This window comes from Bufo bufo, chromosome 4 (genome assembly GCF_905171765.1).
Source record: "Bufo bufo chromosome 4, aBufBuf1.1, whole genome shotgun sequence".
NCBI lineage: Eukaryota > Metazoa > Chordata > Amphibia > Anura > Bufonidae > Bufo > Bufo bufo.
Window position 1 is genome coordinate 358,177,935 of NC_053392.1, and position 144,179 is coordinate 358,322,113.

Sequence of the window (144,179 nt, forward strand, 5' to 3'; positions counted from 1 at the left end):
GCCTAGAAATTTTTTATTTTAGGCTACTGGAGTACGGGCCCCAAAAATTAGGCATTCAACTGACAGAAAAGAACAAGTGATTATGTGGCTGGAGGTTTATTAGACGGTCAGTGGATAACAATTTTAATGTAGGCCAGTGGAGTACAGGCCCCAAAAATTATGCATTTACATGACAGAAAAGATCAAGTGATTATGTGGCTGGAGGTATATTAGATGGTCAGTAGATAACAATTTTACTGTAGGCCAGTGGAGTACAGGCCCCAAAAATTAGGCATTCACCTGACAGAAAAGGCCTTTTATGCCGCTGTATATACAGTTGTGGCCAAAAGTTTTGAGAATGACACAAATATTAATTTTCACAAAGTTTGCTGCTAAACTGCTTTTAGACCTTTGTTTCAGTTGTTTCTGTGATGTAGTGAAATATAATTACACGCACTTCATACGTTTCAAAGGCTTTTATCGACAATTACATGACATTTATGCAAAGAGTCAGTATTTGCAGTGTTGGCTCTTCTTTTTCAGGACCTCTGCAATTCGACTGGGCATGCTCTCAATCAACTTCTGGGCCAATTCCGGACTGATAGCAACCCATTCTTTCATAATTACTTCTTGGAGTTTGTCAGAATTAGTGGGTTTTTGTTTGTCCACCCGCCTCTTGAGGATTGACCACAAGTTCTCAATGGGATTAAGATCTGGGGAGTTTCCAGGCCATGGACCCAAAATGTCAACGTTTTGTTCCCCGAGCCATTTAGTTATCACTTTTGCCTTATGGCACGGTGCTCCATCGTGCTGGAAAATGCATTGTTCTTCACCAAACTGTTGTTGGATTGTTGGAAGAAGTTGCTGTTGGAGGGTGTTTTGGTACCATTCTTTATTCATGGCTGTGTTTTTGGGCAAAATTGTGAGTGAGCCCACTCCCTTGGATGAGAAGCAACCCTACACATGAATGGTCTCATGATGCTTTACTGTTGGCATAACACAGGACTGATGGTAGCGCTCACCATTTCTTCTCCGGACAAGCCTTTTTCCAGATGCCCCAAACAATCGGAAAGAGGCTTCATCGGAGAATATGACTTTGCCCCAGTCCTCAGCAGTCCATTCACCATGCTTTCTGCAGAAGATCAATCTGTCCAAATTTTTTTTTTGGAGAGAAGTGGCTTCTTTGCTGGCCTTCTTGACACAAGGCCATCTTCCAAAAGTCTTCGCCTCACTGTGCGTGCAGATGCGCTCACACCTGCCTGCTGCCATTCCTGAGCAAGCTCTGCACTGGTGGCACTCCAATCCCGCAGCTGAATCCTCTTTAGGAGACAATCCTGGCGCTTGCAGGACTTTCTTGGACGCCCTGAAGCCTTCTTAACAAGAATTGAACCTCTTTCCTTGAAGTTCTTGATGATCCTATAAATTTTTGATTGAGGTCCAATCTTAGTAGCCACAATATCCTTGCCTGTGAAGCTATTTTTATGCAACGCAATGATGGCTGCACGCGTTTCTTTGCAGGTCACCATGGTTAACAATGTAAGAACAATGATTTCAAGCATCACCCTCCTTTTAACATGTCAAGTCTGCCATTTTAACCTAATCAGCCTGACATAATGATCTCCAGCCTTATGCTCGTCAACATTCTCACCTGAGTTAACAAGACGATTACTGAAATGATCTCAGCAGGTCCTTTAATGACAGCAATGAAATGCAGTGGAAAGTTTTTTTTGGGATTAAGTTAATTTTTATGGCAAAGAAGGACTATGCAATTCATCTGATCACTCTTCATAACATTCTGGAGTATATGCAAATTGCTATTATAAAAACTTAAGCAGCAACTTTTCCAATTTCCAATATTTATCTAATTCTCAAAACTTTTGGCCACGACTGTACATAAGACAAGAACTGTTCTTTTTTCTATGTGGTGGCGGATATGTGTGGGCTGACATGAGGAAATTCAATTACCTGTGGTCGTCACAGGTGTTGAATTCCTCCGAGATCCATGCCTCATTTATTTTTAGAAATGTGAGGTAGTCCACACTGTTGTGAGGTAGGCGAGTGAGCTTATCCGTCACGATCCCCCCTGCTGCGCTGAACGTCCTTTCGGACAGGACACTCGACGAGTGGCAAGCCAAGAGTTCCATGGCAAATTGTGCCAGCTCTGGCCACAGGTCAAGCCTGCACACCCAGTAGTCCAGGGGTTCCTCGCTTCTCAGAGCGTCCACATCGGCCGTTACCCTGATGTAGTCGGAAACCTGTCATTCTAGGCATTCCCTGAGGCTGGATCCGGAGGGAGGCTCTCGATGGGTTGGCTGCAAGAATGATCTCATATCCAAAGTGACCAACACATCTTCAAAACGCCCTCTTCTTGCAAGCGCGGTAGGATTGGTACCCGCACCTGTTTCGCTGTGGGTGGAAATTCCTCTGCCAGCGCCCGCAACAGCAGAATGCAGAATCTCTTGCAGCAAGGCCTGGAAATGCTGCATTCTTCCAGCCCTCTGTGATGCTGGTAACATCTCCGCCATTTTGTGTTTGTACTGGGGGTCTAAGTACATTGCCACACAGTACTGGTCCTTGCCCTTTATGCTTTTTATACGGGGGTCCCTCTTCAAACACTGGAGCTTGAAGGCCCCCATTTGCACTAAATTGGAAGCATTGGAGCGCCCTGGCTCCTGCTCATAGCCCAGGAGAATATCGGCCTCGGTCTCCTCCCCCCAGCCACGGACAACACCAGGAATCCCCGAAAAGTTTAAAGTCCCCCTTAAAGCCTGCTCTTCTTGCTTCTCATGCCAGCCTCCATCTTACTCTGACTCCTCTTCAGACTCCTGCTGACTTGTCTCAGATGGAGTAGCCCCCCCTGGGAATTCATTCAGCATTGCGACTTCCTCATCTTCCAGCTCCTGCTTCTCGACGGCTTGATTTTGGTGATCTCATTAAATGGCCGCAGAAGTCTGCAAGCGTCGCACATGAGCAGCCACTGGCGCGGTGAAAAAAAAACAAGTTCCCCAGAACCTGTCCTGCTGCAGAGTTCGTACAGGTAATCATTAATGGCACGTTGCTGCTGGAGCAGCCTATCAAACATATACAGTTGCAAGAAAAAGTAAGTGGACACTTTGGAATATATGGATTTCTGCACAAATTGGTCACAAAATGTGATCTGATCTTCATCAAGTCACAACAATAGACAATCACAGTCTGCTTAAACTAATAACACACAAAGAATTAAATGTAACTATGTTTTTATTGAACACACCATGTAAACATTCATAGTACAGGTGAAAAAACTATGTGAACCCCTAGACTAATGACATCTCCAAGAGCTAATTGGAGTGAGGTGTTAGCCAACTGGAGTCCAATCAATGAGATGAGATTGGAGGTGTTGGTTACAGCTGTCCTGCATTATAAAAAAACACACACCAGTTCTGGGTTTGATTTTCACAAGAAGCAGTGCCTGATGTGAATGATGCCTCGCACAAAAGAGTTCTCAGAAGACCTACAATTAAGAATTGTTGACTTGCATAAAGCTGGAAAGGGTTATAAAAGTATCTCCAAAAGCATTGCTGTTCATCAGTCCACGGTAAGATAAATTGTCTATAAATGGAGAAAGTTCAGCACTGCTGCTACTCTCCCTAGGAATGGCCGTCCTGTAAAGATGACTGCAAGAGCACAGTGCTGACTGCTCAATGAGGTGAAGAAGAATCCTAGAGTGTCAGCTAAAGACTTACAAAAGTCTCTGGCATATGCTAACATCCCTGTTAGCGAATCTACGATACGTAAAACACTAAACAAGAATGGATTTCATGGGGGCGGAGCTAGCGCCGGACCGAGATGGACGCATAGTGCACTGCTCCGTCAGGAAGATCGTCCCTAACACCAGCTTTATTTAGCCTACAAAAGCAAAGATGGTAAAAATCGGGAACCCCAAGCAAGGAGAACACCCTGCGATCCCCAAGGGCCAGATACCCAGCGGCGACATGGAGAAATTTCTCAAAAAGGAGGCCGCAACGATCGCATCGCGGGAACCTAAAATGGCACCGGCTCAGCAGGCCAAGACCCTGAAGCGCGCCTCTGCACTTTCTGAGGGAGAAAGCGATTCGGAAGACCGCCAAACCAGCTCCGATTTACCGCTCACCAGAAAATATCTAGACAGAGCCCTCAGCAGAGTCATGGAGCCTATCTTAGCAGAGCTATCGGCCTGCAGACAAGAGGTGAGACACATTGGGGAGCGGGTGGAAACCCTAGAAACCCACCAAATCGCAGCACTGAACCACCAATCTGCGGTAGCGATTTCCCTTAACCGCTGCACTGCTCACTTAAATGAGCTGCATAACGCCCTAGAAGATCAAGAAAATAGAGGGCGCCGCAATAATCTGAGGTTCAGAGGGGTCCCTGAATCTGTTCCACCTGGCGAAATCAACACAGCCATTCTCACCATATGTGGTTCCCTGCTGGGCCCCGATTTTCCTCAAGAAGTCGCCATAGAACGCGCCCACAGGGCGCTGCGCCCTAAACCCAAGCCGTCTGAGTCACCTCGAGACATCATATGCAGATTCCTTAACTTTCCTGTCAAAAACCGCAATCTTAGAAGCTGCACGCAATCACACTGACCTCACTTATGAAGACTCCAGATTAGAGATCTACCAGGACTTAGCTCATTCTACTCTCAAAAAGCGCAGATCCTTAAAGCCATTGACCGATTGGCTCCGGTCCAACAAGGTTCTATACCGCTGGTCCTATCCATTTGGACTTGCTTTCTCATATGCTGGCAAACGATTCAACATATCGTCATACGCTGAGCTTGCATCTGTCTTTGAGCACCTGAACGTTTCCCCTATGCCCATTGAAAATTGGGAACTTTATCAAGATTTAGGTGACTTACCAGACCTGCCCAAGATGGCCCCATTTGAAATACAGCGGACCCCGAAGTCATCAAGATCCAAGAAGAGAGGCTACCAACTCACTTCCAGGAGCCTTTCCCAGGAGTCTTAGATGGTCCCAAGCATTGGATCCTGTGTTAAAAGGACTTTCCTACTTGTCAATGTTACGCTTTATCATCCACCTGCAAACCACGGACAATTGACAACCGTAGCTAATTGTTCTCCTATTATTGTTATTTACAAAATACTAAATCCATCCTTGCCTTCTCCCTTGGCACTTGCCTGGGTGTTATACGATCCTCTAACTGGTCATCTGACCACCCACCCCCCCAAATGTCTAAGGCATGCTCTGCTTTACACGTTCCTTCTTATTTTGTAGTTCTAATGTGTTATTTACTTGTTTTTCACCCTACTTTTTTTCCAAGGTATCTGCTCCCTATCTTAGTACAATGCGAGATCCCCAAAGACTTGATCCATACCTGGAGACAGAAAGCGGAACCCTACACCGCCAATGCACTCTCCTGGAGGACGCATCAATGGCCACAAGGTAATCACACACTCACCTCCTTCCATGGCTGACCTGCACATAGCCTCTTATAATGTTAAAGGCTTTCACTCCCCTTCAAAACTGAGTCAAATCTTTACCATTTTAAGGAAGAACAGTGCCAGAGTTGTGTTCCTCCAGGAGACACATTTCCGCTTCAATCATTACCCCAACATGCAATTTTCTCACTATTCCAATTGGTACCACTGTGGGGGTAACACGTCAGCTTCAGGTGGGGTCAACATAGGATTTCAAAGGAAAATTCCTTTTTTATATGTATCCCACGTCCAAGATCCAGATGGAAGATTTATTTTAGTTAAAGGCACCATAGGCCCACAATCATATACCTTCATAAACTTATATGCCCCCAACTCCAACCAACTTCACTGGTTTTCAACTATTTTCCCAATCATTGATTCCTTCAAGGAGGGGATAGTGATTCTGGGAGGAGACCTAAACGTTGCCCTATTTCCGCAAATAGACATCTCAACACATAAATCAAACCACTCCAGCAAGTCCCTTAAAGCCATACGTAATAATTTCTGGAACCTACAACTAATAGATGTTTGGCGCTCTCACAACCCTAATACCCAGGACTACACGTTCTACTCCCCAATGCATGGTACCTATCACCGTCTAGATTACCTGTTTGTTTCTAAGGAACACCTACATCTTTGTAGTAAGGCCTCAATAGGTTCCATGCATCTTTCGGACCATTCCCCTATCTTCCTCTCGGTAGCAGCCCCCAATAGCAATCCTACTTGCTTCAATTGGTGACTAAATTAATCTCTTTTGGGGTTCCAAGATACGGTTGATTTGGTATCCAAGCATATTAAGGAATATTTCTCCCTGAACAAATGCCCTGATATCTCTGTTAACACCCTTTGGGATGTACACAAACCAGTCATCAGAGGCCAATTCATCAATATTGGATCCCATCAAAAAAGATTGAGGGAAAAAGCAATTGATGAGACCCTCAAAAATATACAGAAACTCGAATCGTGTCACAAAGAAAACCCTTCCAATTCCCAGTTGCAGGAACTTTCGAAATATAGAGCTAAACTTAAGTCTCTTTTAATAACTAAGACTGCCAAATACTACATGAATTCTCAACACAAATTCTACGCGCATGGAGACAAGGCCACAAAATTTTTAATGAGCAGGATTAAAGGGAGGAGATCTGCTAATTATGTTCACCAACTGTCCTCTCATGATGGCAAATCAATCTTTTCTGTTCACCAGATAGCTGCCCAGTTTCGCTCTATTTATGAGAATCTCTATAACCTTACCCCCTCTACAACCCCAGAAATACGTGCCTCCAGCATCTCAGCTCTCTTAGAGTCGTCCAATATTCCTTCCATATCTCTTGAACAGAAGACTAGTTTAGAAGCCCCCTTCACTCTAAATGAACTTAATAAGGCCTTGCGTCAATTGCCAACAGGGAAGGGCCCAGGACCAAATGGTCTCCCGGTCTCATATTATAAGACTTTCCACGAACTCCTGCTCCCTCACCTCCTTGAAGTCTGCAATACCACACTAAGTGGAACCCCGCTCTCTAGAGACATGACAACGGCCCACATCACACTCATACCTAAGGAAGGGAAAGATTCCAAACAATGCTCTAATTGTAGGCCCATATCCCTCCTAAACATAGACCTCAAACTTCTTGCCAAAATGTTATCTAACAGACTGGCGACCCTTCTCCCCCACCTTGTTCATGGGGACCAGGTTGGCTTTATCTGCAACAGAGAGGGCAAAGATAATACTTCCAGAGTAATTAACACTCTTTGCCACGCCAAGCGTACTTCCTCCCCCCTACTTCTTCTCAGTACTGATGCTGAGAAAGCATTCGATAGGGTCAACTGGATGTATTTAAAACAAGTGATGTTGAGATTTGGCCTTCCTGGTCCCTTTGTCCAAGCCACTTTTGCAATGTACAAACAAGCAACAGCCCTAGTGCTAGTCAATGGAAACCTTTCCTCTCCATTTGCCATAAGCAATGGGACCCGCCAGGGTTGTCCTCTTTCCCCACTCTTATTCATCTTAGCCTTGGAACCACTCCTTTCTGTCATAAGGTTGGATAGGGAGATCAAAGGTCTATGTTTGGGAGGCAGGGAACAAAAAATCGCAGGGTTTGCTGATGATGTTCTCATGATGACGGTCTCATTGCCTCGTATCCAGACTCATCTTGATCTCTTCAGTACTGTCTCAGATTTCAAAATCAACACTAACAAATCTTTAGTCCTCTGTTCGGGTATTCCCCATTCAACTAAACAACAATTAATGGTAGATTCCTCCTTCAACTGGACCTCTCCCACCAATACGTATTTAGGAGTCAAAATTAGCCCTAAAATATCAGACCTTTTTCCACTTAATTACATCCCTCTAAGATCCTCAATTTTTGAAACAATAGATAACCTTGCCCGGTCTAATCCCACGTTGTCCTGGTTTGGCCGTAAAAACCTACTTATATCCCTTATACTTCCTCGTCTCACTTATTTGCAACAAGCCCTCCCCATCCCCATCCCCAAAACCTACTATTCCTCAATACAAAAAAAATTTTGATCCTTCATCTGGAGCGGAAGGAAAGCGAGACTCTCATTCTCCCTCCTCACAAAGCCTAGACAAGCAGGGGGCATAGGCCTTCCAAACCCAGAACTTTATGGCAAAGCCATACTCATATCCCGTGCGACAACATGGTTGCGCCCTCCTCCACATTCTACAGCAGTAGAAATTGAAATTGACATATTGAACAGATCAGCCAGAGCTCTTTTGCTCGGACATCAATCTATCCATCCAGGATCGATGTCCCAGTACCCAATTATTAAAGCCACCCTTGAGGCATGGAAATGGCTCTCCTCCTCCCATTGCTCCATACCATTCCCCTCTCCACTTCTAACGATAAAAGATATACTAGATACGGCCCCCCCGCTCCTTTAGGTCGTCGACCTCCCAAGGTTTAAAATCTTCACCGACCTCGCTAATCTTAATGATGCACTCTGATGGGGAAATGGTAGCTTTAGAAGCCACAAAAACTCTACTTAATCCCCATCCTTGTGACCTCTTCTCAATCTCATACCTCAGAGCTTACATAAAACAGCATATCCATTCGAGCGATATACTACGCCCCCTGGTCTGGTTAGAGTCAATAATCTCCCAACCCGCTACCCCAAAAAGACTGATATCGCAAATCTACAGTAGGCTGCGCCTCACGCCTATCTTAACAAAAACCCCCTTTGTAAAACAATTGGAATCATATTTGAATATCACAATTCCGTTTACCTCCTTACATAGGCTCCTTCAATCTCCCCACGGGGCCTCCCGCTGTGTCTGAATCCAAGAGAATGGCTACAAGATTCTTACCAGATGGTATAATACGCCTGATAAGACATCTCTTTTCACTGAATCTGCTTCGGACATCTGCTGGAGGTGCCTTGGGGATAGGGGGACCTTTCTTCATATTTGGTGGACTTGCCCCATCATCCTCAAATGGTGGTCTGAGATTTTCTCCTTAGCTAATAAGATTTGCCGCACCTGTATTCAGCCCTCCCCACAACTTGCTCTCCTTTCTCTCCCTCAAGAGAATAGCCACATCCCACCACGCTTTATCTTTTCACAAATGCTGATGGCCGCTAGTCTCCTCCTCCCCAAATTCTGGTTGCAACCCCTAGCCCCACCGATGGAACAATGGGTCCAGAAAACGGACCAGTTGCTTAGGTTCTAAGAGTTATCCTCATGGGAAACGCAAACTCACGTGACGTTCCTCAAAAAATGGCTCCCGTGGTCAAATTATAGATCCCCAAAGACATACTGGACACTCTTCCAGTTTAAGTTGGCTTCCGACTTACAGGAGTGCAATCCGGTTCTGAGCTCTTTAATTGGTTCCTGCCCCTCCTCTGGTCATAGCCAGAGGGCAGAGTGTAGATTGACATCCACAGGTCCTTATCCACTGGCATATGACCATGCAACTTGAAGCAAGTCAGCACTCCAACATCTACCTGTGATATGAACCCCCACTGTACTTACCTAGTATGGCTATCTCCTGTCGTCTGATACTTCTATCCCCTTTTTGTTTGTCTGTCTCCCCTAGACTGGACATGTAAGGATTTTGTACCTGTCTTGTACTAACTAAATAATTGATTCACACTAACAATGTACTTATAGATATATCATCTTGGCCTGTGTGCCTATACCTTGGTATCTTGTTACCCCCTTGTTTTTCTGTTGTAAAAATTTACAATAAAAATATAAATAAAAGATAAAAAAGAATGGATTTCATGGGAGGATACCACTGAGGAAGCCACTGCTGTCCAAAAAAAACCATTGCTGCACGTTTACAGTTTGCACAAGAGCACCTGGATGTTCCACAGCAGTACTGGCAAAATATTCTGTGGACAGATAAAACCAAAGTTGAGTTGTTTAGAAGAAACACACAACACTATGTGTGGAGAAAAAGAGGCACAGCACACCAACATCAAAACCTCAACCCAACTGTGAAGTATGGTGGTGAGGGCATCATGGTTTGGGGCTGCTTTGCTGCGTCAGGGCCTGGACGGATTGCTATCATCAAAGGAAAAATGAATTCCCAAGTTTATCAAGACATTTTGCAGGAGAACTTAAGGCCATCTGTCCACCAGCTGAAGCTCAACAGAAGATGAGTGTTGCAACAGGACAACGACCCAAAGCATAGAAGTAAATCAACAACAGAATGGCTTAAACAGAAGAAAATACGCCTTCTGGAGTGGCCCAGTCAGAGTCCTGACCTCAACCCGATTGAGATGCTGTGGCATGACCTCAAGAAAGCGATTCACACCAGACATCCCAAGAATATTAAACGCAAAAACACAAATGCAATAGCACTCTGCAACCAGCACTCTGCCCTACCTCTATGCTGGATGTTGAATGAGGCATTGGTGTACATTTTGGCCAAAGCGTAATAAGCCACTCACCACGTCAAGGTCGCATCTATGAGTGGTCCCTAACACTAGTTCCTACCTGTTTATGGGCCATGATAGCCACACAAAGTCCAGGGAGCGCAGGTACAGCATGCACGCCAGGCACACTCGGCTTTTAACCCCGTCCGGTGCCGTTACAGCTTTCATCGGATCCAGGGATGCAAGTACCAACATGCATGCTGAGCCCACTATATACTTCTCCTGGAGCCAAATGGCTACTGGTAGGCGCTGTAAAAAAAAAACAGCCTCCAGGGCAGACTAACTGGTCAGGTGTGCATGACTGCATGGAGATCGCCACGCCTCCAATATATACTACAAAGAAAAAATGTGGGGGATTCAGTCAGCACAACCCTGTATGCAGGTGCACATCACTATGGCGAAATACACATACAAACGCAAAAACACAAATGCAATAGCACTCTGCAACCAGCACTCTGCCCTGCCTCTATGCTGGATGTTGAATGAGGCATTGGTGTACATTTTGGCCAAAGCGTAATAAGCCACTCACCACGTCAAGGTCGCCTCTATGAGTGGTCCCAAGAATATTGCTGAACTGTACCAGTTCTGTAAAGAGGAATGGTCAAGAATTACTCCTGACCGTTGCTGATCTGCAACTACAGGAAACGTTTGGTTGAAGTTATTGCTGCCAAAGGAGGTTCAACAAGTTATTAAATCCAAGGGTTTACATACTTTTTCCACCTGCACTGAATGTTTACATTGTGTGTTCAATAAAAACATGGTAACTTTTAATTATTTGTGTGTTATTAATTTAAGCAGACTGTGATTATCCATTTTTGTGACTTAGCTGAAGATCAGATCACATTTTATGATCAATTTGTGCAGAAATCCATATCATTCTAAAGGGTTCACATACTTTTTCTTGCGACTGTACAAGGTGGAGTTCCAGCGCGTCGGGCTGTCACAAATCAGACATCTGACGGGCAGGTGGTGTTGCTGCTGAACATCAGCAAGGCGAGCCATGGCCATGTAAGATGCTCTAAAATGGCCAGAGATTTTACTGGCCTGCCGCAAGATGTCATGGACCCCGGGGTTTTGCCTTGTTTCAGTGCGCTCAGCAGATTGGCATTTCTGGGAGAAATATTTCCTTCCGGGGACCTTCAATTGCGGTGTGCCAATGGCCACAAATTTTCTAAAGGCCTCCGAGTCCACCAGTTTATATGGCAGTAGTTGGCGGGCTAGCAGTTCCGACAAGCCAGCGGTCATCCGTTGGGCAAGAGGGTTATCCGACGTCCTCAACTTTTTACGCTCGAACATTTGGGCCATGGAAGCCTGCCTTCTGCCTGATCTACGTGACGACGGCATGGTGGAAGGTGAAGTGGAGGGCAAATGGGAGGAAGAGAAGGAGAAGAGGTAGGACGTGGAGCCCCGATAGTGTGGCTTTGTCGGTTCTGACGGCATTACTCCCACTGGGCTCAGTGACGGGAGACCAGGTGCCTTCTTAAAGTGGTCGTCCCTAGGTGAGTGTTTGGCTTACCGCGACTTATGCGTTGACAGCACAGGCTGCAGATGGCAACACTATTGTCAGCAGCTGACACGTTAAAAAAGCCCACACTATGGAGCCTTGTGCCGGCGTCCTGGGAGCGCAAGATGTGACCGTGCATGGTGGATGGCTCGTTCCAGATACAGTAGGTGAACCCGATTTTGTGTCAATCTCGCTGTATTTCTCGGCGAGATTGAGCACATACGAGCCCCATCGCGGGAGCCAGCGCCGAGCTGGCTTGCCGCGATGGAGAGCAAGCGCGTCATAGAAGCGACGGGAGATCCGACTTGGATTCCCGCCAATTCTACACGTGTGCGGCGTTTGTTATGAATCCTGAGGGGGAAGTCCCCGCCGGATTTTAAATAAAAATCCGGCCTGGGTCCCGCCCTCAGGAGCATACCGGGCCCTTAGGTCTGTTATGGGTTGTAAGGAGAGCCCCCCCTACGCCGAAAAAAACGGCGTAGGGGGTCCCCCTACAATCCATACCAGACCCGTATCCAAAGCACGCTACCCGGCCAGCCAGGAAGGGAGTGGGGACGAGCGAGCGCCCCCCCCCCCCCCCCTCCTGAGCCGTACCAGGCTGCATGCCCTCAACATGGGGGGTTGGGTGCTCTGGGGCAGGGGGCGCACTGCGGCCCCCCCACCTCAGAGCACCCTGTCCCCATGTTGATGAGGACAGGGCCCCTTCCCGACAACCCTGGCCGTTGGTTGTCGGGGTATGCGGGCGGGAGGCTTATCGGAATCTGGGAGCCCCCTTTAATAAGGGGGCCCCCAGATACCGGCCCCCCACCCTAAGTGAATGAGTATGGGGTACATCGTACCCCTACCCATTCACCTGCAAGAAAAGTGGTAAAAACACAAATAAACCACACAGTGTATTAAAATATTTTATTTTTCTGCTCCGGAGGCCGCCCCCTGTCTTCTTTATTAGCTCTTTTACCAGGGGGGGGCTCTTCTTCTTCCGATATCCCGACGGGTCTTCTCCGCTATGCGGGGGGGTCTTCTCAACTCTCCGGGGTTCTCCTTCTGTCTTCTCCTTCTGTCTTGTTGTCTCCTTCTGTCTTCTGTCTCCGGGGGGGGCTCTTCTTCTTCCGATATCCCGACGGGTCTTCTCCGCTATCCGGGGGGGTCTTCTCAACTCTCCGGGGTTCTCCTTCTGTCTTCTCCTTCTGTCTTCTCCTTCTGTCTTGTTGTCTCGGCGCACCCCGATTCTTCGTCTTCTCTTCTTGTTTTCGCCTCTCTCTGTTGTTGACTCGGCGCACCCCGGTTCTTCGTCTCGCGAGACGAAGAATCGGGGTGCGCCGAGTCTCGCGAGACGAAGAATCGGGGTGCGCCGAGTCTCGCGAGACGAAGAACCGGGGTGCGCCGAGTCAACAACAGAGAGAGGCGAAAACAAGAAGAGAAGACGAAGAATCGAGGTGCGCCGAGACAACAAGACAGAAGGAGAAGACAGAAGGAGAAGACAGAAGGAGAACCCCGGAGAGTTGAGAAGACCCCCCCGGATAGCGGAGAAGACCCGTCGGGATATCGGAAGAAGAAGAGCCCCCCCCTGGTAAAAGAGCTAATAAAGAAGACAGGGGGCGGCCTCCGGAGCAGAAAAATAAAATATTTTAATACACTGTGTGGTTTATTTGTGTTTTTACCACTTTTCTTGCAGGTGAATGGGTAGGGGTACGATGTACCCCATACTCATTCACTTAGGGTGGGGGGCCGGTATCTGGGGGCCCCCTTATTAAAGGGGGCTCCCAGATTCCGATAAGCCTCCCGCCCGCATACCCCGACAACCAACGGCCAGGGTTGTCGGGAAGGGGCCCTGTCCTCATCAACATGGGGACAGGGTGCTCTGAGGTGGGGGGGCCGCAGTGCGCCCCCTGCCCCAGAGCACCCAACCCCCCATGTTGAGGGCATGCAGCCTGGTACGGCTCAGGAGGGGGGGGGGGGGGCGCTCGCTCGTCCCCACTCCCTTCCTGGCTGGCCGGGTAGCGTGCTTTGGATACGGGTCTGGTATGGATTGTAGGGGGACCCCCTACGCCGTTTTTTTCGGCGTAGGGGGGGCTCTCCTTACAACCCATAACAGACCTAAGGGCCCGGTATGCTCCTGAGGGCGGGACCCAGGTCGGATTTTTATTTAAAATCCGGCGGGGACTTCCCCCTCAGGATTCATAACAAACGCCGCACACGTGTAGAATTGGCGGGAATCCAAGTCGGATCTCCCGTCGCTTCTATGACGCGCTTGCTGGGATGTGCTGTCGCTATCCCAGTGAGTGCGAGATCTCGGCACCACGTCGCCGAGTATCAGCGCGACGCTGTCGTGCTGAAAACACAATCTCACAAACACCTACTGTACATTTGCAGTCTGCTTTTTGCCTCCTGTGCACTGTGAGTTCTGCCTGCTTCTCCTCCTTCCTATCTGCTGCTCCGTCTCTCCTTCTGAACTCCCCTCCTCTTCCTCTCCTGTGGTCACCCACGTGACATCCATCGACTGGTCATCTGTCACGGCGGACAGGATACCAGATACACAGAAAAATAAACAAACAAGTGTCTAGACGAGAAGCTGGGGATCAAGGTCACCTCCTGACAAATCCCTACCAGCTCTCCCTATACTTCTATGCCCACGTTCAGACCCTGAAGGTGGAAATAACGTGTCCTCGTCCCTGGGCTGAAAATTCCCTAGAATCCCTAAGATGGTGAAAGGGGGATAGAGGTAGCCTGCTCCCTCATAACCTGGAGGGGGCAGGCGTCTCTCTAACAGCCTAGACAGCCAACCACAAGAAAACAAAAACCAACTTATATTTTCTGAGCAGGGACAGCAAATCCTTCCTTCCATTCACAGAGCCAGACAGAAGCTATAACCCGCACAGGTCACTGGGAGTGGGTGTAATTTAAACTTAAACCAACAACCCCACCCAGTGCACCTGAATGGAGGCGGATCTAGCTCAACTCCAAAACAAAACAAAAGGCTACACACGTGCTGCTAATCTGGCAGACCTCTGCACATAGCCTGAGCAGGGCATGACAGTACCCCCCCTTCTACGGGTGACCTCCGGACGACACCCCGGCCCAACCTTTTCCGGGCGGAATCTGTGAAAAGCCCTCACCAGTCGCTTGGCACTAACATCCAGAGCCGGAACCCACATCCTTTCCTCAGGGCCGTATCCCCTCCAGTGTACCAGGTACTGAAGGGAACCTCGAAGAACTCTTGAGTCAAGAACCCTGGAGATCTCAAACTCTAAATTTCCATCAACCAGAACAGGAGGAGGAGGCAATGGCGATGGTTCCACCGGTTTCACATATTTGTTCAGTAAAGACTTGTGGAACACATCATGGATCCTCCAAGTCTGCGGAAAATCCAGCCGAAACGCTACTGGATTGACCACCGCAGATATTTTGTACGGTCCAATAAATCTTGGACCCAGTTTCCAAGATGGTACTCTCAGTTTAATATTTTTTGTAGATAACCACACCAGATCACCCACACACAGGTCCGGACCAATCATACGTCTCTTGTCAGCCATTCGCTTATATCTCTCACCCATCTTCTCCAAATTCACTTGGATCCTCCGCCAGATAGAAGACAAGGCAGAAGAAAATCTCTCCTCCTCTGGCATCCCAGAGGAAATAGTCCCAGAAAAGGTACCAAACTGCGGATGAAAACCGTATGCGCCAAAAAATGGCGACTTACCCGTGGACTCCTGCCTACGGTTATTCAAAGCAAACTCTGCTAGGGACAAGAATTAGGACTAGTCCTCCTGATTCTCAGCCACAAAGCACCTCAAGTAGGTCTCCAGGTTTTGATTAGTACGCTCTGTCTACCCATTCGACTGCGGATGAAAAGCCGAAGAGAACGAAAGTTGAATGCCAAGCCGAGAGCAGAACGCCCTCCAAAACCTGGAGACAAACTGCGGGCCCCTATCAGAAACCACATCCGAAGGAATGCCATGCAATTTCACGATATTATCAACAAAAATCTGAGCAAGAGTCTTGGCATTGGGCAGACTGGCTAACGATACAAAGTGAGCCATTTTACTAAAACGGTCAACAACCACCAAAATTACTGTTTTCCCGGAGGAACTCGGCAGATCCGTAATAAAGTCCATAGACAAGTGCGTCCAAGGATGAGACGGAATAGACAAAGAAAGAAATGGACCAGCAGGTCGAGTATGAGCAACCTTTGACCGTGCACAGGTTTCACAAGCTGCCACGTAATCCTCAACACTCTTAAGTAACCCGGGCCACCAGAACCTCCGGGACTCAAGATCAAAGGTGGACTTACCACCAGGATGTCCAGCAAGGACAGTATTGTGATGTTCCTTGAATACCTTGTATCGCAGTCCATCAGGAACAAACAACCTCCCTGGGGGAAAAAACCCAGGAGCCCCCTCCTGGGCTCCCAACACCTCCATCTCCAATTCGGGGTACAGAGCGGAGACAACCACCCCATCAGCCAAAATCGGAGAGGATCCTCTGAATCACATCCCCCAGGAAAACTGCGAGACAACGCATCTGCCTTGACGTTTTTAACCCCCGGGCGAAAAAATAACCACAAAATTGAACCTGGTAAAGAACAGTGACCATCTGGCCTGTCTAGGATTCAGACGCTTGGCAGATTGCAGGTAAGCCAAATTCTTATGATCCGTATATACTGTAACGGGGTGAGACGCCCCCTCCAACCAGTGACGCCATTCCACAAAGGCCAATTTGATGGCCAGCAATTCTCTATCTCCTACATCATAATTCCTCTCGGTGACTGAGAGCTACTTGGAAAAAAAAGCACACGGAACCCATTTGCCTGGAGATGAACCCTGCGACAGCACTGCTCCAACCCCCACTTCTGATGTATCGACCTCCACCACGAATGGCTGAGATACATCGGGCTGCACCAGAATGCGAGCAGACGCAAAACATTCCTTAATAGCCGAAAAGGCCTGCATTGCCTCATCCGACCAAACAGAGACGTCGGCGTCCTTCTTAGTCATATCGGTCAGAGGTTTTACAATGGTAGAATAGTTCAAGATAAATTTTCTATAATAATTAGTAAACCCCCAAAACTGCATCAAAGCTTTCTGATTCTCCGGTCGGTCCCATTCCAGAACCGCCCGGACCTTTTTGGGGTCCAAAACCAGAGTCAGAAAGCAGATAACCCAGAAACGGAAGCTCCTGCACAGAAAGCACACATTTCTCCAATTTGGCATATTATTTATTCTCCCGAAGGATCGTCAAAGCCTGTCTCACGTGATCCTGATGGGTCTTCAGATCAGGAGAGTAAATTAACATGTCATCCAAGTAAACTACCACGAACCTCCCCACAAAATGATGGAAAATGTCATTGACGAATCGCTAAAATACCGCTGGCGCGTTAGTTAAACCAAAAGGCATAACCAGATTCTCAAAATGACCCTCGTGCGTGTTGAAGGCCGTTTTCCACTCATCCCCTTCCTTGATTCTGATCAGATTGTAGGCCCCTCTTTAATCCAACTTGGAGAACACCTTGGCTCCAACAATCTGATCAAAAAGATCGGAGATCAAAGAAAGGGATACAGATCACGGACCATAATATGGTTCAATTCCCGGAAATCCAAACAAGGTCTCAGCGATCCATCCTTTTTCTTTACAAAGAATAAACCCACTGCCACCGGAGACTTAGATGGCCTAATATGACCTTTTGCCAAACTCTCGGCAATATACTTCCGCATGACCTCTCTTTCAGGTTGAGAAAGATTGTAAAGCCGAGACTTTGGCAACTTAGCCCCCGGGATGAGATTAACTGGACAATCATAGTCACGATGAGGGGGCAATTCCTGAGCCCCACCCTCTGAAAAGACATCTGCAAAATCTGAGAGATACTGAGGTAGAGCCGTAGTAGACACACCAGAGATAGATGTGCCAAGACAATTATCCGAACAAAATTCACTCCAACCAATGATCTGTCTTGCTTGCCAATCTATAATTGGGTTATGTTTTGTCAACCACGGTAACCCTAAGACTATAGGAGCGGGCAAGTCCTTCATGACAAAACAAGACATAATCTCAACATGTGAATCACCCACCCTTAACAGAATACCATGAGCAATATGAGTGAGACTCCTTTGAGAAAGAGGGGAAGAATCAATTGCGAAAACCGGAATCTCTCTTTCTAAAGTACAAGTACTTAGACCCAGATTTTGAAGAAAAAGAAAATCAATAAGGTTTACCCCAGCACCACAGTCAATGAATACTTCAACAAAAAAAATTCTTGAGTCTAGCGCCACCATAGCTGGAAGGAGAAAACGAGTATTACAGGAAGCTTGCATACCTGCTTGCTCCACCACTCAATTCACACTACCAAGAGTCAGGGATGTTTTGTTTTTTTCTTTAAGTAAACCTCTTTGTGATTCTTTCTCATCAACATGCGGTTTAATAAAGGGACAAGCAAAAATAAAATTACCACTTTTTCCACAGTAATAACATAATTTATGCAACCTCCTAAAGTCTCTACTACCAGAACGGAAAGATACCTAACCCAGCTGCATGGGTTCCTCCCCTACCCCAGAGTTACATGTCATATCACCCTGGGGAGCAGGTGAGACGAAACCACTCACAGAAGGGATCCCTTGCGCGGAGGGAGCCTCACACCTCTCTCTAATACGTCTATCTAACCATACTGCCAAAGACATAGCATTCTCCAATGTATCCGGGTACTCATGAAAAGCAAGGGCATCTTTCAATCTCCCAGATAACCCCTGACAAAACTGACTACGTAACGCGGGGTCATTCCACTCTGACTCGGTAGCCCATCTCCTAAACTCAACGCAGTAAGCCTCTGCAGTATGTTCACCTTGTAATTAATTACGCAATTTAGATTCCACAATCAAGACCCGATCTGGGTCATCATAAATTAATCCCAAGGCTTTAAAAAATTCTTCCACCAACCGGAGGGCCAGAGAACCGGACGGCAGAGAAAAGGCCCAGGATTGCGCGTCCCCTTTAAGCAGAGAAATATTTATACCTACCCTCTGACTTTCATCACCAGACAAAAATGGACGCAGCCGAAAATACAACTTGCATGACTCTTTAAAGTGGATAAAGTCATCCACATCCCCTGCAAATCTATCAGGGAGAGCGACTTTAGGCTCCCCATAAATTTGACTTGCACCTGATCCCAGAGCATTCTGACACCGTGTGACCGAATTACACAGATCCGCAACCTCTAGGGCTAATCCCTGCATGCGATCAACTAGCACATCAATTGACTCCATCTCAAAACCGCTAAGCAATGGCAGTCAAAGTATTGGCGGGTTATAATGTCACGGCGGACAGGATACCAGATACACAGAAAAATAAACAAACAAGTGTCTAGGCGAGAAGCTGGGGATCAAGGTCACCTCCTGACAAATCCCTACCAGCTCTCCCTATACTTCTATGCCCACGTTCAGACCCTGAAGGTAGAAATAACGTGTCCTCGTGCCTGGGCTGAAAATTCCTTAGAATCCCTAAGATGGTGAAAGGGGGATAGATGCAGCCTGCTCCCTCAGAACCTGGAGGGGGGCAGGCGTCTCTCTAACAGCCTAGACAGCCAACCACAAGAAAACAAAAACCAACGTATCTTTTCTGAGCAGGGACAGCAAATCCTTCCTTCCATTCACAGAGCCAGACAGAAGCTATAACCCGCACAGGACACTGGGAGTGGGTGTAATTTAAACTTAAACCAACGACCCCACCCAGTGCACCTGAAGGGAGGCGGATCTAGCTCAACTCCAAAACAAAACAAAAGGCTACACACGTGCTGCTAATCTGGCAGACCTCCGCACATAGCCTGAGCAGGGCATGACATCATCATCGTCACCTTCACCACCACTGACATTAGAGATCTTGGAGTAGGCAGCAACAGTGGGGACCACCCTCCTTGGGCTGATCTGGGTACTGTCGTCAGACCGCTGGGTCGCGGCTGTTGCTATCTCTTCTTCCTCATCTGATGCCAAGAATGGCTGTGCATGGGAAAATAATTACTCTGACTTGAGTGGAGGGCCTATGGTGGTGGTAGTGGTGGTGTCTTTGGTGGATGCACACAGCAGAGAATGAGGAGGGTGCAGATACAGAGGATAAACAGGGTGCAGAAACGTAAGGCTGAGTTAGCCACTCAAACAACTCAGGTGCGTCCTCTGACGTAATTGCACGCACCTTCTCCAACTTGGGCCAAACCATTTGGCCAGATGGGCCAAATGGTTCTTATCTGCCGACACATTCTATGTTTCTATGATTAAAGGACCTTAACATGTATAGCTTGGAAGAAAGACGAGACAGAGGGGATATGATAGAAACTTTTAAATACATAAAGGGAATCAACAAGGTAAAAGAGGAAAGAATATTTAAAAGAAGAAAAACTGCTACAAGAGGACATAGTTTTAAATTAGAGGGGCAAAGGTTTAAAAGTAATATCAGGAAGTATTACTTTACTGAGAGAGAAGTGTATGCATGGAATAGCCTTCCTGCAGAAGTGGCAGCTGCAAATACAGTGGAGGAGTTTAAGCATGCATGGGATAGGCATAAGGCCATCCTTCATATAAGATAAAGCCTGGGGCTATCCATAGTATTTAGTATATTGGGCAGACTAGATGGGCCAAATGGTTCTTATCTGCCGACACATTCTATGTTTCTATGAACTTCCCACTTAGGATAGTTCTCTTCTTGGGAGATACCTCTTTGCATATTTGTTTCCCATGAAGATTTAGCCTCCTGGTTAAGAATATGCCAATAGCTAATAGGCCATAGTATCCACCACCAGACATTAGTTGGGTTGCATCACTTCTCCATAGGAAAGGATGAAGTTAGAACAGTCTACAGCCAGTCTAAACCAGGGAGTGTCGAGAAAACAGCAAAGAGAATGGTAGTGTCTAAAATTTATGAGCCGTAGAGACCTTGTGATGTCACAGGGTCAAGTGACATGCCAAAGTCACATGGGTTTGAAACAGCAGCGGGATGTAGCAGAAGGGTAAAATCTATATCCCATGCTCTGTTGTCAAGATTAGTAATCTATATATATATATAAAGAAGGATGTACAGTATGTATGTATGTATGTATGTATTTGTGTTTCGTGATCACTTTTTTTTTGGGGGGGGGTACTTATAATCCCTATACTGCGATTTATCCATACATAATGTAATTAATCATTTTGGTTCAGTAGATACTGCAAAAAACGTACTTTTATAATATGCAAATTACCTGTCTACCAGCAAGTAGGGCGGCTACTTGCTGGTAGCAGCCGCATCCTCCTTTCATAATGACGCCCCCTCCTCATGTTGATTGACAGGGCCAGCGGACGCGCTCGTTCTCTGCTGGCCCTGTCTGCATTCAAAATCTGGCGCCGGCGCCGTACCTGTCTTCAGTCGGCGCAGGCGCACTGAGGGGAGGACGCTCGCTCGGCCGCTCCATCCTCAATGCGCCTGCACTGATGATGACGTCACATCTACACCCGGCGCAGGCACACTGAGGAAGGAGCAGCCGAGTGAGCGTCCTCCTCCCAGTGCGCCTGCGCCGACTGAAGACAGGTACGGCGCAGGCGCCAGATTTTGAATGCAGACAGGGCCAGCAGAGAACGAGCGCGTCTGCTGGCCCTGTCAATCAACATGCGGAGGGGGCGTCTTTATGAGAGGAGGATGCGGCTGCTACCAGCAAGTAGCCGCCCTACTTGCTGGTAGACAGGTAATTTGCATATTATAAAAGTACGTTTTTTGCAGAACCGAAATGATTAATTACATTATGTATGGATAAATCGCAGTATAGGGATTATAAGTACCCAAAAAAAAAAAAAAAGAGTTTAGTGGGGTGACAGAAGCCCTTTAACACCGCAAATGCCATGAACATGAAATTCACATACAAATATGGAGGTGACAGGTTAGAGTTTCTGGATGTCCTCATATCAACACTAGGGGGAGAATTGGTTTCCGAGGGCTATCGCAAGCCTGTTACAGTTTTCTAGCTACCACCCGATTAACGTAAAAAAGGCTGTCCCCTATGGTCAGTTTGTCAGACTGCGGCACATCAATGGGACCGAGGAGGGTTTCAGGACTCAGGAGACAGGCTTTGGACCTAAGGGGCCGCCTGTCTGCTAGGGGCTATCCCTCGGCCCTATTGAATGAGGCCCTTTCTAGGATTACTGATGTGAGTTCAGGAAAATCCGCAGAAAGACAAGTTAAAAAAGAAGGGCGTATTACTTCAAAACATTTTGTTTTCTCATTTAAGTTCAGTCTGATGGCAGCTCTTATTAAAAAAAAGTAGTGAGGACCCACTGGGAGTTGCTGAAGCAGGACGAGAGCTTGGAGAGTATAAGGGATATTCAGCCATTAATTGCATTTAGAAAATGTCATACTCTGAAGGACAGGTTGGTTCGTAGTCGCTTCACTGTATGTGGGGCAACTACGTGGCTAGATAGCTTTCAGCCTAAGGGCAATAGATGCTGTGGTAACTGTTAGTTATGTGCCTTTAACCCCCAGGGGGATGTGTTGTCCTTTGGGGGTTTGAGGCACAGGGAGAACACATTGATTACTTGCCGAACAAAGTTTGTGGTGTATGTAATATCTTGCATATGCGGAAGATTCTATATTGGAAAAAACATCCGCAGTATGTTTGAGAGGTTCCGTGAACATCTAAATACCTTAAATACTGGCAGAGGGGTCCCCCGTCTTATACAAAATGTGAACGAGGCCCACGGTGGAGATCGTAGAGTCCTGAGGTTTGCAGGAGTGGAGGTAGTGCCACCTCCACCACAAGGGGGCGACAGAGAGCGGGAACTACTGAGGAGAAAAGGAAGGTGGATACTCCGTTCCGGAGCGACGGGACCCCTGGGACTTAATGAAAAATTGGTCATGGGAGTGTTTTTGTAGATTGTTTTTCTGTGGTGGTCTTTGATATCAGGTTGGCGTTTTTTTGTGTAAAGGGTCTGTGGATATATGTGGTGCACTCCGGTCTTTACTGTTAGTAACCTCCCAGTATAGGGAGTGACAACCTCACCTATGGGCAGATTGAGCACTAGGTGTGGTATTAAGACCTGCATTGCACTCACATACAGACTAAGGCCAGAGGAAGCGCATACAAGTTCAAAAGTTTTTTTTTTGTTTTTTTTTAACATTTGCTATGTTGTCTGTCCCGCTGACCCAGTTTTTATCATTGGAAGAATAAAGAAAGCTTTTTACATCCAAAGGTGAGTGCTGCAATTTCCTTTCTTCTGTGCACTGGATTCTAGCACGTACAGTTCCTGAGATAGTCCTCAAAAAATGCAAATATGGCACATCACATGACCTACATTAGCCAATAGAAGCCTGCAGGTATTTCTCTTCACATTCCAACTGCAATACACACGGTCACATGTCACTTATCAGCCAATAGAAGCTCACAGGTCCTTAGTCTCTACATACACACAGTTTTACACCAGGTTTCCATAACAACCCCGCCATTTTTCTTTACTGCTGCAGGTCAGCTTTAAAAGGACAGGGAGCTGTGGATGACACTGTTAAGGGAGCAGAGTACTGTGGAGGTGACCGTGGGCAGGTATGGTGGCCTGAATGGTCACCCTCAAAATATGGACTTAAAAACCCCATCCCCAGGTCCCTCTAAGTCACACCCCAATCCAGTTAGACCATGCCCCTCCCACTCCACAGCCGATAGAGATTGAAAAATGAAGGTAAAAATCAACTTCTGTCAGCTGCAGGGGTGGGAGTGATGGTGACTTTCTCTCTGCAGCTCAGTGCTGCTGTCTGAGATTGAAGGACATCCCTGCGTGAGATATTCCCAAAAAATCCATTAGCCAATAGAAGCCTGGTCACATGTCCCTTATCAGCCAATAGAAGTTCGCAGGCCCTTAGTCTCCACATATACACAGTTTTACACACAGTTTTACACAGTGCTGCTGTCTGAGAGTGAGCTGTTCAAAAGAACATCCCTGTGTCCGTCCAGGCCCTGCGCCGGACAGAGAACAGGGAGTCTGAAGGCCTAAAAACGGACCTCTGGCCACCCTAGGGGCAGGCTGTTGTGGAGGTCACAGTTAAGGGGACGTTCCGCTATGGAGGTCAGTGTTAAGGGGTAGATTGCTGTAGAGGCCACTGTTAAGGGGGCTTCTTTAAAGACGCATCTTCCGCTGTTTTACCAAACATTAATCTAAAACTTCTATAGTAAAAAACACAACACCACAGTTATATATAAGCAATATGCCTATATTAATATGTAATTAAACACAGGTAGAAAACATATAGCAATCTAATAACAAGGACAGGTGCACTCTACGATCTTACTAAGCCCTCAAACTGGTGTTAAAATTGAGAGATTAGCCAACATGTCCTATTATGAGGACATGTCTGAGCCTGAGCACCGCGCCAAGGTTTCTCAAGTAGCTTGGGTCCTAACACTCACCTACCTGAGCCGTATGGGCAATAGCCAGGCAAGGTTTCTCAAGTAGCTCGGGTCCTAACACTCACCTACCTGAGCCGTATGGGCAATACCAGGGGCCAGTGGGCGAATTACAGGAGTGTCAGGACCGACTCACAGACCACTCACCAGTTACCTCCAGCATCTACCATGCCAGCAATGGGAGGAGGGAGGAGTCTGCGAGTCCCACTCAAGACTGGCTGATATGGCCCAGGCCTCACAGGTGCACCTAAATGTAGCCTGTAGATGGAAAGCAGGCACATTTAAATTGGTGTTTATACACCTCCGTATACAAGCAAACTAACAGAAATAGCGTGGTGTTCAACAGGCAGGAAATGCTCAAACCCATATGCAGTAATGCACATATATACAGGGGAGCAAATCCTGCACTTGTGGCCGGCTGCTAATGGGGATCGCCATTAGCAATGAGCCACAAGTGCAGGATTTGCTCCCCTGTATATATGTGCATAACTGCATATGGGTATGAGCATTTCCTGCCTGTTGAACACCACGCTATTTCTGTTAGAAAACATATAGTTAAAAAGGTGGTTATTGCTCACTTCCAAAATGGTGGACATGGTGAGGTCAGGTACATGCTAATACAAGTTACAGAGGATGCAGAAGTCTATTATAAATAATCACATTTTCCCAGTGCCCCCTTTCAGAATACAAATAAAGTATGTTTGACCATAGACAACTGATAAAACCCAAACCGTAAAATAAACAAGCATAGAAAGTGTAAATAGGAATCAGCCCAAGGCCTCCATGATTCACCACTTAAAGAGGACCTTTCACCTTGAAAAACATTGTGAACTAAGTATGCTGACATGGAGAGCGGCGCCCGGGGATCTCACTGCTCTTACTATTATCCCCGGGCGCCGCTCCGTTCTCCCGTTATGCCCTCCGGTATCTTCGCTCTGTAAGTTATAGTAGGCGGTGTCTGCCCTTGTCCTGTGGGCGTCTCCTTCTCCCTGGCCAATCGCAGCGCACAGCTCACAGCCTGGGAGTTTTTTTTCTCCCAGGCTGTGAGCTGTGCGCTGCGATTGGCCAGGGAGAAGGAGACGCCCACAGGACAAGGGCAGACACCGCCTACTATAACTTACAGAGCAAAGATACCGGAGGGCATAACGGGAGAACGGAGCGGCGCCCAGGGATAATAGTAAGTGCAGTGAGATCCCCGGGCGCCGCTCTCCATGGCAGCATACTTAGTTCACAATGTTTTTCAAAGTGAAAGGTCCTCTTTAAACCCACATCGTAAAACCGAGGGACATGCATAACTGGCTGCACAGCACAAGGCAACATGTAGACCCAGCCTCAGTGCTGAAAGTACCAGACTGTGTAGGGAAACATTCATTTGGTAACACCCAGTTGTTAATTTATTCATACATTTCCAGGAGGAATAAAAGGGAAAGGCCCAATGCAAAGTTATGATGTTTCTGATTATTTCAAGGGGAATCCAAGTATTTACTAAAGCAGAGGTGGGAAGAGCGAACAGGTCCCATATTATTACATGCACAGACAACGCAGCCACAAAGAGTTAAATGCAAAGTATCTTCCAGCATCTGTATATCTTGTTATATCACAAGGATACAATTTAAATAAAATCTATAAATATTTATACATGAGAGGTAAATGTTTAAAATAAGTAAGAAACAACCCAGTGCTTGACTCCAGGGGTAGCCTGCAAGGCTAAATGCTGTAACCTTATGGTGGTCTAGAAACAGGGCATGGTGGGGGGCACAAAGGAAAAGACAGCAGGTGCTGCAATTAATAGAGATGGCTAACAAAGAATGCGAGAGGCATGTTGGGGGGAGATAAGAGCAGGGAGGATGCTGCATACTGTTGAGTCCCAGCTACTAGCTGCATAGTACTGGCTGGGCCAAGGCTGACGTCAGCCACCCTCCAGCAGCAGGACCACAAGTGATTGAATGCACAAAACAGACGGGCAACCTCTCATCTCATTGCCATCCAACCCACAGCAGCTGCAAGACAGGAGCACAAGCTATGGGAGGCAGGAGGGCCTCTCCAGTGATGTGAGCTGGATTGAGAGAAGCAGGCATCATATGATCCATGGTGGTGTGACAAATAAGGAAGAAGTGGAGCTACTGGACCATCCCTTTTCCAGAACCTTATTGCCTGGGAAGCGACCAAGATCAGCTGCAGCAGAGCCACATGTAGAGGAGCCTCCTCCTCCATGCTTCCCTGTGATGCTGAATGATTCTGCTGCTGGATAAGGCTTGTCTCAGGTACTGCAGGCTGCCGCATTCTTCCCAGGATGAGAGCTACACAGCCATCTATATTCTATAGGATGGGATTTATATAAGCATTGAAGAGAAAATCCCCTGCTGTGTGTTTATCAAGGCTGGTGGTACATGATCCCTGACAGAAGACATTGGCTTTCTGCATGTTCAGATTCAATCAAAAGGAGAGGATATTGCATTGGGATATATGCACTTATAAATGATGGTCAAAATACTGAGGATACTCAATGCTTCTGATTATTAGTGGTTCCTGTCGCCTGGGGGCGCTCTCCTCATCTGTTCAATTGTTCCTCGAGTCTGGAAGATAAAGCAACAAGGGCTTATGCTTGTTATTGCTTCCTTCTTAATGCTGGGATTCAATGATTTTACAAACCTGTAAAGGAAGGCTTTATACTGCTTTTTCTTGTGTTTGAATAATTCATCCATATCCGTGTCTTGCATTTTTGCTGGGTGCAACTTGCAGTCAGGGCCTCTCAGGAACATAAGGAGAACTGTGCCTGCCCAGTCAATATGACTCACTTACAGGCTGGCCTGTCTCCTGAGACACTGGAAAAAGCTCGTTTGGAGCTAAATGAGAACCCAGATACCTTGCACCAGGATATTCAGGAGGTAAGAGACATGGTTATTACTAGACCAGATATTGGTTTCCTCAGGACAGATGATGCCTTCATCTTGAGGTTCTTGAGGGCGAGGAAATTTAACCACTTTGAGGCTTTCCGCTTACTGGCGCAATACTTTGAGTACCGACAACAAAATCTGGATATGTTCAAGAACTTCAAGGCCACTGATCCAGGTATTAAGCAAGGGCTCAAGGATGGATTCCCAGGAGTACTCTCTAATCTTGACCACTTTGGCAGGAAGATACTGGTATTATTTGCTGCTAACTGGGACCAGAGCAGGTAAATATGCTAAAATGTTAATGTAACTGGGTACAGAACAATAATCGTTTAAAATGCCTTTGGTTTAAACACGCCTTTGATTTATTATTCCAGGGAACATAGGTTAGATGTAGCTTTCTTTGTAGTGATAATGCTACATTTATTCATTTCTGGTTTTCTAACACATAAAATATTAGTAGGTTTTGGAGTGAGTATCACACAGGTTAAGCATGATCTAAACTTTTAGTTTCTATGAAAATAACATTTTCAAGCCAATCTGTAAAATCCTAGAGAAATTGCTCAAAGACCCACATTGTACATGTAATTTATTAACATGCAGATGCTTGTTCTCATTGTTAATAACTTATTAACTACTGTTGGGTGAGCATGAAGTTCGGCTCAAGCATCGCTATGCTCGGCACATCTCGGTGTTCGGCCGAACACCGCGTGTGCTCGAGCGCCACGCTCGAGTCTACGCAGCCAATAAACGTGCAGGTAAGTACTGCCATCACTGTAATGCCGTAGCCATGATGGCTACTTGCATTGCAGTGATTGGCTGGCTGGAACGTGTCATCGGGTGCTATAAAGCACCTGATGACACGTGTTCGGCTCAGTCTTAGTCAGGGAGAGCTGTGCTGAAGAAGGGACAGATAGTGTAGAGAGTGAAATACTAATATTTTTATAGAAAAAACTTGTTAGAGACCCAAAAGTCCTTTTAAGGACTATTGTTGTATCTGGCAGCAATATAGCTGTTGTATCTGGCAGCAATAGCTTGCAATTCTTTGGCCGCTGCAGACAGCGACATCTGCGCTTACACAGGAGGTGTAACGTGTGCGCAGCCTTAAAATATCTGTGACATCCAGTAAACTTTTTCTGTAGACAGTGTCCGCTGTGGACAGTTACATTACCTGCGCTACATCTCCTGTATAACGTTTGCATATCCGAAATATCAGTGACATTTAGTATAATTTTTTTGCTGCTGGTGGCAGCGACATTACCTGCGCTGCATCTCCTGTATAATGTTTGCCCATCCTAAATCTCAGTGAAATTAATTCAGTGTAATTTATTATTATCCGGTGGTGACAGCGACATTACTTTCGCTATACCTCCTGTATAACGTTTGCGCATCCTAAATATTAGTGACATTAATTCAGTGTAATTTTTTATTAGGCGGTGGTGACAGCGACATTACTTGCACTATACCTCCTGTATAACGTTTGTGCAACCTATATATCAGTGACATTCATTCAGTGCAATTTTTTTATTAGTTTATTAGCCGGTGGTGACAGCGACATTTCTTGCGCTATACCTCCTGTACAACGTTTGTGCATCCTAAATAACAGTGACATTCAGTCAGTGTAATTTTTTATTAGGCGGTGGTGACAGCGACATTATCTGTGCTACATCTCCTGTTTAAGGTGTGCGCATCCTAAAAATATCTGTGATATTCTGTGTACTTTATTTGCACATACACTTACAAAACCTGTGCTACAGTACGTGTGACATACTTGCAAGCATATATACCATTTAATATGCGCAAGGCGAGCAGTAAGGGACGGGGAAGTGACCGTGCTGGTGATGGTGCACGCAGAGGCCGTGGCCCTGGGCGCGGTCAAACTGTGCCTGCTGCCAGAGCACAAGAAACACGATACCTAGCTTCATGTCCCAGTTTGCAGGGTGGCGCAGGACACCACTCTCAAAGTCAGTGCGACCAGGTGGTCGGTTGGATTGCAGCAGATAATGCTTCCAGTCGGTTAAGCACCACCCTGTCTTCCACCAAGTCCAGTCTGAGTAGCCAAGAGTCTGGTAAACAGAATCCTCACCCTGATCCTCCTTCCTCCCACCATGGAGAGTCTAGGCAAACAAGTGATCCCACACTCGGATATTCCGAAGAGCTCTTTTCAGCGCCATTCCTTGATTTGGCCCTCTCGCCAAGGCCGCTTGAAGAGGGACATGAGGAGATCTTTTGCCCTGATTCCCAAACTCTTGAGCATCCACAGTCACAAGAAGATGACAGTGGAGAACGACAATTAGTGTTTCACGAGGTGGATGATGATGATGATGAGACACAGTTGCCAATAAGTCAACCACAATTAGTGTCTCAAGACGTTGATGATGAGAATGAGATACAGTTGTCAATAACTGGGGTTGTTGTTAGGTCAACAAGTCAGGAGGGTAACTAGAGTGAGGAAGTGGAAGAGGAGGTGGTGGATGATGAAGTCACAGACCCAACCTGGGAAGGTGGAAAGCCGAGCGAGGACAGCAGTACAGAAGGGGTGGGATATGCAGCACCGCAACAGGCTGGAAGAGGCAGTTGAGTGGCAAAAGGAAGAAGGCGGGCCACACCAAACAGGCCCGCAACTGTTCCCCGGAGCATCCACTTGCGGCAACCTCTCTTGCCAAGGGGTAGGTGTTCCGCAGTCTGGAGCTTTTTTGTGGAAAGTGTGGACGATAAAAGAATTGTCATTTGCAACCTGTGCCGTACCAAAATGAGTAGGGGCGTGAACACTAGCAACCTCACCACCACCAGCACGATCCGCCACATGGCATCAAAGCACCCTAATAGGTGGGCCAAACGCCTGGGTCCACAATCAGTGTATGCAGGTCACATCACTGCCTCCTCTTCCCCTGTGTTACGTGCTGGCCAATCGCCTGTCCAAGTCGCAGGCCCGGATGCCTCCCGCCATGCACCTGGACCTTCGCAAGCACCATCAGCTAGCACATCCACTTCTGTGTCCCATCGCAGCATACAGATGTCTATACCCCAGGCCTTTGAACGAAAGTGCAAATACCCACCCACTCAACCACAGGCCATAGCACTAAATGTGCACCTTTCCAAATTGCTGGCCCTGGAAATGTTGCCATTTAGGCTTTTGGACACAGGCTTTCTGCAGCCATGCTTTCCGCAGCCTGATGGCGGTGGCTGTCCCGCGTTACTTTGTCCCCAGCCGCCAATATTTTTCACAGTGTGCAGTCCCAGCCTTACACCAGCATGTGTCCTGTCACATCACCTGTGCCCTGACCACTGCAGTTGTTGGAAAGGTCCACTTAATGACTGACATGGCCAGGGAGGCTACATTTACCTGACAGCACACTGGGTGAACGTTGTGGAGGCCGGGAGTAAGTCTTACCCTGGGATGGCACAGGTGCTACCGACGCCAAGGATTGCGGGCCCTACTTCCATCAGGGATTCTGCCACCACCTACGTTAGTGGTTGCAATCCCCCCTTCTCCTCCTCCGCCTCCTCCTCCACTTCCACCTCTGAATTATCATCTTGTAGCACCAGTCAGACATCAGTCAGTAGCTGGAAGCAGTGTAGCACTGCAGTGGAGAAGCTCCTAATGTTTTAGAAGGTCAGATCAGCAGCAGGCCCTCGCCCCTAATGTTTTAGAGGGTCAGCTTAGCAGCAGACCCTCGCCCCTAATGTTTTAGAAGGTCACCAGCAGGTCCTTTCTCCTAATGTTTTAGATGGTCAGACCAGCAGCAGGCACTCGCCTTTAATGTTTTAGAGGGTCAGATCAGCAGAAGACCCTCACCCCTAATGTTTTAGATGGTCACATCAACAGCAGGCCCTCGCCCCTAATGTTTTAGATGGTCAGATCAGCAGGCCCCTGCTCCAATAGTTTTTGAGGGTCACCAGCAGGCCATGAATCATAATTTTTCAAGTGTGTTTATGATGCCCTCCTTTATGTGTAATAAAGGGTGTATTGTAGTGCCGGTTCCTTGTAATTTTTGGCAGTCCTTTCATTTAGTGCATAGGCTTTATGAGAGTAGGAGTCCCACTACCTAAACAATTGTACCACATTGTGAATGAGGCCCTCCTTTATGTGATATACAGGTTGTATCGGAGTGCTTCTTCCTTGTAATTTTTGGCAGCACTTGCACTTTATATACAAGTAAATATACAGGAAAGAATGTTTCCTAACCATTTTTCCTCTACAATCGATTTTATCTTTCATTTTATGTGTATTATTGTCAGTCTGTATAAGTGGCGTTCTACTCAGACAACATCATTCCCAGCAGCGACCTGGGAGTCCAAGATGCATCCAGACATCCTCCCCATTCTTTTCCCGAACCATTTCAGTGGTGTTTCCATCAATTTCTGACCTTTTCATGTGAACCAGACACCCTCGCCTCTTCAGAGCAGGGGGTGCCTGGATTAATGCTCTGGCTCTCCCATTGACTTCCATTGTGCTCGGGTGCCTGGTGCTCGGTGCCCAAGGTGTTCTACTCGAGCACCCGAGCACTTTGGTGCTCGACCAACACTACTAATAACCAACAGATACAGATTTTTCTTGCAGGTATGTGTTGGTTACTTTCTACACTGTCTTGATATTGTTGCATCAAGATTTCCATTTTAATAGTGGTTTATTAACATTCCATTTATGGAACAGAATGTGTGACACTCATTATATTTCTCCTCATGTGCTTTGATGGGATACAGACTGTACAGTTCATACTGGGCCATGTGTGCACATTGGTTCTCTGTCAAAAGCTTTGCCCTACAGGATGTTCTGGTAAAGTAGCTGGTGCTGATGTAAATAATCTATTTAGGGCCATTTAGTAGATTTTTCCCTTGATATACAATTCTGCATTTTTTATTTTTTTTGCATTGGAGGTAATACAAAAGAGATACCTTGGTAAGTCAGAATTTACTCATAGCAGGCCACGGTACAATATATTACCATAATGGATGACAGCAAATTACAGTACGCAGCCTAAGGGTATAGGGGTTAGAAAATACTTCTACAAAGGCCTTCAAACCTTGGCCAAAATGTAGTCAAAAAATCATCAGCTCCAACTTTTAATGAACAGCTGAGAGATACACATTTTTTTTTTTTGGGGGGGGAAGTCAAAATTTGAAAAAATAGTGTTATCTTAGTAGTACCCATCTGCTTGATACTGTAGGCCTTAAGCAAGACAGATTGGCAGTGCATAGAATGGTTTAGCACACTGCTGGGGTCATTTGGAGAAAAGGTTTGCTAAATTTTCCCTGATTTCTTCTAAATTCAATTTTTTTTATAAAAAGACAATGCTGTGCACCAGCACTACATCTGCCAGAGATCCATGTAGGATTAAATGTTGGGCAGGTATTGTAAGGCACTGTGTTAGGATGAGTTTTAAGATAATATTGCTTTATTTGGTGGTGTTAAAAAAAAAAAAAAAAATCCAGCTATCCACGAGAGCATCACAAAAGACATCACACTTCAAATTAAGTCTCCACTTTAACATAATAATTGCATCGATCAGGTGTAGATGTATATTAAATGTATTATATCCAGAATTGTATCCAATTTGTGGATTTTGGGTCTATTTACTTCCCTTTGCTGCCTTCTGTAAGTTCACATGTTCTTTCCCGATGGCTGCTAAGTGGGCGACTCTTCCTGGTGTGATGTAAGAGCTGCTCTGTGTGCACTGAGCCAATAAGACACCTTCCTCTCCTGTTTCCCCTCCCCTCATGCGGTTTTTATTTAGTGATTTACTCTAAATACATTTTTAGTAAATTGAGTAACTTTCTGAATTCTCACCAAGAATTTTCAGGATACTGGAAAGTGTGGAATTTGACAATTTTACCATATAACATCTATTACTAAGTTTTTTATATTCACATGATAACCAGATTATAGTGATAGGTACAATTTACGGGTTCCTTGACACTTCGTTTTGTCACTGGCATTTTATTTGTCCAAAAAAGCCTCAAAAAAGTTGGACTTAATCAGCCTTTTTAGTTGCCTCTTTTGAGCCATTTTTGCCCATATAGTGTGACTTACCACCTGCCATTTTAATGGCTTTTTTGCATGCCAGGTATTTTTTTGAGTATGCACCACCCTATTATGTCACTTTCTCTGGAAATCTGTATGAGAATCATAGAAGCTTACAAAAACAGCATTACAAAATACCAACGCACATTATCATGTTTTTAGAAGCAGCCCAAAAAAACAATGGAGGTCTATGAGAGAAAAAAAGCAGACATGAGGGAAAAAATGCCAAATTAAAGCCTTATTCAGTTTTCAATATTGATCAGAACGCTCACCGGAATATAGTTTAGCCTGCTATCCCACCTAGCTATTGTAATATAAACTCTTATATTATAAAAATGAGTTTCTGTCTGTCTGTCTAGATGTCTGTCTGGACGTTCTTTATGCGCGACCAAACGACTGGACCGATCTTCACCAAATTTGGCACACAGGTATATCAGGTGTCCGGGAAGGTTTTAGACCGGGTCTCAGCTCTCTAGGACGTACCATTCTTGAGATATTCCCCCAAAAATTACCTGCATTAGCCAATACAAGCCAGCAAGCCTTTCACTTAAATCCAAACTGCCATTTACACGGTCACATGTCCCTTATCAGCCAATAGAAGCTCGCAGTCCTACTCCAGGTTGCCATAACAACTGATCACAGGTTTTAGCAGTTGGCAGGTCTTTAAATATTCAGTCAGCACAACTACACTGCTACATGCATGGGAAGCAGGGGCAACTATTAAACGGATGGGCGCTGTGGAGTTCACTGTTAAAGGGGCAGGTGTTGCGAAGTTACTGTAAAAGGGGCGGGCACTCTTGAAGTCACTGTTAAAGGAGTGGCCACAATGAAGATCACTGTTAAAGAGGTGGTCAATGTTAAAGGGGCGGGGACTGTGGAGGTCACTGTTAAAGGGCAGGTCACTGTTAAAGGGGCAGGCACTGTGGAAGTCACTGTTAAAGGGACGGGCACTGTGAATGTCACTGTTAAAGGGGCGGCCACTATGACGGTCACTGCTAAAGGGGTGGTTAATGTTAAAGGGACGGGTACTGTGGAGGTCACTGTTAAAGGGGCAGTTACTGTTAAAGGGGCAAGCCCTTTGGAGGTCACTGTTAAAGGGGCGGGCACTATGGAGGTCACTGTTAAAGGGGCAGGCACTGTGAAGGCCACTGTTAAAGGGGCAGCCGCTATGAAGGTCACTGTTAAAGGGGTGGTCAATGTTAAAGGGGTGGGCACTGTGGAGGTCACTGTTAAAAGAGCGGGCACTGTGGAGGTCACTGTTAAAGGGGTGGGCACTGTGGAGGTCACTGTTAAAAGGAAGAACACTGTGGAGGTCACTGTTAAAGGGGAAGACACTGTGGAGCTCACTTTTAAAGGGGTAGGCACTGTGCAGGTCACTGTTAAAGATGCGGTCATTGTTAAAGGGGCGGGCACTGTGGAAGCCACTGTTAAAGGGGCGGGCACTGTGGAGGTCAATGTTAAAGGGTTGGCCACTGTGGAGGTCAATGTTAAAGAGGCGGCCACTGTGGAGGTCACTGTTAAAGGGGTAGGCACTGTGGAGGTCATTGTAAAAGGGGCAAGCACTGTGCAGATCACTGTTAAATATACGGTCAAAGTTAAAGTGGCGGGCACTGTGCAGGTCACTGTTAAAGGGGCGGGTACTGCAGAGGTCACTGTTATGGGGAATACTGTTGATATCTTTTCACGATGCACAGAAACATGAAGTGAAATAGATGAAATATACCCGTGCGAAGCTGAGTCCCTCTGCTAGTATATAATAAATGGCTAGCTTTTTAACAACAATATATCTCCATTTATTTTTCTAATCTCTTTAAAAAATGTATTCAATATACATAAGATAATACAGGGAGTGCAGAATTATTAGGCAAGTTGTATTTTTGAGGATTAATTTTATTATTGAACAACAACCATGTTCTCAATGAACCCAAAAAACTCATTAATATCAAAGCTGAATATTTTTAGAAGTAGTTTTTAGTTTGTTTTTAGTTTTAGCTATTTTAGGGGGATATCTGTGTGTGCAGGTAACTATTACTGTGCATAATTATTAGGCAACTTAACAAAAAACAAATATATACCCATTTCAATTATTTATTTTTACCAGTGAAACCAATATAACATCTCAACATTCACAAATATACATTTCTGACATTCAAAAACAAAACAAAAACAAATCAGTGACCAATATAGCCACCTTTCTTTGCAAGGACACTCAAAAGCCTGCCATCCATGGATTCTGTCAGTGTTTTGATCTGTTCACCATCAACATTGCGTGCAGCAGCAACCACAGCCTCCCAGACACTGTTCAGAGAGGTGTACTGTTTTCCCTTCTTGTAAATCTCACATTTGATGATGGACCACAGGTTCTCAATGGGGTTCAGATCAGGTGAACAAGGAGGCCATGTCATTAGATTTTCTTCTTTTATACCCTTTCTTGCCAGCCACGCTGTGGAGTACTTGGACACGTGTGATGGAGCATTGTCCTGCATGAAAATCATGTTTTTCTTGAAGGATGCAGACTTCTTCCTGTACCACTGCTTGAAGAAGGTGTCTTCCAGAAACTGGCAGTAGGACTGGAAGTTGAGCTTGACTCCATCCTCAACCCGAAAAGGCCCCACAAGCTCATCTTTGATGATACCAGCCCAAACCAGTACTCCACCTCCACCTTGCTGGCGTCTGAGTCGGACTGGAGCTCTCTGCCCTTTACCAATCCAGCCACGGGCCCAACCATCTGGCCCATCAAGACTCACTCTCATTTCATCAGTCCATAAAACCTTAGAAAAATCAGTCTTGAGATATTTCTTGGCCCAGTCTTGACGTTTCAGCTTGTGTGTCTTGTTCAGTGGTGGTCGTCTTTCAGCCTTTCTTACCTTGGCCATGTCTCTGAGTATTGCACACCTTGAGCTTTTGGGCACTCCAGTGATGTTGCAGCTCTGAAATATGGCCAAACTGGTGGCAAGTGGCATCTTGGCAGCTGCACGGTTGACTTTTCTCAGTTCATGGGCAGTTATTTTGCGCCTTGTTTTTTCCACACGCTTCTTGCGACCCTGTTGACTATTTTAAATGAAACGCTTGATTGTTCGATGATCACGCTTCAGAAGCTTTGCAATTTTAAGAGTGCTGCATCCCTCTGCAAGATATCTCACTATTTTTGACTTTTCTGAGCCTGTCAAGTCCTTCTTTTGACCCATTTTGCCAAAGGAAAGGAAGTTGCCTAATAATTATGCACACCTAATATAGGGTGTTGATGTCATTAGACCACACCCCTTCTCATTACAGAGATGCACATCACCTAATATGCTTAATTGGTAGTAGGCTTTCGAGCCTATACAGCTTGGATTAAGACAACATGCATAAAGAGGATGATGTGGTCAAAATACTCATTTGCCTAATAATTCTGCACGCAGTGTATACCATAAATAAACCAGAACAATCCCTATGTACTTAATAAAAAAATACTTAAGACAATAAAAAATAACCTTAGAATAATAAGAAATCATCTTGTAGTTGCCACTTAGTGGCCTAATTCCATATATAGCACGCAGTTGTAATTATATAGTCTTATAATTGCTACTTAATAGCTCAGTTCCATGGATAGCACAATTTTCATGCGTTCTAATTGGGTAATTTATGGTGTTATCTGCTTATGACGATCCCGATGTATTAGTTGATATGGTTGATAGCGGTTAAAACATATGTGATTTTTGCTCGAATGTATTGATCTACTTCTCAGACCGCTTGTTTCATCTTTCTGTGCGCACGCTTGTGCCGGCACCTAATACCTGGCGCATGCGGGTTAGAGGCTTGGAGACTCTGTCTGTGCTCGGTAGTTGCATGAGTTGGCTCTTGGTATAAGTTCTTGCACTCTGTATATATTACTGCGTTTTCTATTCCTCAAACGCGTTTCTAAGCCACCTGGGTTTCTTCTTCAGTGGTCAAAAGTATAATGAAAACGCGGGACAAAATTATTCCTTATATAGAGGTAAAATAATCATTAGTGTTGATCACGAATATTCGAATTGCAAATTTTTATTGCGAATATCGGCACTTCGAGAATTCGCAAATATTTCGAATATAGTGATATATATTCGTAATTTCGAATATTCGAGATTTTTTTTAAATCAGTACACATGATCCCTCCCTGCTTCTAGCTTGTGGGCCAATGAGAAGGCTGCAATATCTTTGACTTTAGGAGTAGTGTTGATTGCGAATTTTCGTAATGAGAATTTTTGTAATGAGAATTTTGTAATGAGAATCAAAGAGATTGTAAAAACTCAGATCCGATGGTATATTCTAACCCCCAGGCGTTCCCATGGTGACGGGGACGCTTGTCGGGGAGAAGTATGCCAAAGTGGAACAACTGTACAGATAAAAAAAAAAAGACGAATATTCTAAAAAACAAATATATTTGTTTTTTAGAATATTCTTAATATTTTAAAACAAGAATATATAGCAATATAACGAATATTCGGAAAAAAACTAATGTAGAACAATTTAGCTTATATAGTGCTATAATCTTTTTTTTTTAATAGTTGTAATTTTTTTCCAATCTGAACTTCAGATGAGAAAAAAATTACAACTATTAGACAAAGAAGATTTTAGCACTATATTAGCTAAATTGCTCTATATTTGTTTTTTTTCGGATATTCGCTATATTGCTATATATTCATTTTTTTGAATATTCGTAATATTCTAAAACAAGAATATATAGCAAAATAGCGAATTATAATATTACGAAAATTCGCATTCCGAAAATTCGCAATCGACACTATTCATAAAATCAAAGACTTGGCAGCCTTCTCATTGGCCCACAAGCTAGAAGCAGGGAGGGATCATGTGTACTGATTTAAAAAAAATCTCGAATATTGGCTATATTGCTATATATTCTTGTTTGAGCACTATATCGAATATATTAGTTTTTTAGAATATTCGTCTTTTTTTCCATCTGAAGTCATGATTCCTCCCTGCTTAAGTAAACTTGGTGGGGTCAGTGGTACTTGAATGTTGATCATAAAACGCTTATGCGTTTTTACTGCGTTTTGTTTGCGGTTTTTAATATTTTTTGTTCTTTTCTATTGGATATGTGTTGTGTGTGGTTTTGGTGTGTTTATTTGTGTTTTTTTCGTGTTTTTTCGTATTTAAGAAGTAGATATATCTTCTTGTGGTGATTTTTTGGTGTATTTCTTGGTTGTTGTTGATGAGATGTGTAGTGGCTGACTGTTTTTATAAAAACGCACACGCGTTTTATTTGCGTTCTGTTTGCGTTTTTTGTTTTTCTTGTGTTTTTTTGTTTGTTTGTGTTTCTTTTGAGGTTTTTATTGTCTTTATGTGTTTGAAATGTTTTTGTTGTCTTGTAGTGGCTTCATGTGTTCCTAAATTACTTCACCTCTTGCAAAAATGGCTACAGCCTGATGTGCTGAGTCCCACTGCTATGCTTGATCGTCTGTTAGCTGATATGTTCTGGAGAGCTCTGCCATGCCCTCTCCAGCACTGGATCGGTCAGGTGTCTCCTGGCAATGCCCTTGGGATAGTGGACCTAGTTGAACGCTATAAAGCTACCAGGAATCTAAAGGAGGGTTCTGACGGGAGGGGGGTCGGCAAACCCCGGAAATCTCCACCCCAGGCCCAGAGATTTGAGCCGAGAAAACCCGCTCAGGATGTACCCACGGCAGACCTGGCTCCAATAGACTGCTGGCGATGTCAGGATCCTGGCCATGTAAGGGCTGACTGTCCCCATCAGGTTGAGCCCATGGACACTAACTATGGCTGCCATCAGTCGCTATATGCCAGGAGGCTGTGTGCAACAGGTACCCCAGAGTCTCTAGATCACTTGTTCCAGGTGGAAGGGGGAGACACATTGGCGGAGGCTTTGCTGCACTCAGGGATAGTGTTGATCAGGAATATTCGAATTGCGAATTTTTATCGTGAATATCGGCACTTCGAGAATTTGCGAATATTTAGAATATAGTGATATATATTCATAATTTTGAATATTCGAGATTTTTTTAAATCAGTACACATGATCCCTCCCTGCTTCTAGCTTGTGGGCCAATGAGAAGGCTGCAATATCTTTGACTTTAGGAGTAGTGTTGATTGTGAATTTTCGTAATGCAAATTTTTCAATTGGCGATTTCCGCAATCAAGAAAATAATGATTGGAGATAACGAATTTTCGAATTCGCGAATATATGGCGAACATTCGCCCAAATATTTGCAAAATATCACAAATTTGAATATTGCCCCTGCCGCTCATCACTACTCAGGGAGTCTGGTGACCCTAGTAAGGGCTACCCTGGTGCGGTTCACTGAGTATACTGGCCGGAAAGTTGGGGTGATGTGCATCGGTGGAGACTTAAAAGACTACCCCACCGCGCTGGTGTCTATAACCATGGTGGCCGGTAGATGGACTCACGAGGTGGCTGTCGCCACAAATCTACATTATGAACTCATAGTAGGGAGAGACTTCCTGGGCTTCCCGGCGCTGTGGCCTGCTATGAGAGTGACTGATACCCATGAGACAGGGGTAACCCTAGCAGAGTGATCCGGCTCAGGAGGAGACCAGTACCCTGGGAACCTGAGGCCGAAGGACCAGCAGTAGGAGTGACCGCCACTTCGGTAAAAGAGGGGGAGACAACCCGATAAGTGTGATGGTGGGAGACGTGGAGGACTTGCCGCCGGGTCCTGAATTGGCAGACCTCAATATTTCCGGGGATAATTTTGGTACCGCCCAACGTTGGGACCCAAACCTATCCTGCGCCTGGAAAAATGTGTTAATAGTAGATGGTGAACCACAACAACCTGGGGCAGAGTCAGTGTTTCCCCGTTTTGTGGTTCACCAGGATATGTTGTATCAGGTAAACCAGCTACGGGGTGAGCCTATTAAACAGTTAGTGGTCCCAAAGTCTTATCTCAAGCTTGTGTTAGATCTAGCCCACCAAAACATTCTTGGGGGTCACCTGGGGCTGTAAAAAACTCAGGATCATATTCTACAGCGGTTTTACTGGCCCAGCATATTCAAAGAAGTGGAAGAGTTTGCCCAACCTTCCAGATAACTAGCCCCAGCCACATTTCCGTAGTCCCCTAGTACCTATCCTGATTATCGAAGTAACATTTTACTGAATAGCTATGGACCTCATAGGCCCAGAACTGAAGTCTGCCAGAGGGCATCAACACATCTTAGCCATTCTAGACTACGCCACTCGGTACCCGGAGATGGTGCCACTGCGACATACCTCGGCCAAACTCATAGCTAAGGAGTTAATGGAGATGTTTTCCCGAGTAGGTCTACCTAAAGAGGTTCTGACCGACCAAAAGACCCCATTTATTTTCAAGGTGATGAGGGAACTCAGTAAGTTGCTGCACATAAAAAAAATATGGACGTCCGTTTACCATCCTCAAATGGACGGTCTGGTAGAACGGTTTAACAAAACATTAAAAAATTTGTTGAAAAAGGAAAAGTCTAAAGATGGGAAGGACTGGGATCTCCTTCTGCTCTACCCCTGGCCTCTACTGGGTTCTCGCCCTTCAAACTGCTATATGACAGACACCCTCGCGGTCTCTTGGACGTTGCAAAAGAGTTTTGTGAACAACAACCGACTCTACATAAAAGTGTCATTGAGTACGTTACCCAGATGCAAGATCAGATAGAGACAGTGTTGCCTCTTGTTAGGGAGCATATGGAGGCAGCTCAGCGAGCCCAGAGTCGGGTCTATAATCGGCAGGCTCGGGTACGGATCTTTAACCCGGGAGATCAGTTTTGGTTCTGGTGCGGACCGTGGTCAGTAAGTTCCTGGCTAGATGGCAGAGGCCATATGAGGTACTCGAGAAAATTTGAGATGTAAACTACAAGGTACACCAGCCATGTTTGGGTTTTCTAAGAGAAGAGGTACCAGCCCCTCTGTCTGATGCAAGAGAGGCGACTGCCACAGTAAAAATTGCTGACAGCTTCTCCTCTAAACAGACTTAGGAGGCCAGGGAGTTCGTTAGTCGGAAAACGGATGTTTTCTCGGACCTCCATGGACGCACTTCCATAATCCAGCATGACATTGTCACTGATCCTCAGGCAAAAGTCAGATTAAAACTATACCAGGTACCCGAGGCTCTACGACAAGCCATATCGGAGGAGGTGCAGCTAATGTTGCAGCTAGACGTCATTGAGGAGTCAAAAAGTGAGTGGGCCAGTCCTATAGTATTGATACCCAAGCCGGACCGGACATTGCGGTTTTGTAACGACTTTCAAAAACTTAACAAGGTTTCCAAGTTTGATGCATATCCCATGCCCCGGGTGGATGAGCTCATCGAGAGGTTAAGACAAGCCCGGTATTTTTCTGTTTTGGACCTCACGAAAGGGTACTGGCAGGTGCCCTTACCGGATGCTGCCAAAGAGAAACTGCCTTCATCACGCCTGAGGGGCTATATCAATATAAGGTCTTACCCTTTGGTCTGCATGGCGTTCCCGCCACTTTTCAGTGACTAATGGATATTGTGTTTCAGCCACATCGTCGGTACACTTTGGCTTACCTGGACGATATTGTCATCCACAGTACCGACTGGGAAAGTCACCTACCCAAAGTGCAGGCTGTAGTGGACTCTGTTCGGAAAGCTGGCCTAACTGCTAACCCAAAAAAATGTGCAATAGGCTTAGAAGAGACTAAATACCTGGGTTATGTCATTGGGCGCGGAGGCATCAAACCCAAAGTAAACAAAATAGAGGTGATACGGTATAGGCCCTGACCTGTCACCACTAGGCAAATAAAGTCATTCCTTGGAATGGTGGGCTATTACATGAGGTTTGTTCCCCATTTTACTTTAGCCATGCCCTTGACAGGACTCTTGAGGGGACACAAATCAACGATGGTTTGCTGGGATGATCGGAGGAAGAGGCTTTCTCTGCTTTGAAGTCGGCCCTGTGCAGGTCCCCAGTTTTGGTGACGCCCAACTTCAAAAGAGAGTTTATAGTACAGACCGATGCCTCTGAAGTAGGCCTCGGTGCTGTACGGTCTCAGGAAGTCAACGGAGAGGAGCATCCCATTGTCTTCCTCAGTCATAAGCTCAACCAAGCCGAGACCCGGTATAGTATAGTGGAATGAGAGAGCCTGGCTATCAACTGGGCACTAGAATCTCTCCACTATTATTTATTGGGGAGAAAATTCCTTCTGGTGACTAACCACTCCCCTCTCAAGTAGATGAGCTAGGGCAAGGACAGAAATGCTCGGGTCACCCGATGGTTTCTCTCCCTACAAAACTTTAAGTTTTCGGTGGAACACAGGGCAGACCGGTTACTGGGAAACGCGGATGCCTTGTATAGGGTATACTGTCTGGCTTGTGTTCACCCCTCAGGATTGAAAAAAGGGGGGATATGTGACACAGTTAGAGATTTTGTCTGGGAAAACAGGTATTTTCCTTCCAGCATGTGCTGCTGGGCTGATTTAAAGCCAGGTGAGGTCAAATACCTGAACAGATTTTAAGTGCTGGTCCGGGTTTTGGCAGCACCTGGCTTTCTTTAAATAGACAGCTGGGCTCAGAATCGAGGTCTCTGTTTTGGGATATGGGAGCCTTGTGTCTGGATGAAGGCTTGCTACCTATTTGGCGTGAAAACAGGTTGGTGCTGCTATGCTCAATAACTCTGAAGCAGAATTGCCGCATGGTGTGAATTACCACCAACACCACAAGGTGACTTTTTGCTTGTTTATGACTGCTTGTTTTGTCACTTGCCTAAAGTGTGAATAAAACACTGAACTGTTTGAGCCAAAGAACTTGTTGTTGCCCCTATACTGCGTCCGCTTATCCTGTCTACCAGAGCGAAACCCCTCACTATTCACATAATAAATACACCCATTTTTATTATATGCTATAAAGTTTCCATTTATATAAGATTGCGTTGTGAGAATCTGGCAGGCAGTTCCGTTGCGGATCCGTCTCACAAATGCATTGAAATTTCGGATCCGTCTCTCCAGTGTCATCCGGAAAAACGGATCCGATATTTATTTTTTTCGCATTTTTAAAGGTCTGCGCATGCGGGAAACCGGGTCCGTTTTTCCAGAACATTTGGTACCGGATCCAACATTAATACATTTCAATGGAAATTAATGCCGGATCCAGCATTCCGGCAAGTGTTCCGGAATTTTGGCATTCTGCAGTATTTTCCCTGGCCAAATACCGTAAGAGGGACTGAACTGAAGACATCCTCCTGATGCATACTGAACGGAATGCTTTCCATTCAGAATGCATTAGGATAAAACTGAAGCGTTTTTTTCCAGTATTGAGCCCCTGTGATGGAACTCAATATTGGAAAAGAATGACGCTAGTGTGAAAGTACCCTAACCTGTATATTTAAACTGCTCTATGTCTTATTCCGACCTTGATCTTCATGCAGAATCTTTAGAAGGAAAATGAAAAATGACTTTAGTCATTATGGGGCTTATTTAAGCTTTATTTACACCATCGGTGTTTTGTCAGTGATTTCCTTCAGTGATTGTGAGCCAATACTAGGAACAGAGCCTACACCTGTTCTGTGTTTACAGCCACACCTGGTTTTGGCTCAAAAGCACTCACCAAACACTGATGTGTTAATAAGGCCTAAAAATTTCAGATAGCCCTCCTTTCATCATATTGAAAAACACGAGCAAAGTGAACCAAAAAAAAACTGAAAAAAAAAACAACTTCTGGATCACTGCCTTGTGTAACCCATTTATGCATCTACTTAGAAAGCCACCAATTTTCTTCGAAAAAAAATAAAAATTCTGGTAAAATTAAAAATTCATGGGTTGGGGAAGGTAATTTATCATTCCCCCATGCCCCATTTTCTGGCTTAAAAAAGTAAAAAAAACCTCTTGTTTGCAACTTATTAAATGCCATTATGCTTAAATCTAGGAACATGAGATTTTTCTGCTTTTACACCAATCCGTTCAGTCCAGGCACCCCCCTCGACCCACTTCACTAGATCTGTAATAGAAAGTCTCTTACCTGCTTCCCTGCATTGGCTCTGCACTCCTTCTGGCCTGTGATGCTCTGCTGTTCTCCCTTGACTAATGGTCACATTATGCAAGGCGAATCTGTAATGTCAACCTGAATGTTTTCATTGAGGGAACCCAGCAGAGCAGCTCAGGCCTGGAAGAGATGGAGTGGGGAGCTAGCATCTGGAAGCAGGTAAGTAATCTTCTCTTTAAAGGTCTGGCTAAAAAGGGGGGGAGGTTGCCAAATACCCCCCCCCCCCCTTCCCTCTTGCATAACCCCTTTGAAGACCTGAATGAGTGGGAAATGCTTTACAGATGTGTAATAGCCATTGCTGTTACATGTTTTTGAATAAGCTGGAATAAAAGTCAAGTTTTATTAGACGGAGTGCTGAATTGTTTCTATGATGTGATCTTTGGAGGTGGTTGGAGCCCACCCTAATTCGAAGCAACTGAGGAAAAGTTGCTGACATGTTTTTGAATGTGTGTGACCCTAAACCCCACAATAAATACAGACCCCCCCCAAACAGGGCCGGCCTTTGGTGTGTGCGGGCTGTGTGGCCGCACAGGGCGCCATAGCAACAGGGGCGCTGGGCGGCCGACAGCTCGCAAGTCGCAATGTAATATGCGGCAGGCGAGGCTGCACTTGTGTTCTCCCTCGGGGCGCCCCCTCCCCTGTCTGACCTGATTCCTCCTCCCCTGTGTCTGACCTGCCTGCTGCCCCCGCTGCTGCCAATAAGAAGAGAGACAGGAGGAGGAGGGGAGGGGCTGTGGCCACTGCGCCACCAATGAAGATAACTGACCTGAAATACAAATACAGGAGGTGGGTGCCGGAATCAAATAGCCGACACCCGACCTCTGTGACAGGGAGCTGCGATCAGCTGCAGTTGAGTTAACCCTTCAGGTGCGGTACCTGAGGGGTTAACTGCCGCTGATCGCAGCTCCCTGTCACAGAGGTCGGGTGCCGGCTATTTGATTCCGGCACCCGCCTCCTGTCTTTGTATAAGAAACGTTGGTGGCACAGTGCCCCCAACACCCCAGTATAAGAAACGTTGGTGGCACAGTGCGCCACCCCCCCCAACACCCCAGTATAAGAAACGTTGGTGGCACAGTGCGCCCCCCCCAACACCCCAGTATAAGAAACGTTGGTGGCACAGTGCCCCCAACACCCCAGTATAAGAAACGTTGGTGGCACAGTGCGCCCCCCCCCAACACCCCAGTATAAGAAACGTTGGTGGCACAGTGCGCCCCCCCCCAACACCCCAGTATAAGAAACATTGGTGGCTCAGTGGGAAGTGCCAATGAGGGTTAAAAAATAATTAAAAAAATTAACTCACCTCCTCCAGTTGATCGCGTAGCTGCCGGTCTCCTGTTCTTTCTTCAGGACCTGTGGTGACATCACTGAGCTCATCACATGGTCCATTACCATGGTGATGGATCATGTGATGTATCATGTGATGAGCACAGTGATGTCACCACAGGTCCTTTGACAGGTCATGAAGAAAGAACAGGAGACGATCAATTGGAGGAGGTGAGTTAATTATTTTTTTATTTTTTAACCCTCATTGGCACTGCCCACTGCGCCACCAATGTTTATTATATTGAGGGGTGGCGCACTGTTTATTATACTGGGGTGTTGGGGGGGGGCGCACTGTGCCACCAATGTTTATCATACTGGGGTGTTGGGGGGGCGCACTGCGCCACCAATGTTTATTATATTGGGGGGGCGCACTGCGCCAATGTTTATTATATTGGGGGGGCGCACTGCGCACAACGACGGGTTAGGGAAATTTCACAGCAGAGTGCGCATGCGCTGGGAGCCTCGCCGGCGGTTAGGGTAGGGAAAAATTATGGGCCAGTGCACAGGTGCGGTGATCGGATGGATGTTCTCAGCTGGACACCGGCCGACACTGCGCATGCGCTGGGAGCCTCACCAGCGGTTAAGGTAGGTAAAAAGCACTGGCCCGTACGTAATTTTTCCCTTCCCTAACCGCTGGTGAGGCTCCCAGTGCATGCGCAGTGTCGGCCGGTGTCCAGCTGAGAACATCCATCCGATCACCGCACCTGTGCACTGGCCCATAGTTTTTCCCTACCCTAACCGCCGGCGAGGCTCCTGGCGCATGCGCACTCTGCTTTTTTTTTTTTGGGGGGGGGGGGGCGCCACAAGGTTAGCTCGCACAGGGCGCCTGAACACCTAAGGCCGGCCCTGCCCCCAAATAACTATTGACCCCTAAGTAATTGCAGAATAAATACATGTAGAGGATTAGACCACAATATGCATAATCCTGTATAAATATATACCCCAAAATAAATATGGACATCAAGTCAGACACAAGAATAAATACAGACCCCCAAAATAACCGCATGAAAGCGGCATCTGAGGGGTAAAATGACGGGGGCGGTGCTTTTGCAAGTAATTCGCCACAAAGCAATTTTTTTTGTGAAATTCAGCGAATCAGCCGAATCAAATTTTCAAGAAACTCGCTCATCTTCAGTCACCTCTCTAGTGGATATTTGATAAGTTTTGATTTTAGAAAATCCCTTTTAATGGTAAAGTACCAGTGATCTTTACATAGGGATGTGTTAGGATGAGACAGGTTCCCAGCATCCCTCCTTGTTCTTTTTGTGATAGGAAACTGATTATTTCAGATGTCACTGTGTTACGATCTGTTGAATGACTTCATGCTACTAAACTGCTAATAAAAATATATGTAATGAAGATAAATGACCTGCCTTTGCTATTGTGTATTTAAAGTAAGTGGTAGGAAAGGAGTTAAAAAGTTGAAGAAAAGGTGGATTTTTTTTTTAATTCCCAGCCATAAGAGGTCCCGTTTGCAGTTTGCTACAACCTATTTATGGGACACAGCAAACATGTGGCGGAAGGTTCTCTGGTCAGATAAGACCAAAGTTAAACTTTCTGGCCTAAATGCAAAACGCTATGTGTGGCAGAAAACTGCACATCACATTGAACATACCATCCCCACCGTGAAACATGGTGGTGGCAGCATCATCTGGTTGGGGGAATCTTTTATTCAGTGTAGTGTGAATTAAAACCCCCTCTCCACCTCCCCCCTTCCCCAGGCAGCTCTGCAAGTAGTGGAAACCGTTATGCCATTATGTAGTATATGCAAGTGTCAAAATGTAGTGTGTAGTAAGGCCCTGCCCTCTTTCTCCCTAATTGGAAGAATCCAGTCTTGCTCACATACTTGGACTGGTGGCGGGCGGCCATTTTAAATAATTCCCGGAGAACCCCTTTAATGACAATGCTCTTGGTCTTAAGTGTTAAAGGGCTTCTGTCACCCCCAAAACACATTTTTTTTTTTTTTGGGCTTGTAATGCTGACGGTGTAGCTGAGGGAGCATGGCATGAAACAAGGATTTGCTTTATAGTTTTCTTTGATTCCCTGGGTCATTCTCTGCCCTGTCAGGCCATGCACAAAGTATAACAGTGTATACATTTTTCCAGAGTGCCTCCTAAGCTATTCTGACACTTTGGGAAGTGTGTGTGGGGGTGGGTTCTCTTAACAATACAATTTTAGATTCAATATCAACATCAAATTCAATATCTAAGGATGAATTGACAGTAAAAGCCCTTTTACATGGGCCAAGGATCAGAGGATGAGCTTTTGTACAAATGCTTGTTCTTCACAACTGCACCATGTATATGTGCTTTCATTGAGTGATCGCATCTATACCCATAAAGAGGAGATGATTGTTGCATTTAAATGCAACTATCACCTACATTTATAGGTTTGTTCACGATAATTGCCTGGCCTTAAAGGGCTTCTGTCACCCCCAAAACACATATTTTTTTTTTTGGGCTTGTTAAAATCCTTATTCAACGACTATTCCCTATATAGGGCTCTTACCTTTTGTCTGTGGCTTTGTTTCCTTGAAAAGCGATCTTTTAAAATATGCAAATCACTTCACTACAAGCAAGTAGGGCGTCTACTTGCTGGTAGCCGCCGCAAAAAACCGCCCCCCTCCTCCTGTTGATTGACAGGGCCAGGGAGCGCTCTCCTCCTCCGGCTGGCCCTGTCAGTATTTCAAATCCCGCACCTTTCTTCATTCGGTGCAGGAGCTCTGAGAGAAGGAGGCTCGCCTCCTCAGCACTCCCTCAGTGCGCCTGCGCCGATGACGTCATCGAAAGAGAAGATGTCATTGGCGCAGGCGCACTGAGGGGGTGCTGAGGAGGCGAGCTGCCTTCTCTCAGAGCGCCTGCGCCGAATGAAGGCAGGCGCGGGATTTGAAATGCTGACAGGGCCAGCCGGAGGAGGAGAGCGCTTGCTGGCCCTGTCAATCAACAGGAGGAGGGGGCGGTTTTTTGCGGCGGCTACCAGCAAGTAGACGCCCTACTTGCTGGTAATGAAGTGATTTGCATATTTTAAAAGATCGCTTTTCAAGGAAACAAAGCCACAGACAAAAGGTAAGAGCCCTATATAGGGAATAGTTGTTGAATAAGGATTTTAACAAGCCCAAAAAAAATAATGTGTTTTGGGGGTGACAGAAGCCCTTTAAGGCCAGGCAATTATCGTGAACAAACCTATAAATGTAGGTGATGGTTGCATTTAAATGCAACAATCATCTCCTCTTTATGGGGATAGATGTGATCACTCAATGAAAGCACATATACATGGTGCAGTTGTGAAGAACAAGCATTTGTACAAAAGCTCATCCTCTGATCCTTGACCCATGTAAAAGGGCTTTTACTGTCAATTCATCCTTAGATATTGAATTTAATGTTGATATTGAATCTAAAATTGTATTGTTAAGAGAACCCACCCCCACACACACTTCCCAAAGTGTCAGAATAGCTTAGGAGGCACTCTGGAAAAATGGATACACTGTTATACTTTGTGCATGGCCTGACAGGGCAGAGAATGACCCAGGGAATCAAAGAAAACTATAAAGCAAATCCTTGTATCATGCCATGCTCCCTCAGCTACACCGTCAGCATTACAAGGTTTATCAGTTTGGTGTTCCGGTAATTATATTGATACAAAAATGATCAAGGAAATAAAACATTGGTTAGAGACATTTCAAATTTGATTAAAACAATCATCTCCTTTTTTAGATATACACTTGTAGATATTCTGCGTGCCATATTGCTATCTTTGGAAGCGATGATAGAAGATCCAGAACTCCAGGTGAACGGATTTGTATTGATTATAGACTGGAGCAACTTTACTTTCAAACAGGCCTCAAAGTTGACCCCCAGCATGCTGAGACTAGCAATAGAAGGACTTCAGGTAAGACGGTTGTTGAGTTCTACATATGTGTTACATCTTTGATTGTACTCAGCCTGCCATTCCTTATTTACTGATGGTATACCTGGGAAGATTCTATCATGTATGCAGGCGAATTATAGAAATTGGTCCCCAGGCTATATATATCATGTGTCCACAGGATAGGTGACAAATGTATGGTCTCTGGGAGCCGAACTGCTAGGACCAGCTTTTGCACTCGGCTATCTCCGTCAGTCTCATAAACAGTGAATGAAGATGTTGTGCACGTTGGGCCTCCATTCAAACTGGATCATACCTTAATCACCTCTTCTGTGATAAGTGCATACACATTGCCTGTTTTAGGCCAACCCGTTTAAAGCTCCATACAGCCTTTAAGGCACCTGTAAAATTTTATGAGACTTAGTAAGATGTTCTTTCTTAAAATGATTGCCGCTATTAAAGAATATTTCTATAAAAAATGCTGTGAGAAGTACTGTAAACAGTTAACAGTTGTCTGTTTGCACCTTTTACCCCCACCTCTGTACCCCTGCTGGAGTCTACTCGCAATATACAGTGTTCCCTATGTCCAGCATTTGTGTTTGCATGTTATGTGATATATTGATTCTGATTGAGTTATTCACTTTGGACCTAAGAGTTCATGTTACTATTGGAGACTTGTGCACAACCCTGCACAACCCTGTTTTATTATACACGTCTTGCTTACCATTCCTTGTACTTTTCTTTGTGTTTTTTGTGTTTTAAAATTTTCATTGTCATTTCTTATAAAATTTTGTGCTGTTTGGCCATCAATCATCAAAAGACAACAAAAAATGTCCAATGTGATCCTGATGGATGCACTCCCCCCATCTTATCCTGCCTCTCCCTGCCCATCAAAATGGTATTGGCAGACTGCTTTGTATCGACTGATACACAGCAGACATCCATAATGGCTGAGAGGGACAGGAAGATCCCTCTTGTTATGAGAAATTTTTTGAGTATTCATATTAGCCAAATGGCACAACGTTTATTTAGACCTAGTAGGAAAACTGACCCATCCACACCCTGTGAGAGAGATCTATCCTGTGGGGAATTTTTGTTGATGGAGTAGACATCTGCAACAAATTTATAAAGTGTTTGCAGTTTTCAAGGGCCGATCCGATGTTTTGTGGGCTGAGCTATATTTTGTTTCCAGATTCATCATTGTGACATTTTGTAAAAATTTTTACAAATTTAAAAATAGCTTCAAACAAAGCAGACACTTAAAAAATGTATGGAAAAAGTCTTACCCCCTAGTTCCCGTAATTTGCGTCAAATTTACCAAATGTCCCAATGAAGGGCATTTATTAATGTTTTCACATCACTATTGTGAAGTTAAAAAGTTGCAAATTATTGTGCGTGTTATATTTGTGCCATCATTAATTATTGAGCTTCTCACCATTTTTCTACAGTAGTGATAAAAAGGCGTGGGACTCAGGTGGAGGAGGCAGAGCCTATTGCAGCCCACCAGATTTTCTTTAACTAAGGCTAGTTTCACATATGTGCTAAGAGATCCGGCAAGCTGTACCCAGCAGGGGCAGTGTTCGTATGTCCACCGGATCCTATTATAGTTAATGGGGCCGGTGGGCATTCCGGTACTGTCTGGCAGTGCCAGATCCAAAGAGCTCTGGCAGGCTGTTCTCTGACAAAACTGTACTCAACAAACACTGCTAGGCTGAAAATTAGTTTCCAGAGCATCTCCTAGCAAAGACCCATGGAAATCAAGGGCCAAACCTGGATGGCATCCTTGTTGTGTCCGTGGTTTTCATGGATCCATAAACTATAATGTGTGTGAGAGATCTGTAATCACGGACAAAAATATGGATATGTTTACAATCTGTGGAGAACTGGGACAGTGCACATCTGCGATTCACAGACGTGTGAGAGGCCTAACACTTCTCCAGTTTCTATGCCATACTTGGAGTAAGATTGTGACAACTTTTTGACTTTCTAAAAAGTTGGAGATGATAAATCTGGAGTTAAATTAATTAACATAGCTGACCATACCCACTTCCCCACTTACTTTTCAAAACTAGAGCGAATGGTCAAAAAAGGCTAAATGTTGCAAAGTTTTTGCCCAAATAAGCCGAAGAGTTCACAAAGCCATAGCGGTTGAACTTTTTGACACTATAATTTCGGTGTCCAGATTTTGACAAATTTCCCCATATACTGTTTTATATAAAGGATGAGATAATTAGTGTGACATTTCACATTTGGTCCTTGAAAGGATTTGGACCATTCTGGACCTCTACGACAACCTTGGTTTGAGACACTGACGTCAGGAGAGATGTTTCTCAGTTGGCAATAACAGACACACACAGGTTTCACTGAGAAATACTCAAACTTTATTATGCTATTCCTTGGCCTTATATGGGCAGTAGAAAAGTTAGCATAACAACCGCGTTAAACCAAACCGGAACATCCTTATATGGTATGTGTACGTGCAGTAAGCAGAAAGAATAGGTTTTAATCAGTTACATATAAGATTGTACGCAGTTGTGCCGAATGACCCTGAATAAGGCAAGAACGTTTGTGCTAGTTCTGGGGGATTCCCAGAATCTGTCCTGGGACAGATAAGCGAACCTTAACTCACAGCGGAGGGAACGTGAAACAGTGCGTGGGTGAGATGTTATAACAATTCTTTACATATTTAAGGTAAACAAGATGGATTCACATTTCTCTTCAATCCCCTCTTAGAACCAAATTTCTTAGATAATATGGTTCTTACCCTTGCCCTTTTCGCTGTATACCGCCAGATATTTTCTATATCCTTCATGTGAATTGTCTTCAGGATTAGGCAGCAGAGTCTCATAAAATGACATATTTGAAACTCCTTTTATTATCAGTTTCCCTACACATGGTGATACATGTTGCAACTATTGCTATTACTATAATAATTATCAGGATAATAATTCCCAACATAAGCCTGTCCATTCTTATAGTGGTTTCTGCATCTCGTGGAAGGACTGCACTTCATTATGCTGCATAAACAGAAGGAGTAAGTTGCAACGTGAGTACTGGAGGAATTGTACCAGAAGGTAGTGATTCCACCTTTCTGAGTTATAGCAACTTCAGCTTTGTTATTCTCCGGCCGAGTCATTAGGAATATAGAAACTCCAGCAATTGCGTTGCAAAAAGGAATTGTTTAATTGATATTTGCGGCTGTGTACAATTTTTGACGTTTCGGCCACACTTTGGCCTTCATCAGACTTCTGCCGCTTGTTATGGCAAGTCTGCAGGACGCGGGCATCGGGATAAAAGTGCATTCGCACTGTCTAGAAAGCGCTGAGTCATTAGGATCATCAGTAATCCCACAGACCAAGTGGACCGTCTGTGCCATCTTCCAGAATTGAGGGAGTGCATCCTGGTGGAGGTCAGAGCTGTCTGCTCCCGTTAGTACCTCACTTTGTCCTTTTTTGAGGTCACGACTGTCTGTCCCCGTTATTACCTCCTTTTGGGGTGCCTCCTTTACCAGTTTTCCTCTGTTGGTGTGGATCCAAGTAGGTGCTTCTTCCGTGAGTACTGCTGTGCGGGTCGCGGCTACCACTGTAGTCGGTGCGCCGTAGGTGAAGTCTCCTGCAAATTTTCATTTCTTTAATTTCTTTATCAGCACGATATCTCCCAATTGGAATGGGTGAGTTGGTTCCTGTGGAAGACAAGGAGACTTACAAGCAACTTTTCCTCAATTTCACTTAGGGTTTTAATCAATCTGGTTACATATTCTTCTCTAATGAGGTTGAGGTCCCCTTCCTGTACTACCAGGGGGTTCTTTGCCCATGGTGTGGGAAAAGGTCTCCCCATAAGTATCTCAAATGGTGATAGCCCTAGCTTTTTATTAGGGGTCATCCTGATCTCAGCTAAGACTATTGGCAGTATATCTTTCCATTTCTTAAATGTGCCCCCTGTTGCCTTTCTCAATTTATCTTTTAGGGTTCTGTTCATGCGTTCCACAATGCTGCAGCTTTGTGGGTGGTATGGGATATGAAATTTCCATTCAACCTTAAGGACTCTTGTCAGCTCCTTGTTTACCTTTGAGGTGAAAGCTGGCCCCTGGTCAGATTCAATTACCAATGGACAGCCCCACCTTGGAATGATGTCATGTGTCAGTATCCTTGCTACTGTTTTGGCATCTTCTGATCTTGTAGGGTAGACCTCTGGCCATCTTGAGAACATGTCAACTATGACCAAGGCGTATTCTTGTTTACCTTTCTGTCTAGGTATGTGTGTGAAGTCTACCTGCAGATGTGTAAAAGGAGTGGTGGGGTAATCAAGGTGTTGATGTGGGACTTTGACATTGGTGTTTGGGTTGTTCCTCAAACATGTGATACACCTTCCCACATAATCTGACACTAACTGTTTAATGTCTGTAATATAGAAATTATGTGCTAGCAGCATGTGTGTTGTTTGAATGCTGTTGTGTCCTACTCCATGAAAATGTGCAATGAACAGAGGGGAGCTGTGCTGTGGTATGCATGGTTTCCCCTCTTTCGGACTCATTCATGAAAGTACTCCAAGTACTTATTATAAACTCCCTGAGTCTATTTTTAAGGCTTAACAATGTATCCCGGATACATAAAAAAAATCCATGGGTAGAGATGTTGCCAGTGCCCTCGGACCGGGCAGTGGACAAAAGGGATGTCTCTCTTACTGGACATGAGGATGGCCTTCTCTATCCCGGACGAGCCCCCAAACTGAAAGGATTTGGACCTTTCTGGGCCTCTACGACAACCTTGGTTTAAGACACTGACGTCAGGAGAGATGTTTCTTAGTTGGCAATAACAGACACACACAGGTATCACTGAGAAATACTCTAACTTTATTATGCTATTGCTTGGCATTATATAGGCAGTAGAAAAGTTTGCATAACAACAGCGTTAAACCAATCATAAAAGATAAACATTGGTGCTCATACACATACTATCAGAACATCCTTATATGGTATGTGTACGTGCAGTAAGCAGAAAGAATAGGTTTTAATCAGTCACATATAAGAATGTACACAGTTGTGCCGAATGACCCTGAATAAGGCAAGAACGTTTGTACTAGTTCTGGGAGATTCCCCGAATCTGTCCTGGGACAGATAAGCGAACCTTAACTCACAGCGGAGGGAACGTGAAACAGTGCGTGGGTGAGATGTTATATCAATTCTTTACATATTTAAGGTAAACAAGATGGATTCACATTTCTCTTCAGTCCTAAATGTGTTTTCTTCAATGTATCAGTGTAATTTAGCCCTTGCCATTCAATAGACCTGATTTCATGTTACCTATTGCATCTTTGAGAGGACGTAATCTTCTGCAATGATTTCTTATGACATAAACATTTTCATTATTAAAACCTAATGCTTATTGGATGCAGAACGGAAAAACACTGATAAGATTTCAAGCTCCTTTAGGTGATTTTAGTTGCACTGTACTAGAACGTTGAAGTGTGAAATGTCATTCCTGTGACACTTTAAAATTAGGTTGTCAAGTCTTACTTTTGTCAAGGAGAGTGAGCTTCGAAATAATTTCATTTAAGCAAATTGACTTTAATCTCAATTTCAGGAAAAATTTGGTTTGCCGCAAAACTGAATTTTCTTGCACTTCTTGATAAAAATTTTTATTTTTCCTGAAATGGCAGTTATAAAAACCTACTCACCTCATCCATTTGCTCGCTGGAGAGGCCGTCACGATCATCCTGATTGAAGATACCAAACAAAATCTCAGGCAAGGTGATGTGTGAGGTCACCACGTCACCATGCCCGGCCAGCTTGATGCCGTCAATCAAGATGGCTACGACAGCCTCTCCCACAAGCGAATAGATATGTATTGTTTTTTTTTAGCCTGATTAACCCCTGAAAGGCCTCAATTGTAGCATCAGATGCTGCGATCAGCAATGAACGTGGCATCTGAGGGGTTCAATAATTCAGTTATATGTTACTTTGTCTCACCTTGTTTAATCAGTTTGATTGATCATTAATTGAATACCACACATTAGAATGGGTGGAGACGTCCCTAGATGGGCGGTACTATATGTTATATATAGCTTGATTTTTCTGTTTTGGATGTATCTGTTGAGAAAGGCTTGTATGCCGAAACCGGTCCTGGTTGTAGGACATTCTACTTTGAGAAAATAAAAAGAGGCTTATTCACAAAGACACAGCAGCTGGGATTCCTTTATCTTTGATACATTGGAGGTTGCTCCTCTCCCGTGCAGCGTGCAATACCAAGGTGAAGTGCTGACCTGTTTCCTTCTTTCCAATAACAGGGTGCGGCATAATTTAACCCGCTACATACAAAGAAATGTACTTTGTGACAAAGTAATTTGTCATTAATCACATTTCTTTGTGAAATTTGGCCAAGCAGCCAAATATTTTTTTTAAATAACTTTGCTCATTACTAACAAAGTACTATAGTACATTGTCACATTATTTTCATTTAAAGGGGGGTTCTGGGATGTGATTATTGATGAACTTTCCTTAAGATAGCTCATCAGTTTCAGATCGGTGGTGTCTGATTACCCTAATCAGCTGTTGGAAGGTGTTGCACGGCTCAGGAAACAGTGTTGGCCTCTTTCTCAGCCTGTGATGTCACGTTTATCAGTCACGTGGCCTTTCTACAGCGCAATACTATTCAAGTGTATGGGATTGAGCTGCAGTATCAAGCACAGTTAATATTCAATATACAGGATTGTGGTATTGCAATATAGAGGCCACATCTCCTCTCAGCTCTGTAGCTCCTTTCAAATAGCTGATCAACAAGGTTTCTAGTAGTTGGACCCCACCAATCTGATATTGATGACCCAACAATAGAGGAACGGTCATCAATATTTAATCCCTGGAAAACCCCTTAGTAAGGCTACTTTCACAACTGTGACAGCGATTCCAGCAGGCTGTTCTGGCAGAGAACAGCCTGCCAGAATTCTTCGGATGAAAAATTTGATTTTGTTGCTTTGGCGAATTTCACAAAAAAATTTGATTTGTGACTAATCAAGAAGCCCATTCCTTTGTAAGTAGCTGGCACAATGATGGTGGCGGATTCATTGCTGATCGTGGCATCTGAGATTAAAATTAGGGCCTTTCAGGGGTTAATCTAGCAAAAAAAAAAATTGCTCACGAAGGGGCCGCCATGGGCATCTTGATTAAATCCATCTTGATTTTACGTGGTGACATAATATCATCATCACACTGGCCGGGCACGGTGACGTCATCACTGAGATGACGCGCGGTATCTTTAATCAAGATGGCTGCAATGGCCTCTCAGCAAGCAAATGGATGAGGTGAGTATGTATATATTTTTTTTTGCTGGCATTTCAGGAAAAAATAGATTAGTTACCATGAAGCACATGGAAATTCAGCTTCACAGCGAATCAAACTTTTCCTGAAATTCGGATCGAAGTCAATTTGTTTGGCTTCAGTTCGCTCAGCACTAACTACCGGCCTCATTAAGTATAAAGGGAGAATCGGCCAGACAAAAAACGCTGCATGTTGTGATTTGTGTCCGGCTGATTCTCGCTGATTCTTGCCGGATCAGGTGGCTGGATATCAGTGCGGCAGATGTGAAAGTAACCTAACGGGTATAATGAGGGAGATTTGCTAAGCTAAATGTGTCAGAATTATGGACCTGATTTATCATAGACCGCCGCTCTATGATGACCCTGTGCGCCACCAGAAGCTGCTTATGTATTGTCATGAATTAGGCACAACCTTCGGCACTCCATGTGTCTGAACTTAAATCTACGCCAGCCCCTCACTGGCATAGATTTTAGTCCTCTTGTGTGCCAGAAAACTGGCGTAAAAGAAGATAAATGTGGTGGGGCTGCTGGCTCTGCCCTTCCCCACCCCTTTTTCAGGAAAGTGGGGAAGATGGATGAAAAAAAAACATTTGTACAAAACGTTTTGCACAAGTGGTGTTGATAAAGTTGCAAAGATGCAGTTTGTGAATTTTTCTAAATTGACAGAAATGTATGATAAATCAGGCCCTAGATCTTTTTTCAAAATAATGGTGTATATTATGGTATATGCTTTGCATCATATTTATGATATATTTTAACCTCTTTAGGACACATGATGTACCGGTACGTCATGTTTATTTCTGATCACCGCCGCCCGGCGGGCGGTGATCGGAACAAGGTCCCTGCTCAAATCGTTAAGCAGGCACCTTGGCTAAATGCGCGGGGGGGTCCTGTGATCGCTACAAACCCCAGGTCAATTCAGACCTGCGGTTTGCAGCTTTTCAATGGTGCGGCGGCGGCAGGTGCAGGTGCCATCGGGTCCCCGTGGGGCTGTAGGGGGGACCCGATGGCAAGGAAGGCAGCGCAATGTCTAAGGAAGGCATCACGCTGCCTTCTGGTGAGGAGTCTGTGAGATCCAGCCCCCTGGATCTCACAGGCCGGAAGCTGTATGAGTAATACACACTGTATTACTCATACAGCCAATGCATTCCAATACAGAAGTATTGGAATGCATTGTAAAGGATTAGACCCCAAAAAGTTGAAGTCCCAAAGTGGGACAAAAAATAAAGTGGAAAAAAAAAGTTGAAAAAATTTAGTTTCCCCCCAAAAAATTAAAAGTTTAAAGTAAAAATAAACAAAAACATCATTTTCCCCAAATAAAGTTAAAAAAATTGGTAAAAAATAGGGGGGGGGGGAAGTTGACTGAAAAAAACTATGGCTCTCAGAATATGGAGACACTAAAACATCATTTTTTTTGTTTTAAAAAAGCTGTTATTGTGTAAAACGTACATAAATTTTAAAAAAAAGTATACATATTAGGAATCGCCACGTCCGTATCGACCGGCTCTATAAAGATATTACATGACCTAACCCCTCAGATGAACACCGTAAAAAATAAAAAATGTGCTAAATAAACCATTTTTTGTCACCTTACAACACAAAAAGTGTAATAGCAAGTGATCAAAAAGTCATATGCACCTCAAAATAGAGCCAATCAAACCGTCATCTCATCCCGCAAAAAATTAGACCCTAAATAAGATAATCGCCCAAAAACTAAAAAAAAACTATGGCTCTCAGAATATGGAGACACTAAAACATTATTTTTTTGTTTCAAAAATGAAATCATTGTGTAAAACTTACATAAATAAATAAAAGTATACATATTAGGTATCGCCGTGTCCATAATAACTTGCTCTATAAAAATATCACATGACCTAACCCCTCAGGTGAATACCGTAAAAAAATCTAAATAAAACGATGTAAAAAATGCAATTTTTTGTCACCTTACATACAAAAAGTGTAATAGCAAGCGATCAAAAAGTCACACGCACCCCAAAATAGTCTCAATCAAACCATCATCTCATGCCGCAAAAATCATACCCTACCCAAGAAAATCGCCCAAAAACTGAAAAAACTATGGCTCTCAGACTATGGAAACACTAAAACATGATTTTTTTGGTTTCAAAAAGAAAATCATTGTGTAAAACTGACATAAATAAAAAAAAGTATACATATTAGGTATCGCCGTGTCCGTGACAACCTGGTCTATAAAAATACCACATGATCTAACCTGTCAGATGAATGTTGTAAATAACAAAAAATAAAAATGGTGCCAAAACAGCTATTTCTTGTTACCTTGCCTCACACAAAGTGTAATATACAGGGTGGGCCATTTATATGGATACACCTTAATAAAATGGGAATGGTTGGTGATATTAACTTCCTGTTTGTGGCACATTAGTATATGTGAGGGGGGAAACTTTTCAAGATGGGTGGTGACCATGGCGGCCATTTTAAAGTCAGCCATTTTGAATCCAACTTTTGTTTTTTCAATAGGAAGAGGGTCATGTGACACATCAAAATTATTGGGAATTTCACAAGAAAAACAATGGTGTGTTTGGTTTTAACGTAACTTTATTCTTTCATGAGTTATTTACAAGTTTCTGACCAATTATAAAATGTGTTCAATGTGCTGCCCATTGTGTTGGATTGTCAATGCAACCCTCTTCTCCCACTCTTCAAACACTGATAGCAACACCGCAGGAGAAATGCTAGCACAGGCTTCCAGTATCCGTAGTTTCAGGTGCTGCACATCTCGTATCTTCACAGCATAGACAATTGTCTTCAGCTGACCCCAAAGATAAAAGTCTAAGGGGGTCAGATCGGTAGACCTTGGGGGCCATCAACTGGCCCACGACGACCAATCCACTTTCCAGGAAACTGTTCATCTAGGAATGCTCGGACCTGACACCCATAATGTGGTGGTGCACCATCTTGCTGGAAAAACTCAGGGAACATGCCAGCTTCAGTGCATAAAGAGGGAAACAAATCATCATGTAGCAATTTCGCATATCCAGTGACCCCCTTAGACTTTTATCTTTGGGGTCATCTGAAGGCAATTGTCTATGCTGTGAAGATACGAGATGTGCAGCACCTGAAACTACGGATACTGGAAGCCTGTGCTAGAATTTCTCCTGCGGTGTTGCTATCAGTGTGTGAAGAGTGGGAGAAGAGGGTTGCATTGACAATCCAACACAATGGGCAGCACATTGAACACATTTTATAAGTTGTCAGAAACTTGTAAATAACTCATGAAAGAATAAAGTTACGTTAAAACCAAGCATACCATTGGTTTTCTTGTGAAATTCCCAATAAGTTTGATGTGTCACATGACCCTCTTCCTATTGAAAAAATAAAAGTTGAATTAAAAATGGCCGACTTCCCCCCTCACATATACTAATGTGCCACAAACAGGAAGTTAATATCACCAACCATTCCCATTTTATTAAGGTGTATCCATATAAATGGCCCACCCTGTAGAGCAACCAAAAATCATATGTACTCTAAAATAGTACCAACAAAACTGCCATCCTATTCCGTAGTTTCTAGAATGGGGTCACTTTTTTGGAGTTTCTACTCTAGGGATGCATCAGGGGGGCTTCAAATGGGACACGGTGTCAAAAAAAAGTCTAGCAAAATCTGCCTTCCAAAAACCGTATGGCATTCCTTTCCTTCTGTGCCCTGCCGTGTGCCCGTACAGCGGTTTACGACCACATATGGGGTGTTTCTGTAAACTACAGAATCAGAGCCATAAATATTGAGTTTTGTTTGGCTGTTAACCCTTGCTTTGTAACTGGAAAAAAATAATTAAAATGGAAAATCTACCAAAAAAGTGAAATTTTGAAATTGTATCTCTATTTTTCATTACTTCTTGTGGAACACCAAAAGGGTTAACAAAGTTAGTAAAATCAGTTTTGAATACCTGGAGGGGTGTAGTTTCTAGAATGGGGTAATTTTTGGGTGGTTTCTATTATGTAAGCCTCACAAAGTGACTTCAGACTTGAACTGGTCCTTGAAAAGTGGTTTTTTTTAAATTTCTGAAAAATTTCAAGATTTGCTTCTAAACTTCTAAGCCTTGTAACATCCCCAAAAAATAAAATGTCATGCCCAAAATGATCCAAACATGAAGTAGACATATGGGGAATGTAAAGTAATAACTATGTATTATAGAAGTAGAGAAATTGAAACTTGGAAATTTGCAATTTTAAAAAGATTTTGGTAAATTTGGTATTTTTTTTATAAATAAAAATTAATTTTTTGACTTCATTTTACCAGTTGAAGTACAATATGTGAAGAAAAAACATTCTCAGAATGGCCAGGATAAGTCAAAGCGTTTAAAAGTTATCACCACTTAAAGTGACACTGGTCAGATTTGCAAAAAATGGCCTGGTCCTTAAGGTGAAATGCCTTATTGCACCTTAAGGACCAGGCCATTTTTTGCAAATCTTTTTTGTGTCCTAAAGGGGTTAAACATTTTTTCCTTCTTGCTTGTCAAGATGGTGTGTCTTAGAAAATTTCAAGCATACATTATCCTTTATTCATTTAAATATCTGGTCAATCTGGTCTTCAGAGTCCAGGTGGGTGGTCCTACTCAATGTCTTACATCTATCTCTCTATGACTGTGCAGACCAAGATAGCTGTCAATTACTGAATAGGACCACCCACTTGGACTCCAAAGCATAGAAAGAGCAGAGATTAAAGTGAATGAAATACATGTTATACTGAATCTTTTTCCACAAGCTATGTATCAATCTCCTCAGCTATGTCATGTGACTGACTCTATGAATCTCCGACTGACACAGTGTCTAATGCGTAGACAGGAAGTCAGTTTCTGTATTCATTCCAGCCTCGATGTGAATAAATCGAAAAACTGACTTTCAGTCCATACATATGACGCTATGTCAGTAGAAGGTCTCATGCACCGACTATGTCTATTATGCGGTCTGCAACCGTAGATCCGCAAAGTACAGATGCGGTCCGTGGTCCGCATTTTGTGGGCATATTCTATCTTTTTGCAGAATAGACATATGAATGTGTAATGTTCATGGATGACCTGTATGTTTGTTCTACAAAAAGATTGGCCACATAATGTGGACCACAGTTCCATTAATTTGGTCCACAATAAAATGCATATGCAGCACAACCAGTGTCCGTATTTTGAAGATCCTCAACTTATAGACTACAAAATACATATAGTTGTGTGCATACAGTCAAAGGGTGAGAGTGTTGACCACCTGACACAGCTGAGGACTAGTGATGAGCAGCATAGGCAATATTCGTCTTCTTTTTGCAGAATAGACATATGAATGTGTAATGTTCATGGATGACCTGTATGTTTGTTCTACAAAAAGATTGGCCACATAATGTGCACCACAGTTCCATTAATTTGGTCCACAATAAAATGCATATGCAGCACAACCAGTGTCCGTATTTTGAAGATCCTCAACTTATAGACTACAAAATACATATAGTTGTGTGCATACAGTCAAAGGGTGAGAGTGTTGACCACCTGACACAGCTGAGGACTAGTGATGAGCAGCATAGGCAATATTCGTCTTCGCGATATTTTGAAAATTGTTGGCGTAATATTTGCAATAAATTAGCAAATTCTAGAATTCGGCATTTCCAGTAATTATTTTCTTGATAGCGAAAGTAGGCAATGTAATATGCACATATTGCGTGCGCAATACAGGCTTGGGTCACTTTTGCATTTTTGAAGCTGCTAGAAGTTTCCTGAGACTGGAGAAAATGCAGAGTACAGTAATTCCTATCACACTACCTAACACCCTGCACTGGATCCTATCAGCTACACTATATCACTATCTAACCTACACTGACTATCTCCCACTAATTATCTGTATTATATATATCAGCTAACTAACTATCTAATGTAATTGACTCAGCAGTGTAAATGACTCAGCAAAGCACAGAGCACAGCAATGACACTGCTCTCTCTCTCTCTCTCTCTCAGAACTGCAAAAAACTGCAGAACATGGCTGCTGGGGAGTTTCTTATATAGTAAGGAGTAGGCAACTTTACTATTGGTTGCTATGGATGTTGCTAAGCTCTGACAAAGATATTGCAGCCATCTTATTGGCCCACAAGCAAGAAGCAGGGAGGGATCATGGGTTCAAATGAAAAAAAATCTAGAATATTTGCGAATAAGAATATATAGCACTATATTCTAAATCACGAATTCTCGAAGTGCAGATATTCGCGTTAAAAATTTGCGATTAGAATATTCGCGATCAACACTACTGAGGACCAGAAGCAAATGGATAACTCAAAGAAACCAAAGATTATGAATAGAGTTGAGCAAACCCGAACTGCAAAGTTCGGGTTCGTACCGAACTTTGCGAGTTCGGGTACCCGTACCTGAACCCGGACTTTTTCACTGAAGATCAGGTTTGATGTTCGGGTGATTTTATTATTTTCCGATATAACATGGTTATAACGGAAAATAATAGCATTCTTAAAACAGAATGCTAAATAAAATGTCTATTGAGGGGTTAAAAAATAAATAAATCACCTGATCCACTTAATCGCGTAGTCTGTATCTTCTTTTCTTCAGGACTTGCAAAAGGACCTGCGGTGACGTCACCGCACTCACCACGTGGTGAGCGCGGTGACGTCACCGCAGGTCCTGCTGAATGAAGAAAAGAAGATACTGGCTGCGAGATCAAGTGGATAAGTTTATTTATTTATTTTTTTAAATTTAACCCCTCAATAGACATTTTATTTAGCATTCTGTTTTAAGAATGCTATTATTTTCCATTATAACCATGTTATAACGGAAAATAATAAAGTGAAGTTCGGGTTCCCATTGACTTAAATGGGGTCCGGGTTCGGGGTGAAGTTCGGGTGATGTTCGGGTTCTGAACTTTGGCCAAACCTGGCGAACCGGAACTTCCACGGGTTCGCTTAACCCTAATTAGGAATAAGAAGATTACCTTCTTCACGACTATTTACACCATGGCATATACAGTACTTTCCTATCAGGCCAGAGAATAAAAAAATGGTGTGGGTTAATGTCTTCAATGGAAAGAAAAGTGTCCATATATTATTAGAATTTGAAGAAGGGAACTGGGGTACAGCCCTTCTCTAGAGAATGACTAGTAAACTGCATTCAGAACCATATACATTTGTGTGTATGATGTAGCTATTCTGCCTTATTTAGCCCTCTCTGCTTTGCATAAAAGTAATTGAGCAGCTCTTTACAATTGCTCTAATTACACAATAAGATCTGCTTGAATAGAATACATATATAGTAATGCAGTCAATTTTATGAATAAATGAATGTGGGCCATCTGTTGTCTTTACCCAATTCCATTTATATTATATTTTGTTTAATTAGAACTTTTAAGTAGGGTTGAGCGAACCCGAACTGTAAAGTTCGGGTTCGTACCGAACTTTAGGATTTTTGGACCACGGACCCGAACCCGAACATTTCAGTAAAAGTTCAGGTTCGGGTTCGGTGCTTTCTTGGCGCTTTTTGAAAGGCTGCAGAGCAGCCAAATAACAAGCGGTTAACTGTCTGACCTTAGAAGCCATCACAGCCATGCCTACTAATGGCATGGCTGTGATTGGCCAGAATAGCATGTGACCCAGGCTCTATATAAGCTTGAGTCACGTAGCGCTGCACTCTGCTTGAGTCACTCTGCTGTTACAAGTGTAGGGAGAGGATGCTGCTGGACTTGTGATTTCAGGGAGAGAATAGGAGAGAATCTAACTCGGCGATCTACATAGAAATAGTTGTGTGGGTGCAGGGCACAATCGTTTTACCCTGCCCTGAGCCCATTGACCAAAAAGAAATAACTTTTTTCCGTCTGTTAGGTGGGCGGCGGCGGCGACCATTTTATGCAAGCTCAGTGCACTAGCACTGCATCTGAGCTTTTGGGACATTGTATATCACCATTTTTTTGGGCAATATACAACATCTGGATTAGTCAGTGTGCAATTTAAGCTAGAATTACAGCCATCATTTACTGGGGTTTTAAAAACACACTTTTTAGCCAAAAAACTGTATTTTCCTGATCTGCAAGTGTTAAATTCTAGTTTAATATATAAAGCTTTCAAATTCTGTTACCAAAAAAACACTTTTTTGGCAATATACAACATCTGGATTAGTCAGTGTGCAATTTAAGCTCGAAATACACCCATCATTTTCAGGGGTTTTAAAAACACACTTTTTTACCAAAAAAATTTCACACGTGAGAAAATACAGGCTTATATACTGCTGTCAAATTCAGTTGTTAAACAAACACTCGTTTGGGCACAAAAATTTTAGTTGGCAGCCTTTGATGCAGATGTTATTGTGAGATACATCCTTAATACATTTGGGTTAGATTCAGAGATTTGAAATACCGCCATTTGGTGCACTAATATTGAATTCAGGCCTACAGTGGGTCAGGCCGTGTGAGATACACCCTGTATATACAGGGCTTATATTATTTCATTAATAAAACACCCTTTTTGGGGCAAAATACACAATATTTCAGGCCTTGCAGCATAAGCACGTTTGAAATTCCTGGGTTATATACTGCTGCCATATTGAGTTATTAAACAAATATCTGTTTGGACAAAAAAAGTTTATTTGGCAGCCTTTGCTGCATATGTCACTGTGAGATACACCCTTAATACATTTGGGTTAGATTCATAAATTTGAAATACTGCCATTTGGTGCACCAATATTGAATTCAGGCCTACACTGATTCAGGCCGTGTGAGATACACCCTTTACATACAGGGGTTTGATTCAGGCATTTGAAATACAGCCATTTTGTGCAAATAAATCTTTAATTCAGGCCTACACTGGTTCAGGCCATGTGAGATACACCCTTTACATACAGGTGTTTGATTCAGGCATTTGAAATACAGCCATTTTGGGCAAAGAAATCTTTAATTCAGGCCTACACTGGATCAGGCCGTGTGAGACACACCCTTTACATACAGGGGTTTGATTCAGGCATTTTAAATACAGCCATTTTGGGCAAAAAAAATCTTTAATTGAGGCCTAGTCTGGTTCAGGCCGTGTGAAATACACGCTTTACATACTGTCGTTCTATTCTACTATTAATTAAACACCCATTTAGGGCAAGATCCTAAATTCTAAAATATGAGGAGAGCGTCAAATAAGGGACGTGGCCCAGGTCGTGGTGCTGCTGGTGGAGCTCCTGTTGCAGGGAGAGGACGTGGTCGATCTGTGCCAGCTACACGCACAAGTGAAACCTCTTCCTCAGGTGCGAGTAGGCGACAAAACCTGCAGAGGTATTTGGTCGGGCCTAATGCTGCTCTACGAATGGTGAGGCCTAAACAAGTACAGGCGATAGTAGATTGGGTTGCTGACAGTGGATCCAGTTCCATCACATTGTCTCCCACCCAGTCTCCTGCTGAAAGACCACAGTTGGCACCTGCAGCCGATGTCCATCAGTCTTTCACCTCAACCCCTTGCAAATCAGCCAAGCAGTCTGAGCCCCAAGTCATGCAGCAGTCTCTTCTGCTTTTTGATGACTCTGTTAGCAGGGTTTCCCAGGGCCATCCACCTAGCCTTGCCCCAGAAGTGGAAGAGATTGACTGCACCGATGCCCAACCACTTATCTTTCAAGATGAGTACATGGGAGGACAATCGCAGCACGTCTCAGATGATGAAGAAACACTGGTGCCAACTGCTGGGGCTTTCGAAAGTGTGCAGACCGACAAGAAGGCAGGGGTGAAGACTGGGTGGAAGATGATGTGGAGGACGATGAGGTCCTTGACCCCACATGGAATCAAGGTCATGCGAGTGACCTATGTAGTTCGGAGGAAGAGGCAGTGGTCGCACAGAGCCACCAGCACAGCAGAAGAAAAAGCAGGGTGCAAAAGCGGAGAGGCCGTCCTCTAGACAGTACGCCTGCTACTGCCCGCCACAGAAAGGGACCGAGCACACCAAAGCCAGCTCCAAGGAGTTCCCTGGTGTGGCAGTTCTTCAGACAATGTGCTGACGACAAGACACGAGTGGTTTGCAATCGGAGCCTGAAGCGAGGCATAAACGTTCTCAACCTGAGCACAACCTGCATGACCAGGCATTTAAGTGCAAAGCACGAGCTGCAGTGGAGTAGACACCTCAAAAACCACGAAGGATCTCTGGCTCCTCCTGCTTCCTCTTTTGCTGCAGTCTCGGCCTCTTCATTCACCTCTGGAGTGACAGTGCCACTTGCCACCCCGCAAACAGAGGATCTGCCAGCAACACCAACACCTGGGTCACCAAGCATCTCCACAATGTCCCACTGAAGCGTTCAGTTCTCATCTCCCAAACGCTGGAGAGGAAGAGGAAGTACCCCCTACCCACCCGCGATCCCTAGCCCTGAATGCCAGCATTTCAAAATTACTGGCCTTTGAAATGCTGTCATTCCGTCTGGTGGAGACGAATAGTTTTAAAGGCCTTATGGCGGTGGCTGTCCCACAGTATGTCGTGCCCAGCCACCACTACTTTTCAAGGCGAGCCATCCCTTCCCTGCACAACCAAGTAGGGGAAAAAATCAGGTGTGCACTGCGCAATGCCATCTGTGGCAAGGTGCACCTGACTACGGATACGTGGACCAGTAAGCACGGTCAGGGCTGTTATATCTTCATAACAGCACTCTGGGTAAATGCAGTGGCAGCTGGGCCTGAGGAGGATAGCAGTTTGGCGCATGTCCTTCCACCACCGAGGATTGCAGGGTGCTTCAGTTTGCCTCCTGTTGCTTCCTCCTCCTACTCTGCTTCCTCATCCTCTACCAGCTCCTCATCCAGTCAGCGTAAGACCTTCACCATCAACTTCAGCACAGCCAGGGGTAAACGACAGCAGGCAGTTTTAAAACGTATCTGTTTGGCGATGACGGAAGAGGATGTGGCACAGGAGGAGGAGGAAGAGGGATAATTTCATAAGGTTTCTGGCCAGTCATTCCCAAGTGGCTCCGAGGGTGGTTTCCTGCACCCACAAACCCAAGGTACACAACTGTCCAGCCAGGGCACAGTTCTGGAGGATGACGAGGTGGAAGATGAGGAGGAGGAGATGGAGGAGGAGGAAAGATGTTCACAGCAGGGTGGCACCCAGACCAGCTCATGGCCATCACTAGTGCGTGGATGGGGGTATACAGAGGACACAGACGATACACCTCCCACAGAGGATAGCTTTTCGTTGCCTCTGTTCAGCCTGGCACACATGAGCGATTACATGCTGCAGTGTCTCCGCAACGATCGGCGAGTTGCCCACATTCTAACTTGTGCTGATTACTGGGTGGCCACGCTGCTGGATCCCCATTACAAGGACAACGTACCATCCTTAATTCCCTCACTGGAGCGTGATCGTAAGATGCGCGAGTACAAGCGCACGCTGGTAGACGAGCTGCTGGTGGCATTCACACTTGACAGCGGGGACACAGTGGAAGCACAAGGCGAAGGCAGAGGACGAGGAAGAGGTCCCCAATGCAGCTGGGGCATCGCCAGCATCTCAGAAGGCAGGGTTAGCATGGCCGAAATGTGGAAAAGCTATGTCAGCACGCCACAACATCCAGCACCACCAGCTGATATAGAACGTCTTAGCAGGAGACAGCATTTCACCAACATGGTGGAGCAGTATTTGTGCACACACCTACACGTACTGAATGACGGGTCTGCCCCCTTCAACTTCTGGGTCTCCAAATTGGGCACATGGCCTGAGCTTGCCCTTTACACTTTGGAGTTGCTGTTCTGCCCTGCATCTAGTGTATTATCTGAACGTGTGTTTAGCATGGCAGGGGGCGTTATCACAGACAAGCGCAGCCACCTGTCCACAGCCAATGTGGACAAGCTCACGTTCATTAAAATGAACCAGGCATGGATCCCTCAAGATTTGTCCGTACCTTGTGCAGAATAGACATGTATACCGGCACTAACCAGCCATTGTTATACTGCATCATTTCACTACTTTGTCATTTACATTTTCAGGTGAAATTCACCAATTTTGGTGTGTATAGTACCACTGCTATACCTTGTAGACCGGTAAAAAAAAGTAAAAAAAAATTGTCAGTTACATTTTCTGGTGAAATTAACAAATTTTTGGGTGTATAGTACCACTGCTATACCTAGTAGACAGGCTAAACAAAAAAAAAAATTGTCATTTACATTTTAGGGTGAAATTCACCAATTTTGGTGTGTATAGTACCACTGCTATACCTAGTAGGCCGGTTAAAAAAAAAAAAAATTGTCATTTACATTTTAGGGTGAAATTCACCAATTTTGGTGTGTATAGTACCACTGCTATACCTAGTAGGCCGGTTAAAAAAAAAAAATTGTCATTTACATTTTAGGGTGAAATTCACCAATTTTGGTGTGTATAGTACCAGTGCTATACCTAGTAGACCGGTAAAATAAAATAAAAAAATTGTCAGTTACATTTTCTGGTGAAATTAACACATTTTTGGGTGTGATGTACCACTGCTATACCTAGTAGACAGGTTTTAAAAAAAAAATTGTCAGTTACATTTTTGGGTTGACATTATACAATTTTAGACGTGAATAAACACCTGCTATGCATAGGTGACAGGGAATAAAATTTAATATATTATTCAGTAATTAATGCGAGCCACATCCTTTCATCCAATGCTTAAACTTTGAAAAGTTGTCACACTTTTGTGCTTTAATAATTTCTCCCATATTTCAACTCTATAATTTTAAATTTGAAAAAATGAATCCTCCCTTGGATGTGGTCTCTCTTTCTCACGTTCCCTCTCTGGCCTGGAACCCTGATTCCCCGCCACCCGTGATCACCATGGTAGGCGCATAAAAGAACATCGAAAGTTGATAGAGCAGATATCAAATTGGATCGTGAACATCACGGGAACGTGCGACATGGTGGGGCAGTAAGTGTGCACACGCCTACACGAACTGACTGACAGGGGTCAGCCCCTGCAACTTCTGGGTCTCCAAATTGGGCACATGGCCTGAGCTTGCCCTTTACCCCTTGGAGGTGCTGGCCTGCCCTGTAGCCAGTGTATTGTCTAAATGTGTGTTTAGCATGACTGGAGGGGGTTATCACAGGTTATATTTCCCAATGTTTTGGGGTGTACCCTAATTTTAAAAATAAAATTTAAAACCAAAAAGCAGTGCAGGCTACCTCCTCCTCCTCCAGCGCCGCTTCCACGTACACCGCCACATCCACGCCTCCTCAACCTCCTACTCCATACTTTATGTTATTTAAAGTAATTTCCCTATCCACATTTGTTTGAAGAGCACTTGCCATGCTCTTAACCACATTTTGATGCCAATTGCAGCCCTCTAGCCCTTTCCATGACATTTTTACAGCCATTTTAGTGCTCAAAAGTTCGGGTCCCCAATGACTTCAATGGGGTCAAGTTCAGGACAAGTTCGGGTCCCAAACTCGAACTTTTCTCTGAAGTTCGGCCGAACTCATCGAACCCGAACATCTAGGTGTCCGCTCAACTCTACTTTTAAGCCATAAATGTATGGCATAGCAATTATGACCTTAACACACTATGCATTACTGATCAGTGCTACTGCTGATCGTTTTAGATGCAGCAATCCATAGCAGTCACTGCATCCAAAGGGTTTAAATAGAGAGGGGGTTCCCTCCCAAATTGGGCACTCCATGATGTGATCATGGTGGCTTGATGGTTGCTATGGCAATTAGGGGCTTTACAATGGCCTCCGGGTCTGCAATGTATGAAAGCCTGCCAGGCCCCTAACCAGAAAGTGGCCAACCCCCTTAAAGAGTTATTACCCACTTGGGAGCTGCAGATACAGCGTAGCTTGCTGTGTTATGTCGTTACTGTAATTCCCTTCACTTCTATGGGAGCCCACACAACCGTACTCTGGTCTCCCCTGGCCGTTGCAAACAGTGGGTATCCAGATCTTAGCCATAAATAGCTGAGATAGAAATACCCCTTTAAGACTTTACTACGTGGTGAGGTTATTGCATAAATAGAATAATAGATTTTTTCCTCATAGGAATGAGCAGATTTGCTGGTCAAACATAGAAACATAGAATGTGTCGGCAGATAAGAACCATTTGGCCCATCTAGTCTGCCCAATATACTAAATACTATGGATAGCCCCTGGCCCTATCTTATATGAAGGATGGCCTTATGCCTATCTCATGCATGCTTAAACCCCTTCACTGTATTTGCAGCTACCACTTCTGCAGGAAGGTTATTCCATGCATCCCCTACTCTCTCAGTAAAGTAATACTTCCTGATATTACTTTTAAACCTTTGCCCCTCTAATTTAAAACTATGTCCTCTTGTAGCAGTTTTTCTTCTTTTAAATATTCTCTCCTCTTTTACCTTGTTGATTCCCTTTATGTATTTAAAAATTTCCATCATATCCCCTCTGTCTCGTCTTTCTTCAAAGCTATACATGTTAAGGTCCTTTAATCTTTCCTGGTAAGTTTTATCCTGCAATCCATGTACCAGTTTAGTAGCTCTTCTCTGAACTCTCTCCAAAGTATCAATATCCTTCTGGAGATATGGTCTCCAGTACTGAGCACAATACTCCAAATGAGGTCTCACCTTCAGCTCATATTTGCAGCCAATAAATAATTACTAGAAGTGCACAAATAGTCCCACAACATGGACAGTGACATACCAGATGTATTGTTCGAATTTGCGATCTCCATTTATAATTTTTTTCAATGCGAAATATCGCCAATATAATTTTCGCGTACGCGCATGCGCAAATGCACTATACAGTACCCAAATGCACTATAAAGAAAGTATATTGGTATATAACACCCCGCTTCAATCAGTTTTTTGGGGGGCGACTGGTATATCACACCAGTAGAAATTATTTGTTCCAATAACGCTTGTCCCTCTATATACCTGCAGTATCGCGGGAGAACCGCACACAACTGCCGCACAATACAAATGCACTATAATATACTTTCACATTGTACAAGAAAGGCAATCCATTAGAATATACATAAAGATAAAACGTAACCTTTAATAATTTTACTATGATGGTCCATTCACACGTCCGTAAGTGTTTTGCGGATCCGCAAAACACTGACACCGGCAATGTGCATTCCGCAATTTGTGGACCGCACATCGCTGGCACTATAATAGATAATGCCTAATCTTGTCTACTCTGCAATTGCGGACAAGAATAGGACATGTTCTATTTTTTTGCGGAAACGGAAGCACAGATGCGGAAGTGCAGATCCGCAAATGTGGATGCGGATCCGCAAATGCGGATGCGGACAGCACATTCCAGCCCCATTGAACATGAATTGGTCTGCACCCGTTCCCCAAAATTGCGGAACGGATGCGGACCCATTTTGCAGACGTGTGAATGGAAAAAATATCCCTCAAAATGAAAATAAATTAAATGATTAAAGTTAAAGGGGTTCTGCACTTTGTTTTAACTGATGATCTATCCTCTGGATAGATCATCAGCATCTGATCGGCGGGTATCAACTAGCGTGGGCGGGGCTAAGCTCCATTCAAGTGAACAGAGCTTAGCCTAGCCCACGCTAGTTGATACTAGTCATGACATCACTGGGCCAGCGGTAAACAGCGAGAAGGCCGCGGCGCTGCTGAAGCGCCGCTGCCTTCTCAAACAGCTGATCGGCGGGGGTCCCGGGTGTCGGACCCCCGCCGATCAGATGTTGATGATCTATCCAGAGGATAGATCATCAGTTAAAACAAAGTGCAGAACTCTTTAAGCAAAAAGCTTAGATGTAGTAGGCAATAACAAGTGCTCGGCGGCACTAAATCAGGTGCTCGGCGGCACCAAATCAGAAACCATATGTCCTACCACAATCCGGGGGGTTACAGTGCACATCCATGAATCCCGGAGGGAAAGCAAAAACCATCTATCCCTGGGCTAGATGATGATATGGTATTGAAGGACAGGGTGGGCAAAGAACTGTCCCTGATATTGCCCGACAGGGGGGTGCTATTCTGGCCCTGATAGCCTAACCACAGACCACCCACCCTGATAAGAGCGACCCCATCCGGAACCTTACCCTATATAAAAATGGCCCTAGTAAGCCCCTAGCCCCCTGACTTCCAGGTGATCACTATATAGATCAATGTGTTTTTGACTAATTATAAAAGTATATTATAAGTATATCGCACCCCTCTGTGTATCACACATATAGATAGCATACCTATACCAGTCTTTAAAATGACTTTTGCGGCCCTATTAGCTAGCGTTTGGTGTCCCTAACAGTCTGTCCCTGCTCCACACAGCAACCTCTCCCTACACTGGCAAAACACTGAATGTAAAATGGCGGCCAGGTCAGGTTTATTTATAAGGTAGGGGGTATGTCCATGTGCTGAAATGTCTCAATTGGCTGTCCTGTACAACCTGATGGATGTGTCATGGGTCAATCGCGAATCGCAAACAAGCAAAGTTCGCCGTGAAACGACTGCCGGGCGAACCGCAAGGCCATCTCTAATGAGCACCTCCCTCTTTCTACTGGTAATTCCTCTCCCTATACACTCAAGCATTCTGCTTGCATTTCCTGCTGCTCTATGACATTGTCTGCCTACCTTTAAGTCTTCTGAAATAATGACCCCTAAATCCCTTTCCTCAGATACTGAGGTTAGGACTGTATTACTGATTTAGTATTCTGCTCTTGGGTTATAAAGCATCTTAATCTTATTCACTAGGACAAGTGTTCTGTGACTCAAGCCAGTGTTTGCCTCTTAATTGCTATTTAAGGCCATGGTTGAGGAAAATGTCTTTAATTACTGGCCTTGGTTTGTTTCGCACCCATTGCCAGTTATTTAGCAACAAAGGCCAGAAGACGTGAACTAGATAAGACAAAAATAGCAATTTCTTTACACATTACATACACTATGCTGAAAGGAAACCTAGAGGCTAATGTTAATTATGCATAAAACCATATTTTAATTTGCAATTCTTTTTTTACAAACTGGTTGCTCAGAGGCATATGCTGCTTACTGAAAAGTCACAAGGCATTGATTCCTGTTATCTTGCCTGGTGGGTTAAACACATTAGTTTTCATGAATTCATGCTTTCTATGCCTTGTGCTAAAATTACAATTTTTTTTTCTATTTTTTCAGGATAGTTTTCCAGCTCGGTTTGGAGGAATCCATTTTGTCAATCAACCTTGGTACATTCATGCCCTGTACACAGTCATAAGACCCTTTTTGAAGGAAAAGACACGAAAAAGGGTATACTTATTATTCAGATATAGAATATATTTACTGGCATCAGATCCCATGGATCTTTCTAAAAGTAAAAATTTTTGTTTATCTTAACATGCGATTTGATTCTAGCTAAAGGTCTGTGGTTCAGTTTTTTTTATGTAGGAAATTATATCTGAGAATAGACCAAGGGTACTTTCACACTTGCGGCAGAGTGATCCGGCAATCTGCATACAAACGGAAAGCATTTGTAGATGGATCCTGATGCGGATCCATCTTACAAATGCATTGCAAGAACAGATCCGTCTCTACATTTGTCATCTGGAGAAACGGATCCGTCATATATTTTTTTCTAATTTTTACCGGTCTGAGCATGTGCAGACCGAAAGGACGGATCTGGCATTGCGGTATTTTGAATGCCGGCACTAATACATTCCTATGTAAAAAATGCTGGATCCGGCATTCAGGCAAGTGTTCCGTTTTTTGGGCCGGAGATAAAATCGCAGCATGCTGCGGTATTATCTTCGTCCTGAACAGTCAAAAAGACTGAACTGAAGACATCCTGATGCATCCTGAACGGAGTGCATGGGGATAAAACTGATCAGTTATTTTCCAGTATAGAGCCCCTAGGACGGAACTCTATGCCGGAAAAGAAAAACGCAAGTGTGAAAGTACCCTAAGTTGTGCTTTATTGTTACATTCACTGTGTTTCCGTGAAAATTGGTTTGTAAAAGAGTGATTATCTGAAAGCACACAGGGATCAGGGACTAATGACTTATCAAGTAAGCTATTTGTTACTTGGGATATACTCCATGAAACATTCTCAAGCACCAACACAAACCCCCTAGTAAGACAGCCAGACAACCTAAAATAGCACACAGTAGCCTTGTACACTCCAACAATTTGGACACAGCTCCCCAAATCAAGAGCCAAGCCAAGAATACGACTCGCAAATTCCAGTCAGCCTTCCAGATGTATCTATCATGAAGTATGTTTTCAATGCCCTAGGAGAGCCAAAAAATGCTTAAACTTCTCCTGTCCTTTGATGGGCAGCACACAATCCACAGTCTGTACTCTACCTTGCCATGGTACCATGATCTGGCCACAGCAGTAAGAAAAACATCAACCCCACATGTGTAATGTCCTCTTTTAAAACTTTCCCTGGTTGAGGAACCTATGAGATAATCAGCCAAGCTACCTCAGAAGTGTCCCTTAACAAGGGGTTGAGAAGGGCACCTGCCCTGCTGCTGTCCTAGTAACAGGCAGTCTGGCAATCCTCTCTGCACTAATACATTTCTCACAGTTCTGTCTCTGGCTAGTTTGCTAGGGATAGAGAGCTATTTGCTTTCATGAAAGATGTGCAAATTATTAAAGCCCCTAGCTGGCACAACTGCTTGGATGAGATATCCAATTTTAAAACTAATACCCTCACCTCTTTCAGCAATATAAATAGATACACCTATGAATTATGTATGCCCAATGAAAATCATTCACCTTTACTTTTTAGTTTACCAGTATTTCAGCTTTTGAGGTCTCTGAAGTATCCATAAAAAATTCTCACTCTTCAGAAACTGAGTGAAAAAGCTTCTCCACTGCTGGTAAGGTCCTGGTGTCACCATGTACTGGCTGGTTAATTCTCACTTGAAAGAGACTGGGAAGCCATGTTCCAGAGGTTTCCTTGTCACAAGAAAGATCAAGTTAAAAGATAATAGAGATACCCCATCCTCTCATGTAACTGGCATCTGACCTTAACTTGTGCCCTGTGTCTATTAGTGATTCAGTCACCAATAGACTTGTGTGGTCCTTCAGGAGTCATTCTCCTCTCAGCTTCCAGAACCCTTTGAAAATAAGTCTTAAAGGGGTTATCTGGGAACAATGAATTTTGCCAGCAGCCTGTCTCTCTAAACAGAAGATTCACACTTACTGGCAATGCTGCCTCCACTGTGTCCATGTTCCAGTCTGTGACTTGTTTTCTTCTGGCACTACATGGGTATGGTCACATGCTCTGCTGCAGCCAGTGACTGGCTTTAGCAGTGACTGTTTGTGGCTTCACCACTGCTGAAGCTAGTGATTGGCTGCAGCAGAGCATTTGACCATGCCCATGCAGCACTGGACGTAAACAGTCCAGTGACCAGAATATGGACACAGCAGAGGGGGCGTGGAAGACCAGAGCAGCAGGGAGCAGGCAAGTAATCTTCTGTTTAGAGAGTCAGGCTGCGGGCACTTGGCAAATATTCAATATTCCTGGAGAACCCCTTTAAGGGCTTTCTTAGTCTGTTCCTGTTGTTTCTACCTTGATTCTTATTCATTAGGGTTCATATTTCAGTCATGCTGAAAACTTGGCAAGATTACCATCCTGTAAAATGGTAGTATATATGGCCTAAGATTTTCTAGAGGCTTCATGCTTCACTCTCGACATGTTTTTTCCTGACACTGTGAATCTTTTCAATGTTTTTATCACGATCAAACTGACAATTCTTAGAAATGCATTTACCATAATTGTCTCGTGAAATTTCGGATATTTTTCAAATCTTGCATTCTTCTCATTTGTAATATATTTAGTTTTTTTTTTCTTGTTTTTTTTATTCAGGTTACCTGTAGCCAAAAATACCCAAAATTCTGACTTAGAATTATTTCTCATGAAATATATTATTTCCAGTAAACATTTCACTTGAGTAAAAATTTGTTGGAAAACACCAACCTGATAGTTACTTGCTGTAGGGTCTGATAATGAGTTTTGAGAGCACTCATTTTTAATGCTTCAAAAATAAATATTTCTGAAAGAATTGTTAATATTAAATATTCTATGTAAATGAATTCTAAAAGGAAATTCTTTAGAAGTAAATGAAATGCTGTAATTTTTGCACAAGCTTACACTCATTCTTTGCAGAATTAAACAGCTATGTGGAAATAATGAGTTTTATGTTCGCATGTTTTCTTTGATAGATATTTTTACATGGTAATAACCTCAATAGCTTGCATCAGCTGATCCACCCAGAGATTTTGCCTTCTGAGTTTGGAGGAATGTTACCACCGTATGACATGGGAACGTGGGCGAGAACACTCTTGGACCATGAATATGATGATGAAAATGAGTACAATGTAGACTCATATAGTATGCCAACAAAAGTAGATATGGAAAAGGATTTGTCTCCTAAAACCATGAAAAGGTAAATTGCACTTACTCTTTGTCAGTGGTGGTACTGTTGAAAATGTCTTAGAATTTATTGGCAGCAAAATTACAGTTAAGAATGATCAAGAATGTTTTATCAAGAAAGATTAGCTAAATTGAAGTAAAAAAATGCAATAGCATAGTTGTCAATAGTCCTGGGAAAGGAACAGGGAAGGGGGCAAGATTTGTGCACATTTACAAATGGCAGTTTTGGGGAGTTTTCTGGTGTGGTCAGGAGCAGGTGTTCCCAAGATTGAGATGCAATGGCCGGGTTTGGGGTGGCACCAAAGCTACACTGGGTTCCCCGGACACCGTTGAGTGTCACCACTTGTTGCTGCTCTCTGGAAGGGATGGTAAGGTGTGGTGCATGCCAATGGGAAATAAGTCCAGAGAGTCAGGGTCTGCAGTAACCAGGGTGCTTCTTTACTGTAGAGATTCAGGTACAAAACAACACAGGCGAGGTATTGGGCTGCCTTCTCCAGCCTCCTCCCTGGCAGAAGAAGGGTTTGATACTGAGGAAATTGAGGAAAGGCCTAAGCTAGCTTTCCCTCTTTCTCTTAGAAGGCTGGCATCCTGGTCAGGGGCCCACGGTCTGTAGCTCAGTAGTCCAGGTGGCTCCTTGGTCAGAGGGCTGGTGACCCATGGTCTATGGCTCAGCGTTCCCACTCAGCATCTTCTTCTGGTCACTCATGCAGGCTGGCATAAGCCTTCTCCTCCAAGCACTGGCCCCTAACTGCAGCACAATAGGGGCTATGAATGTTCTCCTTATATACAGTTTTAGCTAGACTAGAACCTTCTAGCGGGAGGGGTGGAGTGGAGAAGCTCAGGACAGACAGATACATTGTAACACTTACTCAATGGCAATGACACTGCAGTTTTTACAGACAAAAACAAGTTTCCAGACATAACAACAGCTAAACCAGACAGTCACAAGGTCAGGCTGTCTGGGTTTGGTGGTAAACAATGTCTGTTTTTCCCTCCAAAACATGGTCTTCTTTAAACTCTATGGCAGCTGTGGAAAATTACCAGCTTCTCATTAAAAGTCCTAACAGTCTCAGTGTTCATTAACCTTTTCCACAGAGCCTTGCAAATACAGTGATAATGAACAGGATATATATTGCAACATATAAAATGCAGTAACAGTACAGTGATAAACAGTATAAGTTAACCTTTTCAAGTGAAATAAAGTAAGAAGTTTATAACTTTGCATAGGGTGAATAGACAAATGTCCAGAAATGTCCAAATGTGAAAGTACTCCATGCTCCAGGGCACTACACAGGCAGTCCAAGGAGTGAAGCTTAAATGTGCTGGGATATTTTTGCAGTTATGCATTAGGAGTGTTCTACCAACTATGCATATTTATTGTGTATTAACTTGATAACGACCAAGCGCTGAACATATACAGCACATGATGCTGGGCTTTAATCCAAAGTGACATACAGTACAGACCAAAAGTTTGGACACACCTTCTCATTCAAAGAGTTTTCTTTATTTTCATGACTATAAAGGCATCAAAACTATGAATTAACACATGTGGAATTATATACATAACAAACAATTGTGAAACAACTGAAAATATGTCATATTCTAGGTTCTTCAAAGTAGCCACCTTTTGCTTTGATTACTGCTTTGCATACTCTTGGCATTCTCTTGATGAGTTTCAAGAGGTAATCCCCTGAAATGGTCTTCCAACAGTCTTGAAGGAGTTCCCAGAGATGCTTAGCACTTGTTGGCCCTTTTGCCTTCACTCTGCGGTCCAGCTCACCCCAAACCATCTCGATTGGGTTCAGGTCCGGTGACTGTGGAGGCCAGGTCATCTGGCGCAGCACCCCATCACTCTCCTTCATGGTCAAATAGCCCTTACTTTAAAAGTTTCGGCTGACTGACTGACCTTCATTTCTTAAAGTAATGATGGCCACTCATTTTTCTTTACTTAGCTGCTTTTTTCTTGCCATAATACAAATTCTAACAGTCTATTCAGTAGGACTATCAGCTGTGTATCCACCTGACTTCTCCTCAACGCCACTGATGGTCCCAACCCCATTTATAAGGCAAGAAATCCCACTTGTTAAACCTGACAGGGCACACCTGTGAAGTGAAAACCATTTCAGGGGACTACCTCTTGAAGCTCATCAAGAGAATGCCAAGAGTGTGCAAAGCAGTAATCAAAGCAAAAGGTGGCTACTTTGAAGAACCTAGAATATGACATATTTTCAGTTGTTTCACACTTGTTTGTTATGTATATAATTCCACATGTGTTAATTCATAGTTTTGATGCCTTCAGTGTGAATCTACAATTTTCATAGTCATGAATGAGAAGGTGTGTCCAAACTTTTGGTCTGTACTGTACATGTATGGCACTGGATTACGGTGCCTAGCCAGGGCGGAGGAGGAGACTATGCAGTGAACAGAGGAAGCCGCTATGCCCATCCCCTGGATGCCCTATTTACAGTTGAAAGGGTGCAAAAATATGACCGCTTAGTTGCAAAAATAAGTGAAAATATAATTAAATACAAATGAAAGAAAACATTTAAAAAACACCAAAATGTCCACAACAACCAAAACTGTAGCCATAGTCTCTCCCGTTCAAACAAAACTCATTTTAATAAATTTTGTTTAAGTTTTACTTTTTCTCCAAATAAAACAAAAAATAAACTTTTTTCTGTTCAATATAAAGGAAAGCAAACGGAATGCTGCTTTTGTTTTTATACTTTATTAATCTCTATTAGGACGAATGTAAACAGAATGCATTTAAACTGTTACATTTGGCTTTCTGTTATTGCAATTCCGTTTTTTTTCCGTTTTAGGCATCTTATAACGGAATGCTACAATTAGAGATAAGGGAAGTATTAAAAAAATTTATTCGGCTGCTTCACCGAATTTAACAAAAAATTCCGCTTTGTGATAAATTGCTTCTCTACTCTATAAATAAAAAAATTAAATACTTACCTGATCCATTTGCTTGCGATGGGTCACCCACAGCCACCTTGCTTGAAGGTCTGGCTTGAAATCTCCCACGGCTCAAGATGATGTCATCACGCCAGCCATTGTGATTACGTCATACATCACCCCGCACAGGATTTTGTCCGAGATCTTCAAGTAAGATGGCAGTGGGAAGCCTGTCATGAGCAAATGAAGCAGGTGGGTATTACTTTTTTTGTTCTTTTTACACTATTTCAGGTTAAATGATTTGTTACCGCGAAGCACGAGGAAATTCAGCTATGCGGCTAATCAAATTTATCCTGAAATTCAGATCGAAGTCCACTGCTCATCCCTAGCTACATTGGAAAGCTAAACACAAGTATGAACTCCCCCTTACAGATCCAATTGGATTCAACACTCTTGTATTAAAGGGGGCCAACTACAGGGACCTCCACAATCAAATGATTAGGGGACCCCAAGGGCCTTGTATGAATTGAGCGGTAGTGCATATGTGTGACCAGCACTCCATTCACTTCTCTAGGACTTACCAGAGATATCCTAGCTCTGTACTTAACAGTGTTATGTCAGTGGTCAGTGCCCACCACTGCTATGCTGCTCACCATTCTGCCTGGAGTTCTCTGCAAGCTGATGCCTCCATTGCTCCAGTCTCTGTTCCCTTAAGGCATGCACACCCTCACCTGTGGCCTTTTAAAATGCCAGTCTGCATGCTCACTAAACCTTCCCCCAGCCAATGACTGAAGGTCCCTGAATATTTAAGGCACCCTCTCCATGCAGAGGGTACCTGAGCTTTAAGGTTCCCTGTGACCATCAAAGGTGTTTGGAAGATCTAGTGCTTCAAGTCTGTGCTTAAGTTCCTCTAGTCTGTCTCCCTGTCTGTGCTACAGTCTTGGTTCCTGCCAGCCTTGTTCCTGCATCCACTACTACCCTGCCCACAAGCTCTTCTAGTGTCTCCTGTTCTGTGTTGCCATAATATGCAGTTCCAGTATTGTGACTGTCCAGACTATTTCTGAGTTTGCGGTATGGTTTCCCTGCATCCCAGCCTTCTAGCCAAGTTTCCGACAATCATGTTCTGCCTAAAACCCCATTATCTGTATAAGTGATTGTTCAGAATATACTTGCAGTTGTGTGTTTTCTGTGCCTAGAGCTTTTGATGCTTTCACCAGTATCCCTGACCTCAGTAGGTCAGCTGCCAACTGTATTGGGACTATCCTAGGAGATAGCAGTCTGGTTGCTCCCCTGTGACAAAGGCCAGATCCCTGTACAGGGGTTAAAGGGTGAATACCGTGAGAGTGCCAGAATAATGCCCAAAGCCAAACCAGTTAGTTGACACAGTGGGTCCACGCTTGCTAATATTTAACAAGCATGCTCGTAGAAGGGACCTCGTAGGTTCCTGTTCACATAATTGGTAGGGGTTTCAGTGGTCGGTAGAAGTCTTCAGCATTCATCCATTTATCAGTTATATTGTCGGCAGGGGAAACAGGTCGTGAGCAGTTAAACCCCTTTAAGAATATATATTTTTTATACTCCATTGACTTCTGTGAGGTAAATATGGATTCCTCAGACTTGCACCTGGTATACTGGGGGGAATAACATTGGCTCCTAAATGAAATAAATTTTCCTTTGATGCATTTTGTATTATTGTAATAAGTCTTAAATTTATTCTATGAGAAAATTCAGATTGCACACCAGATGAAAACCCAAAAGAAATAGGAAATCCCTGTATGCTGTACATTTTGTTCATAGCAATGATGAAGATAAAGCATGTGATATGCTGGAAATAAGGAGACATAGAAAAAATAATAGAGACATCAGTGTATGAAAGTATCAAACTATATGTTCAACTGAGTATAAATAAACTGAATACATTTTATTCAGAATTTATAATCTGTATTTATTAGCAGGCCTAAATATAGTTTTTCTCGAAGGATGCAGTAGGGAGGTTTGAATTCTCAGAACACAGTATCTCATTTTTGCCTAGCAACATGCATATGAATAAGGAACAGCTAAGAAATACAGTGCTGTGTGGTTTTGCTCTGCTATTTCCAGTGCATGAATATGTATCGAATCTGAAATGTTTTCCATCGCAAATTATAGACATTATTGAATGTCAAGACATTATCCTCAGGGCTGTTGGGAACATTGTGCTGTGAATCTGAAAAACAGTCCTTATTTTTATGTTGGTTTGCAGATCTCAATCAGTAGTGGATCCTGGGGTGTTGAAACACAATGACAAAAACGAAGACGATAACACGCAGCAGCCCTTACTATCTCTTGATTAGTGGGAAATCTGCAGTGCTCATGATATGGAAGAGGAGGGATCATTTTCAACAACAACTAAACGCTCTACAGGAATGTACCAACTGGAAATGTATCAGATATGTTAATGTTGCATAATGTAATATTATAAAAAAAACAGGTTTTCTCTACTGTCCAAGTGTTAAGGACGCCACCGATTAATGCTTTTATTATGTAAGTGCCAACGTGTGGTTTGTACATAGAATCCAAAGTATCTCTCTGTAGATTTATATGCGCTCATTTGAACACTTCTGTGAAAAATGATATTTCACCCATCCAAATCAAAGTTGTGTCATGGAAAAAATACAAAAGACAACGTATATTATTATATTAGGTTCCATCCTTTTATATAAAGCCATATAGCAGCCACCTTACTGCTTTTATTCTGAATATTGCATAAAGACATTTCCGTATATAATTGCTTTACTTATATCTGGGCAAGTCGTTTGCTGCTTGTTGGAGAAGTCCTAGGAAGATGCAGCAAAGCATGTTGGCTTTACAAAACAAGAGAACCAAGCTCATGATGTGCCAAACTGCTTTGTTATTAAGATTTGCGATGATAGATTTGCTTTTCTTAGATATATATCTTTTTTTTTTTTACATTATTAGTATTATTTCCTCCAACCAGAAACTGGAGTGTGTAACCAGTGCAAGTAGAACTATTTTTGGACTCTCCGATGAATTTGTCAAGCAGTGCTTCTAAGAAACGGAACTACGGTAATTCATCGCTGATAGTAGATATGTCTTCAGTGTTGTACATTGATTACTACGGGTTGGTGTGTTCACAGACCTACAGTCACCCTCTAAAGTTACACTCGTGTTTTTTTTTACTGTGGTTTTGGTCGGTGTCCAAACAGTTTTTCACGGCTTTGATGATGATTATTGTATAACACAGGATGGAGGAGATGTTGCCATTGCTCACTTTTTTAGTCATTTGTGTAGGAGGCATTCTTTTTGTCATTGATAGCTATTGTATCTTGTGATTTTTCTATGTTTTCGAGCATAATTTCCGCCAACTGAAGAGACTGAAGTCACCAGTTCGATCAATTTCTACACATTTCCCACACAATTTTTTCCATATAATTTGTTCTAATTTTAATGTATCCTAAAACAGTGATTGTGTATATTTTTAATGTGTTGTCCTATTTATTTTAAAAGCACTAGGTTAGCAAGTACTGGTGACTTCCCGTTAAAGTTACAGGCTTATGATATGGATACCTCTATTAGCTGGGGTAGTTTGACCTATTTCTTAATTTATTATCGGTATTTCAAAAGGCTACTTCTGATCCAGCATAATATCAAAGTATTACTATAGCTTGCATATCAGTATTTGTTATTATATGGTACTTTCATAAGACTGGCTTGTATGCAGATGAATTAGTTGTTTTTAATGGTATAAGTGAATATGGTTTCAGATTTCCTTTTTGCAACACACAGCACTACATTAGTGGCTGAAAAGTCCATAAATAAATTATTATGTAAGTATATACATGAACATAAGTGAAAGACCTGAAACACAAAATCTTATCATGGTGTGGTACAGTTTCTTAACACTGCACCCATATGCTGCTGTAGGCCGTACTGTAGCTCTATGTGCCTCATATTTGATATAACAAGAGGCTGTCTATCACAGAATCATATGGACCCTGTGCTTCAATGCATGCCATGCATCTATGCTATTGGTTCTAGAGGACAGTACAGTACCTTACAGAGATATGAGATAGTGGCATATGAAGTGCCTAATAGTGGCATATCATATGAAGTGCCACAGGGACACCTTGTGCTGTTGTTCGCGTTCTTTGCTCATGGCTTTTCAGTTTGCATGAGGCTTAAAAGCTTCACTGTGCTTTGAGAAAACATTTGATGTCTCATAGCAACATATCAAAAGTTCTGCTCGAAAGCTAGAAGGAGAGAGAAGCCCTTACATAGCATGCTCTCTCTCCTTGCCACAGGAGATGAACGTAAGACGGGCCCACAAATCTTTCTACTGAGTCCATCTTGCTTCCATCTTTTGCAATGAGGAGAAAGAAAGCGTGATATGCAATGCTTCTCTCTCCTCATTCTAGCAATCAGCGGGGGTCTCAGGACCCCACTGATCAAAACTTCTCATATGTTGCTATAACATACCAAAAGTTTTCCAGAAGTACTATGATCCTTTAAAACCATTTCAAACCTGTAACACTATATATATACAGTACAGACCAAAAGTTTGGACACACCTTCTCATTCAAAGAGTTTTCTTTATTTTCATGACTATGAAAATTGTAGATTCACACTGAAGGCATCAAAACTATGAATTAACACATGTGGAATTATATACATAACAAACAAGTGTGAAACAACTGAAAATATGTCATATTCTAGGTTCTTCAAAGTAGCCACCTTTTGCTTTGATTACTGCTTTGCACACTCTTGGCATTCTCTTGATGAGCTTCAAGAGGTAGTCTCCTGAAATGGTTTTCACTTCACAGGTGTGCCCTGTCAGGTTTAACAAGTGGGATTTCTTGCCTTATAAATGGGGTTGGGACCATCAGTGGCGTTGAGGAGAAGTCAGGTGGATACACAGCTGATAGTCCTACTGAATCGACTGTTAGAATTTGTATTATGGCAAGAAAAAAGCAGCTAAGTAAAGAAAAACGAGTGGCCATCATTACTTTAAGAAATGAAGGTCAGTCAGTCAGCCAAAACTTTTAAACTAAGGGCTATTTGACCATGAAGGAGAGTGATGGGGTGCTGCGCCAGATGACCTGGCCTCCACAGTCACCGGACCTGAACCCAATCGAGATGGTTTGGGGTGAGCTGGTCCGCAGAGTGAAGGCAAAAGGGGCAACAAGTGCTAAGCATCTCTGGGAACTCCTTCAAGACTGTTGGAAGACCATTTCAGGGAACTACCTCTTGAAGCTCATCAAGAGAATGCCAAGAGTGTGCAAAGCAGTAATCAAAGCAAAAGTTGGCTACTTTGAAGAACCTAGAATATGACATATTTTCAGTTGTTTCACACTTGTTTGTTATGTATATAATTCCACATGTGTTAATTCATAGTTTTGATGCCTTTATTGTCATGAAAATAAAGAAAACTCTTTGAATGAGAAGGTGTGTCCAAACTTTTGGTCTGTACTGTATATATATATATATATATACACATACATATACTCAACCTACAGCCCGGAGGGATTTCACCCACATTACTTTCTTGACTATGGCTGTTGTGTATATATATATATATATATATATATATATATATATTAACTTGACAGTCATTATATTTGATGACCAACCATCAAATTGAATGCCAAACAGGAAATCTCCTATTCATGTTTCAGACCTTGCCCATTCAGGAAGAAATGATGAAATATGTGGTAAAGTATTCAAGATAAAAAAGGAAAAAATTGCAAAAATACTGTAAGTCATGTGCTGTCTGTATTGAGATTGGAGGAGACATTAAGTTTGCAAAGGTAGGCTTTAAAATGGAATGCTTGCCATTGAACATAGCCAAAACTGAAGCAACAATGAACAAAAAAATATATTTAGACCGTGTTAGCCAGTAAATAGATTACAAAAATGAGATTCATCAGTGGTTGATACCTTTTAATGACTAACTGGAAAGATGATGACACAATTTCAAGCTTTCAAGACTACTTAGGTCTCTTCCTCACCCATCTTTTTAAACTTTTCTGAAGAAGAGACCTAAATAGTTTTGAAAGCTTGCAATTGTGTCATCAACTTTTAAGTAAGGTTACTTTCACACCAGCTTTTTTGCTGGATCTATCATGGATCAGCAAAAACGCTTCCGTCACAATAATACAACCTTTAAAATAGCCATGATTGATCTCTCATGAACACCATTGAAAGTCAATGGGGCGACAGATCCATTTTCTATTGTGTAAGAGAAAACGTATCCATCTCCATTGACTTACATTGGGTGTCAGGACCGATCCGTCTTGCTCCACACCACACCACATCGCGGACAGAAAAATGCTGCTTGCAGCGTTATTCTGTACGTGATAGGGATGCAACCAAGCGGAACGGAATGCATTCTGGTGCGTTCCGTTTCATTCAGTTCAGTTTTGTACCCATTGACAATGAATGGGGACGAAATGGAAGCATTTCCCCCCGCTTTTGAGAACCTATGACAGATATCAATAGTGGGAAGGGAGAGCACAGATGTAAAAGTAGCCTTAGCCGTTAAAAGGTATCAACCACTGAGAATTGTCATCTTTTTTAGCAACAATGTATAAAAATTTATAAGAGCATATAAAGCTGCATTTTGTTAAGGGTTTGTCTGGCCAGGGTTAATTCCTATGAATGGGCTCTAAGTGGGATAAAAAAAAAAATCTCACCATCTCTGTTCCCCACTCCTCCTATTCCTATGCTTGCTGGGTCCCTACACTGAATTTTGACAGTAGACCAGAAAGAAGACTAGCGGGGAAACAGTAAGATTGGATTATAAGATCTCTGCTTCCCATTTTAAGCCCTTTCTAAGCAGTAAACTCCCTGATGCCCCCCCCTGACAATCACTTTAGGAAATGTGGATTTGTATGCTGTTATCACAAATTATTTTATATAGCTTCTAATGAATGATTCCCCTCTGACAACCCCTTTAACATGCACCATATAGATAAATTGTGCCTGATAATGGGCCATATGCCATTTGTCAAGCAGTGTATGAAAATGATTCTTCATCATAGGTCTTTGGAAACATTACAAGGTCATGAAATAATGTATCACTTCCATGAATGGTGTCTGCTTGCATATCTCTTAAAGGGATTCTGTCACCAGATTTAACCCTATTAAGCTAGCTGACATTAGCTAATGTCAGCTAAACCTAACTAGCCTATCCCTACTTTTATCTATGCCCCCGTTACGCCATAAATCTAACTTGTATAATATGCTAATTAGCCTCTAGGAGCAGGAAGGGGCGTTGTTCCTGCTCCTAGAGGCTCCGTTCTCCCACCTTTGTCGCCTCCCTCCAAGTCCTGATTGACAGGGCCAGGCTGCGCTCGCATCCGTCTGCGAGCCCTGTGCTCTGGTGAAATCTCACGCCGTTCAGTATTCGGCATAGGCGCTGTGAGAAGCTGGCAGCCTGCGAGCGTCTTTCCCTCACCGCGCCTGTGCCGAATGCTCAACGGCGTGAGATTTCACCAGAGCACAGGGCTGGCAGACAGATGCGAGCGCTGCCTGGCCCTGTCAATCAGGACTTGGAGGGAGGCGACAAAGGTGGGAGAACGGAATGTCTAGGAGCAGGAACAACACCCTCCCTCCTGCTCCTAGAGGCTAATTAGCATATTATAAAAGTTAGATTTCTGGCGTAACGGGGGCATAGATAAAAGTAGGAATAGGCTAGTTAGGTTTAGCACATCGCTTATGTCAGCTAGCTTAATAGGGTTAGATCTGGTGACAGAAACCATTTAATGATGCACCTATATTTGCATTATATACTGACAGAGTGAAGAATTTGAGTGGTATAGTATTTGATCCAGGCTTATTTATAGCTGCATTGTGAACAAACCTCCGCCAAACATGGAGACTCACGCTGTGCATAAATTCTAAAAGCAACCCAAACATCATTCATCTAATATCTATACATTTATTTGCTTTATTTGTGAGCCTTAAGATTATACTTCTGATTTATGGTGAGATGAAGAGTTAAAGGGTAACTTAGCTTCTAGGCCTTTCTTCTTTGTTATATTCGGGCATGTTCAGCGCACACTGGCTATCTTACATGACGACGAGACACTCCGGAGAGACTGTGGACCTTAGAGTGTAACTATGGTAACTGAATGATTCCTACTCTTGCTGACGCTCCATTTCTCCAGTGCATTATAAATATTTCATGTGCGAAAATGTCTCTGTGCTGCCATCCTTAAGAAGAAAAATGCTGCCCTTAATTTTTGCTTTAACAAATATGTACTTTCTTTCCGAGAGCTTGTGTAAACCAAGTCTCTGTACATGTTTATGATGTGGAAATAGAGAGGGAATACAAATGCCAAGAAATAGCTTCTCAGCTTAGCTTCTGTCTATTTATCTGTCTGTCTACTCAAAAGTTGACAGGCGTATATAGGTTCTTCCATAGAATCCATATTTGTTGAGCACATATATATTATCTTAAATTTGGTTATAATCAATTATGACTCATCCACTGGATAGGTACCGCTAGCTCAGTGGGAATCAAACCACGACACCTCTACTAAAGCAGAACGGGGTCCCATATCCCTAAATAAATGGAGTGCTGGTTGCCCATTCAAAGTCAAAGGAACGTATAGAGATAGTGGGGGACAACAGTCTTCACCAGTTCTATAGCGTTAAAATGGAGCTGCTTAATATCAATTGCCAAAACTCACCCATTCACACATGTTGAGTAGTGTTGATGACGAATATTCGAGAATTTGCGAATATTTAGAATATAGTGATATATATTCGTAATTTTGAATATTCAAGATTTTTTTTTAATCAGTACACATGATTCCTTCCTGCTTCTAGCTTGTGGGCCAATGAGAAGGCTGCAATATCTTTGACTTTAGCAGTAGTGTTGATTGCGAATTTTCGTAATGCAAATTTTTGTAATGAGAATTTTCGTAATGAGAATCAATGAGATCGTAAAAAACTCAGATCTGATGGTATATTCTAACCCCCAGGCAATTTAGCTAATATAGTGCTATAATCTTCTTTGTCTAATAGTTGTAATTTTTTTCTCATCTGAAGCTCAGATTGGAAAAAAATTACAACTATTGAAAAAAACATTATAGCACTATATTAGCTAAATTGTTCTATATTTGTTTGTTTTTTGAAAAATCGCTATATTGCTATATATTCTTGTTTTAGAATATTACGAATATTCAAAAGACAAATATATAGCACTATATCGAATATATTCGTTTTTTAAATATTAGTCTTTTTTTCCATCTGAAGTCCTGATTCCTCCCTGCTTAAGTAACTTAAGCAGGGAGGAATCATGACTTCAGATGGAAAAAACTCTGCCGCTCATCACTAATGTTGAGACACTTTAACGATCAATATTTACAAATGGTCCAAAGGACCAATGGTTGTCTCTTAGTTACATGTGCTACAAGTAATCACATTCTAAAAGGTTTATAAAATTATTATCTTATATGAAAATGAATCAGTCTATTTGGGCCTCAGTTGTCAGGGAAAAGATGCATACGTGAAACCTTAATTTAGTCCATGTGGAACTAAACTTTTTAGATGGTAAATCCATCTTGCTTCATTCTGTTTTAATTTTCTATCTAAATTGCCCATTCTGGGGCCTAATATCATTTTCTGAATCGCCCAAAATTTGAGGCTCTGGCTATTGCCATTATGTATAGTTTGTACGTGTCTGGAAAGGGTTGTGTCAGAATCGGTTTTGATACAGCTAAAATGTCTTCTAAGTTCTTGTATAGTTTTACCTATATATAGTTTAGGGCAGCTGCTTTGAATGGCATAGATGACCGCTGTAGATTTGCAATTTATGTATTCCTTTATTTGATATTTTTTGTTATCCACCGGATTCTCAAAATCCTTCCTTGGTATCATCTTCTGACAAAACATGCAATCGCCACACGGATAAGATCCCTTCGTGGCTAACCATGTATTTATAGGGTCTTTTAATTGTCGTATGAAGTGACTATGTACTCGTTTTTCTTTGCCATTCTGGCCCCTTCTGTAGGTAATAGGATGTGATTACTTGTAGCACATGTAACTAAGAGAAAACCAATGGTCCTTTGGATCATTTGTAAATATTGAAAATGGAGCTGCAACACAGATACTTGAATGATGTTCTATTCAAACAGGAAACATGGGACCCTCATTCTGCTGACTGGTGGGGGCCAGCAATCACACTGGCACCAATCTAGCAGTTATCACTTATCCAATACATAGGTGATAATTTTTTATAACTGGAATAGCCAAGATGTGAAATTCTTCATTGGATAATGTGATGAGTTCTTCCCAAAATTTATGGCTACCGTGCTATCAGAAATTCTGTTTGCCACCCTCAGGCTTGGACTGGCCCACAGGACAACAGGTGAATCCCCTGGTAGGCCCCTTACAAATGTGGGTTCAAGTCCTTCACACACTGCACATATGGCACATGGCACAGTAGACTTACTGTACTACATATTGTGAGGGGTAGCTCTCTTTCACTGGGGTCACGCTCACAGATATCTTCACAGACAATATATTTTCATGTCCAAACTGTGCTTTATTGTGGCCCAAGCACAAACATAAACAATACAAAATAAAAGCCTGCCCATCTGGGCACTACCTAACACATTAACTTGACTAACTAACTTACCTACAGAGCACCGTTCACACCCTGTCTCAGGTGCGGCTTTCCCAGCCCAATGTCCATCAGCCTCCTGGCTGTACAGAGCACTGTTTACACACTGTCTCAAGTCCAATGTCTCTTGTGGGGGATTAAGGCTCAGTAGTCGGCCTGACTATGGCCCTGCGACCCTTCCAGGCGTTGCTTCGTCCCCCAACTCTAGGCTATCTTCAAGCCTCGTGGTCCCTCAGCCTAGCCTAGCCTAGTTAGCTGAGACCAAATTCACAGAGCCATCCCAGGCCTCTGCTTTCAAGTCTCCCCCTCCTGGTACACTGAGGGTTGTTTATAAGCCCTTGAGTACCTCCAGCTGGTCTCACCTGTGGTGGAAAAAGGGTGTGGACCGTACAATACACCTCTTCTATGCCTCTAGCCTGTATGATACCTGTCACTGTCTCACATACCCCTACCCTTTGTTCAAGCCCATGAGCGTGAACACTTGCATAAACACGGGAGGCTGGTGAGAGGGCATCTCCATCAACCACAGTTTTCCCCTTGTTTTGCCACAGCTATGCCAGCAGAGCTTGGTTTATCACCAAAACTAACATTCTGCCTAATCAATATTGTCTAAGAGATTCCAGTGTCCATTTGACAGGCAGACCCTCTCTTTCTATTCTTTGACCTCGCTCTCTCTTTGTCTTACACAGCTGCTTCAGCAGAGCATGCTTCTCATGGCTCGCCCCTTTTCCACACATCTGGGCCACTTTTCCCTTTTTTTCAGCAGGAGTTTCTTTGGGTTCGGGGGCAGATTCAGAGTCTTCTGCGTCTTCAGTGGTTTTTCCCACTTCAGCAGCCGCTCCTTTGGTCTTAACTTTGGTCTCTGCAGCACCTGGGGACTCTGTCCTCCAACACAGCAGGCTTAGCTTCTTTTGCCTTTGTCTTTTTTGAGTTTCCATTCTTTTTGTTAGCCTTCTCATTCTTCTTGGGCATGACATCATATACTTGCCCTCTTAACTCCTCCTCCTCTTTCTCACCATAGCAGGAGGCACCGGGGAGTTCCCCAGACTCGTAGTCTTCTGGTATTTTCTCCATAGGCTCACCCAGGATATTGTTCTCCTTTTGGGCAGGATTCAGGAGAGCCAGCCCATCGCAGTAAACAGGAACTGCATACTGGTCGTCCACCTCCTCCTATTTCTTCCCCAGCAAGCTGCTGGCTACTTGGAAGGGCTTGTAGGCGGAGGGGATGTCTTTCATGCCCGGGCTACACTCTACCATGAGTCTTTTGGCTTCTGCAGCCCTATCAGCCTATCAACTTGGTCAACAGAGACCTCTTCCATCTTTTCTGCTTTGGCTGGCACCGCAACGTCACTGTTTCCAGACCTATTCTTAACAGGTCCTTGTTTGTGTTTTTCTAACTTTTGGATGTTCTTAACGATTTCATCCTTTGAGCTAATATCTTCCAATTCTTCTCTAAGGTGTTTTTCCAGTTCCTTGCCTTTACTTTGCTCCTTAGGCGCTTCCTCAAGGGCCCCTGCCAGAGAGATATCCTTATTCTCCTTCTCTTGAACATTGGCAGACACAGAAGTACCCACGTTCTCTTTTGGCAACCCTGTGGGAGTTCTACTCAGGGACTCTTCAAGCCCTTTGTCGATGTCTACTGTAGTCCTGTGTGTTTTTCTGGAGTCTTTACTCTTCTCTTGGACATCAGGCAGTAGACCCTTCAGTTCACTCATCTCTTTCTGGGTCTCCTCCTTTGACCCCTCTGAAGCCTTCTTCAGTTTCTCTGTGAGGAAAGCTAGTCCCTTCTCTATCGTATCTAGGGACTGTGTGGTGAGAGAGAAAGCATCCTCATGATTGCAGTTGTACTGATATGTCAGGTCATCTACCACTGCCTGGGTATGGGTCTCAGATACTATGCCGACTTCTCCCCACTTAACTCTCGTCTCACCAGGCACAACTGTTGTCTGGTCGCTACTAGTAACCACCTTAATTTCAAAGGACCTTTACATGGCAGCTTCCCTCTCTGAGTTGCTATCAGTCATAGCACCTACGTCACTCATTCCGTTCATGTCATTATTAATCCTGACCTCTAGGGGCACTGATGAGCTAATCCCCACATTGGACACTTCCTTAGTAACCATAAAACACTGTGGAGACTGCATATCAACCTCTAGTACGTACACCCTCTAGCCCTACCTTATTTTCCTGCACATTCACCAAACATTGAATTGGAGCTGCTCTTCGCTCCACATTACTTATATGCAATTCTTCAAATTTCTTGATCAAGTCATATAGTTCTTCATGAAAAATAGCAGATGAAGAAAACAATGCTTCATCATCATTTACATTTTTGCCGACAAGGGGGCGCTTCTCCCCTGACCACAACCTGCAACGGAAAAGGCATGTTATCATCATCACATATTTCACATGACATCCCACTTTCATTATGCATTTCCGCCAACTTGGCACAATCAACTTGCACCTTATCCGCACCATTGTTTCTAATAGTCACTTCACTTAAAAGGTTAGGTTCCAGTTCTGCAGGAGTTTCATCACTGACTGCAGAAGTGTTTCCACTTCCCCACAAGTCACGGAACAATGGGAAATCACAGCCCAACCTTCCCTCGTGTATGAGTGTATTTCTACCAGCAAGTCCAGAAGTCCCAGTTCTCACCGCAGTCTCACACTCAGTGAGAACGACCGGACAGTTCTTATTATCCTCATGACTGTCCCATACACTTAGCATTTTATCACTTCCAGGTTTCTCCATCATGCTATCTCTTTCCTGGGCCAGCAGAGAATCTCAGAGTTTTGCCATCCCAAACCTAGCTTTGGTCACGGGCAATTTAGGCAACATAGTAACCTTCCCCCCTGCAGATTCCTGTGAGAGAGCAACCACAACAGGCTTACCCGTCTGTTCAGACACTGCTTTTTTCATATTGTCACATATTTTTGTAGCAGTTTCTCGACTTGGTGACTTATCACCTACCGGCCCAGCAGGTAGCAACTGTCGCCAGCTTACTGTCACTGGGTCTGTTGCACAATCAATAACAGGAACATTCTTACCCACTGTTCTCACGGGTTTGGTAGTCTAGGGATATGAGGATATTCCAAGGACATCTCTACCGAGATCATCCGCTTTCTCTCGGATTTTGGAAACCTGCCCTTGGCTCCTGGTACCACAATCACCTGTAGATTCCGTGATGCAACGGTTGCTACTGGAAACACCATGGCCTTGAGTCCAGACTTTTCCCGGATGGTCACTCCAGCCGCACCCTTTAGCACTGTGCGCACACTTGCAGGAAACATAGCAACTCCTGAGAGCTGAACTGCTCTCCAGCTCCTTTTCTTCCAGTTGGTTGCCCTTGGCAATGGCACACATCAGCTTTTCCTCCGGAACTCCAGGCACACTACTGACACCTTGGGCTTTTGCAAAGTGTTCACCCACTGCAATTACGCCCTCAAAACTTCCCGCTCTACATCAAAGCACGCCATTTAACTTGGGCCATAACCCAGCTCCTTGGCCATGTTTTCTCGCAGTTTTATATGCTGCCACCGTCTGGCATATTCTGTCATGAGACTGATGGTAACAGACATTTCAGCAACCAAGCCCCCTTAGCTAGAGACCACACACAATTTTTTTTTCCTTTTCTCTTCACAAGTCAGTCTCTGTAAATTAAGGTTTCTGTCCCTTTAAGCTCCACACAGCAATTTCCTTTGCAACCCAGCTAAAAAAAAATCCAGAACAGCACGGACGCTTCCTTTTGCTGCGATGTTGTTGCCCCTAGAAACCACTTTGTCTTATACATTCTGTGTTATCCTTTCAGCACAGACGTTGCACGCATCCTCCACCAATTGTGAGGGGTAGCTCTCTTTAACTGGGGTCACGCTCACAGATAGCTTTACAGACAATGGATTTTCATGTCCAAACTGTGCTTTATTGTGGCCCAAGCACAAACATAAACAATGTAAAATAAAAGCCTGCCTGTCTGGGCACTACCTAACACATTAACTTGACTAACTAACTTACCTACAGAGCACCGTTCACACCCTGTCTCAGGTGCGGCTTTCCCAGCCCAATGTCCATCAGCCTCCTGGCTGTACAGAGCACAGTTCACACACTGTCTCAAGTCCAATGTCTCTTGTGGGGGATTAAGGATCTGTATTCGGCTTGACTATGGTCCTGCAACCCTCCCAGGCATTGCTTCGTCCCCCAACTCTAGGCTATCTCCCAGCCTCGTGGTCCCTCAGCCTAGCCCGGCTGAGACCACACTCACAGAGTCATCCCAGGCCTCTGCTTTCAAGTCTCCCCCTCCTGATACATTGAGGGTTGTTTATAAGCCCTTGGGTTCCGCCAGCTGGTCTCACCTGTGGTGGAATAAGGGTGTGGACCGTACTATCCACCCCTTCTATGCCTCTAACCTGTATGATATCTGTCAGTGTCTCACAATATAGATAGGCAGCATCCAAAATTTCAACCAGCTCATGTCCATATAAAAAACTGGGTGAATTATTTAACAAACTACCCAGTTTATTATCATAGACACGATCAGGTAGCTGATATAACTTCTAGGTACAGAGACAGGACAGCCTGTATGCTCTATCCCCAGGGACCACCTTCTATAAATTGCTTCAGGGCCCCCATAATCAATAATCTTGTGTGTCTTGCTGCTGCTTGCCACTATGTGAGTGGGTAGTTTTTGCATGTAGCTGTACTGTGGGCCCCTAGAATACATTTTTGCTGGTGGACCCTACATACCCCAGTCAGAAACTGGCTGCAGTATTGGGTCCTGCACACCTCTGCTATGTGTATGTCGAATAACCTCCTTGGCTAATGGAGGTGTGCAAATTCCCTTAATTAGTTTCCCTAAAGCCAACATCATAGTATACAGGTGAAACTTGAAAAATTAGAATTTTGTGCAAAGTTCATTTATTTCAGTAATGCAACTTAAAAGGTGAAACTAACATATGAGATAGACTCATTACATGCAAAGCGAGATATTTCAAGCCTTTATTTGTTATAATTTGGATGATTATGGCTTACAGTTTATGAAACCCCAAAGTCATAATCGCAGGTAGCCTTTGCTCAGGGGATATGGATTAATTAGCAGACTAGAGTGTAACACTTTGAGCCTAGAATATTGAACCTTTTCACAAAATTCAAATTTTAAGCTGCATTAATGCAACTCCTTTTAATTTGCATTACTGAAATAAATAGACTTTTGCACAATATTCAAATTTTTCGAGTTTCACCTGTATGTCACTTGTAGTCTGTGAATGGACAAATTGTAAGCCACTATGACCACCCTTCTCTTCTCGACATAAACATTGCCAGTGTTGTGATGTTAGAAGCAGATGAGAGAAATTTAATTTTTCCACATTTTCTCATTTATTCCCGCCCATAAAGGTGGTTCATGTAAAAAGCATATATTAGTGAAAAGCTGTAAGTATTGTCCTTTAATCAAGTCAAATGTAGTGCAGGAATTTTACAATCTTGGATCTTTACCATCCACAGTGGTCCATCCACAGTGGCATCTGTAGTCTTTTTTTTTTTTTTGTTCTGTGCAAAGGTCTGGTACATTCTATGTTAAAGAAATCCTGTTAGTTAAAATGAAGTGGTTCTGAAGTGACGTGGACATGTGGAATCCCGAAATAGATGCATCCAGAACAGCCTGAAACAAAGCTTCATTGTGCTTTAGTCACGGTCTGTGATACAATCTGCTGCACAAACCTCTGAATTGCCACCTTCTCGAGCAAAAACATTACAAACGGGTTGTGTCTTTATTATGTTCTATTACAATTGTAAGTATTCATGTGATAGCTGACATTTGCGTAATGCTTGTGAATCATGCCAACTGAAAAGGAATATTTTTACAAACTTGCAATGACCTGTTTAAATACAACAGAAAATGTTAGGAGAAATATTTTATTTTATTTATTTGTATTTATTTAACTTATTTTATCAAGAATAAACTTATGAGCATTCTGCCACTTCAGGTGTCTTGAAATATTTATTTGGTGCAGAAACAGTTTCCCATACACCCATTAGAAAAATGAGGGAATGTACTGTATGAAGTTTGTATGCCAGAAAACTCAAAAGTACTTTGAAAACAATAAATAGATTTTGAAAAGAAAAAAAACCTCAAAAGTCACACATTTTGGCCCAAGTCCCACCAAAATTTGCAACTTTTGTCCATATCACACTACTCTCGCTACTTTGAAAAGTGGCAGAAAAAGGTATGATTTAGTATGCTAATGACTTTAAAAAGTACTCCAGCTAGTGGGGTGCCGCGGGAAAAGTGGAGTAGCATTTATAGGCCTCTTTCACATGAGCGAGTAGGCACGCAATTGCAGTCAGTTTTGACTGCGATTGCATTCCATAGTTCAGTTTTTATCGCTCGGGTGCAACGCGTTTTGCACTCGCGTGATAAAAAACTGAATGTGGTACCCGACCCGAACCCTAACTTCTTCACTGAAGTTTGGGTTTGGGTTAGGTGTTCTGTGGATTTTATTATTTTCCCTTATAACATGGTTATAAGGGAAAATAATAGCATTCTTAATACAGAATGCTTACTTAAAGGTCGATTGAGGGGTTAAAAAAAGAAAAATTTTACTCACCTTATGCACTTGATCGCGCCGCCGGCATCGTCTTCTTTCTTCTGCTTTCAGGACCTGCGCTGACGTCACCGCGCTCACCACATGGTGAGTGCGATTACATTGTCAAAGGTCCTTTTGCAGGTCCTGAAAGAAGAAGCAAGAAGAGGATGCCGACTGCGTGATCAATTGGATGAGGTGAGTTAATTCTTTTTATTTTTTAACCCCTCAATCCACATTTTAGTAAGCATTCTGTATTAAAAATTGCTATTATTTTCCCTTATAACCATGGGGGAAAACAATACAGTGAATAGACTTTAATAGGGTCCGGGGTTGCTTTCATCCCTATCATCTCCTAGCAACCATGCATGAAAATCGCACCGCATCCGCACTTGCTTGCGGATGCTTGTGATTTTCACGCATCCCCATTCATTTCTATGGGGCCTGCGTTGTGTGAAAAACGCAGAATATAGAACATGCTGCGATTTTCATGCAACGCACAAGTGATGCGTGAAAATCATCACTCATCTGAACAGCCACATTGAAGTGAATGGGTCCGGATTCAGTGCGGGTGCAATACGTTCACCTCACACATTGCACCCGCATGGAATTCTCGCCCGTGTGAAAGAGGCCATAGACAGTTTAATGCTGAGCCAAGATTATCACACAATGAGGGACATTTATTAAGCTCTTTAGGCAACTACTGTGGCCTAAAAAAAGTCACAGATTATAGTGCAAGCAATGTATGCACCATAATTTGCGACTTTTTGAGGGGTCGTGACTTAGCAGGACGGGCGAGGCTTCACGCCACCTGTCAGATTTACTATAACTTTCACCAGCATCTCACACTAGTGCAGGGAGATCAAGACTAGCATATGGATGTGCCAATCTTGATAAGTGTCTCTCATTGAGTGGATTTTGCTGTGGCTTTTTGGTGCATCTTTTGCCAATTCTAAAGCCTCTTTCACACGAGCCATACGTATTGTGTCAGGATCTGTTTAGGAAAAAACTGCTGGTTGTGCACACAAATTCAGTTCTTGTCTGAAATAGTGTTCAGTGTGTGCATTTTTTCCATCCAGATTGCATCCGGTTTGGATGCGTTTTTCAGTTGCTTAAAGAAAAACTGAATAACAATCTTCTAGCAACCATCAGTGAAAAACGTAGTACATCTGAATGCCATCCATTTTTCACGCAAGCCCCATTCACTCCTATGGAGCTAGAGCTGCTTGAAAAACGCACAATATAGAACATTTTTCCAGAACACAAAGATGATGCATGAAATGAAATGGTCAGCATTCAATCCGGATGCTCTGCGTTCATAACACGCATCACATTCGAATGGAAACACTCATGTGTCTGCAATACAGTCTGTGTCAGTTTGCAGATGTCTCTTGTGTGCTATAACCTGCCCTGGTTGAGCAACTTCATATGTTTCATGCTTGTCTTGCTTTTCCATCTGTGATCTAAACTGTGTCGTATTGAGAGAGTGTCAGTGTTTTGCTTCCTTCTGCTGAGATCTCTTGACCACTGCCATCCACTAGGTCTGAAAAGTGTCCTTATTTCTGAAGTCTGTGTGTGCTGGATCCCATAGTCTGTATGTCTGGATTCTACATGTGTTTTGGATCTGTTTGTCTGCCAGCACACCATCTATTGTGCCATGCCATTTCACAAGTGTTCCTGGCCACAGCAGTCAGCTTCCAAGAACACAGAGACTATCTTAGATAGTAGCAGTCTAACCCACAGTGAATTTCACATTCCTGTACAGGGGTTGAAGGGTGAATACCAGGGAGATGCCAGAATAACTCCCTTAGGGTTTGGCCCAATGTCAAACCAGTTAGTTGCCATAGTGGTTCCTCAATCATTGTCCGTATGCATGTCTGTAACAGCTTCTTAGGGATTTCTGAGGGGGTCACTTGATCCAGATCCTCATTCCTTATGAACAGTGGAGATTGTCTTCAAAGTGTGTTTCTGGAATACTTGTCCTGTCCTGCATTTCACATAAGACCCATTGGAATAGGTCCTGTGCGGTGCTACATTTCCTCTGTGGTGGTGCTGCATAATGCTTACAAATAATAGAAGAACGTCTCCACTTAAAATGATTTTCAGTCTTTAGACATTGATGACGTATCTCTGTGGCAGGGATCCATTGTAATGGCCTCTAAAAAAGCTGTGCTAAGCCAATGAGAACTGAATATGCAAAGCATTTTCATAAGAGTGAAGTGGTGATATCTTGTCAACTGCGAAGAAAGAAATGCAGATTAGTCAGCACATCTCAGTGCGCAGGTGGACGTCACCATGGCTGAAAGCACAAAAGCGAAAACAAACACAATGCAACAGCACTCTGCAAACACAAGTAATAAAGTAAATACAATAGTTCCATACTCACTATGGAAAATGTACTAATGCTAATGCTACGTGATAAATGTGATATTCTTGCCAAATGCATCATGGACAAATTCATTTGTGCCTGTCCGCCAACGACCAGACAATATCTTTAGGACAAGAACCTACACTAAATACTAACTCACTTGGTGCCTCCATTAAATTCAGGGAATGCAGGTTCCACAGGCATGCTGTGCCCACACTGTATTATAACTCTTTTAGTGCCACAGAGGCCTCCATTAAATTCAGGGAATGCAGGCTCTGTGGATTCAATATTGATGGTCTATCTTATACATATTGTAGGAAGGAACAAGGGTCCATCATTGATGGTCGGTACGTGTCACCGAGGTTCCTGGCCTCGGGGAGGTAAGAGCCATTTTTTTTTACTGAAGTGTCAGTATTGCAGACTTCAGCTGTTTAGTATGGCTGTAAAGCTGATCTGGGCCTTTTTTTTGGGAGCAGCCAAAGTGCTTAGTGGGTGGCTACTCCCCACGTTCCAGGCCGGGTCTTGACAGGTTTAAAAGCAGTCAGCACTGTCAGGTGGGGTGGATTATTCCTCTCTGACAGGGGAGCGCAGTCAGCCTGTGTTTGGGATCTGAGGCTTTGTGCCGTGCTGGAGGGCTGAGAGCCGCATGCTGGGAAACAGGCCCCCTAAAGCCTGTTGTGGACCGCTGGTGAAAAAACTGCTAACAAGGTGATAGTTTTGTTCCTTGGACTTTCCATTGTGTGAACAAACACCAAGACTGCGAACTGTCATTTTGTTTTTTCCTTATGTGTGAATAAACACTGAAGTTTTGCTTTACCAACTGGTTTTTGCTTCTATACTGCGTCCAGTTACCCTGTCTACCAAAGCAAATCCCCACAATCCCCACAATTTGGCCTGAAGGCCAAAATTGTTTTTGTTTTTTTCCGGGCACAGGTGTATGTCCTATATCAAGCCGGCAAGGTTACGACCCATGTCCCCTGACAAAATGGAGGCAGTCGTGAAAGACCTCATGGAGGCTAACTTGCAGCAGTGGGAGGCTAACAAGCAGCAGCAGCAGCAGGAAACCAACCAGCTGCTATTACAGCATGTGATGGCGTTACAAGTGGTAGGAATGTCCCGTTCTTGACACGATGCCCGGAAAGCTGTCCGTTCGGCGATCCATAAGATGACCCCCTCAGACGACATTGAGACCTATCTGGTGGTTTTTAAAAAGGTTGCCATGAGGGAGAAGTTACCCTGAGACCAATGGGCTGAGGTAGTCACTCCGTTACTGGCACTGGTCCCCAGCAGGTGTTTTTTGACCTACCAGATGATCAAGCGGCCAAATACCCGACCGTAAAGGGTGAGATTCTGGCAAGACTAGGGGTGAAAGTATTGGTCCTGGCCCAGCGGGTGCATTAGTGGGAATTTAACCCAGCTGAATCCGCCAGACCGCAGTATTATGATCTGCTACACCGGTTGCAAAAATGGCTGCAGTCTGACGTACTGGGTCCCACTACTATGCTGGACCATCTGTTAGCTGATGTGTTCTGGAGGGCTTTGCCGTACCTTCTCCAGCACTGGATTGGCCAGGTGTCCTCTGATAATGCCTTAGAGATGGTCGAGCTGGTGGAGCGCTATGAGGCCACCAGAAATCTACAGGGGGGTTCTTTTGGGAGGGGGGCAGTTGAACCCCAGAAATCTCCTGCTCGACCAGGCGGCCAGTGCCAGCAAAACCAGCTCTGGATATACTCTCTACAGACCCAGCTCCCATGGTCCATTGGCGGTGTCAAGAGCCTGGTCACATAAGGACAGACTGTCCCCATGGGGGGAAACCCATGAAAACTAACTATGGCTACTGCCCCTCAATGTATGCCAGGAGGTTGTGTGCAACCGGTACCCCTGAGACAATAGACACCTGTGCCAGATGCAAGTGGGAGATACCCTGGCGGTGGCGCTGCTGGACTCAGAGGGCCTGGTGTCCCTGGTAAGAGCTGCCCTGGTGTAACCTGCTGAGTATACTGGCTGAAAGGTCTGTGTCGTGTGCATCCATGGAGACTTAAAGGACTATCCCACTGCCCTGGTATCTCTATCCAAAATGGACAGCCAGTGGACTCATGAGGTGGCTGTAGCCACAAAGTTACATTATGAGCTAATAATTGGGAAAAACTTCCCCGGTTTCCCATCTCTGTGGCCTGAGGCGAGAGTCACCAATACCCATGAGACAGGGATAACCCTAGCAGAGTGGCCCGGCTCAGGGAGGAGACCAGAACCCTGGGAACCTGAGACCGAAGGGCCAGCAGTAGGGTTGACCGCCACTTTGGTGGAAGAGGGGGAGACAACCCCGTTAAGTGTGATGGTGGGAGACGTGGAGGAGTTGCTGCCGGGGCAGGAGTTGGCAGACCTCAACGTCTCCGGAGATAATGTTGGTACAGAACAGCACCAGGACCCAACTCTATCTTGAGCCTGGGAAAATGTGGTAGTAGTTGAGGGTGAGCCGCAAAAACCGGGGGCCGAGTCTATGTTTCCCCGTTTTGTGGTTCAACAAGAGATGCTGTACTGGGTAAATCAACTACGGGGTGAGCATATTGAACAGTAGGTGGTGCCCAAGGCGTATTGCAAGCTCATATTGGAGTTAGCCCACCAACATGTTCTTGGGGGACACCTAAGCCAGAAGAAAATGCAGGATCGGATTCTACAGCGGTTTTTGCTGGCCCGGTGTGTTCAGAGAGGTGGAAGAGTATTTTAAGTCTTGCCCAACCTGCCAGATAAACAGCCCCCAGCCACATTTTCTTAGTCCCCTGGTCCCTCTCCCGATTATTGAGGTTCCATTCGAGCAGATCGCTATGGATCTCATAGGCCTAGTACAGAAGTCCGCTAGAGGGCGCAACACATCTTGGCAGTCCTGGACTATGCTACTCGGTACCCAGAGGTGGAGCCGCTGCGACATACCTAGGCCAAACTCATAGCCAAAGAGTTAGTGGAGATGTTTTCCTGAGTAGGCCTACCGAGAGAGATCCTGACCGACCAGGGGACCCCTTTTATGTCAAAAGTCATGAGGGAACTCAGTAAACTACTACAGATCAAACAGTTGGCCTGGCAGAAAGATTTAATCAAACCTTGAAAAACAAGGTTAAAGAGGGTGGTGTCTAAAGATGGGAGGGATTGGGATCTTCTACTTCCCTATCTCATGTTCGCAGTGCGAGAGGTGACCCAGGCCTCAACTGGGTTCTCACCCTTCGAACTAGTGTATGGACGACATCTGCGTGGTTTGTTGGACATAGCCAAAGAGGCGTGGGAACAGCAACCCACACTGCATAAAAGTGTGGTTGAGTATGTCACTCGGATGTAAGAAACGGATGGAGATGGTGTTGCCGCTGGTTAAGGAACATATGGAAGCAGCCCAGCGAGCCCAGAGTAGGGTTTATAATCGCCAGGCTCGGGTTCGGAATTTTAACCTGGGAGATCGGGTTTTGGTTCTGGTGCCGACGGTGGACAGTAAGTTCCTGGCTAGGTGGCAGGGTCCCTATGAAGTGCTTGAAAAAGTTGGGGAGGTAACCTACAGGGTACACCAGCCAGGGCGGAGAAAGCCGGAGCAGGTGTATCATGTAAACTTACTGAAACTGTGGAAAGATAGGGAAACCTGTACTGAAGATAGCCCGTGGTCAGGGGAAGCGGTTTCGGTCCCACAGTCTGATACGAGGGAAGCAGTTGCCACAGTAAATATTGCTGACATTTCCTCTAAACAGACTCAGGAGGCCAGGGAGTTTGTCAGCAGAAACAAGGATGTGTTTTCGGACCTCCCTGGACGCATTTCTATATTCCGGCGTTATATTGTTACTGAGCCTCAGGGCAGAATCCGGTTGAAACCATACCGAGTAACTGAGTTGTGGCGACAAGCCATCACGGAAAAAGTGCAGCTGATGTTACAGCTAGATGTCATCAAGGATTCAAAAAGTGAATGGGCCAGTCCAATTGTCTTAATACACAAGCCGGAAGGGGCGTTACGATTCTGTAACGACTTCCGCAAACTTTATGAGGTTTCCAAGTTTGACGCATATCCCATGCCCCAAGTGGATGAGCATATTGAGAAGTTAGGCCAAGCCTGGTATTTTTGTATTTTGGACCTCACTAAAGGGTACTGGCAGGTACCCTTGACGGAGGCTGCCAAGTAAAAAACGGCTTTCATCACACCAGAGGGGCTGTATCAGTACAAGGTATTAATTACCCTTTGGTATACATGGCGCTCCCGCCACGTTTAAAAGGCTACTGGACATTGTACTCTGTCCACATCATCGTTACGCTTATCATCGTTATCCACAGCACCGACTGGGAAAGTCACCTACCTAAAGTACAGGCTGTAGTGGACTCCCTTAGGAAGGCTGGCTTAACCGCTAACCCAAAAAAGTGCACGATAGGGCTAGAAGAGACCAAGTATCTGGGGCATGTGATTGGGCATGGACTTATCAAACCTCAGGTGAACTAAATTGAGACAATTCAGAATTGGCCCCGACCTGTCACTACTCGGCAAGTAAAGTCGTTGCTGGGTATGGTGGGATACTATATGAGATTTATTCCCCACTTTGCTACAGTGTCCGCACCATTGACAGGCCTTTTGAAGGGACGCAAGTCAGTGACGGCCCACTGGAATGAGCAGGCAGAAAAGGCTTTCTCCGCTTTGAAGTCGGACCTGTGTGGGTCCCTGGTTTTGGTGACACCCGACTTCAAAAGGGAATTTATAGTGCAGACCGATGCCTCCGAGGTAGGTCTCGATGCTGTACTGTCTCAGGAGGTCAACGGGGAGGATCATCCCATTGTCTTCCTCAGCCGAAAGCTTAACCCAGCTGAGACGAGGTATAGTATAGTGGAGAGAAAGTGCCTGGCCATCAAATGGGTACTCAAGTTTCTCCGCTATTATCTGTTGGGAAAAAACTTCCGTCTGGTGACCAACCACTCCGCTCTCAAGTGGATGAGCCAGGCCAAAGAGAGGAATGCTCAGGTCACCAGATGGTTCTTGTCCTTACAAAACTTTAAGTTTTCAGTGGAACATAGAGCAGGCTGGTTACAGGGAAACGCGGATGCCCTGTCCCGGGTACACTGTCTGGTGTGTGTTCACCCCCTCAGGGTTGAACAAAGGAGTGGGGTATGTGACACAGAGAGGGGTTTTGTATGAGAATTTTCCTCCCAATATGTGCAGCTGGGCTGGTTTCCAGCCAGGTGAGCTTAAATACCGGACTGGAGTTTAAGTGCTGGTCTGGGTTTTCGCAGCACCTGGTTGTTCTTTAATAGGCAGCTGGGCTCAGAGTCAGGGCTGTGTCTGTGTATGAGGCTTGTGGCTGGATGCATGCCTGCGACCTGTCTGGGAGGTCAAGGGAACTATATCCAGGACTGGGACTCTTTAAGTGGTACCCGAAGCATGGTGTGAAGTGAACAGCAGGACTTGACCTTCTTATGCGGTACCTGCAGCAAGGTGTGAATGGAACACCAGGATTTAAACTAAGGTGACTTTGTTTATATTTTGTTAACCTGCCAAGTGTGAATAAACACTGAACTGTGTAAGTTAAAGTCTTTGTTGTTGCCTCTATACTGCGTCCGCTAGCCTGCCTACCAAAGCGCATCCTCAGTGTATATATGTGTGTGTGTGTATATATATATACAGTACAGACCAAAAGTTTGGACACACCTTATCATTCAAAGAGTTTTCTTTATTTTCATGACTATAAAAGTTGTAGATTCACACTGAAGGCATCAAAAATATGTCATATTCTAGGTTCTTCAAAGTAGCCACCTTTTGCTTTGATTACTGCTTTGCACATGTGGCATTCTCTTGATGAGCTTCAAGAGGTAGTCCCCTGAAATGGTTTTCACTTCACAGGTGTGCCCTGTCAGGTTTAATAAGTGGGATTTCTTGCCTTATAAATGGGGTTGGGACCATCAGTTGCGTTGAGTAGTCAGGTGGATACACAGCTGATAGTCCTACTGAATAGGCTGTTAGAATTGGTATTATGGCAAGAAAAAAGCAGCTAAGTAAAGAAAAACGAGTGGCCATCATTACTTTAAGAAATGAAGGTCAGCCGAAAAATTGGGAAAACTTTGAAAGTAAGGGCTATTTGACCATGAAGGAGAGTGATGGGGTGCTGCGCCAGATGACCTGGCCTCCACAGTCACCGGACCTGAACCCAATCGAGATGGTTTGGGGTGAGCTGGGAATGCACCTACAATGTGAATTTCAGACCCCTCCATGATTTCTGAGTGGGAGAACTTGCAAAATCGCAGGGTGTTCAAATACTTCTGTTCCTCACTGTATTTGTGTATATATATATATATATATATATATATACACATACAGTCAGGTCCATAAATATTGTAACATAAACACAATTCAAACATTTTGGCTCTATACTCCACCACAATGGATTTGAAATGAAATGAATAAGATGTACTTTAACTGCAGACTGTCAGCTTTAATTTGAGGGTATTTACATCCAAATAAGGTGAACGGTGTAGGAATTACAACAGTTTGTATATGTGCCTCCCACTTGTAAGGGACCAAAAGTAATGGGACAATTGGCTTCTCAGCTATTCCATGGCCAGATGTGTGTTATTCCCTCATTATCCCAATTAAAAGGTAAGATAAAAGGTCCAGAGTTCATTTCAAGTGTGCTATTTGCATTTGTATTCTGTTGCTGTCATCTCTCAAGATGAGATCCAAATAGCTGTCACTATCAGTGAAGCAAGCCATCATTAGGCTGAAAAAACAAAATGTACCCATCAGAGAGATAGAAAATTCATTAGGTGTGGCCAAAACAACTGTTTGGAACATTCTTAAAAAGAAGGAACGCACCGGTGAGCTCAGCAACACCAAAACACCCGGAAGACCACGGAAAACAACTGTGGTGGATGACCGAAGAATTATTTCCCTGGTGAAGAAAACACCCTTCACAAGAGTTGGCCAGATCAAGAACACTCTCCAGGAGGTACGTGTATGTGTGTCAAAGTCAACAATCAAGAAAATACTTCAGTGAATACAGAGGGTTCACCACAAGATGTAAACCATTCGTGAGCCTCAAAAACAGGAAGGCCAGATTAGAGTTTGCCAAACGACATCTAAAAAAGCCTTCACAGTTCTGGAACAACATCCTATGGACAGATGAGACCAAGATCAACTTGTACCAGAGTAATGGGAAGAGAAGAGTATGGAGAAGGAAAGGAACTGCTCATGATCCTAAGCATACCATCTCATCAGTGAAGCATGGTGGTGGTAGTGTCATGGCGTGGGTATTTATGGCTGCCAATGGAACTGGTTCTGTTGTATTTATTGATGATGTGACTGCTGACAAAAGCAGCAGAATGAATTCTGAAGTGTTTCGGGCAATATTATCTGCTCATATTCAGCCAAATGCTTCAGAACTCATTGGACGGCGCTTCATAGTGCAGATGGACAATGACCCAAAGCATACTCCAAAAGCAACCAAAGAGTTTTTTTTAAGGGAAAGAAGTGGAATGTTTTGCAATGGCCAAGTCAATCACCTGACCTGAATCCGATTGAGCATGCATTTCACTTGCTGAAGACAAAACTGAAGGGAAAATGCCCCAAGAACAAGCAGGAACTGAAGACAGTTGCAGTAGAGGCCTGGCCAAGCATCACTAGGGATGAAACCCAGCGTCTGGTGATGTCTAAGCGTTCCAGACATCAGGCTGTAATTGACTGCAAAGGATTTGCAACTAAGTATTAAAAAGTGAAAGTTTGATTTATGATTATTATTCTGTTCCATTACTTTTGGTCCCTTAACAAGTGGGAGGCACGTATGCAAACTGTTGTAATTCCTACACCGTTCACCTGATGTGGATGTAAATACCCTCAAATTAAAGCTGACAGTCTGCAGTTAAAGCACATCTTGTTCGTTTTATTTCAAATCCATTGTGGTGGAGTATAGAGCCAAAATGTTTGAATTGTGTTGATGTTCAAATATTTATGGACCTGACTATTTGTGTGAGTGTTTGTGTGTGTATATATATATATATATATATATATATATATATTATATATGTGTGTATATATATATATATACTTCTACTCCACTTAATAGTAAGTATGGGAGTCTTGTATTTCACCCTGTTCACACATTCACTTGTTCACCCATTCTTAGTACATTTAGTGGTGTGCTGCTACTTTTTTTGTTTTTATATATATATAAAAACAAAAAAAGTAGCAGCACACCACTAAATGTACTAAGAATGGGTGAACAAGTGAATGTGTGAACAGGGTGAAATACAAGACTCCTATACTTACTATTAAGTGGAGTAGAAGCTCTTAGCGCATATATTTGATCAAAAATATGTCGGGCCCATCTACCAAATGTCAAGGTGGCTTCTCATCAGATGGGACCTACTCTAACACGGAGTATCCAGCTCCATTGTTTCTCTGATTAAAAGCACCAAGGCGTGGGTGGGAAGTTCCACAGAGGATGCCTACTCTACCATATATACATATAATCAAAAAAAGGAACAGCACCTCCAGAGATAATTGCAGGTGCAAGCTACCAAGGCAACAATGTAGAAAGACGAAAAAAGTAGCAGCACACCACTAAATGCACTAAGAATGGGTGAACAAGTGAATGTGTGAACAGGGTCAAATACATGACTCCTATACTTACTATTAAGTGGAGTAGAAGCTCTTAGCGCATATAATTGATCAAAAATATGTCGGGCCATCTATGAAACGTCAAGGTGGCTTTTCATCAGATGGGACCTACTATAACACGGAGTGTCCAGGTCTAGAGTTGAGCGGACACCTGGATGTTCGGGTTTGACGGATTCAGCCGAACTTCATGAAAAAAGCTCGAGTTCGGGAGCCAAACTTGACCCCAAACCCAAACCCCATTGAAGTGAATGGGGACCCGAACTTTTGAGCACTAAAATGGCTCTAAAAATGTAATGGAAAAGGCTAGAGAGCTGCAAATGCCAACAAAATGTGGTTAAGAGCATGGCAAGTGGTTTGCAAACAAATGACTTAAAATAACATAAAATACGTAAAAATAAAAAAATTATAATCTTGATCTAGGAGGACAAGGTCCATATGGAGTAGGAGGTTGAGGAGGCAGTGGATGTGGTGGTGTAGGTGGAATCGGCGGTGAAGGAGGAGGAGGTAGCCTACACTGGTTTTTGGTTTTAATTATTCAAATTTATTTTTTATTAGGGTACCCCCCAAAACATTGGAAAATATAACCTGTGATAACCACCTCCAGCCGTGCTAAACAAACGTTCAGACAATAAACTGGCTGCAGGGCAGGCCAGCACCTCCAAGGCATAATGGGCAAGTTCAGGCCATGTGCCCAAGGGGGCAGACCCATCAGTCATTACGTGTAGGCGTGTGCACACATACTACTCCACCATGTTGCACATCCCCGTGATGTTCACGATCCAATTGGATATCTTCTCTATCAACTTTCGATGTTCTTTTCTGCGCCTACCATGTTGATCACAGTTAGTGGCGAATCAGAGTTCCACGCCAGAGAGGGAGAGTGAGAAAGGGAGACCACATCCAAGGGAGGTTAATTGTTTGAAATTAAATATGATTGAGCGGAAAAGTGGGACAAATAATTGAAGCACAAATATGGAACAAGTTGTTAAAATTTAAGAATTGAATGAAAGGAGGGGGCGTGCTTCAATTAAAGAAGAATTTTTGAAATTTTATTCCCTGTCACCTATACAGAGCAGCGGTTTAATCACGGCAAAAATTGTCAATTGTCACCCAAGAATGTAACAGACAAAAGAGTGAAATGTTTTTACCTGTCTACTAGGTACAACAGGGGTATATCACACCCAAAAATTGGTGAATTTCACCCGAATATGTAACAGACAAATTAGTGAAATTTATTTACTCGTCTACTAGGTATAGCAGTGGTATAGCACACCCAAAAATTGGTGAATTTCACACAAAAATGTAACATACAAATTAGTGAAATGTTTTTACCTATCTACTAGGTATAGCAGTGGTATATCACACCCAAAAATTGGTGAATTTCACCAGAAAATGTAACAGACAAATTAGTGAAATAAAAAATCTTACAAATTAAAAAAAATAAACTTGATTTATGAGGTGGAGGTCCATATGGAGTAGGAGTTTGAGGAGATGGTGGACGTAGCGGTGTAGGTGGAAGCAGCGGTGGAAGAGGACGAGGTAGCTAACACTGGTTTTTGGTTTTAATTTTTAATTTTAATTTTTTTTATTAGGGTACACTCCAAAGAGTGGGAAATATCCAAAATACAAGAATGAGCAATTGCGCTGTAGTATAACAATGGCTGGTTAAGACCAGTATACATGTCTATTCTGCACAAGGTACGGACAAGTCCTGTGGGATCCATGCCTGGTTCATTTTAATGAACGTGAGCTTGTCCACATTGGCTGTGGACAGGCGGATGCGCTTGTCTGTGATAACGCCCCCTGCCATGCTAAACACACTTTCAGACAGGCCAGCACCTCCAAGGCGTAAAGGGCAAGCTCAGGCCATGTGCCCAATTTGGAGACCCAGAAGTTGAAGGGGGCAGACCTGTCATTCAGTATGTGTATGTCACCGCCAGCTCTCTGAGAAGCTCTGGCAGACATTCTTCTGTACCTCTTGCATGATGTTCTTTGTTTTGGTTTCACTTTGTCATCTCTTTTCTTTCTCCCAGCTGTCATCTATTTGCACTGATTGCCTCCCTTTATATTCCCTCCCATACTGCCTCACTTTGCGGTTTATACTATTTCCTGGATTGTGTTCACTGCTAGAGGCTGCAACTGCTGGTTCCTCAGATAAGTCTTTTCCTTTATTTGTGTTTCCGTGCTGGCTTGATTCTAGGTGACCCTGACTCCCTCCGTATTAAGTGCAGGGAGCCGGTGGTCGTGTCCCCTCAGTATTATAGGGTTTTCAGGTGTCACACAGTCTAGGTACGAGGGCATGCAATTGTCTATCATAAAGATCTTTGCATGGGCATAGCAGTCAGGGACAGCTCTAGGGGTTTTATAGGGTTCACCCATATGTTCCTTAGTTTGGGATCAAGTCAGTCGGATGTTTATTTATAACTTCCAGTTTTCTGCAACACCATCCGTGACATTATAAACCGCCATAACCGTCTTAAGCATGGATCCGGTTTCAGCCTTGATTGACCGCATGCAGGGTCTTTCACTGGAGGTAGCAGATCTCCGTAAAACTGTGTCTCAGTTTCAGGTGACCGTTTCTGCTTGCATTCATGGAGTTTGTTCTGAGCCTAAGATCTCGCTTCCTGATACGTTCTCCGGGGGTAGTGAGAATTTTGTTCGTTTTAGAGAGGCTTGCAAACTCTATTTTCGTCTACTTCCCCATTCCTCTGATGATGAGGAGCAGAGGGTGGGGATCATCATCTCGCTGCTCAGGGATAACGCTCAGTCTTGGGCCTTTTCGCTGCCGGTGAGGGCACGGCCCCTCCGATCGGTGGATGAATTTTTTGTAGCCCTGGGGCAGATATATGATGACCCGGATCATATTGCTCTGGCTGAATCTAAACTGCGTCTTTTATGCCAGGGTAAACAGTCCGCAGAGATATATTGTTCAGAATTTCGGAGATGGGCAGCTGATACTGGTTGGAATGATGCTGCACTCCGAAGTCAATTTTGCCATGGTCTTTCAGAGGGATTGAAAGATGCATTTAAAAGAGAGGGGTATAGGACGGCTCTACCTCTGGTTTGGGATAGCAAGGTGCGCCAATCTGATGTCGCATTCAGATCACCAAAAATGTAATCAAAAGAATAGATGGGCACTCTAATATCCGGGAACACAAATTTAATGTGTTCACACTATTTAATGTATTCACACTATTTTTATTGATACATATACTGATAATTGCAAAACCATAAAATAACTCCAGGTCAGGAGTATAAAGACACCCTAGTTACTATAACCAATGCCTATAAAATAAACATACATCAAAAAATCTTATATAAAGATACAGGCCTGTAGATACACAATAAAATGCAAAACACTCAAATACTAATTGTATCACTTCGTTAAAATAGCTGCTAAAAGTACATGATAAATTGTTGTGGGTTGAATGGAATGGCTGCTCAGGTTCATTTAGCCAAATCCATCCAATCCGCAAACAGGTGGTGGCTCCTGCTGCAATATTCAAATGAAGCAGTGACTGATTATGTGAATTAAATATAAACCTCCTCCCTGTGATATAAGGTAAGGCAAAACAAAGTGTAAGTAGTGAAAGTTCTGATAGTCCAGAGATGCAAAAAATAGAAAAATAGAAAAAATATAAAGGAAATATCGATAAAGGTCAGTGTTAATCAATCCAGATCCATCTGTGTGAAATGGCTTTACAAACGCGCATACAAGTCCACTAGGATAAGTTGAACTGTGTTACTGTGTTCAAAATAATAAAAAATAAAAAATAATATTGTCACAAGAAATCTTGTATTGCTCACAATCTGCAGGGGCTCAGCATTATTAGTAACAAGAGGATATTTCCCTCGCAACCGCTTTCCTGGACAAGTAGACAAGTAACTTTTTACTACAATGTTGCGATCCAGATACTTTGAGTTCAGCGCTATAAGCTGCCCGCAATTGTCTAGCAGGAGTCTTCCGTCCCAAATATTCGGCAGTATTTAGCACTATTTAAATGTCATACGGTGGAGTAGTACTCACGCCTGGTTGTAATGTCCAGTCCGTAGCGTGGGTAAAGGCAGGCTTACCTTTGGGAACAGGTTGCAAGATTACCTTACTGCTATACCCCAGGTCTGTGTAGTCCGCGTTGACTGTGGCACAGGTCCGGCTGCAGGTCAGAGGTCTGTCTCTGCTTGTACCGTAATGGATTCACGATATAATCCTCTGTTTGCTGTGGACATTTCTCATATCCTCCGCATTGCCCGTACCAGTGGTTTGATTGCAACGGCTTCCTAGTATTGTCCGTAGGTTACCAGACTATGGCCAATAGATCTGGAATTCCTTTGGTCCGTGAAAGCGCTTTCTCCAGATGACAGTACTGTTATTGTTCAGTTATTGCCAGAGTCGAATTCTTATCTTTCCACGCCAGACGCGTTTCGAAGGTTAGGCTACCTTCTTCCTCAGTGGCTTTGTAAGAACTGTCTGGCTATCCGGCTTTTATTCCTATAGCCCCCAAGAGGGCTCCATATTAACTCTGGAGGGGATCTAGTGGATCTGGCATTATTCAATAGGCTTCTCCTTGCATTGCGGTTTTATTGCGTTTCTTTTGCGGATTTATGCGTTTTTTGTTCCACAGTATCTTTAGCCTACAGATAATGCTTTCTATAGATTATTTTTAAGAAAACTGTTTGCATTCTCACTTTATGTACTGTTATATCAGCTGATAAACTAATTTGACATATATAAATATATACATATAAAAATATAACTCTAAATAAGAATAATATTATATTCAATGGTAAAGGTGCATCCCCATTGCTATATGATCAGCTATTACACCAATCATAGTTATTTTTGTTTGGGGGAATGGTGTATTTACCATTCCAGAATATCTCTGACTTATGTATCTTCATGGATTGGTTTGATAGACGGTCGTACCAAATCCTCTACCTTGTGTATAATATTATTTAAAGAAATATATTAAAACTATACAGAATATACAATATGGAAATATAAAGATAAAAATACATATAAAATATGAATAAAACGATGTGTGATCATAGTGCTATATTCCACTATCATAATAGCCATTATAGTGTATATCATGGAAACATCTTTCCATTGATATACTGGGGAAAATGCCATAATGACCCCAAGCGATTTTTTATTATTGGAAAACAGATATCTACCACAGGAAAGATACAATACTATAAGGCATATACCCTCGTTGGGAATGATTTGCTATAAGAGATAGATGTTATAATATATCGGTCTTTTGCGGTGTCCAAAGGTGTGGGTTTTTAATTGTTGTCAGATGGTATATTGGAATCATGCGGGTGATGGAATGGGGGTGGAGGCCTCCAGGTCAGGGGGGTCATAGTGCTGATAAACAGCCAGACTAGTACCCCCCATGCTCCGAGGGCATATTCATTTGAATATTGCAGCAGGAGCCGCCACCTGTTTGCGGATTGGATGGATTTGGCTAAATGAACCTGAGCAGCCATTCCATTCAACCCACAACAATTTATCATGTACTTTCAGCAACTATTTTAACGAAGTGATACAATTAGTATTTTAGTGTTTTGCATTTTATTGTGTATCTACAGGCCTGTATCTTGTATAAGATTTTTTGATGTATGTTTATTTTATAGGCATTGGTTATAGTAACTAGGGTGTCTTTATACTCCTGAACTGGAGTTATTTTACGGATTTGCAATTATCAGTATATGTATCAATAAAAATAGTGTGAATACATTAGTGTGAATACAATTTGCCTTTCATGAGAGACCTGCCTCGTTGGAGTCTGCCATGTCTCAAGCTGTTCGTATTGACAAGCGTCTTAGAGAGAGAGGAGAGATCACTCCTTCCTTTCATATTCAGTCCAAGAACAGTGGGGCGGTCTCATTCAGTGCGCAGGGGCCTCAGTCTCTCTCAATCCCCTCTAAGGAGGAGGCTGTGCAGCTGGGTTTGCTTGCCTCTGATAGTAGAGGATTCAGCTCTCAGAGGAGGGTTTGCTTCTGTTGTGGAGGTATAAATCATTTGGCAAATGTTTGCCCCTCTAGGAGATTCAGGGAGTTTTCTGAGGGTAATAAAGAAACAAACAAAAAAAAACCTCTAAAAACTTTCCATCTGTTACTATTGGCAAGGTTGATGTGGAAATTGAAGGTTTGCCGTTTGCTTGTAGTTCCCGTTTTGTCCTACCTGCCAAGGTGGCGCTAGATATCAAGAACATTGTTTGTGAGATTTTTGTAGATAGTGGAGCAGCTGTCAATCTCATTGATAATCAATTTGCTATAACACATGGTTTCCAGGTATGCACTTTGGGAAAGGATATACCTGTTTTTGCTATCGATTCCGCTCCACTTTCTCAAAAATCGTTAAAGGGCATAGTTCACAATATCCGTTTGACTGTGGGTGATGCTCATGTTGAGGATATGTCATGTTTTGTCCTAAGCGTATTACCTACTCCTCTAGTGTTGGGGCTACCCTGGCTCACTAAACATAACCCCACCATTGATTGGCAAGCAAGGCAAATAAATGGTTGCAGTGACTTTTGCAGAGAGAATTGCCTCACGGCGTCTCTTTCAGAGGTTTCTACCAAGACTGTACCATCTTTTCTCTCTGAAATTTCGGATGTGTTTTCAGAGAGTGGTGTCCAGGAGCTGCCCCCTCACCGGGAGTACGATTGCCCTATTAATCTCATCCCAGGCGCTAAGCTGCCAAAATCACGTTTATATAAACTCTCCCAACCTGAAAGAGTCGCTAGGCGTACTTATATCTCTGAGAGCCTGAGAAAGGGACACATCCGACCCTCGAAGTCACCTGTTGCCGCTGGTTTTTATTTTGTTAAGAAAAAAGATGGTTCTTTAAGACCATGTCTAGATTTCAGGGAGCTGAACTGTATCACAATTCGTGACCCTTATCCGCTTCCTCTGATCCCGGACCTGTTTAACCAGATTGTTGGGGCTAAAGTTTTTTCTAAGTTGTATTTAAGAGGGGCATACAACCTAGTCAGGGTCAGGGAAGGGGACGAATGGAAGACGGCCTTCAATACCCCTGAGGGCCATTTCGAGAATTTGGGTATGCCCTTTGGTTTGATGAATGCTCCAGCCGTTTTCCAACATTTTGCGAACAACATTTTTTATCATTTAATGGGGAAATTTGTACTGGTGTATCTAGATGACATTTTGATTTTTTCTCCTGATTTCAAAACTCATAGGGACCACCTATGTCAGGTCTTGCTCATTCTGCGCGAGAATAAATTGTACGCTAAACTGGAAAAATGTGTGTTTGTGGTTTCAGAAATTAAATTTCTGGGTTTTCTTCTCTCCGCTTCTGGTTTTCGCATGGACCCTGAGAAGGTCCGCGCTGCGCTTGATTGGGAGCTTCCTGAGAATCAGAAGGCGCTGATGTGGTTTTTGGGTTTTGACAATTATTACATGAAGTTCATTTTGAATTATTCCTCTGTTGTTAAGCCACTCACTGATATGACTAAAAAGGGGGTAGATTTTTCCTCCTGGTCGGTAGATGCGATTAAGGCCTTTTCTAGTATCAAAGAGAGTTTTGCTTCCGCTCTCATCTTGGTACAACCTGATGTCTCTCTGCCTTTCATTGTTGAGCTGGACGCTTCTGAGGTAGGTGTGGGTGCGGTCTTGTCTCAGGGTCCCTCTCCTGCCAAATTGCGACCGTGTGCCTTTTTCTAAAGGAAGCTCTCCTCCGCAGAGAGAAATTACGATGTGGGAGATAGGGAGTTGTTGGCCATCAAATTAGCTTTTGAGGAATGGCGCCATTGGCTAGAGGGAGACAGACACCCTATTACCGTGTTTACTGACCATAAGAATCTGGCCTACTTGGAATCACGTTGTTTTCCGGGAGGGGGGAACTATGAAGACCTAGGTCCCATTTTGGCTGAAGGGGTGGTCGTCTCTGCTCTTTATCCTGATTTGGAGGCAGAGGTTCAGGCAGCCCAGGCAGAGGCTTCTGATCTTTGTCCTCCTGGGAGGTTGTTTGTGCCTCTCGTTTTACGACACAAGGTTTTTAAGAAGCACCACGATACTGTCCTTGCTGGGCACTCGGGGAGTAGAGCCAGAGTGGATCTCATTGCTCGGCGATTCTGGTGGCCGGCTCTTCGTAAGACGGTTGAGGGTTTTGTGGCAGCCTGCGAGACCTGCGCTCGTGCCAAGGTCCCTCATTCACGGCCATCGGGTTCTCTCCTCCCGTTACCCATTCCTTCCCGTCCTTGGACGCATCTGTCCTTGGACTTCATTACGGACCTACCTCGTTCCTCGGGGAAGACTGTGATTCTGGTATTAGTGGACCGTTTTAGCAAAACGGCGCATTTCTTTCCCTTTCCTGGGTTACCCAATGCTAAAACGCTGGTGCAAGCATTTGTTGATCACATTGTCAAATTGCATGGCATTCCTTCAGACATAGTTTCTGATAGGGGCACGCAGTTTGTTTCCAGATTCTCGAAGGCCTTCTGTTCTCGTTTGGGGGTTCGGTTGTCGTTCTCTTCTGCTTTTCACCCGCAGTCGAATGGCCAGACCGAACACGTCAATCAGAATCTGGAGACATATCTGCGCTGTTTTGTGGCAGAGAATCAGGAGGATTGGTGTTCTTTTTTGTCCCTTGCTGAGTTTGCTTTAAATAATCGTCGCCAGGAGTCCTCGGATAAGTCACCATTTTTTGGTACATATGGGTTTCATCCGCAGTTTGGGACATTCTCTTCTGGTTTACCTGATGAGGAGAGATTTTCCTCGTCTTTGTCATTTATTTGGCAGGAGTTCCACCAGCAGCACCACGACCGGGGCCACCTCCCTTTTTTGACTCTCTCCTCGTATTTCTCAAATTTAGGATCTTGCCCAAAATGGGTGTTTTTTTATAAAAGAATTGAAAAACAGTATCTAAAGGGTGTATCTCACAATGACAGATGCAGCAAAGGCTGCAAAATTAAGATGTTTGCCCTAAATAGGAGTTATTTTTAATAGCAGAATAGAACAGCAGTATCTAAAGGGTGTATCTCACAATGACAGATGCAGAAAAGGCTGCAAAATTAAGATGTTTGCCCTAAATAGGTGTTTTTTTAATAGCAGAATAGAACAACACTATCTAAAGGGTGTATCTCACAATGACAGATGCAGCAAAGGCTGCAAAATTAATTTTTTTGCCCAAAATAGGTGTTTTTTTAATAGCACAATAGCATAGCAGTGTCTAAAGCGTGTATCTCACACTGACAGATGCAGACAAGGCTGCAAATTAAGTATTTTGCCCAAAAAGGGGTGTTTTTTTAATACCACAATATGACAGCAGTATATAACGCTTGAATTTCACACGTACAGATGCAGACAAGGCCGCAAATTAAGTATTTTGCCCAAAAAGGGTGAGTTTTTTTATAACAGAATATGATAGCAGTATATAACGCTTGAATTTCACACGTACAGATGCAGCAAGGGCTGTAAAATTGAGTACTTTGCCCAAAAAGGGTGTTTTTTAAACCCAGAAAATTATTGCAGTATTTCTAGCTTAAATTGCACACTGACTAATGCGGCAGAGGCCTCAGGTGGAGGGTATTGCCAAAAATGGGTGTTTTTTAATTATTGAAGTATTTCAAGCTTGTTTTTAACAATTACAAATGCAGCAAAGGCTGCAATATTAAGTATTTTGCACAAAATGGGTGTTTTTTTTAATAACAGAATAGCACAGCAGTATCTAAAGCGTGTATCTCACACTGACAAATGCAGACAAGGCCGCAAATTAAGGATTTTGTCCAAAATGGGTGTTTTTTTAATAACAGAATATGACAGCAGTATATAACGCTTGAATTTCACATGTACAGATGCAGCACAAGGTTCCAAGTAGAGCTTCAACATGCAACAAGAAGAAATGGGAGTGAGACAAAACATTTTTTTAACATTCAATTTAATGAAAACAACAAATAAACTGAAACAGGCTGTTTTTCAGCTGATCAAAAGTTTAGGACCACACCTGCAAAAAAAAACGAAACCCTCCCAAAACAGAAATCCAACTTCCAAACATGAACTCAGTAATGAGTAGCTCCGCCGTTATTGTTTATCACTTCCAAAATTTGTTTCGGCATGCTTGATGCAAGTGTTTCCATGAGGTGAGTGGAACATTTCTCCAAGTGGTGAAGACGGCCATACGAAGGTCATCTACTGTCGAACTATTGTCCATTTTTGTAAACTTCCCTTGCCATCCATCTAAAAAGGTTCTCAATTGGATTTAAATCAGGGGAACACGCAGGATGGACCAAAAGAGTGATGTTATTCTCCTGGAAGAAGTCCCTTGTCCTGCGGGCATTGTGTACTGTAGCGTTGTCCTTTTGAAAAACCCAGTCGTTACCACACAGACGAGGGCCCTCAGTCATGAGGAATGCTCTCTGCAACATCTGGACATAGCCAGCTGCCGTTTGACGCCCCTGCACTTCCTGAAGCTCCATTGTTCTGCTGAAGGAAAAAGCACCCCAGACCATTATGGCGCCCCCTCCACTGTGGCGTGTAGAAAACATCAGGTGGGATCTGCTTGTCATGCCAGTAACATTAAAAGCCATCAGGACCATCAAGGTTACATTTTTTTTCATCAGAGAATAAAACTTTCTTCCACCTTTGAATGTCCCATGTTTGGTGCTCTCTTGCAAAGTCTAAACGAGCAGTTCTGTGGCGTTCAAGGAGACGAGGTCTTTGAAGATGTTTTTTGTTTTTGAAGCCCTTCAGTCTCAGATGCCGTCTGATGGTTCTGGGGCTGTAGTCAGCACCAGTAAGGGCCTTAATTTGGGTCCAGGATCGTCCAGTGTCTTGACGGACAGCCAATTGGACCCTCCGGCTCAGTGCTGATGAATTTTTTTGGGGTCTTCCATTTGACTTTTTTGTTCCATAACCCTCAGGATCATTTAATAAATTCCAAATGACTGTCTTAGGGCTCTTTCACACTTGCGTTATTGTCTTCCGGCATAGAGTTCCGTCGTCGGGACTCTATGCCGGAAGAATACTGATCAGGATTATCCTAATGCATTCTGAATGGAGAGTAATCCGTTCAGGATGCATCAGGATGTCTTCAGTTCCGGTACGGAACGTTTTTTGGCCGGAGAAAATACCGCAGCATGCTGCGCTTTTTGCTCCGGCCAAAAATCCTGAAGACTTGCCGCAAGGCCGGATCCGGGATCAATGCCCATTGAAAGGCATTGATCCGGATCCGGCCTTAAGCTAAACGTCGTTTCGGCGCATTGCCGGACCCGACGTTTAGCTTTTTCTGAATAGTTACCATGGCTGCCGGGACGCTAAAGTCCTGACAGCCATGGTAAGTGTAGCGGGGAGCGGGGGAGCAGCATACTTACCGTCCGTGCGGCTCCCCGGGCGCTCCAGAGTGACGTCAGGGCGCCCCAAGCGCATGGATCACGTGATCACATGGATCACGTCATCCATGCGCATGGGGCGCTCTGACGTCATTCTGGAGCGCCCGGGGAGCCGCACGGACTGTAAGTATACTGCTCCCCCGCTCCCCGCTCCTACTATGGCAACCAGGACTTTAATAGCGTCCTGGGTGCCATAGTAACACTGAAAGCATTTGGAAGACGGTTCCGTCTTCAAATGCTTTCAGTACACTTGCGTTGTTACGGATCCGGCAGGCACCTCCGGCAACGGAAGTGCATGCCGGATCCCAACAACGCAAGTGTGAAAGAGGCCTTACTGCGTCCCACCTCAGCAGCGATGGCTCGCTGTGAGAGACCCTGCTTATGCAGTTCAACAACCCCTCCACGTTCAAAAAGGGAGAGTTTTTTTGCCTTTGCCATCACAACGTGTGACTACCTGACAGTGAATCCACATCTTTGCACAGATTTGGCCTTTTAAAGGCATATGGTCCTAAAATATATTATTTATTTATTTTCAATAATTGAATGCTCAAAAAATGTTTTGTCTCACTCTCATTTCTTCTTGTTGCATGTTGAAGCTTTACTTGGAACCTTGTTAAGATCGAACAATGTAAAATATGATTTTTGTGCCATTTTTCAAGTGGTCTTAAACTTTTGATCAGGACTATTATATATATATAAAAACACACACACATATATAAATACACACACATTATATATATATATATATATATATATATATATATATATATATATGCACACATATATAAACACACACACACGCATATACATATATATACACACACACAAACATTAAATGAAATAGATTAAATATACCCGAGCGAAGCCGGATCCTTCAGCTAATATATATATATACACTGCTCAAAAAAATAAAGGGAACACTTAAACAACACAATGTAACTCCAAGTCAATCACACTTCTGTGAAATCAAACTGTCCACTTAGGAAGCAACACTGAGTGACAATCAATTTCACATGCTGTTGTGCAAATGGGATAGACAACAGGTGGAAATTATAGGCAATTAGCAAGACACCCCCAATAAAGGAGTGGTTCTGCAGGTGATAACCACAGACCACTTCTCAGTTCCTATGCTTCCTGGCTGATGTTTTGGTCACTTTTGAATGCTGGCGGTGCTTTCACTCTAGTGGTAGCATGAGACGGAGTCTACAACCCACACAAGTGGCTCAGGTAGTGCAGCTTATCCAGGATGGCACATCAATGCGAGCTGTGGCAAGAAGGTTTGCTGTGTCTGTCAGCGTAGTGTCCAGAGCGCTACCAGGAGACAGGCCAGTACATCAGGAGACGTGGAGAAGGCCGTAGGAGGGCAACAACCCAGCAGCAGGACCGCTACCTCCGCCTTTGTGCAAGGAGGAACAGGAGGAGCACTGCCAGAGCCCTGCAAAATGACCTCCAGCAGGCCACAAATGTGCATGTGTCTGCTCAAACGGTCAGAAACAGACTCCATGAGGGTGATATGAGGGCCCGACGTCCACAGGTGGGGGTTGTGCTTACAGCCCAACACTGTGCAGGACGTTTGGCATTTGCCAGAGAACACCAAGATTGGCAAATTCGCCACTGGCGCCCTGTGCTCTTCACAGATGAAAGCAGGTTCACACTGAGCACATGTGACAGACGTAACAGAGTTTTGAGACGCCGTGGAGAACGTTCTGCTGCCTGTAACATCCTCCAGCATGACCAGTTTGGCATTGGGTCAGTAATGGTGTGGCGTGGGGTGGCATTTCTTTGGAGGGCCGCACAGCCCTCCATGTGCTCGCCAGAGGTAGCCTGACTGCCATTAGGTACCAAGATGAGATCCTCAGACCCCTTGTGAGACCATATGCTGGTGCGGTTGGCCCTGGGTTCCTCCTAATGCAAGACAATGCTAGACCTCATGTGGCTGGAGTGTGTCAGCAGTTCCTGCAAGACAAAGGCATTGATGCTATAGACTGGCCCGCCCGTTCCCCAGACCTGAATCCAATTGAGCACATCTGGGACATCATGTCTCGCTCTATCCACCAACGTCACGTTGCACCACAGACTGTCCAGGAGTTGGCAGATGCTTTAGTCCACGTCTGGGAGGAGATCCCTCAGGAGACCGTCCGCCACCTCATCAGGAGCATGCACAGGCGTTGCAGGGAGGTCATACAGGCACGTGGAGGCCACACACACTACTGAGCCTCATTTTGACTTGTTTTAAGGACATTACATCAAAGTTGGATCAGCTTGTAGTGTATTTTTCCACTTTAATTTTGAGTGTGACTCCAAATCCAGACCTCCATGGGTTGAAAAATTTGATTTCCATTTTTTTCTTTTTGTGTGATTTTGTTGTCAGCACATTCAACTATGTAAAGAACAAAGTATTTTTAGTTAATTCAGATCTAGGATGTGTTATTTTTGTCTTCCCTTTATTTTTTTGAGCAGTGTATATATATATATATATATATATATATACACACACACATATATAAATACACAAACATATATATATATATATATATATATATACACATATATAAATACACACACATATACATATATATACACACACAAATATGTGGGGTTTCGCTCTGGTAGATAGGGTGAGCGGGCGCAGTACAGGGGCAAAATACAATTTCTTAACTCAAAACGTGTGTTTTTTCACACTTGAGGCAATTGCACAAAAAAGCACATAACTTTGCAGTCTTAGTGTTAATTCACACACAATCGAAAGTTCATATAACACAAGTCACCTTGCTGGCAGTTCTGCCTCCAGTACTACACAGCAGGCTTTAGGGGGCCTGTTTCCCCAGCATGTGGCTCTCAGCCCTCCAGCACGGTACAAAGCCTCAGATCCCAAAAACAGTAACATATCTGCTGAGCCTAGCTGCTGTCACGATACTAGTGGAATACTGCTGGAATCCAATGGCAGGGACAAGGCCTGTACACAGGAAGCACCAGAGTCTTGAATAGGAGGTTGCAGGACTGAAGGATGAAGCAGACCCAAGCAGGTGGAGCCGTTACCGGTAGCAATGGTGCAGGACTGAAAGATGCAGCAGAGCCAGGCAGGTGGAGCCATTACCGGTAGCAACGGTGCAGGACCGAAGGATGCAGTAGAGCCGAGGTCAGATGAGCAATGGGTCAAGGCAGGTGGCACAGGTATGTAGTCAAGCAATCCGGGTCGGCAACAGGAGGTAGCAGGATGTCAGAGAGTAGCAGGGTAAACTGCCAGGAGGAGGAACAAACCAGAGAGCTAGTTCCAAGCAAGAAGACTGCACAAGCAGAAGCTAAACACAATGCTCATAGCAAATAGTAACAGGCTTGAGAGATTTAAATGTGAAACAGGAAGTAAGATGGCACCCAGCTGAGACACAATCCACCATCTTAACTGAGGGAGAACTTGAGGTCAAGACAATCTAAACTAAACAGACATAGCAGGATGATTCTTGACATCTGCCTATTTAAGGACAGCCAGGTACTGCCAAAACCCGGACCGCCACTCACCTGTCTGGAAACCAGCCCAGCCGCACACACTGGGAGGAAAATACCTGCCTTGCCAGACACAACCCCTCACTATGTCAGATACTTTGTTCAACCCTGAGGGGATGACACTTGCTAGACAATACAGCTGGGACAGGGCATCAGCATTTCCCCGCAACCGGCCTGCTCTGTGCTCTACCGAGAACTTAAAGTTCTGCAGAGACAAAAAACAGCCGAAGCGTACCGACGATGTGGACAAAACACAATTTCCATTAGTCGCTGAAAAGTGCCGGGGGCGTCATGCAGACCAAGGGGTAAGACCTTATATTGATACAACCCCTCATGCATGATGAAGGCAGTTTTCTCTTTGGCAGCCTCTATTAAGTACACATGCCAGTACCCTTTCGTGAGGTCCAAAACAGAAAAATACTGGGATTGTCCTAACCTCTCGATGAGCTCATCCACCCGGAGCACAGGATATGCATCGAATTTGGAAAACGTATTAAAGGGAACCTGGGTTTTGGGTATAGAGCTGAGGACATGGGCTGCTAGATTGCCGCTAGCACATCCGCAATATCCAGTCCCCATAGCTCTCTGTGCTTTTATTGTGTCAAAAAGCGATTTTATATATGTGTAAATGAGGCAAGTAAGAATCCCAAGGAGCTGTTACTAACTTTTCCGGAGCCCAGCCACGCCCACTGTGAAGGAGCCCAGCACCGCCCTGCATCCTGCGAATCTCCTCCTTGCTCCTCAATGTCACAAAGCTAGAACGCCGTTATCCTCCGATGCGCGAGCTAGCGCATGCGCAGTGTCGGCATAGTGTTCCCTTCCTGTGCTGGCATCAGCCTCAGGGAACGAACTGCGCATGCGCTTGCTCGTGCATTGCGAGATTACGGCGCTCTAGCCTTGAGACATCTTGGAGCAAGGAGGAGATTCGGAGGATGCGGAGCGGTGCCGGGCTCCTTCACAGTGGGCGTGGCTGGGCTCGGAGTCAGAGAACGCTGAACTCATCTCTCAAACATGGAGTAGACAGGACTCATCTAAGATTAATTTACATATCTATAAAAGTTTTTTTGACACAATAAAAGCACAGAGAGCTATGGGGACTGGGTATTGCGGATATGCTAGCGGTGATCCAGCAGCCCATGTCCTCAGCTCTATACCCGAAATCCAGGTGACAGGTTACCTTTAAGTTTTCGAAAATCATTATAAAACCGCAATGTGCCATCTGGCTTGGGTATCAATACTATAGGACTGGCCCACTCACTGTTTGACTCCTCAATGACATCTCACTGCAACATTAGCTGCATCTCCTCCGATGTTGCTTGTCGCCGAGCCTCGGGTACCTGGTATGGTTTTAATCGGACTTCTGCCTGAGGCTCAGTGACAATGTCATGCTGGATTATGGAAGTGCGTCCAGTGAGGTCCGAGAACACATCCGTGTTCCAACTAACGAATTCCCTGGCCTCCTGAGTCTGTTTAGAGGAGAGGCTATCAGCAATTTTTACTGTGGCAGCTGCCTCTCTTGCATCAGACAGAGGGGCCGGTACCTGTTCTGCTAGAAAACCTGGCCGCGGGCTGTCTTCTGTACAGGTTTTCCTATCCTTCCACAGTTTGAGTAAATTCATATGGTAAACCTGCTCTGGCTTTCGCCACCCTGGCTGGTGTACCTTGTAGTTTACATCTCCAATTTTCTTGAGTACCTCGTAGGGCCCCTTCCACCTAGCTAGGAATTTACTGTCCACGTTCGGCACCAGAACCAACACCCGATCACCCGGATTAAAGCCGGACCCGAGCCTGCCAATTAGAAAACCGACTCTGGGCTCGCTGAGCTTCCTCTCACTAACAAGAAGCAACACTGTCTGCATCCGATCTTGCATCTGGGTAACGTATTTAATGACAATTTTATGAGGAGTGGGTTGTTGTTTCCACGCCTCTTTGGCCACGTCCCAGAGACTGTGAGAGTGTCTGCAATATAGCAGTTCGAAGGGTGAGAACCCAGTAGAGCAGGGACGGTGTCATAACCAGGCAAACCCGGGCAAGTGCTGGGGCACAATGCTCTTGGGGTGGCCCACTGAGCTACTATAAGCACTTCCATCAATACAGATGGAAGCTCTCATTGCTGTAATTTCCCTTACGCAGTACCCCTTTGGTGGGCCCTCTGAGTCACATGAGGCCGGCTGCTGCAGAGACTCAGACATGCCCCTTCTACACAGTACATGCTGCCTGAGGAGAGAGCCCGGCAGAGCTGGAGCAGAAGTGTGAACACAGGTTGTCAGTGAGTCTGCACTGTGACCGTCTCTTCTCTGTGGGACAGGAGGGGAGCAGGGGGAACTCATCGATCTGCTGCTGGATGCTGCTTCATTCTCTTTTGTTGTTTTACTGTTTTATTAAGCAGTTTGCCTCCATGACACCTGCCCCCCCCCCCATATCCTGTTCTATCTCATCCTCATGGAGCCCCTGCTGTCTCCTTTCCTCCCTCATGCATTCAGAGCTCCTGTTCCACCCTCCTATCTCCTATTGCTGCACTGCACAGACCTCCTGCCACTACTTCTTGTATGAATCCCCCTCAGATCCCCTTCCACCTACTTGTTGTGTCCACCCCTCCTGTCCATCCAGAGCCCCTGTCTCACTCCTCTGCCTCTCATTATGGTGGCAACTGAACCGCATTCACCATAAGGACCTTCTAACGTCACAGGGTCATGTGACTGTGCCCCCCACCCTGTACTGTGCCCCTTTATACCCTGCATTGTGCCCTCTCACCACACCCTGTACAGTGCCCCTAGTCATTCCCTGTACTGTGTCCTCTTATACCCTTTTATCCGGTCACTGTATGGTGGTTTTATCATTGTATGGCGGTGTTATCACTGTATGGCGGTGGTATCCAATAACTGTATGGCCATAACTGTAACCCCTTCCCTGCCCACACCACTATTTTAGACCTGGCATGAGCAGGAAAAGATAGCGATTGCGGTGCTAAGGACCTTTGCGCCACATCTGTGTCAGAAATTTGCCTAATATAGACGCATTTCTATATAATAAATGACCCCCTAATTGTATTATTATTCGGGGGTAGGGCTACTATCTTTATATTATATAGATTCTAGTGTATTATACTGTGCCCTGTATTTCCCAATAGATAAATGATCCTTGGGAAACACAGTCCTCATCCCTGACCACCAGGACCAGGTAGCGCTCTGTCAGTATATGGCGTGCTCTCCTCTCCGCCACGCTGCTCCGCTGTGTACTGGTGCTTATTCTGACACTAAGGCTGGGTTCACATCCCATTTGTGCCATCCATTTAATGCATACCAAAAATGTATACAGTTCCATTGTAAAAAAACATATACGTTAACGTATGCATTTTTTTACTGGACTCTGCAGGATACACAAAACATGGAGTGCAGCACATTTATATACATCAAACCGATAAAAAAAACGTGATATGAACCCACTGGGGGGCGTACTAAAATTTGCTGTGGGTCCCAGTCAGTTCTAGCTACATCACTGCACAACTCCTTCTCTCCTCCAGGCTTGGCCCAGGGGGGACGTCATGACGTGTGTCTCACTGCTGCAGCGGGCCTGAGGAGAGAAGAAGCACAGGGAGCTGCATTTAGTGAATGGCAGGACCGCCGGCTCCCCTGCGCTCGAGCAATGATAGGTATGTGAGGGGGCCAATGGGGGGGTCATTACACTGTTAGGGCCCCTTACACAATATAATGACCCCCAGTGCCCTTTCCATTTAGTATAATGATTCCCATTGACCCTCTATTTAGTATAATGACCACCAGAGCCCCCATTGAATATAATGACCCCCAGTGCCCCCTCCATACAGTATTCCCTCAGTGTGGGGGCTGCTGGGGGTCATTATTATGAATGGGGGGTGACTGGGGGTTATTATTCTGAATGGAGGGCCGCTGTTGGGTCATTATACTGTGTGTGGAGCCACTGGGCTAATTATACAGTGTGGGGGAGCATTGGGGGGTCATTATACTGTGTTAAGGGCCACTAGTGGTCATTATATTGTATAGGGGCCACTGGGGGTCATTATACCATGTGGGAGCCAGATGGGGACATGTAAATGTAAAAAAATGCCTCAAGGGGGCCCACTGGGATTTATCGCCCAAGGGCCTACATGAACCTGGAGCCAGCCCTGCAGTAGAGGCCTGGGGTTTCTCTCGCACTGCGAACATGAGATAAGGCAGAAGGAGGTCCCAGTCCTTCCCATCTTTAGACATTACCTTTTTCAACATATTTTTTTATGTTTGGTTAAACCGTTCTACCAGACCGTCCACTTGCGGATGGTAAACTGAAGTCCATAGTTGTTTTATGTGCAGCAACTTACAGAGTTCCCTCATCACCTTGGACATAAAAGGGGTCCCTTGGTCGGTCAGAACCTCTTTAGGTAGTCCTACTCGGGAAAACATCTTCATTAACTCCTTAGCTATGAGTTTGGCTGACGTATGTCGCAGTGGAACCGCCTCCATGTACCGAGTGGCGTAGTCTAGAATGACTAAGATGTGTTGATGCCCTCTGGCGGACTTCGGTACTGGGCCTATGAGGTCCATAGCTATTCGGTCATAGCTATTTGGTACTTCGATATTCGGGAGAGGTACTAGGGGACTACGGAAATGTGGCTGGGGGCTAGTTATCTGGCAGGTTGGGCAAGACTTACAAAACTCTTTCACTTCTTTGAATATGCTGGGCAAATAAAACCGCTGTAGAATACGATCCTGAGTTTTCTGCAGCCTTTAGGTGACCCCTGAGAACGTGTTGGTGGACTAGATCTAACACAAACTTGCGATAAGCCTTGGGGACCACCAACTGTTCAATAGGCTCAACCCGTAGTTGGTTTACGGTTGGGTCTCGGCGTTGGGTGGTACCAAAACTTTCCCCGGAGACATTGAGGTCTGACAATTCAGGACCCGGCGGCAAGTCCTCCACGTCTCCCACCATCACAGTTAGCAGGGTTGTCTCCCCCTCTTCCACTGAATTGGCGGTCACCCCTACCGCTGGCCGCTCGGTCTCAGGTTCCCAGGGTTCTGGTCTCCCCCCACGTACAAGTCGCCCGGTCTGGGATGGAGATTTACGGGGTTTGACTGCCCCCCTCCCAAAAGAACCCCATGTAACAGTCTTAGTAGCCTCGTAGCGCTCCACTAGGTCCACCATTTCTAGGGCGTTGCCAGGAGACACCTGGCCGATCCAGTGCTGGAGAGTGGGGGCAGAGCCCTCGAGAACATATCAGTCAATAGTCTTTCCAGCATAGCCGTGGGACTCAGCACATCAGGCTGTAGCCACTTTGGCAAGAGGTGGAGCAAGTCATAATACTGGGTCCTCGCAGTCTCAGCCGACTTAAACCCCCACTGATGTACCCGCTGGGCTCGAACTAACACATTCACCCCCAATCTTGCTAAAATCACACCCTCTACATTTTGGTAGTTGGCCGCTTGATCGGCCGGCAAGTCGAAATACACCCGCTGGGAATCGGATGCCAGGAATGGAGCAACGACCTCATCCAACTGGTCAGGAGGTAGATTTTCCCTGATGGTCACTTTTTTGTACATCGCCAGGTAGGTTTTGATGTTGTCTGCGGGGGTCATCTTAGGAATCGTGAAACGGACTGCTTTACGGGCATCGTGGACGCTCAGGGGTTGCTCCTGCTGTCTGCAATGCCAACACGTGTTGTAGCAGCAACTGTTTATATACTCAAGTATGGCCATACTGTAATTAAATTCACTTTACATACACATACACTTACTTTTTATGCAGCATACTGTAGCTGGGTGAACTGGAGGGTGAATTAGCTGGCAAGACATCCTCCCCCACCTTCTCTGTCCAACGCTGCTCTTCATGACTAATAAGGGGCTGAGGTATCTGTGTGTGTGCCGGGGGAGGGGGGGTGTATGATGGGAGCACAGGCTGTAAATAAGCTGCTAACAGACAGAACCTTTGCTAGAAGGTAGGAGTTAGCTGCTGCCTGGCTAGTGCAGACTGATTCCGGTTCACCTCTGCTCCTGACTCCAGAGCCTCATAGCATTGTTTTCTGTAAAGATAGGAGGAAGACCACCTGAATGAGGCCCCTTTGGTGATGGGGGCCCAGGGCAATTGCCCAATTTGCCTCCCCTAACGACGTCCCTAAATTGGACCATACAGGCCTTACAGCGGCCACACAGACGGGATCCGTTGTGCATCTCATTTTTCCACACAGATCAGAAGAAGGGTCAAATAAATGATGATGTCAGCCTTGCCAAAAGGCAAAATAGTGGCCCAGTCATGAAGTGGGGAGGGTGGGAACAGCATGTGAAGTCCACAGAGTGGCCCTTTGACATAGTGGTGAGGTGGAAGCAGCATAAGGAGATCACATGCAACGTGCCAGTCCGCAGGGGTAGAACACATGAGGTTCATGGTGGGCCGGAATGTACATACAGTTCATCGCTTACTCACGGTTTTAGCAGACGCCTCCCTGGGCCAGCAGTGCCAGAACAGCACTGGATTCTCTGGGGCACACTCAGTTACAGGGGACACCGGGCAGGTGGTGGTTGAGGTGCCCTTGATGGTGAATGGGTGCTGAGTGCTTGTGCGGCTGGGCCCCTGGTTTATATATTGTCGTGACACCAGCACCTTGATGGTGCAAAATGTTGAGTTATAGGAGTATGGAGTTAGAAGAATGAGGCAGGTTTAAATCCAACTGTAAACTTTACTTTAACCAGGTTCTTGATAACAGTTTACAACCAGTAGTAATACAGTATCTGGTATACATGCAAGTTGGATGTGAGGAATCCCATTAACAGGCTGTGTTGGTAGTAATGTGTCAGGCTAGGGTAGTTAGTTGGGTACTCACTGACATTCAGCTCTTTGCCTTGCTTCAGTCTTAGTTGAGGTAGCTCCAGCCTTTATCTTCTACACAAGTGATATGACAGAATCTTTATCTGTCTTAAGAATAACGGTGAGACTGCCAGAAGGTAATAAGTCCTTCACCTAATTACAAAGGTGCCTAGAGCCTATAATAATGGCTTTGTCCTTCTTTTTCTCGATCCAATAATACCAGAAATTCACGTGTTACCACCTGAAGAGTGAATAGTAGAATATAGACTTTCCTCTGCCTGTCTTCCTGGCTTTGTTACTGAAGTGTAAGCTGGCCTCTCTGCGCCGTGGAGCTCCAGAGAGAGCTGAGAGTAGAGGGGAACTCTCTTTCCCCCTTAGCTCCTCACTCCATCTTCTTCTCTAGTGAGAAAACTCAGAGAACTCCCTAACTAGGCCTGAACTGCCTTATATATACTGTGGTGCTATCTTCCCTAGTGGTGGATGTATGTAGTGCACCTGACAGCCTGGTAAAAAGGTATTTCACACTGTAGTACAATGCAGCATGATATTACAGAAGACGACAAAAAGATTTTAAAGTTCACACATAAGCTAGTGGGTCGCTGCATACAGAGTGGCACAATGACAGTGTGGAGGTGGCGACAGCATCAGGAGGCCACAGAGTGGCAAGGTGACATAGTTTGGAAGTGGCAGCAGCACAAGGAGACCACAGAGTGGCAAGGTGACATAGTGTGGAGGTGGCGGCAGCATCAGGAGGACACAGAGTGGCAAGGTGACATAGTGTGGAGGTGGCAGCAGCATCAGGAGACCACAGAGTGGCAATGTGACATAATGTGGAGGTGGCAGCAGCATCAGGAGACCACAGAGTGGCAAGGTGACATAGCATGGAAGTGGCAGCAGCATCAGGATGCCACAAAGTGGCAAGGTAATATAGTGTGGAGGTGGCAGCAGCATCAGGAGACCACAGAGTGGCAAGGTGACATAGTGTGGAGGTGGGTGGCAATACCAGTACCAGCTAAAGATGATGGGTGAAAGAAGGAGCACTTCGCATCAGATGTGTGGCACCAGGTGGGTGGCAGCATCAGAATAGTAGCTGAGGCAGGTAGCCAGAAGAAACAGGTCTCTTTTGTCAAAGTGTTGGTGTGGCACCATGGATGATCTAGTCTGATGCATCAGGCATTGGTGGGTGGAAATCCTGGCTGATCCTCGCCTGATTGATTTTGACAAAGGTCAGTCTTTCCACATTTTGGGTGGACAGGCGATTTCTTCTTGGGGTAGCTTGGCCCTTGCCACACTAAACACCGGCTCTGATGCCAAACTACTGGCCGGGCAGGACAGCTTTTCAAGGGCAAACTCAGACAGTTGCGGCCACAAATCCAGTTTGGCTGCCCAGTAGTCCAGTGGATCTTCAATGTCACCTGGCAGGGTGCACTTCAAGTATGCCACCACCTGCTGGTTCAGATTCTGCTCTATGTCCAGCTGTTGGTGAGTAGTTTCTTCACTATGCGGGTGAAGGAAGCTGCTCATCAGCAACTCTAGACTCAGGCTGCTGCTGATGGAGATGGTACTGCTCCTGCCACCCTACCCTTCCCCAGCAGCCATGGCAGTGGAACCTGAGAGCAGAGGGTCCCCCAGCTAGACCTGCAAGAGGATGGACAATGCTGCAGATAGGCAGTGGCCAACTGATTACATAGGATGCCTCTATAGTAGTTCAGTTTGTCCTGCTTCTCAGCGGGTGAATAAAAAGGCTTTATGACATATAACTGCACCACTGAACGGCAAATATATTTTTCTTTTGCCACTAACACACGCCACAAAAGGCTTTAGAACATATAACTGCACTGCTGAATGGCAAATATTTTTTACTTTTGCCACTAATGCACAACAAAAAGGGCTTTAGCACATATAACTGCACTACTGAATGGCAAATATATTTTTCTTTTGCCACTAATACACGCACAAAAGGATTTAGAACATATAATTGCACAACTGAACGGCAAATATATTTTACTTTTGCCACTAATACATGACAAAAAGGGCTTTAGAACATATAACTGCACCGCTGAACAGCAAACATATTTTACTTTTGCCACTAATACATGCCACAAAAGGCATTAGAACATATAACTGCACCACTCAGGGGTGTAGCTAGAAATGCATGGGCCCCATAGCAAAAAAAAAAAATTATGCCCCCCCCCCGTGCCATCCACAGATCCCCCTCCCCTAAATAGTGCCATCAACAGATCCCCCTCCCCTAAATAGTGCCATCCACAGATTCCCCTCCCCTAAATAGTGCCATCCACAGTTCCCCCTCCCCTAAATAGTTCCATCCACAGATCCCCCTCCCCTAAACAGTGCCATCCACAGATCCCTCTCCCATAAACAGTGCCATCCACAGATCCCCCTCCCCTAAACAGTGCAATCCACAGATCCCCCTCCCCTAAATAGTGCCATCCACAGATCCCCCTCCCCTAAATAGTGCCATCCACAGATCCCCCTCCCCTAAATAGTGCCATCCACAGATCCCTCTCCCCTAAACAGTGCAATCCACAGATCCCCCTCCCCTAAATAGTGCCATCCACAGATCCCTCTCCCCTAAACAGTGCCATCCACAGATCCCCCTCCCCTAATCAGTGCCATCAACAGATCCCCCCTCCCCTAAACAGTGCCATCCACAGACCCCCCTCCCCTAAACAGTGCCATCCACAGATCCCCCTCCCCTAAACAGTAACATCCACAGATCCCCCTCCCCGACGCTCACAGGAGTACATTTATAAACTAATCAGTAACTTTGACTTTAATCATTGACATTGCTGATCTCTTTACTGGGATATCTTACTCTGTCTTAGCTCCGGTAACAGCAGGCAGTGCGGGAGGGAGGCGCTCACTCACTGACATCACGCGCCTGCTCCTCCCACTAGGCGGCGCAGGCACGTGACGTCAGTGAGTGAGCGCCGCCCTTCCGCACTGCCTGCTGCTACCGGAGCTAAGACAGAGTAAGATATCCCAGTAAAGAGATCAGAAATGTCAATGATTAAAGTTAAAGTAGTTACTGATTAGTTTATAAATATACTCCTGTGAGCGGCGTGGCCCCTGTATATTCTAACCCCCAGGGAAGCATCCCTGTCACCATGGGAACGGCTGGGGGTTAGAATATACCATCGGATTTGAGTTTTTACGATCTCACTGAGCTCGTGAAAACTCATATCCGATGGTATATTCTAACCCCCAGGCAAGCGTCCCCGTCACCATGGGAACGCCTGGGGGTTAGAATATGCCATCGGATCTTCTGAGTTACTCAGTGGCCTGGCTGGAGCCCCCCAGCCTCTGTGTCGGCCCGGCCCTGCGTGCGCCCTGCTCCAGTCCTGACTCCTTCCCAGCCAGGCCCGAGCCGCGGACCGCCCGCGCCCCGCCCACTACACTAGTCTAGTGTAGTGGGCGGGCGGTCCGCGGCTCGGGCCTGGCTGCCTGTGTGTGGTGTGTATGTAAATAAAAATAAATAAAAAAAATCAACAGAAGGCGGTCCGGACGGGCCCCCAGTGGCGTAGGGCCCCATAGCCACTGCTATGGTTGCTATGGCGATCCCTATGCCACTGGCACCACTGAAAGGCAAATATATATTTCTTTTGCCACTAATACATGACAAAAAATGCTGTAACTTTAGCACTTCGCAATGGCTAATAAACCATTTTTTTCCACTAATACAAGTAAAAAAATACTTTAGAACATATAACTGCACCACAAGAGGGTAATAAACCCTGTTAATGGCTGTAGCACCCCAATAACAAGAATGGTTTGCTGGAATTACAGAGCTGTATAATGGCAATTTGGGTGCCCAGTCAGTGCAGCAAGGTGTAATAGGATTGTTCCTATTGCCCAGGCTGTAACCTCCCTTACTGAACCCTGTTCAACATAAATGCTGTAGAATGATTGTTCCCTATCCTTTCCCTACACCTTGAATAATCTTTCCCTGAACTTGTAAATAGATTTTTAGCACAATGCAGTTTTTTCTAGCACTGTCCCCAGTGCCTGCTGATGTCTCTCTGTGCACTAAGTACACTGGAAAATGACTGAATCCAAGATGGCTGAGGGTATTTATAGGGCTGTGACATCACAGGGCTGGCTGGCTGCTGATTGGCTGCATGCATGGCATTATGGGTGATCCCGCGTTCCCAGAGTTCCTTGCTCCATGTCCTCACACGTGCAGCAGCCATTTTAGGAAAAAATGTGATTCATTACCACTAAGGCCTCATGCACACGACCGTTGTGTGCATCCGTGGCCTTTGTGCCGTTTTCCGTTTTTTTTCGCGGACCCATTGACTTTCAATGGGTCCGTGGAAAAAACGGAGAATGCACCGTTTGGCAGCCGCATCCGTGAGCCGTGTTTCCTGGCCGTGAAAAAAATAAGACTTGTCCTATTTTTTTCACGGCCAGCGGTTCACGGACCCATTCAAGTCAATGGGTCCGTGAAAGAACACGGATGCACACAAGATTGGCATCCGTGTCCGTGATCCGTGGCCGTAGGTTAGTTTTTATACAGACGGATCCGAAGATCCGTCTGCATAAAAGCTTTTTCAAAGCTGAGCTTTCACTTCGTGAAAACTCAGAACCGACAGTATATTCTAACACAGAAGCGTTCCCATGGTGATGGGGACGCTTCTAGTTAGAATACACTACAAACTGTGTACAAGACTGCCCCCTGCTGCCTGGCAGCACCCGATCTCTTACAGGGGGCCGTGATCAGCACAATTAACCCCTTCAGGTGCGGCACCTGAAGGGGTTAATTGTGCTGATCACGGCCCCCTGTAAGAGATCAGGGCTGCCAGGCAGCAGGGGGCAGACCCTCCCCCCCTCCCCAGTTTGAATATCATTGGTGGCCAGTGCGGCCCCCCCCCTCCCTCTATTGTAATAATTCGTTGGTGGCACAGTGTGCGCCCCCCCCCTCCCTCCCTCTATTGTAATAATTCGTTGGTGGCACAGTGTGCGCCCCCCATCGGCCCCCCCTCCCTCTATAGCATTAACAACATTGGTGGCCAGTTTGCGGCCTCCCATCTCCATGGCCCCTCCCCCCCCTTATCATTGGTGGCAGCGGAGTTCCGATCGGAGTCCCAGTTTAATCGCTGGGGCTCCGATCGGTAACCATGGCAACCGGGACGTAGTAACTACAGTCCTGGTTGCCATGGTTACTTAGCAATAGTACAATAGTAGAAGATTCATACTTACCTGCTGCTGGCTGCTGCTGCGATGTTCGTGTCCGGCCGGGAGCTCCACCTACTGGTAAGTGACAGGGTCTGTGCGGCGCATTGCTAAATGAACTGTCACTTACTAGTAGGAGGAGCTCCCGGCCGGACACGAACATCGCAGCTCCCAGGTAAGTATGAATCTTTTACTATTGTACTATTGCTAGTAACCCGCTGCCACCAATGATCGGGGGGGAAGGGGGGGGGGGGATGGGAGGCCGCACACTGGCCACCAATGTTGTTAATGCTATAGAGGGAGGGGGGGCCAATGGGGGGCGCACACTGTGCCACCAATGATTTATTACAATAGAGGGAGGAAGGGGGGGGGCGCACACTGTGCCACCAACAAATTATTACAATAGAGGGAGGAAGGGGGGGGGCGCACACTGTGCCACCAACGAATTATTACAATAGAGGGAGGAAGGGGGGGGGGGCGCACACTGTGCCACCAACGAATTATTACAATAGAGGGAGGAAGGGAGGGGGGGGCCGCACTGGCCACCAATGATATTCAAACTGGGGAGGGGGGGGGTCTGCCCCCTGCTGCCTGGCAGCCCTGATCTCTTACAGGGGGATATGATAGTACAATTAACCCCTTCAGGTGCGGCACCTGAGGGGTTAATTGTGCTGATCACGGCCCCCTGTAAGAGATCGGATGCTGCTAGGCAGCAGGGGGCAGTCATGTACACAGTTTGTAGTATATTCTAACTAGAAGCGTCCCCATCACCATGGGAACGCCTCTGTGTTAGAATATACTGTCGGAAATGAGGTTTCACGATCTAACTCATATCCGACAGTATATTCTAACATAGAGGCGTTCCCATGGTGATGGGGACGCTTCAAGTTAAAATATACCATCGGATTGGAGAAAACTCCGATCTGATGGTATAAAAGGGACTCCAGACTTTACATTGAAAGTCAATGGGGACGGATCCGTTTGAAATTGCACCATATTGTGTCAACGTCAAACGGATCCGTCCCCATTGACTTGCATTGTAATTCAGGACGGATCCGTTTGGCTCCGCACGGCCAGGTGGACACCAAAACGACTTTTTTTTCATGTCCGTGGATCCTCCAAAAATCAAGGAAGACCCACGGACGAAAAAACGGTCACGGATCACGGGAAAACGGAACCCCGTTTTGCGGACCGCAAAAAAATACGGTCGTGTGCATGAGGCCTAAGGGTGAGGAAATTCACTGAATAATTCCTGAAATTCGGATCGAATTCCACTTCGTCAGCTTAGATTCGCTCATCTCTAGTCATATGTCATCAGTAATATCCCATTTATCTCACTGTATATTGTGAGTATTAAAAGCCATTGAGGGGAATTTACAAGGACTGGTGCTTTGTGGTAACAAATCTATTTTTATCATCCATTTGCTCACAAAGCGGCCATCGTGGCCATCTTGATTGAAGAAACCACGCAAAATCTCACTTGCAGTGACATGTGATGTCACTATCTCACCGCACTGGCTGGGCGTGGTGATGTCATCAGTGATGACGTCACTCCACCCATCCAGCGTGATGATGTCCTCACATCACTTTGCGAGATTTCGCTTGGTTTCTTCAATCAAGATGGCCATGACGACCTCTCCATGAGCAAATGGCTGATTAACCCCTGAAAGGCCTCTTTTTAAATGTCAAATGCCATGATCAGCGATGAATGCAGCTTCTGAGAGGTTCACTGATGGAAGATGGAAGAGGGATGCGATCACTGTTCCCCGTAATTGCACCCGCTACGTACAGTGGAATGCACTTTGTAACAAAGTAATTCTTAACTAATCCGAATTGAATATTTGATAACTATAGTTAAAAAATATAGCAGCATTATGAGTTAATTGATAATGACAAATCAAAGTAAAAACAATGTATAAAGTAGGGATCACACCAGAAGTACTACTGCTCTATTAGAAAATAACAAAAGTGCTGGATTTGGCATATAATCAAACCTAACAGAGTGGAATAGATCCCCATGGGGTCTATGGGGTCTGTTTGGTTTCCCTGTGTTTCCACATGTTTTTACTGGACAAAAAAGTCCTGCACGCAGAACTTTTTTGTCTGCTCTTTTTGACCAACATTTTCTCAAGCCTAAATATCCTCATAGATACATAAGAAGATAAATGCTTAACCACCTCAGCCCCCAGTGCTTAAACACCCTGAAAGACCAGGCCACTTTTTACACTTCGGACCTACACTACTTTCACCGTTTATTGCTCGGTCATGCAACTTACCACCCAAATGAATTTTACCTCCTTTTCTTCTCACTAATAGAGCTTTCATTTGGTGGTATTTCATTGCTGCTGACATTTTTACTTTTTTTTGTTATTAATCGAAATTTAACGATTTTTTTGCAAAAAAATGACATTTTTCACTTTCAGTTGTAAAATTTTGCAAAAAAAAACGACATCCATATATAAATTTTGCTCTAAATTTATTGTTCTACATGTCTTTGATAAAAAAAAAATGTTTGGGTAAAAAAAAAAATGGTTTGGGTAAAAGTTATAGCGTTTACAATCTATGGTACAAAAATGTGAATTTCCGCTTTTTGAAGCAGCTCTGACTTTCTGAGCACCTGTCATGTTTCCTGAGGTTCTACAATGGCCAGACAGTACAAACACCCCACAAATGACCCCATTTCGGAAAGTACACACCCTAAGGTATTCGCTGATGGGCATAGTGAGTTCATAGAACTTTTTATTTTTTGTCACAAGTTAGCGGAAAATGATGATTTTTTTTTTTTTTTTTCCTTACAAAGTCTCATATTCCACTAACTTGTGACAAAAAATAAAAACTTCCATGAACTCACTATGCCCATAACGAAATACCTTGGGGTCTCTTCTTTCCAAAATGGGGTCACTTGTGGGGTAGTTATACTGCCCTGGCATTCTAGGGGCCCAAATGTGTGGTAAGGAGTTTGAAATCAAATTCTGTAAAAAATGACCTGTGAAATCCGAAAGGTGCTCTTTGGAATATGGGCCCCTTTGCCCACCTAGGCTGCAAAAAAGTGTCACACATCTGGTATCTCTGTACTCAGGAGAAGGTGGGGAATGTGTTTTGGGGTGTCATTTTACATATACCCATGCTGGGTGAGAGAAATATCTTGGCAAAAGACAACTTTTCCCATTTTTTTATACAAAGTTGGCATTTGACCAAGATATTTATCTCACCCAGCATGGGTATATGTAAAAAGACACCCCAAAACACATTCCTCAACTTCTCCTGAATACAGAGATACCAGATGTGTGACACTTTTTTGCAGCCTAGGTGGGCAAAGGGGCCCATATTCCAAACAGCACCTTTTGGATTTCACAGGTCATTTTTTACAGAATTTGATTTCAAACTCCTTACCACACATTTGGGCCCCTAGAATGCCAGGGCAGTATAACTACCCCACAAGTGACCCCATTTTGGAAAGAAGACACCCCAAGGTATTCCGTGAGGGGCATGGCGAGTTCCTAGAATTTTTTATTTTTTGTCACAAGTTAGTGGAAAATGATGATTTTTTTTTTTTTTTTTTTTTTTCATACAAAGTCTCATATTCCACTAACTTGTGACAAAAAATAAAAACTTCCATGAACTCACTATGCCCATCAGCGAATACCTTGGGGTCTCTTCTTTCCAAAATGGGGTCACTTGTGGGGTAGTTATACTGCCCTGGCATTCTAGGGGCCCAAATGTGTGGTAAGGAGTTTGAAATCAAATTCTGTAAAAAATGACGAGTGAAATCCGAAAGGTGCTCTTTGGAATGTGGGCCCCTTTGCCCACCTAGGCTGCAAAAAAGTGTCACACATCTGGTATCTCCGTATTCAGTAGAAGTTGGGGAATGTGTTTTGGGGTGTCTTTTTACATATACCCATGCTAGGTGAGATAAATATCTTGGTCAAATGCCAACTTTGTATAAAAAAATGGGAAAAGTTGTCTTTTGTCAAGATATTTCTCTCACCCAGCATGGGTATATGTAAAATGACACCCCAAAACACATTCCCCACCTTCTCCTGAGTACGGAGATACCAGATGTGTGACACTTTTTTGCAGCCTAGGTGGGCAAAGGGGCCCATATTCCAAAGAGCACCTTTCGGATTTCACTCGTCATTTTTTACAGAATTTGATTTCAAACTCCTTACCACACATTTGGGCCCCTAGAATGCCAGGGCAGTATAAGTACCCCACAAGTGACCCCATTTTGGAAAGAAGAGACCCCAAGGTATTCGCTGATGGGCATAGTGAGTTCATGGAAGTTTTTATTTTTTGTCACAAGTTAGTGGAATATGAGACTTTGTATGAAAAAAAAAAAAAAAAAAAAAAATCATCATTTTCCACTAACTTGTGACAAAAAATAAAAAATTCTAGGAACTCGCCATGCCCCTCACGGAATACCTTGGGGTGTCTTCTTTCCAAAATGGGGTCACTTGTGGGGTAGTTATACTGCCCTGGCATTTTCCAGGGGCCCTAATGTGTGGTAAGTAGGTAAATGACCAGTGAAATCCGAAAGGTGCTCTTTGGAATGTGGGCCCCTTTGCCCACCTAGGCTGCAAAAAAGTGTCACACATCTGGTATCGCCATACTCGGGAGAAGTTGGGCAATGTGTTTTGGGGTGTCATTTTACATATACCCATGCTGGGTGAGAGAAATATCTTGGCAAAAGACAACTTTTTCCATTTTTTTTATACAAAGTTGGCATTTGACCAAGATATTTATCTCACCCAGCATGGGTATATGTAAAATGACACCCCAAAACACATTGCCCAACTTCTCCTGAGTACGGCGATACCAGATGTGTGACACTTTTTTGCAGCCTAGATGCGCAAAGGGGCCCAAATTCCTTTTAGGAGGGCATTTTTAGACATTTGGATACCAGACTTCTTCTCACGCTTTGGGGCCCCTAGAATGCCAGGGCAGTATAAATACCCCACATGTGACCCCATTTTGGAAAGAAGACACCCCAAGGTATTCAATGAGGGGCATGGCGAGTTCATAGAAATTTTTTTTTTTTTGGCACAAGTTAGCGGAAATTGATATTTTTTATTTTTTTCTCACAAAGTCTCCCGTTCCGCTAACTTGGGACAAAAATTTCAATCTTTCATGGACTCAATATGCCCCTCACGGAATACCTGGGGGTGTCTTCTTTCCGAAATGGGGTCACATGTGGAGTATTTATACTGCCCTGGCATTCTAGGGGCCCTAAAGCGTGAGAAGAAGTCTGGAATATAAATGTCTAAAAAATTTTACGCATTTGGATTCCGTGAGGGGTATGGTGAGTTCATGTGAGATTTTATTTTTTGTCACAAGTTAGTGGAATATGTGACTTTGTAAGAAAAAAAAAAAAATTCCGCTAACTTGGGCCAAAAAAATGACTGAATGCAGCCTTACAGGGGGGGGGGGGGGGGATCAATGACAGGGGGGTGATCAATGACAGGGGGGTGATCAGGGAGTCTATATGGGGTGATCACCCAACTGTCATTGATCACCCCCCTGTAAGGCTGCATTCAGACGTCCGTATGATTTTTACGGATCCGATCAGTCTATCAGTGGATCCGTAAAAATCATGCGGACATCTGAATGGAGCTTTACAGGGGGGTGATCAATGACAGAGGGGTAATCAATGACAGGGGGGTGATCAATGACAGAGGGGTAATCAATGACAGGGGGGTGATCAGGGAGTCTATATGGGGTGATCACCTCCGTCATTGATCACTCCCCTGTAAGGCTGCATTCAGACGTCCGTATGATTTTTACGGATCCGATCAGTCTATCAGTGGATCCGTAAAAATCATGCGGACATCTGAATGGAGCTTTACAGGGGGGTGATCAATGACAGGGGGGTGATCAGGGAGTCTATATGGGGTGATCACCACAGTCATTGATCACTCCCCTGTAAGGCTGCATTCAGACGTCCGTATGATTTTTACGGATCCGATCAGTCTATCAGTGGATCCGTAAAAATCATGCGGACATCTGAATGGAGCTTTACAGGGGGGTGATCAATGACAGAGGGGTAATCAATGACAGGGGGGTGATCAGGGAGTCTATATGGGGTGATCACCTCCGTCATTGATCACTCCCCTGTAAGGCTGCATTCAGACGTCCGTATGATTTTTACGGATCCGATCAGTCTATCAGTGGATCCGTAAAAATCATGCGGACATCTGAATGGAGCTTTACAGGGGGGTGATCAATGACAGAGGGGTAATCAATGACAGGGTGGTGATCAGGGAGTCTATATGGGGTGATCACCTCCGTCATTGATCACTCCCCTGTAAGGCTGCATTCAGAGGTCCGTATGATTTTTACGGATCCGATCAGTCTATCAGTGGATCCGTAAAAATCATGCGGACATCTGAATGGAGCTTTACAGGGGGGTGATCAATGACAGAGGGGTAATCAATGACAGGGGGGTGATCAGGGAGTCTATATGGGGTGATCACCTCCGTCATTGATCACTCCCCTGTAAGGCTGCATTCAGACGTCCGTATGATTTTTACGGATCCGATCAGTCTATCAGTGGATCCGTAAAAATCATGCGGACATCTGAATGGAGCTTTACAGGGGGGTGATCAATGACAGAGGGGTAATCAATGACAGGGGGGTGATCAGGGAGTCTATATGGGGTGATCACCACAGTCATTGATCACTCCCCTGTAAGGCTGCATTCAGACGTCCGTATGATTTTTACGGATCCGATCAGTCTATCAGTGGATCCGTAAAAATCATGCGGACATCTGAATGGAGCTTTACAGGGGGGTGATCAATGACAGAGGGGTAATCAATGACAGGGGGGTGATCAGGGAGTCTATATGGGGTGATCACCACAGTCATTGATCACTCCCCTGTAAGGCTGCATTCAGACGTCCGTATGATTTTTACGGATCCGATCAGTCTATCAGTGGATCCGTAAAAATCATGCGGACATCTGAATGGAGCTTTACAGGGGGGTGATCAATGACAGAGGGGTAATCAATGACAGGGGGGTGATCAGGGAGTCTATATGGGGTGATCACCTCCGTCATTGATCACTCCCCTGTAAGGCTGCATTCAGACGTCCGTATGATTTTTACGGATCCGATCAGTCTATCAGTGGATCCGTAAAAATCATGCGGACATCTGAATGGAGCTTTACAGGGGGGTGATCAATGACAGAGGGGTAATCAATGACAGGGGGGTGATCAGGGAGTCTATATGGGGTGATCACCACAGTCATTGATCACTCCCCTGTAAGGCTGCATTCAGACGTCCGTATGATTTTTACGGATCCGATCAGTCTATCAGTGGATCCGTAAAAATCATGCGGACATCTGAATGGAGCTTTACAGGGGGGTGATCAATGACAGAGGGGTAATCAATGACAGGGGGGTGATCAGGGAGTCTATATGGGGTGATCACCACAGTCATTGATCACTCCCCTGTAAGGCTGCATTCAGACGTCCGTATGATTTTTACGGATCCGATCAGTCTATCAGTGGATCCGTAAAAATCATGCGGACATCTGAATGGAGCTTTACAGGGGGGTGATCAATGACAGAGGGGTAATCAATGACAGGGGGGTGATCAGGGAGTCTATATGGGGTGATCACCTCCGTCATTGATCACTCCCCTGTAAGGCTGCATTCAGACGTCCGTATGATTTTTACGGATCCGATCAGTCTATCAGTGGATCCGTAAAAATCATGCGGACATCTGAATGGAGCTTTACAGGGGGGTGATCAATGACAGGGGGGTAATCAATGACAGGGGGGTGATCAGGGAGTCTATATGGGGTGATCAGGGGTGATCAAGGGTGAATAAGGGGTTAATAAGTGACAGGGGGGGGGTGTAGTGTAGTGGTGCTTGGTGCAACATATTACTGAGCTGCCTGTGTCCTCTGGTGGTCGATCCAAACAAAGGGGACCACCAGAGGACCAGGTAGCAGGTATATTAGACGCTGTTATCAAAACAGCGTCTAATATACCTGTTAGGGGTTAAAAAAATCACATCTCCAGCCTGCCAGCGAACGATCGCCGCTGGCAGGATGGAGATCCACTCGCTTACCTTCCGATCCTGTGAACGCGCGCGCCTGTGTGCGCGCGTTCACAGGAAATCTCGCGTCTCGCGAGAGGACGCACCGGCGCGTCCACCCAGAACAACAGGACCGCCGCAAAGACGCAATCCTGCGTACGGCGGTCCTGAGGAGGTTAAAGGTCATAATATTAAGAAACATTATGGTGAAAGCAGAATACTTGACAGTTTGCTGTTGAAGCTAAGAGCAAAAATGACAAGGTGAGATGGATGAGCAGTTTCACTGCAACCAGAGCACTGTCTCCTGATTGATATAAAAGTTCAAGCTTACAGAAGGCCTGGTGAAAGTAGATGGCTATGAAAGATGACAAATTGCACTGAGACAATTATCAGAGTAAAGCTGACTTCTGTCAACATATTTACTGAACTGTGAGAATCATAGGGAAAAGTTAATGTGAACATTATGGACCAGCAATAAAATGCCCCACGTAAAAATATATTTGACTTGGGATACAGGAATGTGGCAGTGTGCTCTTCTTCTATGGGCCCAAGCTGTTGATGTCTGACAGTGATAGAAGAAATCAGTTTTAAGGATGCGATAAATAAGCATTGTTACTTGTGGCTATGTAATGTTCTATGGTTCATTTCTAGAGGATAATACTTGCATAACAAGGCGTGGGATGGAGCATGCATATGTACACTTTTTAAATTATTTAATTGTACTTATTTTGGGCAAAAAATATTTTCAGTTGGTCTTCTACAAATTTTATTTATTTATATTTGTTTCTCGGAGAATTCATCAGAGAGCTGCCCTGTCTGTAGCCCTTATCTGTAGTTCACTGAGTAGCTATAAGCATTCAGCTTAAATTAGTGTTTAAGCAGGAGAAACAGTGTGCAGATTTGATGAAAATGAAGGTTGTAGAGGAAAAACTGATAAAATGTTTGATAAAGATCAAATGTAGAAATGTGAAAAATAAAAAGATTACCCGTCTATTATCATGCAATGGTGCTCAAAGTCTGGTTGACTCACCCAGTCAGTGGTATAAGGTAAGAGGAACTTTATTGGTACACTGGCACTCTCTCTTGTTTTTATTGCGGTACGGTTGCGTTTTCTCAAAATAATGGAATTATATATTTTCTGTTTATATAAACGATATATTGTGATAATTTATTTTTTTAAATCAGTGTAGATATTATTCCGGGAATACTTACTACTTATTGCTTTTTTGAATTATTCTAATTTATTTTAGAATTA

At 44.3% G+C, this 144,179-nt stretch overlaps 1 protein-coding gene across 1 annotated transcript; it reads left to right on the forward strand.

Moving 5' to 3' along the window:
* Positions 1–27,024: 27,024 nt before the first annotated feature.
* On the forward strand, positions 27,025–82,159 carry CLVS2 (clavesin 2). The gene is made up of 5 exons (XM_040426945.1): positions 27,025–27,413; positions 49,176–49,350; positions 73,682–73,792; positions 76,712–76,935; positions 82,069–82,159. The coding sequence occupies exons 1-5, from the start codon at positions 27,025–27,027 to the stop codon at positions 82,157–82,159; spliced, it is 990 nt and encodes a 329-aa protein (XP_040282879.1).
* The last annotated feature ends 62,020 nt before the right edge of the window (positions 82,160–144,179 follow it).

What these genes read in the sequence shown, in the direction of transcription:
- CLVS2 (XM_040426945.1), top strand. Translation starts at nt 27,025, where the DNA reads ATGACTCACTTACAGGCTGGCCTGTCTCCTGAGACACTGGAAAAAGCT. An exon ending in TAGCAATAGAAGGACTTCAG is followed by an intron (nt 49,351 to 73,681) that starts GTAAGACGGTTG and finishes CTATTTTTTCAG; the next exon opens with GATAGTTTTCCAGCTCGGTT. An exon ending in TCTCCTAAAACCATGAAAAG is followed by an intron (nt 76,936 to 82,068) that starts GTAAATTGCACT and finishes GTTGGTTTGCAG; the next exon opens with ATCTCAATCAGTAGTGGATC.